This window comes from Paramormyrops kingsleyae, chromosome 19 (genome assembly GCF_048594095.1).
Source record: "Paramormyrops kingsleyae isolate MSU_618 chromosome 19, PKINGS_0.4, whole genome shotgun sequence".
Taxonomy (NCBI): Eukaryota; Metazoa; Chordata; class Actinopteri; order Osteoglossiformes; family Mormyridae; genus Paramormyrops; species Paramormyrops kingsleyae.
This window is the reverse complement of record NC_132815.1, coordinates 17537668-17649871: the sequence shown is the minus strand read 5'-3', so window position 1 is coordinate 17649871 and position 112204 is coordinate 17537668. Positions and strand designations below refer to the sequence as shown.

The following is a 112204-nucleotide window of genomic DNA, read 5'->3' as shown; positions in this document are numbered from 1 at the left end:
AATAAAAACTGGAACAAAATAATGAAACTTAAGAAAGATGACAGTTGTGTATACACTGGTAGTGCTCTACATATAGCCATGGAAAAGCATAATATATATATTTTTTTGTTTCACTCATTTCTCAATCTATGGGTGTTTTTCTGCAAATTGCAGCCTGGTTCTTCCATGTTTCTCATTACTGAAGGGCTTCTTCCTTGCTTTATGGGACTTCCATCCTGCTTCTAGGAGTCTGATATAAACTGTCCTAGCAGTGCACTTCACACCTGCACTTAATGTTTCCCATTCCTTCTGAAAGTCACTTGATGTCATCCAACGATTCATGAGAAACTGTCAGATAAGTTAACGGTCATCTCTGGCATTAGAATGTTACTTCCAACCTTTGGTATGTCTGGTATGTTTGGTATGTGGTTGTACCCAGCGTCTCCTGCTTTACCTTATGCTTCTGTACTGCTGTTTTTGAAATTTGTAACCTGGAAGCATCCAGCTGCTCAGTGTAACATTCTGCCAGCAGAACCACGATTTAACCAGGATTTTAAAATGCAGATTTGGAAAAAAAAAATACATAGTGGCCTCTTAATTTTTCCCGTGACTGTATATAAATGTCATTTATATTGTTGTTAATGCCTTTGGCCACTTATCTGCATTGATATTCTTTAGCTTGGCCTCTTACATTTTTTGTTTATTCTAGATTTTAGTCTTTTGCAGAATGTTCTAAATTTAGTCCAACAGTGTATAGCTGAGCAACCCTTTTAAAATCTGGCTATTTCATGCATTTGCGTAAACATTTAAATTCGTATAACTGTCTTTTTTATCGGTTTAGGGTAATTCGCTTCTCCATACTCTCTGTACATGTTTTCATTCAGAGACTTTGGTTTTTGCTTGTAGGAAGAGGGCGTTGGCATCAACCGACAGGAAAACTCACTTCGCACTTGATTTTAGTACCACACTCCATTTCCTTAAAGCAGCGTTTATAGGCAGGGAGGGGAAGGGAGTCTGAAAAGGAGGGAAATGGGAATGACGCTTTAGTTGGGCCTCCAATCAATCAGGAAATTAGAAAGGAGGGTCTAGTTAAATGTCTGCCTCCGTCTGTATAGTTTCCATTTGGCCAGTCTTACCATCACAACATCAGAGACGGACAGCCGGCAATCCGGTGACATCATTTAAGGGAATGTTTTAAATGTAGCTGGCACACAAGTCTAGGTAATTTGTGTTCCGCAGTTTAACGCAGTTTGACTTATCTGCTGGCGGAATAGGCTATTAAAGTGATATGCAATCATTTCAACTAAAAGAAAGAGAGAAACATTTACGTGTACTTGATTTAAAAGCAGTGAAATATATAAAAGAGAAAGGAGTTGGGGAAACGGGTTTCTTTTTTGCCTTTAGGAAATGCGAGCTGTTAATTAAAGGCGATACCCCCTCATGCCCCAGGGCTGCAACCCCGCTGTAGACGTACATTATTTATGTTTTAATATATCATTTGAAAAAGGTGGCGGCAAATCAATGGAAAAGAGAAATTTCAGCGAATGCTCTCGTCGCATTCTTTGTATTGGAATTTAATTTATTTTCCCGCATTACCGCACTGCTGATATTGAATTTAATAACTTATTCGTAGACCTCACGGTTTTGCTCTGGTATTGATTCTGAAAGCTCCCCCCCCCTCCATTTTCCTTTGCACTGGTTTCTTTGCAGCCTTCAATTGAGCCCCCACATCAGTGATGTGATAGGAGCCAGTAGTCAGCGCCTTATCCCCACGGGGACTGGGGGCCTGAGGTATCCTTGATGTTGACTCACCGTACAACAGAACCCCGTTTTCAGCTCTCCTCATGTCAGCTCTGATTTCTCACAGAAGCAGTGAATCAATAATCCTCACACCAAGCTGCACTGCCAAATTGCTTGTCAGTTGGAAGTATTGCTGACTTGGTGCAATTTTGTTTTCCATTCATCCGTCCTGCCGGCTGGTTTGCTATGAGCCTGGAGCCTATCTTAGGAAGCGCAGTGCGTGTCACGTGCAGCACCCTGGGCCAGACGCCGGTCACATACTTACAAACGTTTTTGTGCTGCAGGAGGCCAAGCACATAAAAACGGGGAGAAAATGCAAACTCCACACACACAGCGAGAATCGCACCTCTCACCACAGCGGAGTAAGCAGACCCAAAAATTAGTTTATTAGTATTAATTTCTTAGAGGGTTGCATGCATTACTGATTTTCTTATACTTGGAAATTGCCCCCCCCCCCTCATTTCTTGTGCAGAAATCATCTGAAGGCGTGTTCAGCTGGTTTGGTTTTGTCGCAAAAAGACAAAACAAAGCTCCGGAAACTACAGCAGGGCAAAAATAAACAGGATACTGCTGATTTCAACACGACGACATCAAAATCAGTCATTTTTTTTTTACATTTATTTAAATATTCATGTAACATGAGTCATGTTCCCTTTACTCACTGAAAGGAAATTGATACCGTTTTACAAACAGAAACACATTCTTCAAAATGTTCTACTATATTCAAAAACATTCAACCCTAAAGATAAAATTCATGAGTAACTAAAGCTCCAGCAGTAAAAATATATTTCACAGACTGGTACCCCGACAGAGCGGCGATGGAGGATTTTCAAAAGGACTGACATGTCTCTAAGAACTTGGGGCAGAATCGCGTCGAGTGTGATGTTTCCTGCGGCTCTGTGGGCCTGGCACCAGACGGTGAATTAGTGGCAGGGCATGAAGAGTATCGGTGCATTAGAAGAAGGATTCCAACAAACACATGGATTCTTCAGAATCTCACGCTGAATCCCGCAGCCTGAATTTCCATTTGAAGTGCAAATGACCGGCCTGAAGCTTATTTTAGCTATATTATGGGATGGCACAGTGCTTCGAAGAAGAGATAATGCATGGAAAGGGAGAAGGTAAAGGTGCGGAAAGGTGGATATACTCAGTCATAACAATGAACCGGCCACTGGGAAGCCCAGAATAACCAGACAGAATATTCTAGCAGAATGCCGACTACATGGACACCAGGAGATAGAATCGACTGGAAAGCACCTATGAAATACAACTGCATTTTATTAATTGTATATTTTGAATGTGAATATTTTTAACTCATTATTTCTATTTTGACCTTTTTTGCACAAACAGAAATGACACTCAGACTGTTTGTCCTGCTGAGGGCTGCATTGAAAGGGCTTTTTAAAATAACTCAATTAACAGCACCCATATTTACCACAGTCCCCTAAGGGCCGTGACAGGCTTCACGCGGGGGGCGCATACGCAATGCGATATGGACGCAACGCAAGCAGCGTACTGACTGTACTTGCACCTTTAGTTTACGTCTCTCTGGAGGATTAAAGGTCATGTCCAGCAGGGGCCAGAAAGCCATCTTGGTCTGCTCCCCCGTTTCCGGTCTCACTTGTTTGGTATGAGGGTGTGCCAAGGAAAGATGTATATTTGCTGCCTCCTCGTTCTTCACTGCCACATATCACTTTATTGCCCCATGTTGAATGTTGCATCGTATGTTAGATATGTCGCAGTATTTAGAATTTTGTAATTAGGCTGCACGATAACTGGAACTTTCAGTACTTTCTGCAATAAGTACTGCAGTATGTATAAAGAAAAAATTGTTCAAAATAAACCAGTTTCCCACAAACCCGTCTATGCATGAGTAATCTAAACAGCAAGGATGACAATGATTTGGAATGACTTGAAGAGCGCATGCAGAGTTCATGCAAAAGTAGCGGCGGTAAACTAATGTTAAATATATACTAGATTATTCTGAAAAGGAGCGGTCATTAAAAATGCACAGCTTGCTAAGTTTAGTTTCCTATAACAATATAAATGCTTTAGTGGAACGTGAACCCCACCCTCTCGGCGAATTCTATAACCCAGATTTATAAATACCGGAACTGTATTGGAAAATAATGTTGCTTATGAAAGTAGACAAGTCAGAATTTCAAGTTGGAGTTTCATTGCACTTCGTTCACATGCTACTGCTTTCTTAGAAACTTAAACTGCCATTAAATTTTGAAGACGCTCAAAAGAGTGCTCGCAACATTTTCTATCTTGGCTCTGAAAATATACAGTTCTTACGGCCACTCATTCTTAAAAAAATCAGATGTTACTTTAATACTAACTACCGTATATGAACACATAGTCCCGTGACAAAAGGTGACCGCACTGCCCCCCATTTTTGGTGGTACTGCATCTTGCGTAAGCGTCACGTTAACTCCTTGCGTAGGGGCACCTAGGATTCGTAGAATGAACGCAGGAAATGCGTGGCAGCCATGATGCGTACTTCTATGCGTTGTGAGCGGCAAGTATAAATCAGCCCTAATTCTTCACTGCTGTTGCTTGGTGACATATCAATGGTGTGTCGTCCATCCACTTCCCCAGCTACTCCAGCTGATCCAGCTGCGCCTCTTCCTCTGCCCCCTCCTCCTCCTCCTCCTCCTCTCCTCCCCCATCGTTGGGCAGCCGCACCCTGAGCCAGCCCCCGGCAGGGCGGCCGTGCTTCCTCTGGTGTCGCTTGTAGTTGTCCCAGTGGCCGGTGGCGTAGGGGCACTCGGGGCAGCAGAAGGGCTTGCAGCCAGTGTGCCGGAGCATGTGGCGCTTCAGGTTCATGCTCTGGTTGCAGCTGTAGTTGCAGACGGTGCACTGGAAGGGCTTGGCGCCCGAGTGCACGCGCTGGTGCCGTCGCAGGTTGGCCAGGTTGCCGCAGGCGTAGTCGCACAGCTGGCAGCGGTAGGGCTTCTCGCCCGTGTGCACGCGGTGGTGCCGCTTCAGGTTGTCCAGGTGGGCGGAAGCGTAGTCGCACTCGGGGCAGCGGTAGGGCTTTTCTCCACTGTGAGTCTTCATGTGCCGTACCAGGTGGTTGGGGTAGTGGGTGACGAAGGGGCACACGGCGCATGGGTATGCCTTTTCCCCGCCGCCACCAAGGACCCTGGGGAGCTCCTTGGACAGCACGTCCAGCATGCACCTCCCACAGATGCGGCCGCACGAGCTCCCTCGCTCGGTCGTGTCCCGGCCGCACAGTCTGCAGGCCTGTGAAAATGGCGGCCCGGGAAGGCCGCCCTCCCCACCCCCTGCTGCTTCCCCCGCCCCCTTCGCTGGCTTTTCCGTGTCCGGGGGGCTCCCCGACTCGCAGGCTGGACTGGCAGCGCTGTAGCTACCATCGCCGCTCACATGCGCCGCCCTATTTGCTGCCACAGTGTCTGTTCATAAAGGGGAAGGGGGATGGGGGTTATACCTAATTTACATGTGAAAAAAAATAATTGTGAACCCTGTAATTTACTGATAATCATAATTCTATACTAACAAATAATGTTATTGCTGTAATTAATGTAATGGTAGACGCATTCATTAATGGCTAGTGTAAGGGTAATGACTAATTAAATAAAATTTTGAAATTTAACACTCCTACTCATGATGTTTTAACTCGAATCTAAAACTGAGATCGTTGTGAATCATGTTATAAATTCCTGAAGATATTTAAGTTACCTAGATCCCCCGGGGGGGCTTTTCCTGATCGCTGACCAGCCATTAGCCTCGCCTGGTTCCCGCCGGGATGACGGCCATGTCTGCCCAGCGTGTGCATGCGCTGGTGCCTCTTGAGGTTGCCCAGGGAACTGCAGGCAAAAGCGCAGAGCCGGCACTGGTAGGGCTTCTCGCCCGTGTGCACGCGCACATGTCGTTGCAGGTTGACCAGCTGGCCGGAGGCGTAAGCGCACAGCGGGCAGCGATAGGGCCTCTCGCCACTGTGCGTCTTCATGTGCCGCTTCACGTGGTTAGCGTAGCGCGTGGAAAAGCCACACAGCTCACAGGAGTGCAGTTTTAGCTCGCCGTCACCTGCCACTGCATCATCCCTGCCTTTAGCCACGCCCCTCTGCGCTCGCTCCGCCACCTCCCCTGCCCCCGTTCCGCAACCAAAGCCAGATACTCCAGCAAGGTCTTCCCCGCTGCCCTGAGGATCTGTTAAGAGATGAGTACGCCCTCTACAGGCCAGGCAGGGCATTGAGCTGTAGTCCTGTTTGCCCTGCGCATGCTGAGTATCCTGCACATTGTCGTCCATACTCAGTCTTGTGTGACTCAACCCCTGTTTCTGCCAGGAACAGAGAAAAGAGCATGGCCAAAAGCTTGTCTTATAAACCACACCGGACGCAAACATGACAGTCTCTCATCCTACTCCCCCAGAGATCTGAGGTGATACCTTATCCAGCCCTCCCACCACAACCACATTTTCAAACATTCATGCGTATCTCACTAACTTGAGACATGCTAAGTCTTCACATCATTAGTAACTCACATTTCTTAAATTTGCAGGTATTTTACAATTAAATAGCAAAAAATATATATAATATTATACATTTTCTCTAAATCTAAAATAGTTTCAGCCTCTTTAAAAGTCACTTGAAACAAGAACAAACACTGTAATGTTTACTGAAATGCTAGGGAGCATTGGAGTGATTTCCGTCCTGATATGTATACTTACGATACTGGCCGTCGAAGGTAAAGCTGCACCTGAGCCCAGCAGAGAGAAGGTGGGAGCTGGGGGAGCCCGACGGGGGCTTCTGCTGCCTCCAGAGGCAGCACCGGCAGCCTGGCGGGAGCCGGGGACGCGAGTCGGGGGTCTGATGCCTCCAGAGGCAGCTCCGGCAGGCTGGCGGGAGCCGGGGACGGGGGCTTCAGCTTTCAGTGTGAGATCTGAGGAGGAACTGCAGCAAGGGAACCTGATCTGCTGTTATATATATATCCAGCTTTCAGACACCCCCCCCTCCACCTTCCCTGGATGATTACTGAGGCTAATGATAATGATGATGACTGCACCGGCTCAGATGATGATGATGATGATGATAATGATGATGATGATGACCCTGTGGAAAAAGGCATGATGATGATGTTAAATAAATGCCCTGCCATAATGGAGGTCCCTGATGATGATGATGATGATGATGATGATGATAAATAAATGCCCTGGCGTAATGGAGGTCCTTGATGATGATGATGATGATGATGATGATGATGGTCGCCTTGATGCCCTGTATGTGTAGTAATAATTATGGCCTGACATTTTTCCTTCTGGAGCATTCTCCTTTCTACCAGCACGCCACAGCATGAAAGTGTAGCTTTAACAGATACAGCTTTGGGGAATAAAAAGCACCCACTGACAGTCAGATATAACTAGGACAGCTCAAAGTGTGTGCGAGCCCCCCCCCCCCCCCCCCCCTTCACTAGATATTACACCATTCAGCACTCATCTGTGCACAAAACAGCTTAATCATTATCTTTCTTTTCCCCGGTATTCTTTGCAATTTCACGTGCTAACAAGACCCTCAGATCTTAAATGCTAAAAAAAGCCTGATTGCACATCCTATGTGACTCTGAGCGACGCTGCCTGATTTCAGACACTGGTGCGATGCCGTGTTTAACAGACAATGTTAATTAAGCTTAATTTCACTTGTGAACACCCCTGCTGAATCACAAAGAGCCCTTTCAACTCGTATTTCCCTTTTTTTTTTATGCGATGCTTGTCTGCAATCACAAGCAAAATGAAGGGTCTTTATCTCTTACTCCATAAGACTAATAAAGGATCATTAGTCACAAGCAGCAGACAGACGGGTGGAGCTGAATGATACCCCTGTGACCCACTAGGCATGCCAGGAAACATTAAAACCACCACATACATTTTATTTAGTTTTATCCTACTCAGAAATTGTCCTTGCTTATTGCATTGTACACAGAAATGAAAACTATGAATAAAAACAATTTAAATTTTTAATTTTGACTCAATCTGTCCATCATGAGGACAGCCTCCAAAGACAAGGCCTTCTGGGTAATAAACTCCTACGCCGCGTTGGGGATTACAAAGCAAGTTAGCTGTATGTGCCCAAATGACCTGTTTTAATGGTCCTAGGCAACATAAAATGAAGCAGGTAATAAGGCAGGCAAAGCAACTGCTTAACATGGGGCACGACTGATGACTTCAATGAATGTTTTATGGCGTTGCCTGAAATTATAGAATTGATGAAATTTTGGTGCCCTGTAACACAGCATTGTGCCATAAACTGGAAAATACAGAGAGCTTCCCAGAAGAGGAACTGTGCTTGATGGTGTGCCTTTCAAACAGTGAAACGGAGTAAAAACGGAGATTTGAAATCCCTATGACAGAAACATTCCAAAAAATGTGAGAGTTTACGAATTTACTGTACAAAAGGACACCAAATGCATTTGGTGCAGCCCTATGGACACTTTACATTCCAAGCCGTTACTCTGCAACATTAACAGATCGATATTCTCTTTTTTGGCAATCCAAGGATACAGGGAGACCGTGATGCTAACAGCTATAGAGTCAAGTATATTTTAGTCGCTGGTGGAGGCTCACCATGAAAAGAAATGAAATGGACCTATTTTTGCTCATTCTATTGTGGGATGCGAGCTTCCTGGGCCCTAAGAGGAAATCTGCAAGGAAATATAATGACAGTGGAGGCAGAAAACTCTATCAGGCTTGTCCTGATTCACGTGACTCCAAGCACAAACAAGAGCTTTTCTCACTACAAACAGCATGCAAATAGACCAGGCCCCTGCTTCCTAACCCTCAACTTCATTGTTAATTCCCCAGCTGCATTGAAAGGTATTGGTTTCCATGGAGAGTTTCATCTGCACGTTAAATACCCATCCGTGAATTTTCGGTTTCGCTCTGGATTTTATTCACTCAAAGTTCAGTGATGACAGACCCTGCAGTTACCCACCGCGTTATGGGTGAGTGATGAATGGGGGGGGGCGGGGCAACCTGTGGTTAAAATAAAATCATAACCAGAGAAGGTAAACCTCAGATGTGTGACCTAAAGTGTTCACTTACAAAACATTTCTAATATCGAAAATTCAGCCAGTCCTCTAGTTGCTTATATTTAAATATTTCCATTGAAAATTAACCCTCTTTAAGTATTAGGGCAGTATACTGTCCTTTAGTGGCAATATAGAAAATAACTAACCAGCATCTATTTCCTATTTTAAGTACAGCTTTACCATCATTGAGGAATGTAAGAAATGTAATTTTTACAGTAAACAGCCATTATCTGGCAGCCTCACTCCCAACTACAACATTTTACTTTTTCTCCCTCCTGCTTAGGTGGAATTAGCTGGTAAGGAAATGAACGATTTTTGTTTGTAGGAGAAACACCAGGCTGTGTCATTACACAAAACAATGGAATAAAAACAATGGACATTGTGAGGTATGAAAAGGCGTGTTACCTTGTCGAAAGCTCACACGTTTAGAGCAGTGTTTCCAAACTTTGTCCTCGGAGACCTGCAGATAGTTCACGGTTTTGCTACCGGTAGCTGAGAGGGAGCAAAAACATGGACTGTCTGGTAGGGAGCTTTGGGTAGAAGCACCTGCTGAATACATTTAAAATCTAAAGATGTTCATGTGACATCCATGCATCTTCTTATCCTGGTCAGACTCGCTAGCTAGCTAGCGGGACTGAGAGGCTGAGAGGAACCTTCTACCCCATGGATATTACGATCATTAACGCCGCCAATTAAAAACTAAAATAAGCTATAAGTACAACCTGCACTTCAAATATTTATATTGCGTTTTGTATTTTTTATAATTAGCCTATAAATATACTTGTATACAGGTGGTTCTCGCTTTCGGAGCTCCGATATATATGTAGGCCTATTTATATGTTTACGAGAATTTCCTGCGGCAAAAATAAAAATTTCATTTTTCATTATTTTATTTAAACTTGCACCTAACTCAATGCCAAAAACGCCGTCCATGGCCTGACAAAATTTTCAGATAGCTTTGCTTTCTGAAATATCTGACAGATTTGCACCTTGCACGCTTTTTGGCCTGTTGTACAATGGTGCCCAGTGTGTACGCACCACTTAAGCTTCATGACCCACCCTGATCCCAGTAATACACCGGGGTTTTTATAGGTACCGATCGCCGCCAGCTCCGAAAGGGATACATGAAGGAAAAAAACACCCATCTGTTGAAAATCAAAGTGACCAAAACTGACTGTGAAGCAAATAGGTGTTTTTTGTTTTTCTCCACGATTTTTTTTTTTTGTAAATTTTTTGATTAAAGGTTAATTCTAATAATACGTTTGTGTTTCCTTTGTTTATTTGGCAAAAACTTAAGATAATTTTTTTGCCTGCAACCAAAGTCATCATTTCTATAGCATCTATATGGGAAATACCTCCGTCTTCACGACGATAATTTGGAACGGATTAGCTCATAGAGTCAAGAACTACCTGTGTACTTTTATATGCTTCTATATATTTAATACTCATTCTGTTACTTTATGTTATTTGCTTTAATTATCCTTCTACCTTCTTTATTTCACAGTCTGGAGTAGCTGCAATTTAATTTCACTGCTGGCGTACTCCTACATTCATGCATGTCACAAAAATCTTAAATCTAGAATCCAAAATCAATAGTCAGGCTCACTGGTTTCTCTCAGCTGCCCATATAGTATGATTGTGTGTGTGCCTGACGCTTATCAGGTACCAACGGTGAGGTGGCAGGAGGATGGGCTGGGCATCTCCAGTATCAATCCGGTGTTGGACAAGTGTGGTTGGTCTGAACTTGTCATCCCGGGCCACAAAGATGTCAAGGTGCCCATCTAACCCTAACCCTCAACCAGCACCGCTGTGATTGACCACCTTTTCTACATTGGGTGGATTAGTTGCATGCTGAGAAGTGGCAGAACAGTTAAGGGAGAGGTGGGCCGTCAAGTGCGCTGCTGTGCCTGTTGACTTTGGTCTTTGTGTCATTGCCAAGGCGGAGCGTGGCTCTGGACTCATCTATGTCAGCCCCCAGAAGGCACTGCAAGTCGAGTCCAATGATGCAGGGGTCACAGCTATCGGCCAATCACACTTCCTGGTGTGTTATCCACCCTGGCTGCGTGATGCCAAGCCCTCGTTTCCCTTTCAAAATAAACTGGGAATAAAAGCAGGCCAGACCCCCATCACTTCCCACCATGGTGGGGCTGGCTGGTCAGTGCCTGGGAGGACGTCCGGGCGGCTGCTGGTCATGCCAAACCCCATGTTCACCAAGACCCGGCATCAGGCACCCTCCACAATGCAAATGGCGTCCATGTAGAGGCCGCGCTTGTGGCATAACCAGCCCACCTGCTCAGACAGAGGGGAGGGCTCCTTCGTGGGCTCCTTCACGGCACTGCTTGCTCTGGTCTTCTTCTCGCGGCTCTCAGCGCCACAGGTACAGTTTGGCGGTACGTGGTACGGCGTAGCTGGCTGACAGCTTGGCATTACTGGCAGAAACGGCATCGCTGCAGCCCTCTCTGCTTACGCTAACGTCAGCCGGCGTAGCTGGCGCTTGCAGCTGGAGGTGCCGGCAGAGCTGCATTGGTGTTAATGCCTTGATGAAGGCATGGATGGCCGGCTCTTCCTGCATGGCGGGGGAAACATGGGTGACCTTGCCATGCATAAATGCATGTATCTGCTCAGTGCCGAGCTCTCCCGGCTCCTCTGACTCGCCAGCTTCCTCCTCACGGCTTCTTCTGACAGCCGACAGCTGAAATGTTGCTCCAGAGTAGGGGCCAGAGCAGCATAAGCCTGCTGCTCACCTGGGGTGAGACTGAGGAGGGCCTGGGGTTCCTCCCGCTGCTGTGCCCGGGCCTGGTGGGTCAGCGCTGTGCCATGCCGCCAGCTGCACCTGGGCAAGGATAGGCTCCAGGATCTCCTCTGCGCTGTAACAGGGAAGCTTCACAGCAGTCTCCATCCCACCACTCGCCTCCAAGTCCGATGCCGCAGCTAGGAGAGGAGCCACAGCTCCCCCTGGTGCCCGGCATCGGCAGCACAGCACAATAGCTCCATCAGCTCAGCCCCCAGAAGGCACAATACTCAGTTCCTGAAGTTAGGGCTGGGTAAAGGTTATCAAAATTTGGAGTACAGTTATACCCATTGAGATGAATGGAGAGTCCCCACAATGCCAGGAATATATGAACAGTGTGTGTGTGTGTGTATGTGGGTGAGTCAGATATACCTTACTTTGTGGGGACCGAATGTCCCCACAATGTGATTAAAACCTGTTATTTTGACATTGTGGGGACCATTTTTTCAGTTCTCACAAGGGGAAATTCAATTCTATAAATATCTGTAATTGCAATCAAAAAACTAAAAAAATGTGTTTGGTTACTTATGGTTAAGGTTAGGGCTGGGTAGGGTTAAGGTTGTCATTGTCGGGATTAGGGTTTTGGACATAGAAATGAATGGAAGGTCCCCACAAAGATATGAGTACAGGCCTGTGTGTGTGTGTGTGTGTGTGTATGCTTGAGAGAGCATAGTCCATAATATTTCCTCCCACCCTCACATACAGCGCCTTCTGGGTGCAGCTCCTCATTTAGAACCTCACACACAACTGTGGCAACCCAAATACTAACCTGAAAATACAGGTTTTATCCATGGGTCTAAAGGTGCAGGCCCACAAGCATGAAAAAATATTCACCTCTCATTCAGTTCTATTCCAGTTGCTCATCACGAGCAGAAAATTTGTTTCTGGCAGCACAGCAAATTCATTTTCATTTACATCAACATTGACCCCTGAATCTGCACTGCTAAACCGCTCTGGTGTGCCATGGGGGGGGGGATGACCCCTCACTTTCATAGGACTGCAATAGAGGATGGAGGTTTATCTTATGTGCATTTTCATTGTCATGACATGAATTTTTTTTTTTATAAAAAATGTGGAAAATAATGCATTTGTGATGTTATGACAAGAAATTACCAGCGTATTTAATTCTTTATAGTGCTAATACGGTTACATTAATCCTTGTTTATATCACACCGCTAGTCAGCATGCATCTCACATATCTTCCCATACAGTATTTTCAAAAACAACACTAGATGAAAATACCACGGTATACCGTATTATCCTGCCTAGCCCATTTTCACCCCATTCTGTGAAAACACTGGATACTTTTTCAGGTACCTTTGTACCATGCCTGCAGGTCACATCAGAACTGGGCTGTACCCCTATCATTCCAAATAACATCATGCTGTTAAGGGGGTACATATATACAGTACATAGATGTTTACAAGGGGCCTCAGTCAGGCCACAAAACGCAGATCATCCCTGACCAGTACTGTAACGGTTTGGGCTTTATGGACCAGGCACTCTGGCCCAGGTGGGGAATGAGGTAAGCCATGAATCGAGGGCCATGGGCTTTGTGATGAGAGACACAGACGTCTCATTCCTAATGAAAGTAGGGCACAGAGGAGCTTCTCATTGGGGGAGGGGCCATGAGGCCTCTGGGGGGGGGGCTGTGCTGAGGGCGACCACGGGAATCCCAGCACTGTAACCTCTGCCACGGTGGAAACTTTCACTCCTGCGCCAAGTGCGAGCCCTCGATGGGACAGCAGCCCAAGTTAAGCTTGCGTCCTGGGTTGTTCTCTGCTCTGTGGGGGCTGTCTTTGTCATCACCAAGCACCAGACCAATGTTTCAAAGAGTAAAAAGCCTGGCATGCAGAAGACTTGGTGTCATACATGCATATGCCACTTGGGGGCAGTGTTTTTTTTGTGCCTTGCTTTGAACTTTGTTATCGAAGTTTTTCTAATGTTTGTCCCCTGACAATTACCAATTCACCTGAACTGTGTGATTTCAGACTAGGGTGAACTGAAACACTCAGGGATGCCACTAGAGCTTTCGGGCCCCATGACAGCATGTCATACTCAGCCCCCAACCCAGACCAATCCAATTATTTTACAAAGCTTTTAGGGCCCCCCTGTCACCCAGTGGCAGTTGGAATCATCTTAACTTTCCTCCCCTTTACAGCAAACCCTGGAAATACCCAGAGAAAATGGTTTGCAAAACCCATGCAACCCTGAGAAAGTAAGACAAGAAAAAGGTTAGTCTGGTTTAATGACTTCATTATCCCCCACACAGTTCAGGAGAAGGTAGGCGTTTCTGGTTCAGTGGGAGGAGAGAGGATGCAGTCTCTGACCAGGTTCCCAACAGCAATGGAAAACAAGCATAAAAATCAAGCCTCTACGGGGAAACTTTTCATTGTAATGCAACAATGTCTCTCACATTGATGCTGTCTGACACTGGGAAGAAAGAATATTGCTTCACATAGTGTAAATAAAAATATTTGTTATTTTAAATACTGTACTTGTTGGATCCCAGTTGAGTATTATCTGTTTATTGAAATATTCTGAATACCCTGGGGGGTTTGCACTGGGGGGCTGCCCAAGTCCTGTATATGTGACCCCTGGTGGACTGTAGCCATGATCAAACTGATCAAATGATGCATCATGGAATCACACTTATGATATAATGAAAGCACCGTTTGCCACCATCCTGTCAGTATACTATCTGGGTTCGAGTTACGCTGCTTTCTGCCCACTTACTCACAAGCTTTAGAGCTTAGTGAAGCATCAGCAAACCTGTATTTTATCATGGTCGGCACCCGTGCAAAATTGGTCAGTGCAGTCACTGCAGCGTTTTCTTCCTACAAATAACACGGATGTTTTGCAGTGGACATTAAGATTAGTCTCTATTACATATTTTGTACGGTGTAAAAGGTACCAATGTGGCAGTAATGTCATTCATGTTTTAGTTGATCACATGACACTTTGTCACCCCTCTTTGGACAGATGTATTTTTCATCCCATTACATGAGCATACTGATGGAAAACTCAGACAACCCACCTTAGGCTTATTGATTTCAGGGAGGCAAATGAGGGGCATGTGGGAAGGCAGGAGTGCTGACCAATGCTTGGCTGGTATTACGGCAATACCTTATATATATATTGCAGACTGGGGTGGGGGGGGGGTAATATGCTGATCGGGGCTAGACAGTGGTAGTAAAATTTGGGGTGAGGTTGCAGCAGTAAAATTTCTTGACAGCTAATTTTACCACAGCTGAATAGTGGGACAAGACGCTTCCGGGACATTGCGCATCATTTGCGGGTGTTAGGGGGCTGCTGTCAATTTGTGGGAGATTCCCGGAACTTCCGGGAGAGGTGGGAGGTCTGATAGCCTCGCTCAAGAGGAGTAGATTGGTCCTTCCTATCATACCTGCATACCTTTAACCACGGCGCCACCTAGCCGTCTTAAACATGCTATGATCATAAGTGCTGGGCAACAACGCAAATAAGTAGCCAGTACGTAACATGCACATGTAAATAAGCATAATTTGCTTTAATCTCCATACATATCTGCACGATCGTTATCTAGCATCTAACATGAATACGTATACTATATATTTTTATTGTGATAAAAAGGTTTTCATTACGGGATAGGATGCGTACCGTTTTCTTTCCAGCCTTCTGATATTCGGACACACATTTCCGGACTGTGCGTAATTTAAACCCTGGTACTTGTAGTCTTACATTGGGTCCTGACTGCAGCTTCTCAAAGCGAATGCCTTCATAAGATACATAATAGAATTAATATGTTTTATAATCCAAATTTAAAAATCTCACTGGAACAATATATTTCCAGAAATCAAAATTCACGAGTGCTGACGAAATACTACGTGAGGATTTTGTGCGCCACTCTAGAAGAGAAACTGCAGCGTGTTAACCTTCCACATAATATAAATAATAAATGGCACCATTAAGCTAAAGCGTGCAGCCTGCATTGCATGAGTCCTGAGCTATATTTAAATATGATCTATGCACCTGTGTGAGGCTGATTTGATATGAGGTGTGAGACGCCTTATTTCACATAATTTCTGATCCTTTTGTTTCGTGGGTTACGGCTTGGGGAGGGGGAGGGAGCACGGTTTTGCCGCAAGAAGAAATGCGGTATATCCCCGCTAACGTCACGCAGTGTTTTCCCCCTTTCCGGGGGGTTTGTTGTGGGCAGTCAGCTGTTGAACAGGCGGGGCAGATGACGGAGCGGAGGCTGCGCTGACATCGGGCTGGTGGCGGCGGAGGTAAGACGCGCTCCTCTCCGCCCGTTTCACGGGAGATGCCGGCCGATACCCGAGTCGTGCCGCCAGCCGGGGCTTATATTCTTTATATTAGCTCACGATCGCGACAAAGGACAAAACATAAATATACACTTTATTCTCCACGTCGGAAAGATCGTTGAAATGCATGTGAATGTAAGTCCGTAGTTAGAAGCTTGCCACTCCCTTTCGGGAGATGCCCCGGTCACACTTCTTTATTTTCCCATTGCCAAACGCGGTTTTTGTGGGTTTAAATCTCAATCTGTCTAAATGCTTGGTGTAGAGATTATTTAATTGAGTGGTTGGCTCGTGTGGCTATCGGACCAATGACCGATAATTGCAGATGCAACATAATGGCCACCTTTTTCTGGTCAGTGTATCCTGTGATGTATAAAGCATGGGCTATATGATCAAATCCGCGTGTTGTCGAAATCGTTTTAGCTAAACGTAGAAAATGTATGGATATAGGTGCTCTATATGTTATGTACATGCTTATGAAACGGCCGCACTGCTGTAGCGTTAATTATCACCCATATGCAAACCCAATCGGGTCCAGCGGTTCCGAAGCGAGATGCAAGCGGTTCGGTGTCGAAAACCGTCCACGTGTAATTTGTGTTTTGTGTCTGAACAGCTTTACGAACTAGTTCAGCAACTAGTGCATTCCGTGCTGTCCCAGTGTGGCACAAAATGTGCTGCTTCGGATGGCTAAAGGAAAATAATTATGAACATTTTTATTTATCCATTTATTCATTCATTTATTTATTGATCTTAAAGTTAAATTTATTTTAAAAGACCCATATCTTGTTTATAGACAGTTATATTTTACAGTAATTATGCCTATGTGGTATGACGCTTTACTATTTAATGAACTAGTTTTTGTAGTACTGTACATAGATTATTATATATTGTGTATCGTTTAAGTTTGTAGTTGTAGTTGCTCTTCCGTATGAGCGTGGCCCCCTCTTTTTAGCCATCATCGGATGTTTCTTGTTTCCTTTGTTTTTAAAATGAATTTAACCACATGTAATTCAGATAAATGGTAAAATAAGAGTTCAGCAGTTTGCTCGTATAAAAGCATCTTGTGCCATTTAATCCTAGGGGATAAGAAGCTTATGTGGTGTTTGGTTCGTTTCCCTTGGGGCTCAACCCTGTGCAGCTATGCTTTTTAAGGTACATTTCTAAATCAAAGATAATGTTCACAGATGGCACAGACTGTAAGAACTCAAACCTATATGTGTGCTATATATCGTAGACAATAACTGCACTCAACATTAGTTTTACCACCTACAATGTATTCTTTTCAATGTGTATCTTTCTCAGCATTCTCCTGTTGTGATTAATACGTTAAATACTGCTTTATAACGTCAGTGTGTTTATTATGCTTGCGTGTAATGGATTCTGTTGGTATACTCCTATAAATTCTTAATATGAAAGTACCACTCACTGATTAGTAGATGTGAACAGACTGCTTCTTGCATTCAGGTGATTCTTGAGCTCTTTAGCTGTGTGCCGTTTTATTGATACACGTATTAGAAGTGAAGAGTATTTCCGTAAGTCACTGTTTACATTCATTGATGCTTTTCACGACCATTCTGTCATTTCGTCTCTGTTGCTGCCGCATTCCGTTTGCTGTACAGGTCAATGAAAGGTTCTGATACCCAAAGCAAAACTGATCATTGTCCTATTTTCAGATCACCTCTTTTGTGCCATCGCTAAGATTTTATATAAGCATGTTCTGTGTTTTACCAAATGCATATCCATCAAATTACTAATATTCTTAAAAGGAGGCAAAAAATCTACTTAGATTTTCTGTTCAATATTTTGTCATAATCTTTCACTAATCTTACACTAAGACTTACCTGTATATCCACCCTGAAGAACCCCAGTGTTAAACCAAGAGAGTTGTATTATTCATTAAATATTAATTATTAAGATGAATGATTCTTTGTTCAAAATGTCAATAATAATAATAATAATAATTAATTATTATAATTATTATTATATGGAGTAACAAAATGAATATGGCTTTGTACTGGAGCTTTGTGCTGCCATTTGGATGGCTTTATAGGGATCATAGTTTGAGCTCTGCTGATGGGAATAGGCTGCGTAGTGGCTTCCCATTACAGCAGAATGAATGTTTAAGGCAGCAGTGTGCTGTGCAGGCTCCCCGTCAGCATGTAAATGTAACCCTCCTCACTGACGGTCTTCCATCAGCCCGAAGCACGGTGTCGCGATGCGTTCGCTCAGCATCAGTATCCGCTGGGGCTGTGGGCCCCCCTCTGGGACTCTCCGGTGAAGAGCATTAACAAATGGAAGGAGGAGGACTCATCTCCCCCAGCATTTCCTTAATGGGAGCAGACCTGGTGAGAGGGCGTGGTCTCTGGTCGGTTCCGAGACCAGGGTTTTGAAGTTATGCCCACGTGATGCCTGATGAGATTTGAAACGGCTGATTCAAATCTAATAGAAGCTCTCTTGCAAATAGCGTCTGCTGTCATTTGATGTCTTATCTTGGCTGTAAGTAAGCCAGTGTTCCTTTAGTCATGTTATTTCTAGATCACAGTAGGGTATCCTCAGAGGTGTTGTAATAATACAGCCTTTAAACCTAGCGCTGAGCCTTTAAAAGTATGATGGGAATCTTCATTTCGGTCTGTGTAGTTGATGTAGGTGTTCCTGCCTCTCACCTCTCGGGTTTTGAGCTCGATTCCTGTGGAGTTTGTTCTCTCTTTTTCCCTGTGGCTTGCCTCTGGGTGATTTTTTTTAAGGGTCAGAGGGCTCAAGTGGTATTTCTGAATTTCTCTATGTACCAGTGACCTATAATGAATTGGCTCAAAATCCACAGGTGTGCTGTGATATATTATCCACATACCGGATAAGCAGCTCTGGAAAATTAATGAATTACTGGCCTATGGATCCGACTCCTTTGTGATTTTTGTATGTTTTTTTTTCCCATGCAGTTTTCCCACAATCCCGACATGAACCATATGGACTGTGACACTGATTGTTGGTGACGCAGCCAATGCACTTGGACCACATTGTGCAGCTTATAAAAGAAGATCCAATCATTTTATAGCTTATGATAGAAGAGCCAATCATTTTATAGCTTATGAAAGAAGAGCCATTCATTTTATAGCTTACGAACGAAGAGCCAATCATTTTATAGCTTCCCTGCTCCACCACAGGCTATAATTTTGTTTTAGTTCCCAATTCCACTTCTGTGTCCTGCTTCATTTTGCAAAAAAGTAAAAGAAATATAAATGAATATGAATAGTATGAATAGCTCAAGCTACTTGAAATTGTTGCCAACATCAATATTTACTCATCACACAAAGAAGCAATATTCTGAGACTGCACGTTTCGAAATGTGATACATTCATTATAAATTTAAATAGCACAGATGTTTGCTTCTGAAATGAGCCCAGAATGAAGATTTTTAAACGTGGCATTGAGGTCTGTAGGATGGAAAAGCCATCCTTGTACATTTCCTAAAACGTTCTCACCCTACTCTACATTGTTTGTTAAAAGGTTATAATCATGATCCTCATGTTGATGCCAAAGCTGCCACCCACAGTGGGCATCGGAATGTTTGAAGGAGAAGTTGATGGTGGAGTGGCGAGATGCTGTGGTAACATGAGACCTGAAGTCTTGCCATTTATGGATGGTGGCATTAACATCACTGTTTGCTGTCACTGTTCTGATGAACATTTAACGTCTCCTTTTCTTTTCAGATTTGTGCATCAGTTCACAGTAGCCATGTGTAGGGAAAGCTGCAGCTCTTTGAACATGCAGGTTGTTGGAGTTTTTCTGTATAAATTTATGGGAAAACTGTAAATAAACAAAATCCCATCAGTCAGACTGGTTGGTTGGGCCTGTTTGGGAGGAAGTTCTCAGGGGATGGGAGCTCAGAGAAGTCCAGGAGGAGCTAAGACCTGAGGAGAGAGAGGAGGAGTAAAAGAGTTTGGGAGATACAAAGAGAGGAGCTGAGAGAGGGACAGGAAGAAGAGAGGAAATGTAGGGAGAGAAAGGAAGAATAAAGGAGTAGGGGAGATATACAGAGAGGAGCTAAAAGAGGGACAGCAAGAGTTGAGAGGACATGAGGAGAGATAGGAGGGATAAAGGAGTCATGTTAATAGACAAGGAGGAGCTGAAAGAGGACAGGAGGAGAAGACATGAGGAGGTATGAGAAATAAAGGAGCCAGGAAGATAAAGAGAGGAGGTAAAAGAGGGACAGGAAGAGGAGAGGAGAAATGAGGAGAGAAAGGAGGAATAAAGGAGCTTCAAAACAAATGAGCAGAGAAGGAGGAGCTAATAGACAGCCAAGGAGTACAACGGAGCTTACAAGGACTTCAGGGGGTGAAGAAAAGGCCCAGAGCTGCTTTCATATTCCATTATTTGTGCTGCCCTTTGGTTCATTTCTGTGGAGAAAACAGTAATTGTTAGACTGTATGTGTAGGACATAAGTACTGACCAGTGGAAAAGGCTTGAGAGGCAATTAAACAAAGGTGTATTGCAGTCAGTGGCATATGGCATCCACAGGGAAATTGAGGGCGGAGCATATTCTTCACCCCGCCTTCAGCCTCATTAAAACGGCTAAAGTTAGCCTCAGAGTGCTGATATACCTCTGTGGTCTTTACACTGCAAACCAAGGGCACACCTCCATTAATCTAGGGTTGGGTGGCTTATCTGTGGCTGAAAGAGTCAATGTCACGGCCAGGCTGGAATAGGCTGCTGTCATCACGACCTGCTCAAGCTCCCAATTAGCAGGGGTGAGAACCCACAGTGGGGTTTGTCAGCTGTGCGTTACTCAGCCTGGGCTGCAGCGGTGGTGAAGTGACATGACTAGTATTGATTACAGTAAACTTACAGTGCAGTAAATATACAGTACTGTGCAAAGGTCTTGTCAAAGAAAATGTTTAAAGCTATATGTTTGGGTGGTATGTGCAAATTTGCTTAGAAAGAAAACAGATTTTAACATTAGAATATTTGCAAATGAAAAGTAACACAATAAAAAATATTATTTCTTCGGTTCTCCAAAAGTTTTCAGAAAAGTGAAGCTTTTTTGATGGATAGATGAACAGCGCTTCAGTTCCCAAACCTCTCCTCTGGGGGACCCCAGCCATTCCGCGTATTTGTTAAATGTCACCACTAGCTCTCTTAATGAACTGGATTAGTTAAACAATTTGACGAGGGACTGATTCGCCTAATATGTTATGCTGGCGGTCAAGGCAACAAATACACGAGTATATTGGATGGCTCCTGCAAACACTGGGTTGACTTTCCAAGATGCAATGCTGAAGTTAACACATTTTGACGTAACATCACGATTTTACAATTGTTTTACAATAATTTTCTTTTCCGAGTACATGACTGCATGTATGTGCTTCTGGAGCAGTATAAGAAGACGGTTCATTTGCATATCTTATTTAAAGCTGGAAATGCGTGCATGGCATGTGCTCTGAGAGTAAAATGTGTGACTTTTTTGAGACATGCTGCTACACAGTAACACTGGCACACTGGCCCTTGTCTATTACTCTTCCTGTTCAGAGATCAGTACCCAGCTTTAAATCTACCTGCCAGGTGACCACCTACTTTAGCATCTGACTCCTCTGGAGTTAGTAAAGTTAGTAAAGTGCATGTGTTCTGTCTTATTGCCCCAGTAAATAGCTACAGTAATGTGTGACAGCATGGTCCAGTTTTTCTTTAAACTAGGAAACATGTCAGCCAATTGTATGCTGCATTATTGAGTTGTTTACTACTTTTCCATTGCCATGCGGCAGACTATAAAAGAACAGTCACACATGTCCTTTAGGCTGACGTATTGCTTGATATTAGTGCTCTGTTTGTATGTAAATCGTGACCAAAGGCGATGGGGTTTGTTTGTTTGCAGGGTGGCGGGAGAGGAATGTGTGATGAAGTGTCCTCTCGCTGAGCACGTACTGACACACAGAGCCAGCCAAGGAGTCCCGCTCTGCCATGTCCCCCGGCCGGGCCTGCCCACGTGCTGAATGCCCCTTTACCCGTCACATGGCCCGCGACCTGTGAGCTCCTCTTGGAACAGACCACACCTACCCCCACTCCACCTTCTGGGAACAATCCGTCTCCTCCCGCCTCCCGTCGCCTGGGGGCCCGTCCGGTTCAGCGGTCTCTCTGCGGGACCATGAAGAGACCCAAGCAGCGACAGCACTTCAGCTTCCTGCGCTTCTTCGGACGCAAGGCGCAGGCCGAGGCCCGGGCCGAGGATGCTGGAGCCGCAGACGGCCGGGAGGAAATCGCAATTACGCTGACGCCCAGCGAGGGCACGGAGCAGGTAGAGCACAATCCACATATCACAGCTCCCACACATGTCCTTAGTTATGCTGGGTATGAATTGAGTTGTACTTAAATGGTAACCCCCCCCAACCCCACCCCCCCCCCGATAATCTCTTAGGCATTGATTTGGTCTTATTTTGGCAGACTCTTTGGCTGACTGTTTCATTTGGCTGTTTAGCCTGTATGTTTTCGTCTAGAGGATTCACCGATATGTCTTGTCTGTTGATTTCATCTGTGTGTTTTTGTCTGGAGGTTTTGCTTATATATTTTTGTCTAGAGATTCCATCTGTAAGTTTTTGTCTGGAGTTTTCATCTGTATGTTTTTGTCTGGAGATTTCACCTATATGTTTTGTTTGTAGATGTCATCTGTATGTTTTTGTCTGGAGGATTCATCTGTATGTTTTCGTCTGGAGGTTCATCTGACTCCTTCGTCTAGTTAAAACTGGGTAATATTCTGAAGCCTGAAACCCTTGTTAGCGACGGCCAAGCACTCTTGCATTTTGGGGAGGTGACTGTGATTCGATTGGCACCCCTGACATTCTTGCATGTCTCAGCAGGGGTGACCCAGACTGATTACAGACTGCAGCAGTCACTCCAGCCTGACAATAAGCCAGATGAACTGTGGTAGCCTAGCATGGCGATTTGTGAGTGAGTAGATGGAGAGTTTGTTCACTTGCTTGTGGCTTTGTTGTCTGGATGGTGTGTGATAGCTGCCATAAAATTGAATAGGACTTAGATGAAGCTGGAGTTTACGCACGCATGTCACCCCTTTTTTGATGAAAATTCCTTTTACATATTACTTTTACCTTCTGTAAAACAGTATGGGATGTGTTTGATTTAAGTTGCCTTTCACGGAGCTTGTGTTTATTGAAATAGTTTTTAGCATCTCTTCATACTTATTGCCAAGTGATAGAACACGTAAGCAGTACCTTCCACATATAACTAACTAGTTGTGGGTGACCGTGTGGCTCACGCGATTCCTGCTTCTCCCAAATGAACTTGGAGGCTATGAAGAAACGGTGTGTAGATAGTTGATCAGCACATTATATAGAAATGAATGGACTGGGAGCTACACCCTGAACTTTGCAGTCATTAAAGATGACCTTGATTGTTTAGGGGAGGCGTGGTGGCTCATTGAGGAGCAATGTTGCATCGCAGTTTCAGAATTGGGGGGGGAACTCTTCCTCTGCTTCCTGTTCCTCCTGTGGGACGCTGTTTGGCGTTAGTGTGCGCCCTGTGAAGGGCTGGCCTCCCACCCAGGGTGTACCCCTGATTTGTGCCTCATGTTGTCTGAGATAGACCCCTCCCCAATTCTGACCAGAATAGTGTTTGAGAGATGGATGGATTAGTATTTGCTGTCAAGTTGATGTCAGCTCCCGGTGATCATAAAAACCACCTTCCTGAGAAATGTTCTGTTTTCTGTCCGCATCAACAGGTTTCTCTCTGGCATATTCATTGTTTTGCTAATTGAGTCCATCTGTCTTACTTGTTGATGGTTTTTCTCAAAGATAACAAGTTCAGGTCCAGAGTATAAAGAGACACATTCACAGAGTACTCAACTGGTCGGTTGAAAAAAAAATCTTGGTCTGGATTTGTTCTTTTGTACCTGAACGGTTCTACCTCTGGTTGTTCTCTTCCTCATTATTCACATTTTCTGAGCATTACCATCTCTTCCAGTATATTTGGTCTTTTCATAATGTGCCCAAAATGAGATAGGAATGAATAGGAATAGAGATGACCCAATAGTTTGGGTGGCTCTTTGTTTTATTAACTCAAGCATTTGCCCAATGACCTAAATGAGGTCATTAATGCCATAGCTTGAAATCAGTCCTGCCCTCAAGATGTACCCGTGACCCCACCGTACTGTGGAGAGGCACCCTTGCCAGCTGGATGGAGGGACAGCGCAGATGGTGAAGCCGGTTGTGAACTCTCCCTCAGGAGCGGGGCGATGCCGAAGGAGGAGAGGCAGTCGCGGCGGGAGGTGAGGAAGAGGAGGGCCCGGAGCAGAGCAACGGCGAAGGCGACGGCAGTTCAATGAGGGTCCTCTCCTCTTCCACCTCCAGCCAGGAGCAGCCCCTGGACTGCCTGGAGTGTCCGCTGTGCCTTCTCGTCCAGCCTCGTGGCCGCTTCCCGCGCCTTTCGGCCTGCCCTCACCGCTGCTGCCTGGACTGCCTGCGCCAGTACCTGCGTGTAGAGATCTCCGAGAGCCGCGTGCGTGTGGCCTGCCCACAGTGCCCCGAGCTGCTGGCGCCGCCCGACATCCACGCCATCCTGGACGACCCTGCCCTACTGGAGCGATTCCAGGACTACCAGCTCCGTCGTTTCCTGGCCGCTGATCCCGACACACGCTGGTGTCCCGCGCCAGATTGCAGGTTAGTCCATCAGGAGAGACAGCCTGGGTTATCCCTGACGGAATTCCAACATCGAGGTTGATATCTGCTCTGTCTGAACTGCAACTCAAATTCCATCCCTGTGAAGCATGGGTCTATCTCTGCTTGCAGTCAGAGCATACAGTATAGAGCTATAAACTCAGCTCTATCTTTCAGCGAGGATATTCAGGCGATCTCTGGCACTATCCTGCATCTTTATGCTCTCACTGGTCTTGACTGTCCGGTGGCAAACACAATGGTGCCTTGTGCTCCCCCGGGCCTCTCGGGGTCGTATTTCCGTGCCGGTGTCTGGTGGCGACATTAGTTAGATTCTGTTTCTGCGTGAAAGCGGAGATTGTCGTTTTCCTGTCAACGCAGTGGGATCGCCTGTCTGTGCAGCAAGGCTGCTCTTCTGTCATCTCTTGCTTCACAACTGTGCACAAATTCGATGTCGACTTTCATCGATGGGAGTTTAGTTATTAGAAAATAGTGGAGGTAAATTGCCGGCAGTGCTGTCCTGCCTTGCTGCTGAATTTTATTCATACGTCTTTCAAGGCCCGAGATGCCAGATAGCTAGACATTTTAGAATCATCATTAAATATTGAGCAGGTTTCTTATATTATTATGGTCCATTGTCTGTGACCAGGAAGTTTGGTGTACAATAAGATAAATTCGCTAGCTGTAAATCTCTGCTTTGGTAGAGGCTAGCATGTTTCATGCTAGCAATGCTACGAGCTTGCTGTCTGCTGACCAGGCCTTCCCACGCCTCGCCCTCAGCTATGCGGTGATCGCCTATGGCTGTGCCGAATGCCCCAGGCTTCGCTGTGGTCGGGAAGGCTGCGACACCGAGTTCTGCTACCACTGTCGGCAGCTGTGGCACCCAGACCAGACTTGCGACCAGGCCCGGCGCCAGCGCTCCCGTCACGCCTCCAGCAACAACGATGCTTCCACTCTGTTCGTCTTTAATGAGGAGCCATGTGGCGGTACGACCTCCAAACAGGTCCCTGTCACACAGGGCCTCCCAAAAAAGTTTCCTAGGATAACCTCTCCCTCTCTCTCTTATCTTTCAGAAAGAGCATGACAACTGTTGTCACACCTTTTAGCCCCTTAGAAAGTGGTTTCTTACCCACAGTTAGCTGTTAAGTATATATTTGTTATATTATTTTCATTTAGTTGCAAAACAAGTTTCACATTAGCAGTGATATTAATGTTAGCATTATTTTGTCACAATATCACCTTATTTTTTCGAAAACCTTTTGTTAATCATTAAGGGAAACTGTCTTGTTAGTTTTCTGCTGTTTTCTGTCTGTTGTCGTGTAGAGAATCAGCACCAGTGCCTGGCAACCCACTGCGGCAGGCACCTGTGCTCAGTCTCAGGCACTGCCCCCTAGTGGCCGCAGTCATTTTAACACAGCGCGCTGTGTGTGGTTCTTTGCAGATGTGGAGGAAATCAAGGCATGCCCCCGCTGTGGCGCCTACATCATGAAGACCAACGACGGCAGCTGTAACCGCATGAACTGCAGTGTCTGCGCCTGCCAGTTCTGCTGGCTGTGCATGCAGGAGATCACTGACGTGCACTACCTCAGGTATAGCTCGACTCTCCTAACCTGTCACATGTACCCCCCGTCCCCCCAGGGATGGGGGGGGGGTGGGGGGGGTTTATTTGGGTCCCTCTAATCCTGTAACAGGACTGTTATCTCTACGTGTATTTTACTCAGTTACAGGTCTTAAGTTTATCAGGTTCTATTTTGGCCTAGCAGTGAATCCTGTGGCCTCACACCTCCAAGGATGCGAGTTTGAGTCACAGTTCTCTGCCCTGTACCCTTGACTTCCTGGAAAAGACTCACTATGACCTTGTAGGGGGTGGTTTAGGAAGATAAAACTATGGATTTTATCTGGGAGGGAAAGCCTCCTATTAAAATGAGACTGTGTGTGTTGTATAGGCAAGGTCATGATTAAGGATTTCACCTATAACACGTGACAACCAAAAGCGTACATTCTGGATCTGTCATTTTAGTTCTGATACATATTTTCTGGGTCTGGATTCTCTTTTCACATGTATAAAGTTATTAAGGGAGCTATAAATTAACAAATGTGTGCAGAACCGGAGGTGGAAAGTTCAGGTCCAAAAAGTACAAATCCAGACCAAAATTTTGTTTCAACCAACCAGCTGAGAACTCTGTGACTCAACTGGTTGGTTGAAACAAAACCTTGGTCTGGATTTGTACTTTTTGCACCCGGACTTTCCACCTCTGGCAGTAACCTCTGCATGCACCCCCTAGCATGTGCAGAGACGGGCAGCCAAGCGAGCCGCTGGTTTCTGCGCTGCCGAGTGTGAAATTGTACCCGACGTCCCTGCACTTCTGGAATAAATGCGTAAAGGTCACGCCGGCGCTGATATTTCCGTGGCTGTACGAGAGCCAGAAATTAATTCTAATCAATTTAGCGTACACTGCTCACCGCACCCCCGGCCGCTTAGGCACCCCCCCGCCCTTTTGCCACTCAGACATATTGAGCAGAAACACTTAGCCCCAGAGCGGGGGGCACCTTGGTCTGGGCACGCTGCCAGGTGGAAAGTGCTTGGCACATACTGACTGTTCATCGATGTGTGTGTGGAGGACCTCATAGAGGAAAGGTGTGTCCCACTCTGCGAGGTGTGACCCCCCCTCGGGCTGGTGCACCTTGAAACGTGATTTTACATGTTAATGGAGTTGCTCAGATGCGCCTAGCTTATTTCCTCTCAAAAGTTCATATTCAAAAACAAGTCTACAGATCAGGGATGAGCACCCGGAATCATAAACAGACGGGCTCAGACAACCGGGACAAGCTAAGGTTCTTTTTCCTTATGCTGTCCCGGTCACTCTCGGAATTTCCCACCAAACGTTATTCTGGGGCGGTTTGTGATCCCAAGCAGGTCTTATAGTGCTTCGCCACGATCCCGCTGCAGTTTCACACCCCCGGGGGTGGCTTTGGTTCTTGGCCTGAACCAGGGGCGCCGGTATAGTTTTGGGCCCCCAACCCAAACCATTCCAATTATGTTCCACATTTTTTAGGTTCCCAGGGGCATTGGAGGGGCATGAGTCCCTGGGGAGATTCAGGGGCCCCCAAATATACTAGTAGCATCCCCCCCCCCCCGTCCACACACACACACACACACACACACACACTTGGCACTGAAGGTGACATTTTGTCAGCAGGCCCAGCATTTCTAGTCATGCTTCTGTGGTTAAATGGCTCCAGGGTCACTGTCACTGAGGTAAGCAATTATGAAAAATGGATGGATAGATGTTCGTTTTTTTTTAAGGCGGTATTTATTTAGTGCAGATGTTCCCCTCCATTGAAGGGCTGAACGTCTGAAAATCTTAGTCCCCCCAGAAATAACCGGACACGCAAACATGGCATCCAGGGTGATGCATTTCGCTGAACTGGCAGTGACATTTAGGTGTGACGGACGTCACTAACGAGGAACATCGTATCGCAGCTTCAGGCGTTGGACCTCAGTGGGGCGTCGGTGCACCTGTCGCAGCTCCTCTGTCTGCAGGGCCGGTCAACCCGTCAGGTGACATGGGCCGCTGTGAGGGAGGGAGATAATGGGGACCCTGGTGGGGGAAGTAATCATGCGAAACAAACGGAGGCACGGGGTAGAGGGACATAGTCATACCCACAATGCTTTGCTGATGCTGATTGTTTGTGCATTTGCAGTATTTCAGATGCCATGAGGACCGTGAGGGGTGCAGCCTTGGCTGAGTGGGGTATCATGAGATATCCGGGGATGTTAGAGGTGCACAAAGGTGTCTGTTTCTGCTAACAGGGCTGGTGCCCGGTGCCTGTCTCACATGCAGCCTGTCGCTGTGTCTCCTCAGTCCCTCAGGCTGCACCTTCTGGGGGAAGAAGCCCTGGTCCCAGACCCGGAAAGTGGTGTGGCAAGTGGGAATGCTGCTGGGGGCCCCTGTGGTTATCTCCCTCATCGCTGGCATCGCCATCCCAGTCATTATCATCGGGATTCCCATCTACATGGGACGTAAGGTAATCCCCCTCCCCCACATTTAGGTCTGGCTCCAGCACCTAGGAACTATTATTATTATTATTATTATAATAAATATTACTATTAGTATGAGTACTACAATTAGTAACTATAGTAGTATTGTAGTTAGTAGTGGTTAGTGAGATTTTAATGTCCTTCCTTATTCATATACTCATACATACATATGCTAAGGACATTACTTCCTTACTTAAAGGACATATAACAAATGCACGCCCCACTTAAGCCTCCCATCATACCTCCATTGAGTAGCGGGGAAATGTGCTGGTAAAACGCGATGCATCATCCGTACCTTTGGCTCCTTACGGCACATAAGGTCAGTTGTGGTCAAACAAAATCACGCTAAACATGATTTTCATAGCAAAAGAGCTAGACCAGTGCTTCCCAACCCTGTCCCCAGGCACCTCTACACGATCGACGTTTTTGTTGCTTCCCAGCCCCCAGAGAATACGAGGGCTGTCTGGTGGTCCTCAGGGACCGAGATGAGAAACATTATTCCGGAGAATCTACAGTACCTTCTAAAAATCAACTTTATGTATTATTATTATAGAAATAGCAACTCTTTTATTAGTTTGTCAGGATTGCTTTTGTATTTTAGATTTTGTAATATATCACCAGGAGCAGGGGAATGTGATTGTCCATGCCTGCGTGTTTATTTTTGGTTTTAGGTCCACAGTCGATGCAAGAAAAACAATATCTCAGGAAGTAAACACTATCTGACAGTAGCCAGCGGGGTCATGATGTCCGTCTTTGTCTCCCCTGTTATAGCTGCTGTCACTCTTGGTACGTTAAAACGTCTTTTGAATTACAGTCAATGCACAAGAAACATTTTATTTGAATATTGTTTGCAGTTAAGAACTGCTATGCTAGTTGCCATTATCTTTTTAGTTTGTTTTTATATTTTTATATTTGTTTTGTATCTTTTTCTAGCACGTCTACTCTGTGAAATATAAAACAGAAAATGTATCACATTGCTGTGTGAGGATCCTTTATTCCTGCTTCTTTTCTTTTCCATGCTATAAAAATCAAGGCGAACCACACATTGATTAGGATAGCAGAGCCAATCTTGTCCACTAGGTGGCCAGAGCCCAGTTCCATGGCTCAGTGCTTGTCCCCCTGCCGCCCTTCATCTTGGAAGGAGGCCAGGCTCTTACGCGTTCATCAAACGCAGTGCGGCACGTGCGGCATCCCCCGCAATTGCGCATGAAACCCCCCCCCCCCCCCCATTTCTGCAGAAAAGCACTCATATGGATCCAGCTTTGGAGATATTGCCCCTCTGCAAGTCTCCGTCTATTTGCCTTGTGACATTATTGGATTCCCCCTCCCCTTGAATGGAGACACTGTGATTTCCCTTCTGAATTTTTTTTTTTGATGTTCAAGAATGAATTAGCAAAATAAGATGCTCTCAATGTCTTATGCTGGTAAGGATTCAAAATAAGAGTTAAAGGTCACCTAGTCTCCAAGCTGGAGCTGTCCTATCCTGTAGTCTTGCATAAAAACCTCCGCTTTAGCTCTGTAGGGGGCGCTGTCCATGACATGCCCGTGAACCCTCATGCTCGGTTGCAGGCGTGGGCGTTCCGTTGATGATGACATACGTGTACGGTGTGGTTCCCATGTCCCTCTGCCGAAACGGCTGGTGCAGGAACCAGAAGGAGCAAGCTGAACCACACAAGATACAGCCAGAGGATCTACTCAACTGTAAGTCTTCCCCTTCTTGCAGTCCTGGAAAGGCTGATCTGAGATCAGAGGATCTCCACATCTCTGTGCATTGTGTGGAGATGTTTTCTTCAAGTACAACAACATTGTACTGGTTTTTCATACCCATGTTCCTGGGCTTTTGGCAACTAAACAAGAATAGCCACTCCTTGTGTTTTAGCCCAGGAAAAAGAAAAAAATAGTTAATTTGCTGTCAGAAGGATAAATCATATTCTTTTAGGACCACCTGCAGAAAACTGGATAGATCATGTTCTGTAAAAAACAAAAGACTGAATGAGGAGGTCTCTGGTGCAGCTATTCTCAGAGTATTCCGTACCTTTAAATCCACAGGGGGTCTTCTTTGCTATTTTTCTTTACCATATGTGTTAAATCTGCACCAAATGCCTTGAATCCAAAAAGGGCAGCCCATGGTGGATGAGAGTGTAGATCACTGAACCTCTTGATGGGTTTACAGGAGGGAAATTGTTTCAGTTTTTTCTCTGAGGTTGTCTGTTAATGACCGGAGCAAATAGCACGTAGAGAGGCCTTTGCCTTTTCTTAGAACGACCTTTTAATAATGATAAATAATATAGTAGGCAGGCTGCATTTCTTTTTGTGAGGTTGTGATCTGATATTCTGATATTCTCTCACGCAGTTGGTGAACACTGGACTGGTCAGGCGAGTCAGGCAGCCAGAGATGCCAGTGGACGTGTTCTGGACCTGCTCCCCAGCACCAGCAGCAGCCCGCCTGACCTCGAAGGAGGTGGAGAGCGAGACGGGTCCACCTGCACTGTGGCCATGGAAACCGATATGAGCCATGAAACAGGGAACACATCTCTTCGGTATATCTCACAAGCCGTGTTTCATGCTCTTTGCTTAGCAGACAGCACACTACGTTAACTGCTCTCCTATTCCCTTTTTTCACTGGACAATTCATTTAGATGAACGAAGCACAAGTAGATATCTAAAGGTACAATCGCAGATGCCCTACAAATATCTGAAGGTTTAACTCTTTTTGATGTATCGTAGTGAATGGTTGTATAGTTTCTGCTGTTGCGCCTCCTGCTGTTCCGGAGCGGTATTGCAGTCATTGCTGTGGATTTCTGCAGGGAGGGAACCAACATCGAGGTCCAGGTGGAGATCGAGACGCACCCCCATGCGGCCGGCTTCAACAGCATCTCATCCAGCCGCAGCCCATCGGCGGAGTCGCTGGCGTGCTCACGAGAGCAGCTGTGCGTCGGCGGCCCGGCCATCCACGAGTGCCTCTCAGGCCCCGAGGCCGACTAAACGCCGACCCCTACCCCTGCCCGCCGCCCCCCCCCCCCCCCCCCCAGCACGTCCCCATGGCCGCAAGGGCCCCACCAAGCTTCAGCCCAACACACCCTGGCTGTGGCGAGGGAGGATGTGAGAGGATGAATGAGGGGGAGTGAGGGTCAGCTAGGGTAAAAGAGCGATTTTGAAGGGCGGGGGCAGACTGAGAGCTTCTCCCTCAGCATGCAGCAGTCAGTAAGGGCATCGAGACAACAGGATACACAGGAAGTACATAAAAATCTGCATTATGACAGAATAACAAGGAGAAAAGGAAACCAGAGACAAGAGCAAGACCTTTGCTGAATACTTCTATGATTCATAGCTTTTTTCCTTTCTACTATTCCTTCTGGTATTTTGTCTCATTTAGTGTTTGCTTAATAACAATTTTTATCTTAATCTAAAAACAAGGGACAATGAAAGGACTGTGAAAAATATGTGTCTGCCACACGAATACAAAGCAGCTCTGACTTACTGAGGTGTACTGCATCCATTGCTGACACTTAGTGATGATGGGGGGGGGGGTCCCCTGATGACCTGTCACTGGTGTTCCAAGGCTTGGCAAGAGCTCAGTTTATGCAAATAGGTCTTCATTTGGAGGCGGAGCCACTGCCAATGGGAGCAGTGTAGGCGGAGCAATCTACAGCAAGCCCGACCTAGACTACCCACAGTGCTCTGTACATAAACTGTTTCACTTTCTGATTCTCTCCCATTGTTCTGGAGTTTAGGGGAATGAATGTTTTAAAGGTTTAAATATGCCATCTTGGCAATACTTTAATTTAACTTGGTTTAACATTTTGAATGCATTGTAAGTGTAAAATAAATCCCCATAAAGCATTACATTAAAAATGTAATCTAAACACAAAGAAACATTGGGAAGTGATGTGCATTTTTGTGCTTCAGGTTCAGCCTGTCCCTGGTGCAGCTGGGGGTTACGGGCCCTACGGTTAAATCACCCTGCCAATCAGAAGAAGAATTTGAACCAGCAATGTTTTGATCACAGGCATAACATTCTAACTCCCTAAGCCACACATTGAGTGCAGTGCCTGCTAGACCAAAACCAATTCTCAAAATTCTCCTCCAATTCACCTGTAATATTTGCTCTGTGCCTACAGATGGCGCTAGTGTATAAATCCTCCGTTATGGTTCGCACCTGTTACGTGCCCAGGAGAACAAGTAATCAGCCAAGCCAAATCTGTATTGTATCCTCATAGATTTTCTAGACACGTTATTATTTATTAAAACATTTCATTTCGCTAGTTGTAGCTGCTATCCGGTGTATTCTTTCTTCAGCTGGACCTTGAAGACAAATTGATGAAATTAAAAGATAATTTTCCTGTTATATTTTTATTTTTCCACAAATCGCCAGATGAATGTACTTCCTTTGGATTGTCTTGTGTCCACAAAAATCTATTGCTAGTTTAGCCTTACCATGTTAACTATGAAAACTGATAACCTTGTTTATGTTTCATTTCACCATTTTAAGCTGATTTCTTACAGTGTACACTGTTGTAATGAGCAGATGCTTCATGCCTGAGATTCTGAGCCTGTCTGTTGAAGTACAGGCCCTGGATAGGATGTCAGTCCCCCTTATATGCACATTGACACCACAGAGAGTCCCTGACTTTCCTGAACTGGTATTACTGCTTTGTTTCTTTGGTCAATTGATGTTTTTATTCAGAGTGGCTTGCGGTTCTACCAGCTGATGCATATCAGTCCATCCATCTTCAAACCACTGATCCAGCACAGGGTCACAGAGAGCCGATCCCAGGAAGCACAGGGCACAAGGCAGGGGGACACCTTGGGCAGGATGCCTGTTCATTGCAAATTTGTTCTTTATATATCTGGCAGAAATATTCTACCAATGGCCCTTCTAGAAATCTTCAGTTTACATGCCCATCTCCTTAACCACCATATTACCTGACGTTGAGAAGGAAATTCACACCAAAGGGAACTTGACCATGTGTCTAAATGTAATAATTTAAAAGAGCATAAATATATTTCTGACCATCATGAAGAATGCTATCGTGTTTTTATTTGAAATCAAGCTGATCTTACATCCCCGGTCACTGGTCTTAAAACACCTAAGAGTCAAACTCTTCGCACAAAAACTGAGTGAAGTGAATGACATGCAGAATAACACACTGCAGCACTGAGCTTTGAGTGGCCCCTTCTTCCCCACGAGTCTGTACTCTGTAAAACATCGAGTTTATTGATTTCCTGCGGTAGCAGCCAGGCTGTGTGATTGTGTATGCATGGAGAGCCAATACTCATCATAAAATGATTGTGACTACACATATGATTAAGCTCCAATAACAAACCTAGACTGAACTCAAGAACTTAATTAGTAAGTGTAATAGAAATAGAGAATTAGCTTTCAGAATAAGCAGTTAGAAGAGGGATAAAACTGATGTTATATACTAGTTATAGATAGCATGAAATGGATAGGTTATGTTAAAGAACCAACATTATCAACATAAACTTAGATGTTATTGCATATTGACCAGAGTTTTCAGTATAACTGAAACACATGACTCTGTGTATGACTGTAAATTAAATGAAACCTGGTCTTTAACATGCTTTTTGGCATTTTTCAAATTGTTTGTGTAATAATTACAAACACTCAGATACTCACACTGGATAGGTCGTTTTGTATGCTACATTCAGGGGCAGGTTTGTTGTTTTGGGGCCCCAAAAAGTCACCTTAGGCCCCTTACCCCTCGTCAGATGTGTCAAAAACTAAATAAATAAGTAGTGAGTAGAGTTGGAGGATCGTAGCTACTTAGCTGGTTAGCAGAGCATGCTGCTTCAGTATCTCCAAAATAAAGAACACATTTATTAAATATTAGTCTGGAGCTCGCAAACCTTGGAGACCCCACACAAACACATGCTTTGAGTGGTGATAAAAAGCGCCACTGACTATATTGGATCTATTGATTTACAAACTGCTTCTCCTATCCATGCTTTCAGTGAGTGTGGCGGTTGTCCCAGAAAGCATTACGGATACAAGGCATGGGTGAGCTACCAGTCGCCATTGGGCACATAATCATACACTAGGGACCTCAATTCATCTAAACCAGTGTTTCACAACTGGGTCCTTGGGGACCCCCAGACAGAAGGAACAGAAATGTGGACAGTCTGGGGTCCCCAAGGACCGGTTTGGAAAAAATTGACCTAAACATGATTTCAGGCTGCATGAGGAAACCCACACAAATGCAGAGAGAAAATGCAATAATCACACACAGACAGAAATTTCAGTCTGAAAAACCAGGAGACTACAGTGTTAACCAGTGAGCCACATCTATCATATAGTTTGCTGAATGAAAAAAATAAAAAGCATGAATATTCAAAAGTTACTCATATATTAAAATGTCATATTTATAAATGGAACATTTCTACTTCAACTCATAAGTAAAATAACTACTTGTGTGAATCTAGAGTAATAGTCTCATATGTGTTCCAATTCATTGTGCACAAACTAAGCAAGTCAGATTTTCATTTTTGAGTTATTTAAAGAAGTCTTCGTTCCTAAAGCTTAATTATTCCACCTATTGAATCCTATGAAAAGGTCTTTAAATATAATATCATGTATTATCTAGAACCCATAGTAGCGAGGAATAGTATGTAGGTCGGGTAATATGTTATGGTGATTGTTGTAGTGATAGAATTTAATTAGGCCTACTAGGAGAAACGTCAAAAGTCTCTGACTGCCCCCTAGACGGTGGGCGATTATAGATCTCCTTATGCCAGATATTTTAATTCACGTATCACTTAACAACAAGTGTCTGCATTATACTCACTTTAAAATGTTTTGTTGTCGTAAAATCGTCATTATATGATTAAGTTACGTCACGGCACGGATCAGGATTTGATTGGAGGAGCTGGTGCCCCCGGAGCCGGGCACTCCCATTCCGAAAGGAAATGGTTAAGGCTGACTCCTGCACCTCATTTTTTATGGGAACCGTATTAGGGGCAGATAGCGAGTGTTTCACCCCAGCGTCGGCTGCGCTGCACGGCGCATCATTTACACTTGACGGGCGATTCAGAGGCGCGTCTCCCACCTGGCGGCCATCCCACCATGGATGCTCTTAAATCGGCCGGAAGAGCGATCATCAAGAGCCCCGGGGTGCCGAGGCACACATGGGGAACCTCCAAACACGAAAGTGAGTCATGCATTTTTATTTTCCCCCAAACATGTTTTAATCAGTAACGGTATATTTACTGCCGCTGAAGATGTGAAACGACGAAGATGGGTTCATTTATGCCTCTCTATTACTGCCTTGAAATGTATTTTTTTCATTATGTTCAATACTGACGTTAGTTTTAATGGCAAGAATCATGCGCTTATTTATCTTAGTTTGAGTGTTTTGAAAGCAAAAGCCTCAGAAGAGGCACATTTGCGGTGTGAAATCGACTTGCCCCGTATTTCTCAAATTCCTGGGTCCTAAAGCGAATCAATTTAATGTCGTTCAACAAGCGAATGTCAATGGAATTGAATAAGTACAGTAATATTCAAGGTCTTTTATTAGACATCTTTTTATTACGCAACACAGACTATACACTGCTATTTAATTTAAGTGCCGTTTTAACACATAGTTGTCATGGTGAAGTTTGAAATTACGTTTTTCCTTGTCATATAATAACGCAGTTTTCCCACACAGTGTTTAAACTTGAATTGAATTGCACTACATAGGCTACCACTCAACTCCCAGTTAATCTACAGTATATCACTAAAGCATCCAGTTTACAAAGCACGTGTGCGCTGAATATTATCCCTTGTTTTTTACTGTGATTCTTAAGCTCTGGGAAAAAAATTTCAAGCCTTTTTAATTTCTAGCCAACTATAGGAGATGGAAATATAGCTTGGGTTTAACCTCGTGAGAAATTAAGGTGAACAGATGCAACATTATTCTATCTATCTATCTATCTATCTATCTATCTATCTATCTATCATCTATCTATCTATCTATCATCTACCTGCTGTTCGCTTGTCCTATAATCATTTTCTTTATTAATGATTTTAAGGCTTTCATGTTACTCATGCTGTTTAAGTAGACATATAGTACTGTCATAGTAAACAGTTCTAGTAACATATAGTGATACTTCAAAGCATTTACATTTGTAAAAATCATCTTAAGATAGGCCTAAATTCATCCGATGTATAACTGAATCTAGTTAACTGATGTGGGTTATAGGGATAATCCATACGGAAGAAGTAGATCCACGTTAGAATTCTGCGTACGATGTGTAAAATGAATCATTGGATGAAAACAAAACTAATCTCACTCTATTCAATATTTGCACATATTCAATGCACAGGCAGTTTCATGTTACGCATTTAATTTGCGCATCAAAATAGTTTTGAGGCAATATTCCCGTTCTTTTTCTGAAAATCTTGGACTATATCTGAGTATATATTGGTTGTAATTATAATCATTTTTTTTCTTGCTATCAGAATATCAATATTCAATCTGGAATGGAATAGCCGGGAAATTCCTGATGATTACGCCACTAATTCGACTGTAAAATCAAATTTCCCAAGAGGTAAATCGCATAGGCCTATATTCTGCCATGTGGCTTTAATTGTTTATGTATTATTCTTCCGATGGAACTTTTAACGTTAATATTAAAGGGAAAACCCGTGCCGTAGTTTGGCTTTTTTTTTTTACCATGGTCAAGTTCCCTTTTTCATCACTGATAATCGCTGGTTAGCAGGGTGGCGGAATAAGACGTCTGTGGGACTAACGCGTAATGTTAACGTGAATTACGCACAGAATTATGGACCCAATAGATGAATAGACGGCAGCCAGGCCGAGTATACAGGATGCTTTTGTCCCGGATAGACTACTGAGCTAACTGGACTAAGGGCTCGGATTTACAGCCCAAACTTCTCAGTTATATTTTTAACGCAGATAAGCACAATTTGCATATGGTAATGTAAATCGGTCAGCATTACATTTGTATGTATAGCTTTATATGATATTACTTAGAGGGTCGGCACATTTTTAGCACCTATTTAAATTATTTTGTGAATATTTGTTAATATTCCACTGATTTAAAATATGAATTTTGCAATACTGTGTAAAATAAGAGTTTACACCTAAGGATTTTTCACAGGTGCATTTGGAACTGCAACATGTCCAGTTTTAACAAATAGCGTGTTGCCTTTGTCCAGACTGTAGGTTTCTATTAGCTTGTTCTTGCAAAGAAAGCAGGAATAGAATTGAAATGGGATGTCAGCCCTTTTGGGCGAAGCTCTTCTGTGTATTTGGATATGCACACACTCACACACATATGCATGGTACTTGAAAAAGATCATTATACTTCAAGGGGGTGTTTCCACAAGGTTGGTTTATGGGGAGGCATTTTACCCAAAGGCACCTATACATGGTTAGGGAGAGAAGTACGCATACCAGAGCACACAGACAGAGACAGGCAGACAGAGACAGGCAGACAGAGACAGGCAGACAGAGACAGGCAGACAGAGACAGGCAGACAGAGGCAGACAGAGACAGGCAGACAGAGACAGGCAGACATAAACACAGAAACGCACACATACAAGCAGACAGGCAGACATAGGCGCACAGACAGGCAAACATCCATACACAAATAGACAGGCAGACACAGAAACAAACACAGACAGACAGACAGACAGACACAGGCATGCAGACAGGCAGACATGGAAACACACATATACAGACAGGCAGACACAGAAACACACATATACAGACAGGCAGACACAGAAACACACATATACAGACAGGCAGACACAGAAACACACATAATCAGACAGGCAGACACAGAAACACACATATACAGACAGGCAGACATCGATACACACACAAATAGACAGACACAAAAACACACACAGACAAGCAGACAGACAGACAGAGGCACACACAGTCAGGCAGACACACGCACAGACAGGCAGAAACACACACGGACAGGGAGACAAAACACAGATTCACATGCACACAGAAATAAACACGCGCACACAGTTTGCTAGTGAAGCAGGCCTGGGGGGGATGGTCCATTCTCTGCCTTTCTGTCTTGGGAGTGTGTCCATGCATGACCGGGGTCTGACCCTAATATTATGGCTTAAAAAGAGGTGATGAAACTCGTACATCAGGTTGTGTAACAATGACAAATTACCCATGTGACATAAGCATTTCTGCTTCAGCTCCTGCTAGCTCTGCCGCTGTTTTGTGAAGCCTAGTGGTTCAATTAGATGAATTCTTCCATCCATCCATTGTTCAACCCCTTGTATCCTGTGTTACCTGGGAGAGTCTCCATCCCTCCACTCCAAAAATCCTGCACTTTCAATAAAATTAAGCATGAAATACTGCATTTGGAACAACAATACAAGCAAGTATATAAAAAATATCAAATTTAAATATGTAATTTTCCAATTAGAAAAATAAAATGTATTGAATAATTACCAACAATCACTATAATATAACCAGGAATCACAAAATGTTAATCTATGTGCAGATGATATGTAGGATTAATTATAGGGATATATAACAAATGCTTGTTCTTGTGATAATAGTGGATAATTGATGGATTATTATGCTTAATAGCTTATAAAATGAGGCTTTTACAGAGATGCTCAATAACTGGCCAAACGTGGCAGTCCTAATTAAAATGCATTTATTAAATATTTTACTCATTATCAGATGGACTTCATAGGGTGGTCAGTGTTAGCGGGCTTTTGTGGTGTGAGTGCCGATCCTGCCGATATCCTGAGCACCTGACACTGCCAGTGGTGAGCTCCCCATACCCCGAGTGGGTGGCTCTCGATACCCTGAGCTCCCCATACCCCGAGTGGGTGGCTCTCGATACCCTGAGCTCCCCATACCCCGAGTGGGTGGCTCTCGATACCCTGAGCTCCCCATACCCCGAGTGGGTGCTCCCCATACCCTAAACGGCCGGCTCTTGATACCCCGAGCTACCCAAGCTCCCTGTAGCCCGAGCCAGCAACTCTCGATACCCTGAGCTCCCCATACCCCAAGTGGGCAGTTCTCGATACCCCTAGCTCCCCATTTCCCGAGTGGGCAGCTCTTAATACCCCGAGCTCCACATACCCCGAATGGGCAGCTCTCAATACCCCGAGCTCCTCATATCCCAAGCTGAAGGCTCTCGATGGACCCCAGACAGATCCAGCGATCACTGTCTATATCGCCATCGTGGCTTTGCAGGTAAAGGTTTTTCCTGTCAGGCTGGAAAGATACTTGAGGCAGGAAGAATGAAATGTCAAAAATTGCTATATTTGGATTTGTACTTGGTTCATACCATTCCTGTACCATCACAACTTTAAACTCATTGCTGTATCAGAAACATCGAATGCAGAAAGACCCAGTTTTGCTATTACTTTATTAGACTAAGTTAAGCAGGAGGGTCACAAAATGCTTTAGACACCCAGAGGGATCCATGACATCTTTGTTTATTGCTGACACATCCTGGAGAAGATCATGTAGCATCATCAGGGTTGTGCACCAGCCCCTTGAGGGAGTAAGTGTCTAGATCACCCTTCTCTTTTTTCAGTGGACATTGTGGTTTGGCATGGGAACCCACAGCAGATGCCTGTAGACACAGTGATGCCACATGAACATACTGTTGAAACTGGACTCAGCCTGTAAAGGTCGAGAGATCTGCTCCAAGCATTTTTATGCTGTCCCAGATAAAGACCCTAATTATCCAGTCCATCTTAGCCCAAGATGAGCCTTGGACTGTTTTGTTTTTTTTAATCTATCATATGGTGTCTCTAATCTCCAGATATTAAATGAGTAAAGCTGTGTGTTATCATGTGACCAAAATGTTAAGTGAAATTAAATAGCTATTGTCAGCATTAAGATTGTGTTAGGGATATTATTTATTATTACGTCAATGGGGTGTATTATCCTTAAAGGGGATTGATGCATTTCATAGTAGTTTCTGGAAAAACTCATAGACAAGATGCGTATGCAGTAAAGACCCAGTAGTATGTATGCATGCTGTTTAAGCAAGTAATGTTACTTAGTGTGTCAAAATTTGAATTAAATTCTCTTGGAAATATGTGGCATACAAAGCCACTCAAATGAGTTGATTGGTTTCGTATGGCACACATGTGTCTTAAAATGGCTTTCTAACCCACAGCCCACAAATCAAAATTTAAGGTACATACCGTTTCACTTTTCCTTAACACACATTTTTTTAGCTCCCACTAAAACATCTCTTAATTGCCTCCTTTCTGCGATTTGTCAGGTTCAACAGACTCTGCTACTGATATTTTAACCTGTGAGTCACTGATGTTGACAGAAACAGACGTCCTCAGTAAATAACCTTAATGCTTGGCGGCAGTTCAGCACAAATGCAATACTCTGCAATCGCTTGATAAGCCTTGGAAAAGCAGTGTGGGTAATGACTTCCCTGCTGGGCCTCTGTCTGGGTGATACAGCTGTTTGGGTGTGAGGCTAACATCCATGTGTCTCTGTCCTGTCTGAACTCTGAGACCAGGGGAGGTGTAACATCTTTCACATTTCCTCTTTGTCAGGTCCTTATGGAATGTCGTCCTTACTTTCTACCTCTCTTGCATAAAATTTATTACTTCACCCTGTTACGGGACGCTGTCAGCTTCCCTGCATCCTACAGCTCCAGATGTGAGCTTGATGACTGTCCGTCCCCCCCCCCCCGTCCCCCCCCCCCGGTGTGCCAGTTTAGCATCTGTGAGTCCATTGGCACTTTTCCACTGCCTACCACAGACAAACCAGTGCTCTACGTCGATATGCATGGATCATCTGCAAGAAGAAAGGTCATATTCTGTGTATTATTCATTATTAGAGGTATCGTTGATCATGATACATTAATGCATACCCGATAACTCGAATCATGAACATGTTCAACCTCTTACTTAAAAAAGTACTGAACAGCTGAACAGAATGGATTCGTAATGCAAATTTACATACTGTAAGCAAACGCTTGTTCCGCTAGCTTATGATGCTAACATAACACAGCGATTCTCACAGAAGTGGTAGCAAAAATTAGTACATGGTAAACATGGTACATGTGAACAGTAAAGTGACTCTTTACTTCTAATCACTGTTGTTGTCCAAACCCGGCAACGCTTTTCCCAAGCCGACCCTTCTGCAGTGGAAAACCGAAACGAGCTGGAACCGTGCCGTAACTAGTCTATCTTTGCAGTATGGTTCTGGTACAGGGCGGTTCCTGTATGCCAGTGGAAAAGTGCTATAAGGTCCCCCAAGGCCCTTTCGTGTCAGTATAACATTTTGCCACCTTTATTTACACATGTAGTGTGCACTTCCTGGTTTGTGGGGCTGATTTTTGCCCCAGGTTCCGTACTAGGGCTGGGCAAAACGATTATTTTCCTAATCGATGAATCTAGCGATTAATTTTTCGATGCATCGATGAATCTAACGATTAATTTTTTCAATCCGATTCGATTTCGATTTGATTCGATTATCGATTATTTCCCCATTATTTGACTTGTATAGCAATTTCACATTTACTAATTTATGTATATCAATGAAAAACACAAATTTCTTAATTTGAAGACCTTTTAATGAACAAAATTGCAAAATAAAGTTGTAGTAGTCGTACCATCTTATATTAGAGATAGCATTTAACAAGAAATAAAATGTGCAAACATATATAAAATTAAGGAAAAGTTAACAAAACATTTAAAATAAATAGCAACAATTGTGTCCTTAAACAAAATGTAACATTCACTTTGCTTTCTGCAAAAAGTGCTCTTCATTCACAAAAAATCCATTTTGTTCCTGTTTCTCACATTTCTGTGTGCGCGAGTTCAATCATGTTAATTACATGAAGTAGTTATGCATTGGAGTGGTTTTCGGTTTTCGGTTAAAATAGCCCCATACTGTAGAACTGCGTGTTCGGGTGGAGTGGTTTGGGTCGACCGCGACTGCCTCACTCATGTTGCCGCTACCCGCTGCCGCCATGTCTGTTTTGAAAATGACGACGCATCGACGCAGATTTTTTTACGTCGACGTATTTTACGCGTCGACGTAATCGATTACGTCGACGCGTTGTCCCAACCCTATTCCGTACACTTAGAGATTACATATTCTTGCCATGTTCTTGTGGGATTTCCCCAGATCCTCTGGTACTATGTGGTTTGGTTTCCCTTAGCATGTGATTGTGCTTGAATCTGTGTGACTATGTGTGTGTCCTGCAATAGATAGGCATCTTGCCCAGAGTGTCCCCTGTCCTGTGCCCTGTGTTACTGGGATAGGCTCCAAGTTCTGGGGCAGCCCTCTGTTGGATAATTTAGATGGATGAATTCTTAAAGTATAGTGATAAACTTAACGACAGGTGTGACTGATGTCCTTGACACCATTTGGGATGACCGACGTATCTGTGTCTTGCTCCGAGCCTCATTCACTGCTTCCCGATGTGCCGTGCGGTGTTTACATCCATCTCTGACATATTGTATTCAAACGCGCATATTTTAAAGCCGACACCCCGCTAAATATGTGTGAGTTCTGTGCCACTGCGTTTCACCTGTTTAAAATTCACACATCGGCGCGACGGCGTGAATCCTGAGGACACCGAATCTGTGTTATGAAGGCTGTATGAAACCTCAGCTGTACTTTGTGGTTGTGAAGCTATCCCCCCACACCCTGCAGTCTTATGAATTATGGAGCAGCATGCAATCTGAAAGATGACATGAGATGACGGGAGGCCGATTTATCCCCGGGGCCTAACGGTAAGTGAGGCGGGGCTTTTGAAGTGGAGAGGAAGCCTGCGGACGTGACCGGGCTCCACGCCGCAGTGGCCTGTCCCGGCTCAGCCACAGCGAGACAAGTGGTGATCATGGCGGACGGCAACGCCTTTGTGGTGTGTGATCTTCATCCGTGGAGAATGAGAACCACCCTCCCCCCCCCACCCCAAACAGCAGAATGAGCATATAAGTGTTCCCTGCCAGATCTTTCTACTCATTGCGGACGATGAATGAGGCAAATCGAAAAAGAAGGAAAAAAAAAAAAAACTTTAATTAGCGGTTTCAGAAGATGTTTTTAACGGGAAAAAGCGAAATGTCTAATTAACGTTATCGCGAGCAGTGAACCACGAAGACATTATTTAAACATTTCCCATTTCAGTACTCCAGTGTGCACTTCCTAACCCTTTTACACCTCTTGGTGTCCCGTCTAGTACGCGGTCCAAGGGAGAGGCTTAGCGCGTGACCGTCTGCCTGAGATTACCTGGTTAGCGTCTGCCCTCCCCCAGCAGGGGGCGGATGAGCCTGGGTGGGATCTCATCCCAAATCCTCCCCGATCCCCTCATTCTGTCTGGTGCCTGGTGAGCGGTTATTCTGAGAGGGTCGGCCCGCCGGCACAGTGTCTAATTCTGGTCTCCTGCCTCACTGTTCTTGCCCTGAACTTTCCCACTCTGTGTTTGCAGAGAAACATAGCTTGCCCCTTCCGCTCTATTTCACTGTGTATATCTACGTGTCATCACAATCCTCCCTGCATTAGAAATTTCCCCCTGCATTAAAATGGTGTAAACATGAGCATTTATAATTGATAACGATATGAAAGTAGGGTAGCAGGCTTGAGAGAAGCACGCTATGGCAGGCATGGGATGGGGGGGGAGGTTCTGTCCAGGGATATCTCCTTTGCTGCTGTGAAGATGGGGTGGAGGGGTTCGGCTTTGATTTCAGTAGCCCCCCCTCCCCTCGTTTGATATCCCCAGTAGCTGGCTGTGAGATGTGATGCGCTCTCCGTGGTTTGAAGCCCGTTCCTCCTCCCTACTGCCCCCCCCCCACCCTTTGAAGATGCTGTCATTGTGTCTTCACTGTGTTTCTGCTGAGCACCTCTGTCAGGAAGCCTCGCTCCCCTGCACTGTAGCCCACGTCGGAGCGTTCCCACCCAGCAGGGCACCCAGCAGGGCACCCTGCCCCCCCACCACCCTTCTGCCCTTCTGCCTCTGACACCAATTTGTATAAAAGTAGACAGACGTAAAAATAAAATAAAATAAATAAAGCTGGAGTGTGGAAAGAGAACACCAAGGGTACTGGTGAAGGTAGAGATGTGTCGACTGTACCTCCCCCCCCACCTCCTCCCTGCCTCCTTCTCCTCCCCTCTTCCTCTTCCCCGCCTCCTCCTTCTCCTCCCCTCTGGTTAATCCTGAGTTGTCGTCCCCAATGAGGAACCTGATGCAATCAGGCCCGTTCTTTGAAACCCTTAAAATCCAGCTCTGAATATGAATCACTTTGCGACAAAAATGAATATTCCCTTGATTTCACTTACGGACTTAACACACAGTTGACATTTTTATTTTGTTCCCCGAGCTGAATCCGCCTTTAATTCCTGTTCTCTTTTACCTCGGCCTTTGAGAGCAAATAGCCTGACATCTGGTGTGACGATGCAGACTTAACAAGTCACCCCAATACAGATGAATTTACTGGCTTTACGGACCTTAAACTAGTACAAGGAAATGTTACATTTTGCCCTACAGATGTAAAAAAAGAATGTGGTGTTCCTCAATAAGGAATTACACCACAAGAAATTAAAAAATCTCTATGTTGCTACATTTTATATTAAGTGAAGAATGAGTACCCCCCCCCCCCTTTAAGTACCCTGAGTTGTGCATGTCCTTCTTAGGTTGGTTCAGAGCCTTTTTGTGAATATTTGGGTGCAAATAAAATCAGTCGTGAGGAATGAAATGAATCCAAATGTGGAAACTGAATGGCAGCGTGTGGATTTTCTGGCTGGTGGTTTTTATTTCTGCACACAGACCATGCCGAAATCCGTCAAAAACCTGACATGAATCGAATAATTGGCCTGAAGAAGCTTCTTGTTGCTGTCTGTTCGTCGTTAACGGTCAGCTCCTGAAGACCGTTCAGCGCAGGCCAGCATATGGTCAGGCCTTTCAGTGTCACATGCTCATTTATTCACATCTGCTTCACTAGGCCTCATGCTCAGAGGGGTGCTTTTCATTTTTAATGTGCCACAATGAATTATTCCGCAGTAAATAGTCTGATTTCAGCCTGTGATTATGTCCTGAAGTGGAAACTATCCTCTCTGCACTACAGGACAGTTCTTGGGTGGATCTACTAGGAGAGGCGCTCATTCCAAATTTCTGGCCTTGTAGTGGAACCAGTGCTGGTGCCTTCGGAGAAGCAGGGCTTCAGCTGGCCTCCCCAGTGCCTCGCAAGGACACACCAGTGAAAGATCCAGCACCCATCCAACTGGCTCCACTCCTTCAGTGCGTCATCGTGTGTAAAGAGAGCAATCCGGCTGGCTGGGCTGCTGTTCAGAGGGACACACATGCACTGCCACTGGGATATGCTCAGTGGTACTACAGACATCAGAGATTGATGCAGGAATTACCACATTGGTAGGGAATTTACTGCAAGACAAATGACCAGAAACATTTGACAAATAATGACAATATTTTTGGGCTGTGATTTTTATTGCGCTTCTAAATTCTTTGAATTTTCATACAGTTTGTTGCCTCTTACAGTTTATAAATTAGAAATTGAAACGGAAATGTGAGTAGCAGTCAGGTGACATTTATTTCAGTTCACTTTCAGCCCTGTCACTCAGCTGTGCTTTGTGAGTGTATTTGTGTTTTCTATTTAGCTCTGTCCACGGGACATGCTGTCGGAAAAGTGGGTTTGTAATTAGCCCCTGGAAATCTATTTTTTGGGTAGGATTCCTCATTACAAATACGCACGTCAGAGGGGGAGCTGATGCATTGTCCACCTGGGATTCTCTGTTACGAAACACCCTGGGACGTGTTTGTTACATTCTTGTCCTTATCGGCCAATAAATGCTTCTCGACGCTCCCTCAGCGTTAATCTACCGTTAGTCGCAATCTAAACAGAAATCTTTTGATGGATTAGCGGACATCGCTGATTAAAATCTAGGCCAGATGTGTCTGTTCTTCCTGTCCTGTCAGAGCCCCTGTGCTCTTGGCAAGTCTTGCATATTTCGGATATCTAATTAAATATTTTTAATTTTTGGGGTCTCGGTCGTATTGGGGAAATTCAAATTTTCTGGGTTGATTCCTGCAGATCTTCCTAAAAATAGTTCACATTAAAAATCACTGGTGTGGGAGTATTTCTTGCTTGTTTCAAATCTGAAATGAAATTGACAAACCAAAGGGCTTTATGTTATGATGGTGACCAGGAGGTTTAATGCATATGGCTTTAGCTAGCTGTTATTGCGTTTGTTAAATCCTGAATTGCAAATTTAAATACTGTCATTAGCATTCTGGAAGAGAGACAATTTGTGCAGGTTTTGAAACGTATGATAATCAAACACTAACATTTAAGCACATTCAGTTTGCACTTCTCTCTTCACAGACTGACCTGAGAAATAATGTGATTTCCTGCCTAGAGAGATGGTAATTGAAATTATCAGAAACTCTCTGTGGAGGCTTTTGTATGCAGCGGACGCTGTATTTTATCTGAGCTCCTTCAGGCCTTAAAGAAAGCCACCGTTTCCTGGTTTAAGTTCAGCTCGCTGCAGCCGGTAGTCACGCCGCAGTGTCACAGGGAGACTGATAAGACATTTCAAATAGGCACTTGAAAGTAAATGATCATCTGAGGCTTTTATTGCACGTTACTGTTCATAAGTCGCAGATTTCCTTTCTTTTTTTTATGTTCCAGCCGGGTCTCTTTAATAACAACATGTTGAATTTGCTCCTTACAATAATCTACACTTTCTTTTGGGGGCGTGACTTTGTGGTGGTGGTGGTGGGGGGATCTGTTCCCATGACAGAAAGGTTGTGGACCAGCAGAGTAATGATATCACAGCTGGACGCTTGATCTAGGCCCTTCACCTCCAGGGGCCCCAGGGATGCTGACTGACCCAGGATCTCTGATCCTGATTTATATGTCACTTTTGACAAAAGCTTCTGCTAAAAAAAGTTTTGTCACCAGCTTGCTGACAAATTGTTAAAGTAAAAATGCCGTAATTTGGAGTTTGATGGCAAAACATTCCAATTATATAAGCAAATGATAAGCATTTGTATTAAACAGTGTGGAAATTTTTAGGGTTCAAATTCTTTCTGAGTTGATCCTTCCAACAATGACATTTTAATAATTTGGATGGATGGATGGATGGATATGATTATTAAAACTGGAGAAGGTGGTGATTCAGTGGGTAGCCCTCGCAGGATTGTGGGGCCAGTTTCTGACCATGCATCTGTCTTGTTTTTTCCATGTTCAGGTGGGTTTCCTCCCTCAATTAAAATATGCACCGTTAGGTGAACCGGTGTCCCTATAATATTGTGTGTGTGTGTGTTACAGTCCCATCCCATCCAGGATGTTCTCAGCCTTGTGCTCTATGCTTTCTGGGATAGTCTCCAGACTGGCAATCGGTTATGAGAAATGGGTAACTAAAACTTACTGTGACCTTGTTTGCTGAGCACTATAAAAATGGTTAACATTTAAAGCTCGTATTATTACCATACTAAATGATAGGGTCAAAAAACATTTATTGACCTATATAACATGGTACTTAACTGACCTTAAGTTTTGGGGAAAAAATTCTACACCTTGAAAGTATTTTTTTCTTCGACCTAAGAGAGTTTAGAAATAAAGGTGCTGGACAGAGGGAGAGGCGACGAGAGGAGAAGTTCAAGCGTGGACGCCAGTTTGTCTCCAGAGAGGTGACGGGGGCATGTGGTTGGGGGAGGGAAACGTTCTACTTTCTGACTAGGAAGCCATCTGGGGAGGGGACCGGGGCAGGGGGGGCTTGGCAGACGGCATTTTTCACCGGGTCCTGTTGGGAGAGACCATGGGATACAAGGTGCTGCTGGAAAGCAGAAGCAGGGAAGTGCTGCTTCCGCACCTACCTATAGTCTGTCCATGGCCTACTTTCTGCTCCGGATCATGCCCTAGATTCTCACCAAGACGCAGGCTTTAAGATCCCGCTACTGATAAAACCGCTAGGCCCCAGTCTGTGTTATTAACGTAAGCTCATCAGGATAAGACTTACAGTGAAGTTCTGAACATAAAAATCCAATGTTTTCGGTTGTTATTCAGTTTGATCCACTCTGTATAACAGCTTCATGGAGTTGAACAAAATTCGAACTGTAAATGTTTAGAAATTTATGTCTAGGGAGTGGTCTTTGGTGTGTAGTAGGGTAGTTGATTTTGCCAACAGGTTTTCAATCTGGCTCTGGGTTTTTATGAGATGACCTTTTGTACGTTCTCATAATGGCTTCCTCCGGGTGTCCCTGTCCCTGACTGCAGAGGGTTCTCTCTGAATCACGGCTGCACAGTCTGAAGTCTGAAGCGAAGAAAACGAATGAGTAGAATCATGTCATTTGAATTAAATCGTGTTAAAATCATTACAGTGCAACTTTTAAACTTTCTGACTTAATGATCTACAGGAAATGTACGTTTGCTTGCGGTTAATATCTGTGTCATGAGCTGTGCACATGGGATTTGAGTCTGTTATATTTCTCTTAATGAGTTTTCACAGATAGCAACACGGTTACCTGGACTTGTCCTACCTCTTTAGAGGAATATTTTTTTAAAACGACAGCTTCCTTCAAAGAAATACAACAGGAGGTTTCTGACCTGTATATCCGCACCTGTTTCTTTGGTAATGTTCTAATATTCTTTAAGGTGCTTTGATTTATGAAGTGAAAGACGATAGAGTCATTGTGTTATACATTTAACGAAACTTGAAAATCCACACATGCGCATTGGGTCCGTGTGAACTCCATGTCTATGGTCTTGACTGTCTGGCAGGGAGCTGGGAAGCTGCAAAAACATGTACTGTGTGGCAGGGAGGGAGCAAAAACATGGACTGTCTATAGGTCTCTGAGGACCGGGTTGGGAAACACTGCATTAAGATGTAACTCGTGCCATTTCTGTCAAGCCAACACAATAATGGCAGATTGCTTAAACTGCTCTTGTCGGGGTAATATATTTGAGAGCCGGGAGCATAAACAGCGATGTGTTGAATAATTCATGACGATATGCCAAGTTCCTCACAATTAAAGCACAGATCGCTGGGTGCCTTTAAGTGAGGGGGTGCTGTTGGTCCCATATTTTTGGAACCAGCTCAGTTTTCTCTGCAGGAAAACAGCTTTCGGTTTAACATGGATGCCTCAGAAAGTCTAAATACATACATATATAACATCCCAGCCAACCAAAACATATACCAAGGAATAAACAGCTGTGCCAGATCCACAGAAAAACAATACGGCACGTTTATTAACTAAAAAAAGAATTTTGCTTGAGAAAACAGTGACAAGGTGGAAAAAAAAATTTCATGAACAGGCATGTCCAGCGTTTAAAAATAAAATGACAGTAGCAGAATGAACAGGTTGGGATTTTTGGGAACGGATCCCTTTTTCATAAAGCGAAGATGGGGAGTTCTTCTGGATGCGATCAGGGAGACAGATGGCCAAACAGCTCCGAGATGAAACAGGATACTAGCATCCTGGATGCCGTTACCATTCGCTTCATACGTGCCACACATCCCTGCTACCTGATCCATCTATTCATGCATTTCCTCTCCTCATGAAGTACACATTTTCATACACTGCCGTGTAATATATGCAAGAACAGAAACATACATTTGCATAGTTAAAAAGTTCCTTATATAGAAATTATTTAGCATAATGCATATTGTCTTCACAACAATGGATTCTAAGCATTATTTCGTATGTTACATATACCAGGATGCCAGAATGTTATAGATACCTCAGCGTTAGCTAAAATATTAATGGGGTAGCAGGATAGTGTTACATTGGCCATTCATGTTAATATATTAATGTTAACAATGCAAGTAAACTCTGTGTACATACTTTATCATTATAACACAGGGCATATCTATTATTTTGTCTATCACCAATAGGCAATATAAAATGTTTTCATTACGGTCTCTTTTGCTATTCAAATTTGCTTTGATGTTTATTTTTGGATGAAACCATTTTTCCGGTGATGCCTGTGTTGCACATGAGTTCTGGCACGTTTGTTAGCTAGATGGTGGGACAGTAGCACGCTGAAGACGGACGGCATGACCTCCGCCGATCTCGGGGCTCTGTGCAAGTCCTTCTTGTGGCAGATGGATCCTCCTCCTTTCATTTCTCCCGCAGAGCCCAGCCGAGCTGAGATGGTTTATTCAGGGCTCACGCATGATGTTTGGGAAATCAAATTATCCCCCGTCGCCCATATCGTGAGACAGCACGGTATTGATTTTCAGAGAACATTGTTTCTCTTTTGGGGTTTCGAATGCAATGGCAACCTAATGAATTATGTAATGTTGTATTACAGTCCCAAAATGATGATGATTATGATTCTCTCTAGGGCCCCATATGCAGGTCACAGCTTGCAGAATGCAAAGCCGGTTTTCTCTCCACGTGAGGTTTGCTAAGCGCATCAAGGACAGGGGGGCTTTTTGAAGGACGACGGCTTCTCGGTACCTTCTCGGTGCCCTGCCGGCCTTGCTGTGAAGTCTGCCTTGTCGCATCTCGCAGAGCTTGCGGAGAACTGGACAGACACCAAAGAGACCCTCCTGGAAGGCATGGTGTTCAACGTCAAGTACCTGGGCATGACGCTGGTGGGGCAGCCGAAGGGAGAAGACATGGCGTCCGCTGCCATCAGAAGGATAGTTACCATGGTGAGCAGCTCTCTCTCTCTCTCTCTCTCTCGCTCGCTCACTCTCCCGAATTACCACTATGCTAATTGTCTTAAATATGCAACATATTCTGCATAATACATTCATGATAAAAACTGCACAGCAAAATTGATCCTGGCTGTTCTGCCTTTCTGTGCATTTAGTGGTATGTCATAAGTTTGCTTATTTCATGCTGTATATTACGGAGACATTTTGAGTTATATCATCCATCCATCTCCCAGCTTCTTATCCATCCATCCATCCATCTCCCATGCAATATCACAGAGGTCCCAGAGGTCTGGTGGGATCTCCCAAGCAGCACAGGGCACAAGGCAAGGGTTCATCCTAAATGGGATGCCAGTTAATTGCAGGGCATAGAATTACAATATGTGACGTATATTTCTGTGTATGAACTAGACAAATATTTACAGCCAAAAGAAGTTTGAATGTTACACTCACTGGACCCTCATAGCCCTAACTGTCAATTTACATGTTAAGTGAGGATGTCTGGACTTTGAGGCTGACCCCTTTGTCTAAATGAGTATCTGAGTAACAGGATACCGCAAATGATGCGTGACTGTGTCCCTCCCAGAACAGGCCAGGAGTCCAGTCCATCCTGGAAAATCCACACATGCAAACAAACACACAATTTTGATGAAAACTGTCTCTCCATCCTCAGAGCCTCAAGTGTGTTAGATTAAAACAGGAAGCCCGGGTGCCCTGAAAAGGCGTTGTCTCCGAGATAGAGCCTCTGAGATTTACTGCGTGAGGGGATGTGGGGGGGGGGGGGGGGAATCCAATTGTCTACCCGCTCCCATGGCAACCAGGCTGCTGGAATGTGATTAGCGGGAATATTTGTTATTTCCAATTTGATATTTAGTGACGTGCTGTCTCGCGGCTCCCAGACCGTGAAGCTGCACGATATGGTGGCGGATGGCAGATTGCTTTTCTGTTCAAAGCACCTTGGTGCCAGAAGTACAATGCTTAGCAAAAAAGTGCAGCGTAAGTATCATTTACAGCAAAATGCTCTCTTCTCATTACAAGAACGCTGTCGCCGTCTTTGTTTTGACTTTCCTACAGTGACATTGGATTATTAAGCTGTCTTTCATAATGGGGAAAAAATCCAGACAGCCACGGTGCTATTTTAGTTGTCCTTGGGAAGTTCTTCTTAAATAATCCCAGTTTTTCCTTCAGTCTTGTTCACCCGTTCAGTGCCATTGTATCAATCAGTGAAATGTGTTCGGATTCCTGGTTAAGACCTTCACCTCCTACTTTAACCAGTTCAGTTTTCATGAGTATTGTGTATAACTTGCTTTAGCGTTGTGTTTTATGTGTCAATCAAGTGGAGAGTATATGAACTCGCTTGGAAAGTAAGGATGGTGTTAATTGTGCAAAGGCTATAAAACATAAAGATAAAACTGCATGGCTTTGTCCTCCCTGTGTTCTGTTAAAAATATATCTGCTGATCACTGAGTCCAGTAACCTTGAATTAAAACCTGATGGAGAGTATATATGGAGATTCAAAGGCAAAGGAAGACAAAGGGATGCAGGAAGACCCGCCTTCTTTTGGGAGTGCTGTGTTTTTATTGGCTGTCACACAAGAAAGGAGAACCGTTTGCTATATTTTTTTTGTAGTAGCACTGAATATTTTTCAATTTCGCTGAAATGTTTAAAGATGTCTGATACTGCTGTTTTTGTATCCTCGGCTTCGGCATTCCGGTTTCTGGGAACAGGAATATTCATGGAAGTCCTCAAAGAACTGAAAAATCTTGACTTTGGACTTGTTCCTTTGAAAATACCTTCTGTCTGTTGTCTTTACAGGCTAGAGCCAGCGCAAAGAAGTTCAGGAAAGTGACTCTGACAATCTCTCCGAAAGGAATCATCATCGTAGACACGGAGACGAACAACCTTATTGAGAACGTCTCCATATACAGGTCAGTGCTGTCGCTCTGTCCTCACAGCAGATGTTTACTGTGGTAAAGAGAGCCAGCGAGTAACTTTTGAGGAGGTTAAGTGCCATGTGAAGTATTACATCCAGGCTTTGGCTGCTCCTTGCAGAAGACAGGCAACAAGCAACAACCCTCTACTCCTGGTTCACATGGTTCATTTCCAGCCCCACAAGCAAATTGGCTTGTGAAACGTGAGGGAGGGGTAGCATCCAGGGGAAAGTCAGGTAGTCAGGTGACAAGCACTTCCTGTCAGGTGACAAGCACTTCCTGTAGCTTCACATCTGCATGCATTTACTTATTTAGCAGATACTTTTTTTCCAAAGCGATGTACAAGTGAGGAAAGCTTGGAGTCAGTCAGCATCCTGTGCCTCTGGAGCAGCTGCTTGAGTACCCAAAAGTACTATTATTGCTTAGGGATCAAACCCACAACCTTATGGCATGGATCCCTAAACTACTGAGCTAAACACACCCTACAGCTGACATGCACCCAGAGATGGATAGTTCAAATTCAGAAAGTAAAAATCCAGACCAAGATTTTGATTCAGCCAACCAGGTGAGTACTGTGATTGTGACTCTTTATACTCAACTGGTTGGTTGAAAGAAAATTTTGGTCTGGATCTTTACTTTCTGGACCTGAACTATCCACCTCTGCTTGCACCGATAGGACTGGATCCTGTCCCAAGCTCTGATATCCACTCTCATTTCACTTGCCCACTCTCCCTTCTGCTAGTCCCCAAAGAGCTGTCTTTTGCTGTCACGTATCCAGAGAAAATCCCTGTTCCCAGTGTCAAGTTCTGTTCAGCTTTTCACCTGGAGCAAGTCTTGCAGGGCTAGAGTCTACAACCAAGATCATTCCAGATTCTCCTTTGTTCCAGTCACAGCATCATAAGCAGTGAGTCTAGCAGAATAATGAGTCACACCCTTGACTCCCATCATCCCACAGATGGGCGGCTTCACTAACCAAACAGGAAGTGAAGGCCGATTGGGAGGCCGGGCATATGTCTGCTCAGAGGGCGTCTTCCTGCGGCGATGCCTCCTGTCTTGCCGCCTGTCCATTTACTGGAAACCATCATTAGCATCCCGTTCCATGTCTCGCTGAAAAAAAAAAACAGCAGCAGAGATAGGAGAAGCAAAACATCTAAGTCTGACATGTTTGTTAGGCTAGGCGATGCTGATCCAGCTGGATGCTAATTGGCTCCTGGGGGATCTGATTATTCAAATTTCTGTTCGTAGAATTACGTCTGATCCACGGGGTAAAAATCTATATGTGATTGACTGCTCTTTTATGGCACTTACCGAAAGAAGGACCTGCGCTTTTTAAAGAGCACTTAGCAGCTACCGTTTGAACGCTCTATTTTCGCAAAGCGCTGCCTTGCCCTTGGCGATTCTGGGTCATTGGGTCGCCGTGCACCTCAATGGCGCCTCTGCAGATCACAGTCATGACCAGAACTGAGTGTAGGGAGCAGACAGGGATCCCCAAATAGATGGAACAAGCTCACAGGAAGAGAGAAAGCCAGTACTACACTCGATAAAGCTGGGGGTGCAGTGTTTTCTTTGGGCATACAAAGCAGAGATGTCGTTTTAATTATGTATTTTAAGGAACTGTAATGGAGGAGGTATGCAGTCTTTTAGCTGCGAAGGTTTGATATATAAAGTGTAAATCAGGTCAGCTCTATTTCCCACATCCATAAAACAGTTTCTGCATGGGGTCAAGTTGTATTTAGAAAGCAAAACTGTATAGTAGCCGTTTCTCTGGTCTTTGTAAAGAGTGTGGTGAGTGTGGTTTTTTAGGATGGTTTCCTATCAGAGTACCTGTGCGGGAGCATATTCTAATCACAGAAAGGTATTTAAATCCTTTCTAGTCATTTTTGGCTCTGTATTGTGGTACAAAAACGCTAAAATATGTATTATGAAATAACACCTATGCAAATACCATTATTAATAACTCATGAATATTCTGTTTTGTATTTTCGATGAAAAAAGCACTTAAGTCCCAGTGACCATATTTAATACACTAAAAATGTTTAATTGGGTTCCCAGTTTGGCCTCATTCCTTGCTGGATTAAAGTATAACAAATTAACTGTAATATGCATAATGCTCATATACATGAATTTTTTTGTTTAATGCCACAGGGTTTTATACCTGTTTGAAGAATATTTAGGTACAGCACGTGTTCTGCAGGAAGTGGAATGCATATCTATATTTTAATGAAAAAATTAAATACTACTGCATATTGTACATTTAGAATAAAACAAGCAAACAAATTAAATGCATAAGCTCCAATTGATGAGGGTTAAAGGGGCCAAAATGTAAAATCTAAAATATATGATTACAAAATTATCAACATGGTGTACTATCCATCCATCCATCCATCCATTATCTACACCGCTTTATCCATCTGGGTCACAGGGAAGCTGGAGCCAATCCCAGCATCATCGGGCGAGAGGCAGGGTACACCCTGGGCAGGCCGCCAGTCCACCTCAGGGCCAACACAGACAAACAGCCACACACACTCGCAGTCACACCTATGGGCAATTTAGAGTAGCCAGTCGACCTAATCTGCATGTCTTTGGACTGTGGGAGGAAAGCCACGCATGGACAGGGAGAACATGCAAACTCCACACAGAAAGGCCGGGTGACCCAGGGGTCGAACCCAGGACCTTTTTGCTGGGAGGTGACAGTGCTCACCACTGCACCACCGTGCCACCCCCATGGTGTACTATTTAAAATAAATTATTCCTTTAATAAAATATGGCAACACTGGAACCTTAATAATAAAATAATATGTATAAAAACCCAGAAATTAAAATAAATATTGTTGCTTTTGCTTAAAGTAAGAAAATGTGATGCACACAGAAACTAAACAAGATGCAATTCTACCAATCTAGACTTCTTTAGGTGATATTTGTGATATATGTAGGTCATATGTCACACACAGCTAACATTTACCCACAGGAAGTCTGAGCAATAACTGCTCGCTGCAGCTTGTCATATAGAACTAATTAGGTCGTTAATCCATTTGATGTGAAACAGTGTCAATCTCATAGCATCTCCCAGGGTGATTTTACTAAACATATCTCTGCACGCCACTGTCTACCAGCCCTCATGGGTCAGGTACCATTCAGATTAAAATTACATGCCCGGTAGTTGGCTACACCTTTCATTTAAAGGGCTCTCCTGAGATGTACAGAGAGTGTCTGTCACAAAAGTAGAAGCAGGAGCTGGGTTACCTGTAGGTTTAAGAACATGCTTTGGTATCCATGCTCATATTCCATTCAGGGTGTACCCTGGCTTGGGGTAGGCTACAGCCCCCCCCCCACCAGTTTGAGAAGTTAGAGGATGGATGGATGGATGGATGGATGGATGGATGGATGGATGGATGGGTGCACTGCCTCTAACCAGTATCAATATTGTCAGTTTCATTATGTTGTTACAGGAGTACCTGGACAAAGATGTTGTTACGGTATCATATCAGACATGTACGGGAATGTGAGGTTAAATGTCTATCATTTTTTAAGAAAACAAAACACAAGACACAAGTGAGTGAAGGTAGAGCTGGACTTTGACAAAGCTTGTCTCTAACTTGTGCATTTTATACTGACAAAAATCTGGTGTTTCCTGCAGGCAGAAAATTTGCTGGGTTTTTTTTTGTTGCCATCCATCTATAGTTGCTGACCTGCTATTTGTAACCAGAGATGTTAATTTTATATAACCGGAGTTTCACATTATAATTCCCAGCCCTAAACCACTATGCCACCTGCTGGCCATTGGTAGTATTTTTTATCATTCTGGGCATACGTAATGACTTAAGTTGAAAGTATAGTGGGCAGCAGTGTTTTGCACCATTCTTGAAATGCATATGCCTATAACCTATACAAAACTTAAGATGTTAATGGAACAAGCAGAGAGAATTAACCAGAGTCAGTCATTTAATTGTGGGAAGAAACTAGAGAACAGAAAGCTGGGCCATACAAAGGTGGGATGACCTGGCACATTTTGCCATGAGGCTCCCATATTGTCGATGATACATCCATGCACCTAAACACCTCACTGCACCGAGTGGCAGAGTCACTGCTGCTGTTCTCCTCTGTTACAGGATCTCCTACTGCACTGCAGATAAATCTCAGGACAAAGTGTTCGCCTACGTTTCCCAGAGTCAGTTCAGTGAGACCCTGGAGTGCCACGCCTACCTATGCCCCAAGAAGAAGATCGTAAGTTGTGTTTTTGACGTGTTTCACTCGTTCACTCTTTGTCTTGAATTTCTCAGCTGTACCCACAATACTGCTTTTTAATGAGTTCATGTATGTCAACAACAGCTACTATGTTACTAGTTTAAAAAGCCAGATAAAGATGTTTGGTGTATGGAAAAGAAATATTCCTATGTCCCCTTGGTATGGTGTTTTGTCACCATCTAGTGGCTGAGTGAATCATTCACAGGCATGACTTTCCGCCTAGGGAGAGCGTTACTTATTTGTACTCCTGTAAATGAAATGAAAGAAATGACCTGTAACATCTTTACACTTCTATTTTTCTTTTTTGACATTCTTTTTCACATGGTTGGTGATAATCATTAGCGTCTCTCCCACTTCCTCACTCCTTTCTGTCTCTGAGGTCTGCCATGTCCTACAGTCATGGAAGTTCTTGCATTTGTCCACCCTCAGGCTCAAGCCGTCACACTCACAGTGGCACAGGCCTTCAAGGTGGCGCTGGACCTTTGGGAGGTCGCACAGGAAGGTAGACTCTCAGCTAATGTCCTGAGAGTATGTGCTAAAGAAGTGTGTGTGCTAACGGCTAACACAGAGCATGTGCGGTCAACTCGAGAGTGCGTGCTAATGGCTAACACAGAGCATGTGTTATCGTCCTGAGAATGCATCCTAATAGCTAATGGAGAGTTTGTGCTATCATCTCCAGAGTGCGTGCTAATGGCTGACGGATAGCGTGTGCTATTATCCAAAGAGTGCTTACTAATGGCTAACACAGAGCACGTGCTATCATCTCAAGAGTGTGTGCTAATGGCTAACAGAGAGCATGTGCTATCGTCTCGAGCGTGCATGCTAATGGCTAACGAAGAGCATGTGCTAGCAGCCTGACAGCGAGTGAAAATAGCCCAATAGTCTTTTAATGGCCCGAAAGTGCGAGCTATCGGCTAATATGAAGCACTTGCTCATGGCACGAGAGTACAGCTAATGGCTAATGGAGAGGAGCAGAAGCTGAGATTCCACACAGCTCCTGGGCAGTGCAGAATATCACCCTCCTCCCTCCCCAAATCCTATACAGATCTGTGTGCTTTAGTTTTGGAGCTTACAAAGGTGTATACAGCACAGTGTATACATTTATTATGAATGTATTCTGATTGATTTATAAATAGAAATCTCTCTTTATGTTTATGTCTTAAGATGGTACACAGAGTGTAAAGACATAAACATAGTTTACTTTATATTTCAAATACTGGCAATAAAAGAAATAATAAGACATAGTTCTTGTTTCAGACAAAATCAAGAAGGGCCATTCCTGCTGCTCATGTTCAGTAAAGACCTCGCACTCCGACCCAGGTATAGTGAATATTCATCTCTGTCCAGCTGTATGTCAAACATCCATTTGCACCACTTTCTAAATAAATCTGATACACTTGGGTCAGCCAATCCCTGGAGCGTTTGGGGTTAAGACCCTTCATCAAATGGCCCAGTGGCACAGAGTCCTAACTCACCTGGCCCATACATGCTTAATAACATCTGACGGCATCTAATGGGTGGTGTGGTGGCTTCATATCTCTGGGTATGGGGTTGAGTTCTTGTCTCTGGTTCTGTAGGTGGAGTTTGCTGGTTCTCTCTCTTTGTGCAGGTGCTCTGGTTTCCTCCTGCAGTCCCAAAATGTGCAGTTTAGGGAACTTCTAAATTACCCTTAGTCAGAGGTGGAAATTTCAGGTTCAGAAAGTACAAATCCAGACCATGATTTAGTTTCAACCAACCAATTGGGCATAAAGAGTCACATTCACAGAATACTCTGGGTTTCAATGAAATCTTGGTCTGGATTTGTACTTTCTGAAGCTAAACTTTCCATCTCTGCCTATAGGGGCTGGGATAGACCTCAGCTTCATTGTGAAGCTTTGCTGGATAAGCGGTGTTACACGGTGACATTGGGGGATGCACACATTTATGCTTACATAGATTTCACTGAGCTGCGTTGTGTGGGATTTGGGGACTATTAACAGCCGACTTCATGCTGTTTGAACACAACCCTCTGTTTCTTCTCCTTCCCCTGTGGTTCAGATTTGGAGAAACACAAAGCTCTGAGCAAGGAGGAAGCCCAGAGGCGGCCATTTTCCTCCTTCCATTCACCTTCACGACACAGCAACCCCTTAAAGAGACGGCCGATCAAGCACAACTCCTGGGTAGGGGGTTCGGTCCCTGCCACAGAAAAGCAGGAATCAATCAAATTTGTGCTCTTCCAGCTATGCGAATGACATTAGTGTCTGCGTGTGTTTAATTTGGGGCTTTCTCACCAGTGTTCTAAATGACTACATTTAACAACAGGTTACTGGCCAATAACATTTGTTTGTCCTTCAGCTGTTTGACATTTCCTGAGTTTCCATGCTGCTTTTTGGTGTTTTTCCTGAGCCCTGTTGTGTTTTCGATTTTAGTTTAGTGCACAGACATTTTAAAATGATTTGTCTGCCTGCCGTTTCAGGCCGGGCACTGAAGTAGCAGAAGTTCACCACATGGTGGCAGTGTTTTCCCACATAACTGAGCCATTGACGATCCAATCCAGATTCTCCAACACTGAGAGTAATTGATCAGTCCAGGGTGCATGAGATCATGCATCATTCTGCAATGTGTGCAGGGTTTGGTGGCCACATTTATAAACAGAAACATCTGCCGCTTCTCATTTCTGTCAGCCCATAAATGTTTATAACTTTTAATTAAAGAATATAATCGCTGGTACCACTTAATCATCCTGCGACACATGTAGCTGCACATTTTCCACAATTGTGTGTTCAGCAGGTGGCCCAGATTCAATAATGGAATATTTACATACGAAAATATGTGGAGAATAAAATGATTAGTATCGAGTTTAGATGCATTTCTATATAACACAGCAGGGCTAGATTTTATTTGAATTACTTGATTTAGATTATTTAACACCTGTATGAAAATATATGGAAGATATTTTAATGGTTATTCTTCAGAGGCATTTGTGATGGTATATTTATGGTTTTGTTTTACTTTTAGGATGCGGAGGATGGATTTGATGACGCGTTTTCAAGGTGAGTGCAGATTGTAGGTTTGCACACCTTGTGGATAAGCTCACCTGTTCCCTTCAAAGCTGAAATGATTTCACTCATGTGCTAAATGTAGCAAGGAGTCTCGCAGGCCTAAAGTGTACAATTCTGTCCATCTGAAGTGAAAACTTTTAAAATCAGTTCATGAAAATACATATAGTAGTTTTCATTTTATCAGTTAAGTGTAGTGTAATTATGAATGAATGTCTGCATTTGTATCCGTAAAACTTTTGGCAGTGACAATAGCGAACAGTCATCTGACATGGAGATGGGAAGAATAAAACAGGGGTTCGATTAGGGGAAGGAAGCTGAGAAGGGTCTAAGAAAATGGTGGGGAGGAGGGACAACAATGGCAGCCATTTTGGGGTCAGCAAAGAGGGTTAGAGGTGCCTGAAAAGCGGAATGGCATCAGGTCACAGTGAAGGGCTCCAGCTGAAGGGATGAGGCAACGTTGGGGAGGATTACTCTATTTTCTTTATTATTATTACTCTTTTACTACTAAACTTTACTTACTAACTAATACTACTAATCACTACTAAAAATCAGTGGTATATAAGGCTTGAGAACAAGTAACTGGGTGCGTCTGTCATGTGACTTCTCTGAACCATATACCCTCCATGTGCATGGTGGACTACATCATGTGAGGTCTATTGGCTTCCATTCTTTGAGTCATTAATGTGTGTCGCGTATGTCACGATTTGGTGTGTGTGAGTTTAAATAGCTGTTACAGGCCTGTCAGACTGAATGCATAGCAAGCAGTTCACGTTAATTAGCTTTCTAGAGCCTACAGTGTCCCGGCAATAACGAATTAACAGCCTTTTGGTCTTCAGAGAGCTCCTGAAGAAAATTCTCCTGAGTGTTGAGAACTGCTCCGTTCGCTTCACTCCCAGTCGACTCAGAATTGCATCTGCAGAAATTCGTACTGTGGGAATGTGGCCTTCAGCTGTGTTTGGGGGCCAGAGTCAGGACCAACCTGTCCCCATAGCGCCAGGGATTATTTTACGATGCCAATAATAATTTTTACTCCAGTTCCTATTTCTTACCCTGCTGTTTCCCATTGGGTCGAACAAGGCAGTTATTGACAGCACACAGTTTTTCCCAACTACTGCAGAGGACATCACTTCCTTATCGTTTATGACATGGCTGCTTATCCTTGTAGTCTATGGGAATGCAACACCCTGTGTGACCTTGTGACATTTTGCCCGGAGCATCCAATACCTGGATTTTTTAAATTCTTCACTCAAATATTACAGCAGGACTCACTAAGCTATCCTACCTCCATGTAATGGCACATACAAGAGATGGGCTAAAATATATCTTGCAATTTGATTCAGTATGGTAGTTCTGGGGGATTTATCTGAAAAGTCATGATGTTCTCGTTACAGCTGTATGACCTCATATGTCAGAGATATCCTTCCAAAGCTCATTGGATCATGAAAAGCATAAAAAAAAATCATATGCATTCTTTTGCTGACTTTTTGAGAAATTATATGGCAAAGGAGTCACTCAGATCTCACTTTCAAGTCTGTGTTGGTTAATAGTGTTTATTACGGATGGTCCATTTTCATAGCTATTTAATAAGTACACAGTCTCGTGAACCAGAACGTTTTCCCAGGACGTGCAGGGACAAGGCAGGGGGCCACACAAGACGGCTATATTACAGTCAACGGGAAGCGTAGACCTCAGGAAGAAGTCAGCAAAACACAGCTACCTGTATCAGTATCATTTTAATCTCTTAGAGCCAAGACCAAAGATTCAGTTTTCCATTAAAAAATCTGCATTATGCATTTCCAAATGCATTTTTTTGCACTTTCACCAAATGAGGGGTTATCACTTTGCCATTTTGAGATAGATGTATCCACCCTGTTTAATTTATATTCAGAAACGTTGGACATTTCGGACTTGTTCTGAGAAATAATAGGGGCATTTTTAATGCATTTTTGACCGTTTGGGATCAAACTTATTGCATCATACTACTCATAGATCAATGGGTATTCTCGTTTTTTTAGTAGTAAGGTCATATTTCAGTGAAAGATGATTTTGAAATCAAGGTGTTCACTGTTAAAAAATAGTAAGGGTTCCCATGCTGTGATTTCAGGCTTTTTTGTGGGATGTATCAGCTAGATCATGGCATGTTAACATGGGAATGTCTGTATTACATGCAGTAATTTATTCTTCTTCATGGGGTGCTTCCGGGAATGCTGATCTGTGCTCTTTGAGGATGGATCGCATCCTGTTTTTCATTATACCATTTAATTAGCTAATGTGTAATTCTGTCCTCAGCTGCACCATTATTTAACAGTTAATTGGCAACAGAGATTTATTGAGTCCAGGGGTGGGCTTTCAGTGTTTATGTCCCGAATATTTTTCTGAATTGCCAGTTTTTTTTTTTAATCATCATTTATTCACAGATTTCTTATGGGCCCAGAACTGCCCCTCTAAGAGTCTAACAAACATTAAACTACATTGATTAGAAATTAAATGTGCACATAATAGTATGTAAAGTCCAGAATGCAGAACTTTCGATCTTATTAGTTGACATGAATTACAGTGGGCAACGCTGTACTTTTCTCTCTGAAATTAATCAAAAAGAATACAGCTGGGTGCATTGATTATTGCATGCAGTATACTTTGCTGAGTTAACTGCCCTTTACTGCAGAAAGCTATGCCAACGCACTTGTGACAATGCTCTCAGCGTGGCATCAGTGAAAACCCTTTGTGGTCTGAAAACATAAATGAATGAAAAAAACTATGATCGGTATAAGCCATTCGGTAAATATAGCTGTACAAGTTTGTTTTGCCAGCACTTTTGTAAAAATCGATTAAATTCACAAAGAGATCCGGCTGCTGCTGGAAGTCAAAGCGCCCTGTGGTTTTTCACCCCTTCTGTGTGCAGTAATAAACCAAGCAGGTTTGTTTAATTTATTTATTTATCTGTCAGTCTGACATGCTGACGCTGTGTCTGGAGTGAAGGATGTGGTGGATTTGTATTGCACCGGTGGTGTGAAATAAAACGACGCTCCATTGGAACTAATCTCTGAAAACACTGTTTAAGCAGTGGGCTTATTACTGAGATCTGCTTTAATCTCAGTCAGTGTATTCAATACCGCATTTTACCATATGCCTGTAGTGTTTAATTCAACTATAAGTAGATGCTATTGGAATGACAATAATGTATACAAACGGCCCCATCACCCATTCCCCCCATCCCTACTTCTCCCTTACGGAAACCTCTCAAAAAATATTTATTAAAAGCCTACATTGGTGTGACTTGTCTCAGTGTTATCAGGTTCACCAGATCTGCATCTGACTGTATGTCTTTTTTGATTTACCACCTTAGTAAGTTCAAGTGTCTTCTGCAGTCAGCCCTCCCTTTGCTGCTACTAAGTGGCGTTGCATTGCTTTTTGGCATCATTTGTCTCAAATGAAATTACACTTTACACACTTTCTTCTGTACAATGTTTCTTTGAATTTTGAAATTGATCCAGCTAATACTTTTTGGGTTATCAAGCCACCAGCATCAAGCCTCTGTAGCTGCCCTCTGCTACCACTATTTGGCACTGGTTTAATTTTGGGGCAGTGATTCTCATAATTTGACCAGTTTCAAATCTTCACCCATACAATGTGCCTGTAAAGTTTTTTTTTTTTTTAAATCCGTTAAATACTTTTCAGTTATCATGCTAAAAAGATGTTTGTGGCAGACCGGTCCGAAAACCTTATCCATTCCTCATCTAGGGAATACAAAAAGTGCTATTGCCTCAAATGTTAGACTTTTTGTCTGCAGTGTATTAATCTGGTGCCTGGTATATCTTGTGTACTCTGTTATCAGATCAGCAAGCCATTATCCTGGGTGATTTCTGTTTTTCTAATTAACTTTATATATAAACTTCTGGTAAATTCATATACATTAATGTTCTAAGAGTTGTGCAAAGACAAACCGTTAGTTGTTTTTGACTCTTGAAGATCCGTACAGTATTTCCTATGAAATCCAAAGATTCAGATAAATATACTTTCTATTACAAATAGGGTGATGGACTACACCTTTTAATCTACTTGGATCCTTATATGAACTTGTAGGTTCTGAGACAGAATGAGGCCAAGTTTTCAGACCCTCTGGGTAGTTTATCCGGAATAAAATCCTGTTTCACTGCTTCAGAAAGTGGATGCTTAATGTAGTTTAGTTACAGACAGACGGACAGACAGAGGTAGGTGATTGTGTTTTGGGTGAATAAGATGAATTAACAATATTTTGTTCTTTATAACAATGGACCAAACATGTTTTTTGCACAGAAAACCACAGTTCATTTTGATGGAAATAGCATGCCTTGACAAATGATAAATCCTTTGAAATGGCCTGAGATCAGATTGTCCTTTTTGCTTTTTCTTTGCCAAAATATTGTATCTTGCCTGAGACTTGAATGTATAATGAATCACATTTTACATTAATCTCTCTTTTGGATCAATGAAAATTCTTTATGGATTCTAAGCTAATATCATTTCTCAAAAATGGACAATGTCCAGTGTGAGAAGCTGGTTGCTCTGCTCCTTTGATGAAATCTTCTTCTTCTTCATGACATGCAGCAATATGGACGTGGAAGACACAGACACAAGTAAGTGGGATCACCAAAGAAATGCGTGATAGTTTTTTCTTTCAAAAACTATTTTCCGTCTGTTGCATCTGCAATCATAATATTCTGTAGACCAGTTTTTTGTAGGGAGACAAACTTCAGCTTTGACTTTGAGGAGGCCACAGGAGTCTTGTAATAAATGTGGCAGTATTATCCCTGTTTGTTATACTCATCTATTATTTAGGCTTAAACAGCTCAGGCCAATTGTGCATGGATTTCTTCTGTAACAAGTTACATCTTTCCTTTTTATTCCCATGAAATGAAGTGGATTGCAATACATCTTGGTTCCAGACTCCATAAGCATGACGCACATTTGTAGAATGACCGTGGAAACTGCGTGTTTAATGATGATTATTGCTTTGAGACTGGATCTTAATTTAGTACCACTTCAGAATGTAGATATTTAGCATAACGTGACATTGAGACTAAAACTTTGTTGCTTTCTCCTTGTTCCCAGTCTAGCAATCAGATTTTTCACATCGGCCATGTTTGCGTTGGTCAGGTTGGCAGAGTCCAGATGCAGGTAACTGTCTGAAGATGCAGCTGTGAGGTCAGGCAGGGGTGACCTTCAGGATCTAATGATTAATCACTGAGGACACGTGGGATAATAAAACACACAAACCTTCTACACATAGCTTTTTCAGACTGATAGCTATATATTGTTCTTTTCCCAATATTGAATAATGAAGAAGTTTTTTTTTCTGCTGGCAACCTTTCATAGAATAAACAATAATTTTTTTCTGTACTTTTTTGTACACAGATTAAAGATGGACGCTTGTTGATATATATATTTAACTAGAATTAATTGTGAACAAGAGCAGTGTTCAGATGATGTTTTTTGGCTTATTTTGTTCCTTCATTTTTGTTTAATATGTGACCAAAGCTATGTTGTTATTTGCCGTCTCGTAAGTCATATTCATGAGCTGGGGCAAACTTATACACCAGCCACCACCGCCCCCCCCCCCCCCAGGCTTTAAGTGGCTTGGGGGGCCTTCTAGCCATGTTAGCCTAGGGTCCCAAGAGAAGTTAATCCCCCCCTGATAGTGTGCTTTATGTCTTGCTGATTTTAAATCGCTCATCTGCATTCCTATAAGAACTGCTCATTTTGTAATCCAGGTCTCGGTTCCCAGGTATAGTACTTTTGTTTTGATTTTTTTTGTGCAATGTAGCCATTACAGGGCTGCCTTGGCAATGAAACATGCTCCATTCGTATAAGATCGATTCCCGTAGCACAGATGAAATGTGAGCAGTCATTTCTGTGCAGTGAACTCAGGTATGACTATGACAAAATTTAGGTTTATTTGATCAATTTTAAGGAAATGACTGTCACCAAATGTGGGCATTTTTAAGGAACTAAGGTTTACTTTATATGGTCTGCACAAGTTAGTTTATTCATTTACTGCTGTTTCTTAAACATTTGATATAAATGCATCTATTTGAATGCATTGAGACTTTTTCATGATAATGTCACTAAGATGACAATGGTCAGTGCAAATAATTTGGACACTTTTAGTTAGCATGGCAGCTAAATCGGAGTGGTTTAGTTTTCTTTAAGGGTTAAGTTAACTCCGAGTTAAGAGCTAAGTGGGAAGATTAATGTTCGTTTCCACAAACTCGATGACAGTTATAGCATTAGTTAAATTCTGGTTACATTTTTCTTCATTTGAGAATAAAAAGGAAAAGTCAAAATGTTCATGTATTTTCAACCAAATGAGCCACATATTGCAAATCATTAAAACTATATTTGCAATTAAAAGGCAGAAAGGATGGGTAAGGGTGATTAAGATTGCTTTCTTCAGAGATAAATCTAAAGTAATGTCATTTACAAACAACTGTTCTTGACAGCTAGACGTAAATTACAGTTAATCTTATAACTGACATGAATGCAGCCCGTTTAATAATAAGATGCCACATTTTCAGAAGATTAAATGTTAAGCTTTTGACTGTAGGACAAAATCTATTTTTAATCAATGTTATAATGCATATGTACTTTATCAGCAACATATAAAACTGAAAGTCACTATCACTTTATCTCCCAAAGGACTGTTTGGGCTTTATAGCCCAGATTTTGACTACTGCAAATCCTAAAGTTAGAATGTTTCTTTCTAGGTTTTGCGCAGTGATGTACATACATAATTCTTTATGTGTCATCATTGGTAGAGTTTCCCAAATTAACTCAGCATTTGAATGAAAAAGGTACTTTTCTAAGACCACTATCACTCATGAAGTCTTTGAATTCAAAAATATTCCCTTGTGTGTTTCAGCTGTTTGTGGCATTATTTTATGAAAACTGAGTGCAAGAAATCAGGAACAAACAGCGATTAATCAATACAGTTATTAGTAGTTAATTAAGACTACCTAGGCAGTACACAGATCGTTTAATATTTTGCGTTCTGCCATTTGTGAATTTCACTGTAACACTGAAAAAATGGGAAATTTCCCAGAGATCGCCAAAGTCCTTCAAGCCACAAGGGGGCGTGCTTATGAAGATGCAACTTTATTTCTCGTCTATATAACAATTAGGGCCTAGTGTGTACGAAACTCTTGCAGGCCAAAGTTATTTTGCTATCTTTTTCAATGATCAATGTTTTTTTCTTTAATTTGCTTGAAAGGAAAATGAAGACCAGCCTCAGTCTCTTCCATATATCAGCATTTAACTTAATTTAAAGTAAGTAACAGGTTTTATGTCTCCTGACTCTTGAAAATCAGCTCCAGGGATATTAAAGTTTGTGTTTTAGCTGACGGGGGCACCTGGTGGTTTGAATCAATCCTGCCTGTTTTTTTGGTGTCATTGCTTTAGGATGAATTGATGGTCTTGTTTGGAAGTAGCTTGTGGGGGAGGAGGAGGGGAGATGGAGTTATTGCAATATCCAGCACTGGAAAATGTCAGTGCTCTGGATTTCTAGGCACACTTCCCTGCGAGAAATGCTGTCCTGGACGCTCCTTTTTAAATGCCCAGCCTGTCTGAGAGCCCTCAGTGGTGAATGTCAAACCTTTATGTATAATTAGGAGTGTCCATTGTTACCTGGTAACAGAAAATGCAGGGGATTCACAACACACAGAGCTAGACCTGTATCGTTTACTCTTACTATGCCATGAGTGCCCAGGAAGAGGTCCTGACCCCAGGTGCGGTAAACAACACCTTCTCAGCAATAATCACGTTGTTTCCATAATGTTCCGTCATCTTACTACATGGCTTCCATGGAAATTCTGTAGCTTGAATAATGAGACTGGGTAGGCCCATCCGTGCTCCTGGAACGGTTTCAAGCTGACCGCGTTTCGGATTGCAGAATGACCACAGTGAAGAGCCATCTGTGCATATCACCTTGAAGAAGCTAAATTTAATCTAAGCTATTCTGATTTAATGTAGAAGTCATGGATGATGTCATTTAGCCTCACAATATTTCTTCAGTGGCGAATGGTTTTATTGTATATATTGTGTTTTCCAAGCATATGATTTTTTTTTTTTTTTGTGAAAATGTTTGCTGTGCAATAGTTTCTTCTTATTAATCACTTTCTCTGTTGTGTTTATGTATGTAGTTTGTAAATTTGAGATTTGCTTGTTACTCACACAGCTAGAAATTGTACAAGGTGCATTGTCTTGCTATATTTGGGCTTTCTTTTGAGAATCAAATATGTATTTTTAAAGATAAAATGAGATTTCATTAAAGAGGTTGAGCAGTTTGAAATGATTTGCATGGTTTTCCTGAGTTCTCTGAAGTATCCTGCAGAATAACATGGTTTAGTGCTGGGAGTCTGTTTAATTATTTTATCTTATGGTATAATTAAGATGTATAATTTTGACTGTGGAAGAATCTAGCATAATGAACCGGAGAAGCTCTATCTTGTAAAAACACTGCCAAGGTACATATTAAAGTATATATTTTCAACTCCTGTCATGTTATGTCGGGGTTATAATTGGGGTTTATTTTTAGGGTTCAATTAAATGGGGTTTATTTTTGAAAAATGAATGGTTAAAATGCATAAGTGATGTATGTGCAATAAAAATACAGGTTATTATTTGGTGGGGGTGGGGGTGGAGCCTAACCCAGCATAGGACACAAGCTTGCACTGATGTGAATAAGGGTGCAAATAAAAATAAAAGCCAGCACCTGGTTCTGTGTGTGGAATTTGCGTGTTTGTGTGTTTGCCCTGCAATACACTGGATCCAGTATGTTTCCCAGCCTGGCTTGTTCACAGTGACCCTGTACTTAATAACTGGCGTTGGTTGGCTGGTCGGATGGATGGATGGATGGATGGGACCAAAACCTCATTGTTTTCCTTCCAATATTCTGATTTGTCTCCAACTAACAGGTGAATAATGTATGAAGTGTGACTCACACAATTAATGCATGGCTGTTACTCATGAAATTGGGCTTTCTGTCAAAAGAAATGCAATAGTCTGAGTATGTAAGCCAATGTTGTAATTCTGCTGTTGTATATACGTACATATATTTGTACTTTTTTCCCAAGCAGTGGCATTTTAAGTGCACTTCTAGATGCAGAAACGAATTTTTGTGCTTCAGACTTCTGTCTATATAGAAATGATTTTTATATGCTTATATAATGTGAACACAATAAGAAATACAATGATAGGTAGGACCATGATGAAGCATTGCTGATGTTTTTAGTGCAAAAATAACTTCCGTCAAAGTTAAATGGACCATGGATTGTGAACCTGTCCACACACAGACTATTGTGTCCTTGGAAAGTCTGTGTCTGTGGCAAAATGTTTTGATTGACCAAAAAAACTATGTGGGTCAGGCTCTTAAATACCATGTCCGTGGTAAAAATTGCATTTTGATCCAAATGTCCATCAGAATTTGTCATGGTGTTGACCCATGGACCGATACGCGTGAAACTTTAAACGATTCATGATTAAGGTCAGGTCCAAATTTAAGCAGAGGTCCTTTGTGTTGGATGGAAGCTTCTGTTGAAATGTTGGAAAGATGACATCACCTGCCTCCTACACATCACACTCGCTGAAGGGAACGAACGGCTCTGAGTAATCACTGCTGCATCACATGCCTGCTCTTAATGCCAGGGCGTGATTGACAATCTGCAATTGATGGCATAGGTGTAGGGGGGGCTCTAGAGGGTGTGGTTCCTATAGTATCGAGAACTGTAGCAGAGGGAGAGAACCTTGGTAGCTTTTTCACAGCTTTGCCTCACATCCAGGATGCAGCACGAGCGTCAGTCAGCCAGGGTGCCGTACTACATGTTATACGTGTTGTAAAGCCGTACCCAGCAGTGTGCTGTGGGACCAGTAAACAGTGTCCTCTTAAGAGGGCAACGCCAGGTGAGATGTGAAATATCTGCCCCTCTTTAATGTCTTGGGTGAGGCTGTTGATTCCTTTCGGGAACCTTGGCCTCAGAGCTCTTGAACTGCTGTACCTGATGATGCTGGAACTAAATAAACTGAGATATGTTGGGGAAAGCATTGAGGTTTTTCAGAAGGCACCAGCAGTCCTCTCCCCCCCTCCCCATTTCTCCTACATAAAGTTTTATTTCTTGATTCCCTTCCATTCTGTTAATTTTAGATGATAATGCGAAGTGACTCCCTTGTAAAATGTGAACTATAAAGCCTCTTGCCTTAAGAGAAACCTTTAATTCTCAACGGCCTTTGAATTTTTATTCTTTTAATGTCATAGCCTTCCTAAATTTAAGGTAACGTCAATATAATTTTATAACCTTATCAAAAATTGGTTGTATTATAGCAAAATTGTTCCGATGATTGCCGTCCTGTGAATACTATATTATTTTAGATAACTGTTTAGAACCAGCCAAATTTCGACCTGGGGCCTGTAAACTGTGGTACCTTAAATCTGACAAGTTACCCTGATAAGCCAGTAACCCCACTTCATAGTACAGGCCACTGGTATTGTTGGGAATATAACATCGATATTGCATAATTGAAGGTTATTCTATGACTCAAAAGGAACAGGTTCCTGTTGATGTTTCATTTAGATGGTCCTTAAACCTACAACAATTGAAGGTTATTCTACGACTCAAAAGGAACAGACTCCTATTAACGTTTCATTTATATGGTCTTCAAACATCCCACGGTCTGCAGTTAATTTGTTCGCAATTAGCCCCAAGCAAAATGAATGTAATTACTGTTTGATTTTTTTAACAAGTACTTAATGAGGTGAGCTGGAGATGATAGCTGTGATTTTTGGCCTGTGTGCTTCGTAAGAATTCCGTGCAATTGTAGAGAACTTTCACCCGGTGAATCAGTTGAAGAAGAATGACATCAATGGACACAACATGAAAAACCCCTCAACGTCAGAGTTCATCCGGTGTGCATCTTCTGGTATTTCCTCAGAGGTAAGACAAGGACTGCATATTATTTGTGACATTTTTATTACAGTTATCAAACTGAAAATGTTTTCCTTGATCTGCTAAACACTTGAATCTCAAACAGCGAAACAAAAAGGGATCTGTTCTATTACTATATACACCTACTGTATACAACTACAGACAACTGGACTGAATCATTGCATTGTGAATCTCTGACATCAGACATGTCCTTCACATGGTATCAAGCTATTAATTATTATTTTTTATTACATTCAGAGTAGTCCGTTTCACAGTTATCATTCTGAATCGATTGCTGTAATTATTGCATGCTGTGTCTCCGTTATCCATATGGAGATGTTAGTTCTGATTAATAGCAAACGCACTGCCTCTTGGTGGATGTAAGCTTTATTCACGTAAAGTAACGCATTGCTCTTAATCAGAGAATTTACATCTGCTCAACATAAATCTAAAAGTCATACCTGACAATTAGCTATATTAGCAGAGATGAGCATGGTTGAAACAAAATGATCATCTCTGTGGTATCAATATATTTTTGTGGTCGACACATAAATACTTTTTAATTTGCATTTTTTAAGCATTTTTTGCATTCGTATTTCTGAAGTAGAACAGTATTAATCTACACAGTAAGTGCTTTACAGATTAATGACCAGCATGCAGCTACACAATGTGTGTCTACATATGTATATGTAATCATTTGAGTTTAGTTGAGTTATCTTAAATAAATGAAGTGTGTTTGTGGAGTTTATACAGGACTTCAAGGAACTGAGCCCTTCATGGATGCCCTTAGCATAGATGCCATTAGCTATTGCTAAATTACTTTCCTCTGTCTGCTTTTTTCTTTTTTGGCTGAATCAATCATATTTCAAAGCTGGGGAAATTACAAAATCGTGTTTCCTAATTTGGGGGAGCGAAAATACATTCTGAGAGTAAGTTTGAAACATTGCAGCTATTCCCTGGTGGCAGATTCACCATATGAGAAATCCCGTTTTCACGGTGTGTGGGTTTGCCAATCTCCATCCTTGATCTCCATCATGAACTGACAATAAGACAATACATGGGGGCACTTCATCCCAAGAAGCTGGCTAGTTTTGGAATGGTGTCACTGTGTGCTCCAAGAGGCTGGCGGGAACCCAGCCCTGGAGAGGATTCATGCTCTGGGCAGTATGGGGGCCCCATTGCTGGGGGGTGGAGGGGAAGGAGGAAGGGGCAGCTGACCTCCAGGCAGATGCTCGACGCTTCAGACTTCGATGATGTTGATGGAGGGGACGGATGGGTGAAACTGCAAGGCAAGGTGAACATGATCAGAATTTATAAGAAAGAAACTGCACCATACATTGACTTTCTGCCCACTCAATCGGAAGGTGATGGTTAGCTAAATTAAATATTCATAGGAGGAAAATCAGGCTGGAGTGACGTTCAAGGGCACCCGAGTACTTGTCTTTGGTTTGGTGGCCACGGAGACCTTAGGGGCTGTGAACCTTTTATGTGTATTTTTTTAATACAGCGTTTTGGACATTTTAATTTGCAACCTACTATAAAGTGCTACAGTGACTCAACAGAAGCAGGAAAATAAGTAACATGCTCGCAGTTTGAGAAATACACTGACCCACAACATGGTGGTTCTGGAATCATTTCAGTTTGGAATGATTCCTTAGTGTTTTCAGATTGAAACACTGTACTACAATTAGGCATTCTGCTAATCAACTGCTAATGTGTTGAGTAACTACTGGGTTAAAAACCATAGTTTTGTATGTTACTGCACAACTCAGATTTCATGGTTTATTTGTGTTTATGCACTTGATAAACAAAATATACCAACGACCCAAAATGATATGGGCAGACGACTGGGTCAGAGTGTCTCTGAAATGGCGAGGCTGCTGGGGGGCTCACGGTCAGCCATGGTGAGTGCCTACTGAGAGAAATCCGAGGAGGGAAAGACCACAAGCTGCCAGGCAGGGTGTTTGCCAGTTGGAGTCCTAGATATGAAGGTAGGCTGTCCTGTTTGGTAGAGATCAACAGAAGGGCTACTGTGGCACAAATGGCAGATAATTTTGATGTCACTACACATGGCATCGAGTCCTGCTGCACGTGGGACTTGCACCAGTATTACTAGTTAACATTATTTGCTTCACGTCAGGGTGGTCATAATATTTTGGTTCATCGGTGCATACTTATTTTTACAGTTTAGATAATATGTAGGTCAGGGGATGATTTAATCGTAAAATATTTTAATTCTGTTGGCTTTATTTTCCTAAGAATAAATAGTTGTCCTTTTTACGATTGAATCCACAGACCTGTGTATTTAATGATCTATCTGATGTGTTTTAAATACAAGCTTAAGTTTCATACCGCAAAACGGTCAGCTGTTATTTGAAATCACCTTGATGTTCATCACTGTCTGTCTGTCTGTCTGTCTGTCTCTCTCTCTCTAATCTCATGAAATGGCACATTGCCCCATGGACCCAGCAAAGCTAAACAGGGCCTGATTTCTATTGCACTGGAGGGAGAGATGAGATTGAGGGGGAAGATGGGCTTTCGGGAGACACGCTGAAGACCTCTTCATGAATGCCAAGCAGGGCCTGGAATCGTTTGAGGCCCTCACTCCCGCATCCGTGGAGCTGCCTCAGAGTCCTGCACCGGGTCGAATAGTTGCTGAAACGGGCGGATTTTAATGTTCTGGAATTTTACGGGCGGGTAATTCATTACACATGGGCAGCAGATAGCAGGTCAATCAAAACAGTATTGTAGCCTGCAAAAATAACATATAAGCAAAAATATCTATGTATTAGACTATCATGTACAAATTGTCATCATCACAGTGTGTTCAGTATATTGGGGGTACCTTATGGTGCTTTCGATTATTTCAGTTACTCCAAGTCGGCACTCGGATGAAAACGTCACGAAAAACGTCACTTCCCGTCGGAAACACGCCTCTTTTATGACGTTGATGTCGGACAAGATTTTGTTGTCCGAGCTGCCCCATGACGTAATTTCAACATGGCGGCTTACACACTCAACAGTAATTCTATTTTATAAATCTTTAAAAATGTTTTGTTAAATATATTAATAGTTATAAATGTAACTGCACGTGTTCGATTTAGAGAATAAACATTCCGCCCGTTACCCGCCCATACCTGTCATAAATTACACACAATTATTTTTTCCGCCTCCACAAACATTCACATACACGTCTGAATCCGTGCTGAAGCGTGTCGTCGTGTTCTCTCTTTCACCCTCGTCACAGTATGAATAGCTTAGATCTATCTGATTTGATTTTGTGTTAGATGGACTTTTTCGTTTCAATTCAAAATGCATGTAGGCCTAGCGCTTGTCACGTTGAGAGGTGCATAGAAAAAATAATTGTGTGTAATTTATGACGGGTACGGGCGGGTAACGGGCGGATTAATGGGCCCGGGCGGGTGTGGATTTAACTTTGAAATAATCACGGTGCACGGGCGGGTGCGGTGCTGTACTGTGCGGGTGCGGGCGGGTGCAGGTCTCCAAAAGTGGACCCGTGCAGGACTCTGAGCTGCCTTGATCTACTTCACAAGCCAAACGACAGCATTCATCAGGTACTTCTGTAACATCCACAAGACTGTTTAAGCGAGAGGCTGAGGAACTCAGTGATACTAAAAGCTTTTTTATTACGCTTTTCAAGTATGAGAATGGGCTGGTTTTTTCGTAGTAAGAAAAAAATACCCTGTTCATTATTAGTACAACATCAAGTTAATTTAAATAATTTAAAGCTAATGTGTGTATGGAAAGAGGCCACAGCAATTCTGTGGTGCTCATGGGGACAGTCAGGTGTTAGTAATTGCTGGGGTTAATTCAATCTGCACGACCCCTGTTCCCTGGCTGTTCCCTGGCTGTATACGCTCCACCAAATCATCCGCTCCTGCAGGAACACCCTGCACGCTTGTTTTCTGTCTCTCCAAACCTAACAGAACTCGATTATTTTGGTCGTGTGCACAACCCCCCCACCCCCCCCCCCCCCCGTCCCCATTTTTCATGCGAGGTGAAAATAGATTCAATATTTTTAACTTGTCTGTTAGGCTGTTTGACCTGTCTGACATAAACAAGGACAAATTGAGTAAGTTCATTGTGTAAGCCAAGCATGTTATTACAGTGAAAAATCTTGCCAACGAGAAAACTGTCTAAAATAACCGAAGTAGTATAAACCAAAACAAAGGCAGAGCCTTAATTTTGCTTTTAGTTTTACGGCAAATCTTAACCATTCTACCATGACCTGTAGCATGCCTGCTTTTGTGATTTAAGTTTTAATGATGTCAGTGCCTTTAATTAGATAGCCTTTGATATGCCCGTTTAATGTCTGCTGTTAGCTGCAGGCTTGTTATCGGCCTCACTTGAAATGCAGCCCGTTCTGCAGTCTGATAGTCATCTTCTTCATATGTTAAGGCACAAAGCAAGAGGTGCAGATATCTACTGGAGGTTTAAACCTTCTGGTATATGCATAATATAATTCAATTCAAACAGTGCAGCTAAAAATTTACATTTTGAATGGATATGTTTTAGTGAGGGGGAGCATATTTGAGTGCTTGTGAATGAAACTTTTTTTCCATAGCCATTGGTGATTTGAGGATTGGGGGGGGGGGGGGGCTGTTCCTTTGATCCCCCAGACCAACTCATGTATCATTACAAGCATCCTTTTTTTTTTTTTTAATGAATCACCCTCTGGCAGGAAGATATGAGCAACTGACATACCGAGCCGGTTTATCTGTAGGGTCCAGGCTGCTTGTTTGCACAGCAAGCACAAGCGCAATGGCGATCCTGCCTCTGCCGGTGCCCACCTTGCTCCTGAGCAAGCCCCCACTGTGGTGCTCTGGCGTGCTCCGCTCCGAGCACGGCTTCACCTTCTCCTTGCTGTTGCTGGAGTCGTTGTCCTTGATAATGTCATACTGCCGGCAGAACAGGGCGATCACAGCTGAAACAGAGCCACGAAGTCCACAGTGGTCTCAGAGGCTCGGTGGTGCCATTTAGTGCATATGTGCGTGTGTTTGTTTGTGCGTGTGTCTGAAAATGGTGCATGCACTTTGCAGTACAGTGATGTCATCATTTTTGCTCTGCCAATGCTGAAGTGAGTCTGTCCCTTTCGCTGTCACAACGCCAGCCTGTCCAGAAATAAGCATACACCCATTTCTGCACTTGATGCAGAAACCGATGACCAACCGATCACCAAGGTACAGCCAATCTGATTTAGCGCATACATTTCAGTAAAAATGCCACAGAAAGTCCGGGCGTCCAGTTACACTATCGCACAATTCATTTATTCACTAGCTTTATCTCAATGCAGGGGTTTTCGAGAGTGAGACTGAAATAAAATTGCCTGTCCTCTCGGGAGTTTCCCGCGGTAATCAAGGCTGACAGAGGCCAGAGCTTTCATTCTGCTGTCTGCCTTAGTGAAAGGAAAGTGACGGCTTGAGTTTTCCCTCCAACGACAAGCGTTTGGTATGAACAGCCAATAGGGCTTCAAATGCCTTGATGAATTCCGTGCATCATATTTAGCTACTAACACAAGGATCTACGGCTCTAAGCAAGATTATAAAGTGATTTTATAAAATGAGAGGGGTGTTGTCTTCTCATAAGGGCAGAAAGCTGTGCGACTTATCGTTTAATTTATTCATTTTTATGAATTTGTTATTGAATTATAATTAATCTGCAAAGATTACTTATTAATTCCATGTATTATTTTTCAGCCATATTTTCTGTACTTCAGCAGGGAATAATTGTAACCCTAAGTAGTAATACGATAAGGAGGGAAAAGATTAATTGACCTTTACTTGCTTACTTTGCCAAGCATGCCGATTTATCTCTCAGCCTAAAATACTATCTTGAAACTCAGCACAATGTTACATGTCTTACTTATTGGATGTAATTTAATTGGCCTACTGAAACGTTAACCAAATAGCAAGTTACTTCTACTTCCGATAAATGTATTTTAATTGATATTGACATGTCAATCTAATTAAGTCACTGCGGCATTGCAGTCCAGATATCTAGCCATTAGTAACATTAACCGATGAAACATATTGATTAATGTGCATTTTAATGATTGACTATAATAATATGGTGATTGATATATTTGAAATGTTTGGAAAGATATCCATACAACATTGACATGTCTTCATGTAACTTTTGTAGCTTTAATGTAGCTTTTCTTTTCAGTCTAATATATTTTACAATTTAGATTTCATCCATTCCTTTACTGAGAGATGTGTCTCAGAGTCATAAATTATATCAGTTGGAAATATTGGTTCATCTATCAGTATCTGTACTGATGTGATGTCATTTTCTTCACCAACTGAGTTTCAATAGATTTAAAAAATGTCTGCTAAGTGAATCGCAAGGGAAAATCGGACCCTTACCTGCCCACATCAGCAACACCACGACGATGATGATCATCTCTCCTGTTTGGAGGTTTCTGGACTTATCTAAACCCTGCACTGTTGGATCATCTGTGGAGACAGTGAGGACAGTGCAACCAATAAAAATGTTTCATTTAGGCTGTCCTGGGCTTCCAGTAACTTCTGTGATTTTTCAGACCACAGAATGTTATTACTGTCTTCTATCATATTTCAATGCTTTCTTCTGAAGTTCTTACTTAAAAACAGGATTATTTTAAGGTTTCATCTCATTTTATAGGCATATAATATACAAACACAAAATATATTTTGTGTATGAATTGTTTGTGTCCATCTATCCATCCATTATTTGCAGCTTATCCCGGGTCGGGTCGCAGGGGCAGCAGTCTAAGCAGGGATGCCCAGACCTCCCTCTCCCCAGCCACCTTCATGGGCTGTCACGAAATCTCCTGGTAGGACAGGAGTCATCTTAGACTAATACCCGAACCACCTCAACTGGCTCCTTTCGATGCAGTGGAGCAGCTGCTCTACTTTGAGCTCTTCCCAAATGCCTGAGCTCCTAACCCTATCTGTAAGGCTGAGCCTGAATACCCTGTAAAAGAAACTCATCTCTGCTGCTTGTATCCTCAGTCTCATTCTTTTGGTCACTACCCAAAACTCATGACCATAGGTGAGATCAGGAACATAGATCGACTGCTAAATTGAAAGCTTTGTCTTCCACTTCAGCTCTCACCGACAGAACGGTACAGCAAGGATATCCCAGAATTCCCCAGCAGTCCGCTACAATTTATTATATGTAATATAAACAACAAACATGCAGTATTTACTGCAACCCCCACTAAACAGAGCAGACTGAAGATGGATGGATGGTCACATAGTATGTATATTTAATTTATACGACCTAGATGCCAGCTTTAATCATCTTTATGACCACAGTAGCAGAGCTGCCACAATATGTCTACATTTTACTATACAATACATGAATGTCATACTAAAGCCAAGTTCCGAGGAACAGCTACAGTAAATAAACACCAGTGAAAGTGATAATGTGAGGAGCATGCCGGACGTCTGAGGCGTGGCCTGTAGGGCAATGGACCTGGGACAGACCATGTTTCTGAAGCAGCAGAGATGATGTAGCTGATTACTGACCTGTGAAATTTTCTAATGTACCTTGGGAAGAGAACCGCCCTCGTTACGGTTCCATACCAATCTTTGAGATGAGCTCCAGCTACCGCCCTCTATAGGGACCTTATGGCATTACACCCCATCCTCAGGCTTTGCCATGTGAGTGATGAGCCACTTGGTTATTTAACATTTCATCTCCTGAATTGTCCAGCCTGACTTTGCTTGCCTATAGGGTGTGATCCAGTAGTCCAAATCCAATCATGCTACTCTGTGTGTGATTATCAATTACTCTTTTGGGGAACATCTATCATATCTACAATCTATCATATCTACAATGTGAGCAATACACGTGGCCTAAATCTACAGTACCGTGCAAAAGTCACAATCTAACATTGGAACATATGGAAATTAACACAATAAAAACTAATATGAATTTCTTCTGTTCTCCAGAGAGGTACTGACTAGATGAACACTGCTTCAGTTCCCAAACTTCTCTCTTAAATTTCACCATCAGCTCACTTAATTTATTTATTTAATTAGTTAAGAAAAGTCAATGAGATATTGATTAGCTATGCAAGATGTGCTAGTAGTTGAGTCAAAAAATGGTTGCTGCAAATTCTGGGATGATTCCTCTGCCGCCCCCTGGAGGATGGGCTCCCCCTTGAGTTTGGTTTCTCCTTATCCAAGGTTTCTTCCTTCTTGGGAGTTTTTCCTTGCCACTGGCATCTCTGGCTTGCTCACTTTGGGTGGGGATAATGTAAAGCACTTTGAGACAATGTAATGCTGTGAAAATGTGCTATACAAATAAAATTTAATTTAATTTAATTGATTTTAGCAGAGGCTTTGAAATAGCTAAGCTAACTCATATTGACAGCCATACCATCATAGCTGTACACCAACATAAAGATCATTTAAAAATTCTTTGGCTGCGTAAGACTTTTGCACAGTACTGTACATGGATAAGATGCGATGCTTGCAAAACCCCAGAAGCCTGTCTAACATGAAATGGCCATTATGTTCATAGGGAATGACGTTAATCTATTTTGGAGTGGAATGAAATCCATGTTTCTGTGTGTGTAACTGTATCTCTATCTATGTATCTCTTTATCTCTTTAGTCCGTCTAGTTCTTTACATTGTTCTGCTTGCAGCTTTGGATGAAGATTTTTGGTCTTTATTGTCTTGCTGACTAATGTGAAATAACCAGGATCGAATTTCCCGCCAAGGCAACGGCTGACTCCCGGCGTAACAGAAGACGGCTCAGTAACGCTTTACAATAACTGCACCTTCATAGTACATTCATTATATGTCCATAGAACATTCAGTGCACCTTCAAAATACATTCATAATGCATTCATAGGACATTCATAGGCAGCATGTAATATACCTTAACAGCCTAACATACCTTAAAGCTTTAATATACATAAATAACAAGCAGGATGAGTTACGTATTTCAGTGTTTGGTCTGGTCTTTACAACCCAGTCCAATTACAACCATTGAAAGGAAGAATCAATGGAAAACAGATGTATTGATGAAGAGATGAAAAATAGTGCTCTATGATTTTTCTAAACTGTTCAGTCTGATGACACATATTTCATTCAGATGGGTGAAGATAGTTTTGAGGTGCCCTTTAATGCGTGGTGAAGCACTGGCACATTCCAGCATAACATCACTCTCCTCCTGCTACCCCAACACTGAAAAAGTGCAAAGCAATCCACACATTCATCTTGGGGATCAGTCTTCATTAGTTGGATTTACGGCTCGTGGGTGTTCCCCATTTCCTCTGTGACCATCTCTTAACCTGTGTGGAATCGCTCCAGAGCACCACTCTTCCCGATTGATCCTTTGTGTTTTGTGAGTCACACTGAGAATCCCTATTTCCCAATTCCGGATTGTCAGCTTTCCTGCCAGTTATAAAAGGCTCATTTGTAGTATACACTGGGTGTTTTACAATTCTCAGTTATAGCTGCAGGGGGGGGGGGGGGGAGTTAAGTTGAAATACCGCCTACTGCTTCTGACGTTAATCAATGGATCTTTATCAAGAAATAAAATTTTACACTCGGCTGAGAAATGCCATAAACATAAACATCCACGGGGCAAGAAAACTTAATCCCCTATCACAGTAAAATGTCTGGCTATATTTCCCCGCAACGCAAGCTTCCAATGATAAGAAAGAAATGTAAAAAAAAAAAAAAAAGTCTAATTATTCTTTTCATTATTATTTAAATGATTTTTTCATGCGTGTGTTTTCTCTTGCACATAAAAATGCTGCATGATCTGTTACATGCCAGCTGAGAATGAAGACAAAGACATGATGGCGACGCTGTAATCTCTCTTGGGGCTTTTCTGAGTCTCTCATTGGCTGCACTGTTTTTCAATCAATCAACCAGTCAACTTTGCTTTAGTCACAAATCGTTTTACAGTAATTAAAACCAATTTCCCATTACAATGTGAAAACCCAACAAACATTTAAAAGGCAGTATTGGAATGAAATGTAATCATTCCATCATCCCGTCAAAAAGGTTATTAAGTAGTATCACTAAAATGACACTCACTTAATGCATAAATGAAAAACACAGTTGTAAATAATTGATAAAAATAGCAATTTTGGCATCCGTAATTACTCCTTTTTAAATATGACTAGGGGGTTTTGCTAGGGCTATTTTAGAGGGGCTGAGCCCCCCCCCCCCAAAAAAAACAATAAATATACAGTAATTACTTTAAATGTTGTGCTATCATTCATTTTCATTAAAATCAGACCCTCCTCCAATATAGGTTTAACCTCCCTTTTCCTGAATCTCTACTGATACTCCTGAATATGACCAGCAGTGTAGCATTGGAGAAAAGTCATGGTTTAATGTAATCCTGGGTTTGGTGGATGGATGGATGGATGGATGGATAATCATTCCTGTTGCACATACCTTTGAAATAATAGTCATTTGAAAGTGAGCCTAAGCGAGGAGCATTAAAGAGAGAATCGCACTCCCACGATAACTGGGTCAAAGCTGCTCTTGGCGGCGCAGACAACAAAGGAATGAATCAGAAACCCCCTCCCCCAAGAGCTGTTTCTATGATTGTGTTACAGTTTGTGGGTGCAGCAGTTATCTCTCGGTTTAAAAGAGAAACCACAGAGTTTGCATACTCTCTGTGTAATTTAATTGTCTAACATTTTTGTGCGTTCCACAGTGACACACACATTAATATTTTATATGGTTCCATTGGGGAGAGAGCCACTTAGATCCCAGACAGTTATATACAAAATAATACATTAAGATTTCTTTTTGAATTAAAATCATCTGAAATTGAGGTCCAGAAATGGTGTGGCTGATTAAGTTGGTTTTTCTCGGACGCAGACACAACTAGCGGTGAGCCATTAATCAAATGACAGAATCCTGGGACAGCTGTTTGAGACACATTTAGAGGAGAGGATGGGAGAGAGACCAAGCTGGACGCTCGTTCATTCACATTCATATCCATTCCCCATCAGTCTCATTAATGGATTCTAATGATGCCTTATTTTAAGTGATACAGAATCTCTAGAAGCATATACTGTACAGACTTCTCAGTTCACATTAATTATAGAGGTTTTAAAAGCTTTTCAAGATCATATAAACAAATAATCATTAATCAATAAACCTTGCCAGCTTAGTCCAAAACCCTCTGCTTAGGTTTGTTTTCAGTGACACATGTTTTTTAACCCATTTTCTTTGGGGCTACAAAAAGCTGTCCTCATTCAGTGAAGTTTGAGGTCAGTAAAGCTTTCTCTCTGTTGTGAAGTACAGTGTCCAAATGCGAAGCCAGGCTCCATTAAAAGAAAAAAAACACCACTTTGCTTCACTGAATTATATATTGGGGGGACTCCATTGTATTTTAATGAATATATAAATATTTTTAGAACAGAAATGTAATGCCACTGAAACTTTTTTAGTACTGAATCTAAACACTGTACTTATCAGTGTGTTTTTAAGTTGGCTCACAGCCCCAGAAGCTCTGGGAGAAAGCAGAGATTAACTTAAATGGCTTTTTGTGTAGCTTGGGAAGCCAGGGCTCCTCACGGGACTTTCATCGAGCCACTCGCTGATCTCGTATAAAGGACAAGGCCGCGAGTTAATGTCCCCCCCGGCTTCTCCATAACCAGATTTTCTCTTGTTGAGACTCTTAACTGATTGAGCCATCGTGGCAATGGGGGTTTATGTAAGACTGCCTTGCTCTGCCAAGAAAGCGGCTTTCCCCTGAAAGATGTATGCTCAGTATGGGGTGTGATGACAGCAGAGAGTGGTGGATAATCTGATCTGCTATACCTCCTGCACGCTGAACAGGGAGACCTACCTCTGTGTTGCCTAGTATTACACACAGTCTATCATATTCACTGCAGCGCTGTAAAGTTTTTTATTATCTTACTTTTTTGGGGTTTTTTTGTTTGCTCTTCCCCTGTGTTTCACTTCATCCTGTCCTTTATGATTTTACTCTAACGGAACTTACTTCCTGTGCACCGTGTCATTTCCTGTGCCAGTTCTTTGTGCTATTCCAAGCCACTGCCTTTAAGCCATCTTATTTTATTCCTGTCCCATGTATATGGTTTGTTTATGTGTGTAGTGGCTTATTTATTTTCCAGTGGATTTCTGGCCTGAAGCTTTGCTGGTTGCACTTTGCATCGCCCTTGCTTTCCTTCTGAAATCCTTTCATTAATTACCCCCCCCAGCACTGGCATTCTCCAGTCTCCTCTCGTACTGGGCCTTGTCCCATCCTGGTCCTGATGAGGTTCTGTTTTGCCTAGTCCCTGCCTTACAGGCCCTCAAACATTTGGTTGAGCTGTGCTGTGTCTCATGGAGCCCCCCCCCCCCCCGGTCTGCCTACCTGATAACCCACAGACCTGCCTTTCTTTCACCCCCTTCACTGTCTTCCTGCCATCGCTTCTCCTTTTCACCTCTTTGTATTTTCAGCACTGTGGCCGCTTTTTTGACCCCCCCCCCACTCCCCCCGCCCCCACCACACACAAGGCCTTTTCACCATCCCCTTCCTGCCAATCTGTAACCGCCACTGTCCTGCCTGTCACAGTGACCGCTGCTGTTGGACTTAATATCCACCTGTCTCAGTCCTGGCATCCTGCCCCCCCCTTGCCCCCCGCTTTCATCTCTGCCTCTCCCAGCTGCTGGCGCGACAGTGTAGCCAGTAGCCATTAACCCCCCCCCCCATGTTACAGACACTGTCCTGTCAATCAGATCTCTCCATGACTCCATATAATATTTGACCCCACTCTCCAGCAGAAAATGTCTCATGTGTCTCCCTCCCAGGATTCTGCAAGCATGGGGCTCAGCAGGTTAAGCCTCTGTGCTTGTAATCGGAAGGTTGCCGCTTCGGGTCCCATGCTGAGCAGAATAGTCACATGACCATTGGACCCTTGAGAAAGGCCCTTAACCTGCGACATGCTCTAGGTGCGGCAGTTAAATGGCTGACCCTGTGCTCAGACCCCAGGCTTTGCTAATGTCTATACGTGTGCATGTGTCTTAAAAAGAAGAGAAGACTGAATATGTTAAACAAAGCATTGCAATTTACCTGTATTCAAACGTGTACAAATGACAAATAATGCTTCATTTCATTTTGTTATCTATGGGATAATATGTACCTTAACAGGTTGGGGATCTCTGCCCACGTCTGGAAGGTTGTGGGTTCAAATCCCATGACTGGCAGAGTAATCATTCCACCATTGGGCTTTTGAGCAAGGGCCTAAACCCCACATGCTCTAGGGTGGCCCTGTGTTCTGACCCCAATACTTGCTCTCATCTGTGTGTACATTTCTATCCATATCTCTCATGGAGAGCCAGATGGGGTATGCTATAACTGTCCAGCCTTTCCATGGTGAAGAATAAAGTACCTCTGTTCTATTCTATGGTACATTAGGGTAACATTCTCAAAATAAAACTAACGGAGCCTAATATTTCCATTTAAATGACAGTCACATTCATTGAAAATGAATTGTTTTCTTTGACACATCACAAATCACACAACATGGCTGTTGGAAATTTTTGAGAAGCTTTGAACACACATGTCTTATCTCTGAATGCTTACAATTAATAATTAAGTGAAATGTGTGTGCATGTGTTATTTTGATGTTGTGGGGACCATTTTTCCCCCACAAGGTTAAACTCAAATTTATAAAACTCTGTGACTGCAAGCATACAAATTAAAAATGCCAAAAGAAATTTGCTTGGTTACGTATGGCTAAGGGTAGGGCTGTGTAGGGGTTAGGATCAGCATGTTGGGATTACAGTTTTCTCCATAGAAATGAATGGAGAGATTCCACAAATATATGATTACAAACCTGTGTGTGTGTGTGTGTGTGTGTGTGTGTATTTGTGTTTGTGTGTGTGAGCGGGTTTACCTATCCTTATGGGGACACAATGTCCCCATAACGTGATAAATATCTGTTTTTTTTCCTGGTCCCCATAAGGGAAAACTCTATTTTATAAAAATCAGTGACTGCTATGAAAAAACTAAAAATGCAAAAACTCTTGTATTTTGTTAGGTTACTTATGGTTATGGTTAGGGCAGGGAGGGGGTTAAGGTTGTCATAGTTAGCATTAGCATTTTTCCCATTGAAATGAATGAGCGGTCCTCATAAGGATATGTTTACCCTACATGTGTGTGTGTGTGTTTGCGTGTGTGTGTGTGTGTGTGTTTGCGTGTGTGTTTGTGTGTGTGTGTGTGTGTGTGTGTGTGTTTCTGCGTGTGTGTGTGTGTGTAGGGCCTCGCAGAGATGCACTGCCTTATCTTGCTTAACAGATTGTTTACTGAGGAAAAAACTAATTTAAGGAAGAACCTTCACTTGGGGCTAAATTAACTGAAGAGGGTTAGAGTAACTGCAAACAACATCTGGTAACTATTGCCATGTTCCAGCTGCTCACATAAAACCAAATAGGAATAGTGTTGCTAGAATAAAAAAATAAATAAAACAAAATGAAAATTTCCTTCATTTCATCTTGAAACTGACCCCAGTTGGGCTGATGACATATAGAGGCTTACACAAACATAACATTTATAAATAAAAACACTCCACACACATTGTATAGAGACATCATTGTTTTACTTAATTTAATTTAAATCCAGTTTACATATTTTAAAAGAAATATGACCATGGAGGTCTGCTAGGTAATGGTTGTCTTTTGAGGCAGCACGCTGACACACAGAAGGCATTATGGGATTACGTTTTATCTGACTCTGGGGTTTTGTACGTATCATGTAAAGGCAAGAATAATGAGTGACTATGAACTCTTTTCTAGTTCATTCATTTTGAAAGCAGTATTTGGCGAATCAATTGACTAGTATTGTTTTTATTATATTGATAACTTTGCTGAGTCTCTTCAGCTGTAATTACTATTCATTTATTCATTATGTACTGCCATACTAATTGGAGGAAACCCTTAGAGCTTTATAACTTGCTGAATTCTCACCCAGTGCTTGCTGTTACAGACAAAAAATGTCCTTGTTCCTTGTTCTTTTGCCTGATAAGCTTTTTAAATATTTTTTGAATAAATTATTTAGATTGAAATGGAAACTGAAACCTTTCATGACTGATTTAGCCAATAGGAAAACGATCTTAACGACCGCCTGTTATCAGAAGGTCGCCACTTCGAGTCCAGCGGCTGGTAAAGTGATGATGTCACTGCCCCTGAGTAAAGCCCTTAACCCCAGAAACTGTTCTTGGGATGCCAGAGAAATGGCTGGTGTGACCTGACACCAGGCTTCTGCCACACCTGTGGCTGTGTGTCTAGTAGAACAGCAAGATGGGATATATGAAAACTAAAGAATTTTGATGTGCCTGTACTCCTACAAATGGCAAATATGTTATCATTATTGTTGCTGTTATTGTTGTTGTTCTTCTTCCTATTATTATAAGGGAATGACACATATGTGGAGTTTACTTAAAGCTTATAATGCTGTCAGTGAATTTAACCACGCTGACATCATATATATGCTGCAGTATAAACCCTGCATTCTGATTCTACCTTAGTGCAGATAAACACCTATGAATGAATCTTGGAAGCTGGGCATTTCAGTTCTGAAGAAGACGCACCGTTGTAAAGGCAAGAGCATATTGTCCTTATTTTGTTTTGAAAATGTACAACACAGCCCCAAATCCCAGTATCTTTTTCCTCCGTACAGGGAGAAACTTCAAAACAGTATATCACTAAGCAGGGTAATTAATTTTACAATACAGCGACACAGACTGCTAGAGCTAAGCAGACTCGTTTCATAACTCTGACGATTTTCCTTGACCTATTCTGGCAAATTAATGCAGCAGCATCTCCTAACCAGTGCTCCGTTTCCCAAAGATCCCTGTCCAGAAAAACTGCATACAGTCTGTCATCTACATACTGCCTGCACAGATGGCGCTTAAATCTCATTTCAGGGTTTATCGCACTTCCTGTATTGTGGTGATTGTGGTAATGCCCAGTACTGGCCTTGTACCTTAAGGCTTTGGGTTAAAGTCCCACCCCATCTGTGTGAGGAAATTTACATTCATTTCAGTTTCTACCCACAGTCCAAAGGTTTGTATTTTTGGTGGGTTATTACTTCTATACCTGCATTGTGTGCTCTCCAATGGGCAGCTATGAATATAACAGCATCTCACTATTATGTATATCATACATAAACATTTTGTTAAATTCTGCAATAAGTATTGCATTTTCTTTCTCCTTTCTAAATATTTACGTTTTGTATCGCCCGTCCACTTGGAAACATTGTTTTTTTAAAACTATTAAGACTCCACTGGTGCTGTTGGACAAGTATGTCTGACTGACGTATTCCAAGAAGGATATTTTGATCAAGCCACACGTGAGAAGCAAGGCTTTTTAAGAAAATGTGTCCTTTAAGCTGAAAGTTCCATAAAATATTGAAGAATATTGAAAAATATTGAAGGTTTTTCCTCAACACAAGCAGGCATCCAGTGAAAGCTGAGTGCCAATGTCCTAAATACATGTATAAATATGAAAAATCACATCTCCCTCTTCAGGTTGCTGTATATCTCTTTATTATAGTCCATAAAAAGCTATTTGTGTGCTCTAGCTGGCTGAACATTCAATGTAAGATTTATGTGAGAGCACAAGATGGGCAGAAATGAAAATGCTTGCATTCCGAGCACCGCAGAGCTCCGCTCTCCCCCACACTCCCACCCCCAGGCATGACAAAGCTATCAAATTAGCAGTAATGGGCAAAGCCTGGCATTCACTGTGCAGTCTGGCACTGCCTCTAGAGTAGGGGTGTCAGACTCCAGGCCTGGGGGGCCGGAGCCCTGCACATTTTTGGGTTTCCCCTCATTTAACACACCTGATTCAACTCCTTGTGCTAAATACCACACAGCTCTTGAGCTAAATAATTTCTGGTGAAATAGGGAAAGAACTAAGCTACACTGGGCTCCGGCCCTCCAGGACTGCAGTTTGACACTCCTGCTCTAGAGCATTCACTGTGCAACCTAGCACTGCATCTAGAGCATTCACTGTGCAACCTGGCACTGCATCTAGAGCATTCACTGTGCAACCTGGCACTGCATCTAGAGCATTCACTGTGCAACCTGGCACTGCATCTAGAGCATTCACTGTGCAGCCTGGCACTGCATCTAGAGCATTCACTGTGCAGCCTGGCACTGCATCTAGAGCATTCACTGTGCAGCCTGGCACTGCATCTAGAGCATTCACTGTGCAGCCTGGCACTGCATCTAGAGCATTCACTGTGCAACCTGGCACTGCATCTAGAGCATTCACTGTGCAGCCTGGCACTGCATCTAGAGCATTCACTGTGCAGCCTGGCACTGCATCTAGAGCATTCACTGTGCAGCCTGGCACTGCATCTAGAGCATTCACTGTGCAGCCTGGCACTGCATCTAGAGCATTCACTGTGCAGCCTGGCACTGCATCTAGAGCATTCACTGTGCAACCTGGCACTGCATCTAGAGCATTCACTGTGCAGCCTGGCACTGCATCTAGAGCATTCACTGTGCAGCCTGGCACTGCATCTAGAGCATTCACTGTGCAGCCTGGCACTGCATCTAGAGCATTCACTGTGCAGCCTGGCACTGCATCTAGAGCATTCACTGTGCAGCCTGGCACTGCATCTAGAGCATTCACTGTGCAGCCTGGCACTGCATCTAGAGCATTCACCATGCAGCCCGGCACAACATCTATAACATTCACCGTACAGCCCGGCACTGCATCTAGAACATTAAACGCGCAGCCCAGCACTGCATCTTGTCATGCTTGTGTGGCCACACTCGCTGGCTATTGTGTCAGTTATAATCAGGGGCGAACAGATTGCTTGTCAGCCTGTGACTGAAGAACAGAATAACAGTGTGTTCTTACTGTGGTAAGAACCCCTGCTCCATTCCACAGATTTGTTCTTGTATATGCATAAGGGTACTGTTCTTATGCCAATCATCATTAAGATCTAAAAGTGCGTCCGTGCGTCAGATGAGCTGCGTACCTTGGTTGGAGCTGTTGGATGGGAATCGGTCTGACTTCTTCAGGGTTCTGAAGTGAACGCGCTTGCTTGCCTGGCTCTCCCCATAGAGTCCGATGGACTGAACCTGGATGATGTAATCCGTCTCCTCCTCCAGATCCCAGAGGACGCAGGTGCGGCTAGTGGTGTTGACCTCCCTGATGAACCTCTGCATCTGGCCGTCCTGCCTCTGCAAAAGGAGCAAAGCGACCGGGCATCAGCAGGGTTCACTGCATCCACGCTGAGTTCAACCTAAGCTGTGCTAATCCACATAAACAAAATGCCTGATCCACATCACTCCCCTTGTTGCCTGGTGTTGATCTTCAATTTTTGCTAAATCCTATGGATTATGACATACAGTAGAAGGCCTGACTCAAAGCTTAACATGCTCCCTTCCAGTAGGCATCTGGTTTTCATCGCTACTGTGTAAAACAGCATCTCCTGTTTGTCCGCCTGCCACATTCCATCAGAAACTGCAAGGCTTTGGAGATAAATAATGCAATCAGGTGCGTATGAGGACTCATGGGGGGCGGTGATTTTTAAAATGGGGGAGGCACAGTGTCGACAGTATAACCAAAAAGATATTTGTTTCTTATTTTAGCCAATCAGCTACTTGCATGTAAATTCTACTCTCCTTTTTTTTCTGTAAGAAATTATCCTGTTATACCAGCATGGCTCCTTCTCAAGCAATTTGACCATTTTGAACAACAGACAGCTTAGTTAGTGAGCTAACTACAAAACTGCTGAAAATCACTGAACTTTCACTGAAAATTAAACAAATTGATCAAACTGGAAAACTCAATGATAATGATTTTATTTACAATATTTACAAATGCCAATGGTGAAAGGTGCCATACAAAATGATTAACTGTCAGTCTGGGTTGCAATAAAATGCTTTTGTGCACCAGTATGTAACAGAATCAATGAATACTGTGAGCCAACAACACCAACAGCATGTGAAACGTGTCAGTTGTGAGCATTACTGTTATTGGTAGTTTATCCTGTCTTGTCAATGCGTCTCCCAATCACCATGCAGAGAAGCCTGGCTTCCAGGCAGGTCTAAAATATCTGACTGGATGTCTATCTGTCCAATCAACGTTGTCTAAGTCAAAACAATGTAGGAAGCTCCTAGTGAAGCGTGGCGCCCGGGCAGGCTCCGAAAACACATCAGAGCATATTGATCAATAAGTTTTCATCTATTCTCCATTTAGACAAAGCTTGCATGAATCTTCCATAAACGTCCAGTGAAGCACGCTGTCAATGGACGTCTATGGGCTGTCTTTGTTCTAGATTCAAAAGGAAAATTAACGTACTGGTTGTCAAAAGCAACTCCCACAAAATAACCTGTGCTGTGGTTCATTTAGTAAGACAGATTACACTTTTAATTGCAAAATAAAATGAATTTACAAATTCAATTCTCCTGTCAATTTTTTTGACAAATGTTGTGCTTCCCATGTAGTCTTAGAGAAATTGCTTGTGATACGGACGTATGAGGTCATCCGGACGGGAGGGACTCACCTGCTGCGAGATGGAAAAGCCAATGATGACATCCCCCTCGGGGACATCCCAAGACACGGTGGCCGAGTCTGCCCTCAGGTGCATGACGGAGACGTTGACAGGAGCTGGGGGGCGGTCTGCGAGATTGAAAGGCGGACAGAGGCGTGATGTGAAAGGTTGCGATAACTGCACACATCGTACGCGCTTTCCGTTTATCTGAGAAAGAGGAGGCTAGGGCCACACATTTGTTTGGGGGCCATCGAGATTTGGGAGCCCTCTGTTGGAAGTAAACAGTCACTACACGAAATAGTAAATAAACACATTTCTTATTTAGGAGATACTGAAGCAAAATGTTTTGCTAACCAACTACCTACCTACAATCTCCTGATTCTAGCTATTTATTTAGTTCTTGAAACATCTGGGGGCAGGGGATTCAAAATTATTTTTTGAGTGGGACCCCAGAAACAACAAAGCTGTGTCTATGCTCTCCCACGTGTTCGGAGGGCTTGTTCATGCGTTAACGTCTGCTGGGAGTTCTTCATTTAGCCATAACTCCATGGCAACCTCCTCGACAAACATCCCAAACCTCACGCCGGCTCATCTCCTGCCGAGTCCTGCCATCTAATTTTCTAAAATGGCAAATGATGGATGGACATTTTTAAATTCCATTTAAGAGAATAACTGGAGTGCGATATCCCGGCGGGTTCTGACAGAATGACGCTCACATCGCAAACTCTATTTCTGAAATGAGCTTTAATGACTCAGGCTTTTCATTTAATTATCATCCTTTGCATAAGTGTAGCAGGCAATTGGACTCAGTAATTCTCTCTTAAGTAATATCCATCCATTCATCTTCAAGCTCTTGCTCTCGTCAGGGTCACGGAGGGGAGAGAATCTACTTAGGTAATAGACTGCAGTTATAATTGCTTAGAGATTGACCTGTTATAGTCATGGAAAGGTAGAGATGTGTTTTCTAGAAGTCATTCCTACAGCACTGTTGAGGACAGTTAATTTAAGAACATATACCTGAAATGCAGACAATGGTCTTGTACTGTGTACCATATTCATGAATATAAAATTACTCTGTCTGACTGAATCAAGGTTTAGCTATTGGGGTCTGCTAACGACATTCAAGTGGCATTCAGAGTCTTATGTTAATTCGACTCCCAACTCTCAGACATTATTAGTCGATGTAAGCAAGGCAACGTTAGCTCCTACAGCTTTGTGCTAATGGGTAGCCAGAACACGTATGTCAAGCAGTCATTTTCATTTCAATACACAGGGCAAGAAAATGAAAGAGTCCATCACAAACACATTTTAAGTCCAAACACATTATGTAGACTGGACTATAGTGGCACCTTTATGAATTATTTTAATACAAGCATGTTGGCTGTTTCTTAAAAGGTAATATATAGCACATAAGCAGAAAGCAAAACGCAAACTTACAATATATTTGAGGGAAAAAAACTTCATTGTTTCATGAATAAAAGTCTCTTTCGAGTCCTGAGGCTGAATAACAGACCTACATTTCATGAAACACTTCCCAGATTCACAATTCCGACAAACCCTTCACCTTAAGCCCTCCGCTGTGATAAGAGCGGCGTTGGAGCGTTGTTATTGTCAGCGGCCTCACGTGTTTCTGCCGGTTGCATGTTCATGGACAAGCTGCCATTGTGGCTTACTGACGAAAAATGAAATTTAGAGAGAATCGCAAAATGTGATGTGTCTTCTCATATGAGCACAGCAGCTCCAGCAGGGACACTAATGTCAATCTCCTGATAACTGCTCCTGACAAGTTATTAGAATAAATTCATAATAAATTCAGTTAGCTGGGCCAATATATATACGTACGTACATGCACACGTACATGCATGTCCATTATAAAATCATAAATCTTTTTCACTTTAAATTGTTAATTTAGTACATAAAATCAAATGTTCCAAATAATTCTCACTATGTGATTATAACTCTACAATATATTTGCAGTTGCTGGATAAATATAATGACTTGAAAGCACCTTTTTTTGCACCATTCTGCACTTTTTGGTTTTACTACCCAATGGCGTGAGTAGATGAGCTTGGTTTCTGCTGAGGTATGAGATCTGATGCAGCATCATGATGGGACCCAGTCCAGCTTTAAGTGTGGAGGCCTCTCGCTGACTGTCGACACATAGATATGCCCTTTATCTACCTTGTTGTAAGTTGTCTCTGCAGCCACGCACGCGCACACACACACATGCACGCACGCACACACAGACACACACGCCTGCATGCGGCCAATGGGAGATGGATTTAGTGTGGGCCTCAAAGACCGCACTCTGCTTCAGTTAGTGAGCAAAAAGGTGAAACTGCAATCAGCACACTGACATCAAGAGGCAGAAATTGGGAAGCCACGTTCGTCTCGGTGTATGTGCCTGAGCATCAGAAAGGGGTGAGGAAACAGCAGAACGAGGGTCATTAGAGACCAGCTCTCATCTAACTGCGTCTCCTAATCTCATATCGTTCTCTGGAGGGTCTTTTCAGTGAGTAACAGCCAGGCGGGGGTCAAAGCAGTGAGGCCACCATATTGTAAATTGTCATTAATTGCTTAATTATACCTCAGATGAACACAGCCCTTTCGGAGCTGCATAAATACCATATCACTGTCACAAGCCTCCATGGTTAATGGGAGTCTGGCTGACTACCTGCTCGGGTGGGCATGCCAGCCAATCGCAAGCCCCTCTGCCGTCATGTGACCGTCTCCCAATAGTCACCTCCTGAGACATGCCCCCTGGCATGTGTTTTATGTACATTCATCAAACGTCGACATTTAGAGCGGAAAAGAATAAAGGCGAGTCTCGCTTTGAGTCACATTCATCCTACCCGTATCTGACCTTGTACGGTTAGAGAAACACTGATCCGTAAAGATCCAAAGTCAGCCATGGCTGATTTATTGAAATTTATTTGTGGTTAGTTTACAGATTTATGGACTTGTCATTATTACTAATATTTAGGTTCTCCAGGCCATGTCATACCATGTAGGTACAGGAAAATGGACTGCATGGTTATTTACCGGATCATATCCCTGGAACGTTCCAGAAACAGAATTCTGGCAAGTACACTAGGAACAAAAAACAATCAATAAAACGGGCATTGAAATGTAATTGTGTTCCCGTGCTTGCCAGTTAATTCAAAAAGAGAGCATTTATGCATGATTTATATTCCATATTGCAGTGTAAATATTCTTAAGTGTAATGTAAATTTAAGAAATTCTGGGGGGGTGAGAGCTTTGGTCACGTGTTACCTTAGACCAGGGGTCACCAACTCCGGTGCTGGAGGGCCACTATCCAGTAGGTTTTCTATCCTACCTGGCTTCTGATGAGCCACACTAGTTCTCAGGTAAATACCAGGAGCAGATGTGGCTCCATAGCAGCCCTCCAGGACCGGAGTTGGTGACCCCTGCCTTAGACGGCAGTCTTGAGGCTGACACACCTGGAAGTTAACGTGCTGCAGGGTTTGTGTATGCCTCAGCATGACAAGCCGGGCTGCTCTGGAACGTCATAGTAAATATACACTCAGTGACAAAAAAGCACCCAGAAGTAATGGTCAATGTAATTTGGTACACGAGCAGACCGGCGATGGGTATGTAAATGATTCGATTTGCAAGGAGCTGGCACGTCTAGTCACCAGACACAGAGGATGCCTCATAGACGCATTAGACAGCATTATCAGCACTTGACGGAGTTTGATAGGGGTCGCATTGTGGGTTTGCATGAGGCCGGGAGGTCGTATTGTGTAATTGCCCGGCATGTGGGGCATGCAGATGTGACAGTCACCTGATGTTGGAACCAATGGGCATGAGACGGCACCCACACACATCGTGACCAAGGGAGGATCATTGTATTGTAGGGCAAGACTTACGGAACCCATGACATTCACACCTGCCATCCAGACACAGGTATTGGATTCTCTGCAACACCCCATGTCATCCCACACTGCGTCTCGACGACTGGAATCAGCTGGACTATGGGTTCACCGTCCCGTGCGTAGGCTGCCGTTAACACCAGCACAGAGACGGCTGCGTTTGGAGTGGTGCTGTAACTGGGAGGCATGGACTGATGACGAGTGGCGTCGTACCATGTTCAGCGATGAGTCTCGGTTCTGCATTACCATGGATGACCGTCGTGTGCGTGTATGGCGGAGCAGAGGGGAGAGGACCAACCCTGCCAATGTTGTGGAGAGACACACCAGCGTTACTCCTGGCATCATGGTGTGGGGAGCCATAGGGTATGACTTCAGGTCATCTCTGGTAGTGACCCGGGGGACCCTGATGGCACAGTGTTACATCAGTGACATCCTGCGTCCGCATGTCTTACCCCTCCTGAGACAGCACCCTGGTACAGTCTTTCAACAAGACAATGACCATCAACACATGGCACGTGTGTCTATGGACTGACTGCGTCATGCTGAGGTCCTCCCAACTCAGACCCAGTGCCAATCTGAAGGATCTAGAGGGCCAGTTACAACAGCTGTGGGCCAACTTGCCACAGGAGAGGATACAACGGCTGTACGACTCCCATCCACACTGAATCACCGCATGTATCCAGGCCCAGTGCCAACTCTGTTGTCCGTTTGATCTGATATTATAATCAATGTGATACAGTCACATGACCTTTCACCACGTGCAGATTCATTTCATTTCCAGTGCTTAACTTTTTTTGTCACTGAGTGTATTTAAAACAAACATTACTACTCACAACCATGAACAGGATTTGCAGCTTGAAGATAGATGGATGGATGTAATAAGTTATCACATCAGTATGCACGGTGTTTTACAGCAGGTTGCCACACCCACCAAACCACCTCAGGGATGAGAACCCAAGTGCAGCTGTGCAGCAGGTGATACCTCAGAACCACACTAGACCAAATCAAACAGTGAGAGTTTTTCTGGAGTTACAATCCTGCCACCAACCTCCAAATTTAACCCTGTATGTTGGATGAGCTGCTTGCAGGGCTGGATGTAGATTAACATCATACGCAGGACACCACGATTGCAGGTTAAGGGCCGTGCTCAAGGGCCCAATGGAGTAGGATCACTCCAGGCATTCAAAGGATTCAAACCAGCAACCTTCCAATTGCTGGCACAGATCCCGAGCCTCAGAGCCACCAGTCCGCCCTTGGTGCTTTGATGGCATGTAGTAGCTACCAAAATAACAAAAACTAACTTTTATAAATTACCAGCATGGGGTACATGGCTGAGATGCTAGTCCATTGCCGGACACACAGAGTGGATATTATTATTATTATTATTATTATTATTATTATTATTATTATTATATGGAGTGTAATTTAAGGCCACTTTCATGTGTTCATGTCCTGTACTTGTTAGTCACTGTTTGTTTGTTTTGAATGGCATTCATTTGAAAATCATTTATTAAGCCGGAACGTCAATGTGGAGCAGTTCTGCAGTGTGTGTCTGCAGTGTATACGTGAATTAATTGATTAAAAGATTGAAAATGCATGAAAGGTGTCGATGCTGCTATAGTAGATGCTGATTACTTATTCTGGCTCCCCACACTGACCTACGTAGATCCTGACCTGATCATAATTGATTTTAATATGAAAACAAAGCGGATGTTCATGAATGTTCTAAACTTTTTTTTTTTTTTTTTACTTTCGATGGTGCCTGGCTGTGTGTTTTTATGTGGGATGCTGTAGCCACGGGAAGATAAATGAACATCCATCATCATAAGAGGCTGATCAGCGCCGGCTGAATTACAAGATCCATATAGCATTACCTGGCAGGCTATTCTCCCAGACGTACGTTCACCATCTGCATACCGGCGGATGGGTATTGACCGGATCCATCTTAATGTCTCCGGCGAAAGCACAAGAATGAGCCCATTGATTAAGTCCCTAACTCAATTACGATACTGTGTAAGATGTGAAATGCGACTACTGCCAAGAATAATGACATATACATCCAGCCACCTTCTATAAGCGCGAATCCTGGGTCAAGGAGAGCCTGATCAGGAATGACAAGACAGGGGAGCATGCCGGAGAGGATGTCAGTCCATTAAAGGACACACACTCATGCCCAGTAGTAATTTAGAGACACTAGTTCACCTAACAGCATGTTTTGGGACTGGAAAAAGCATACCTGGAGGAAACCTACACAAACACGAGGAGGAAATCCATTAATATAAAGCAAGAGAAAGGATTCACACCTACAGAAGTAATTGCTAAGCCTCCATGCCACCCCTGTGATGTGCTTAACATTGTTATGAAGTGTTGACCAAAACACTGCAGAGTACAAGTGCCATTTATGTGACCAAATATTACATAACGCAACTCAAAACACTCACACGTGTCAGAAGGGTCACAACAAACATCCCCTGTAGTGCGTGCTGAGTGTTAGGTACTGACAGGTGAGATGTCGAAGGAGAGATTGAGAGCAAGAGAACAGAACAGAACGATTTCTGTGCGAGGACACGATTACTGTGCACTCACGGAGTTACCAAAAAACTGACACGTGAGGTGAAAAAGGGCAAGATTCAGACAATCTGAAGACATGTGCATTAGCAGAATAATACAGTCAATAGACGGTGATAATGAGAAGCAAGAAATACTGCTGATTTTCTATGGGACCGCAAAATCACTGTTAAGCACTGGGTATGCTTATTTGTGACTTATTGCAAATCTTCTCTATGGTAACCCCATATGCTGACAATAAGCCCATTGGCTGGAATATCTGAGACCAGAACTGATGAACACGATAGAAAGGTTCCGCTCATGGTATAGTGTGTGATTACAGCTGCCTTTGGATTCATGGCTTAACAAAATAGGCAGAAAACTCATAACTGGTTTCCCACTGGGCCTGTGCTAGTCGACCTCACTAATAAAACCCGCAAAATTAGGCATGTCTGAAGTAGATGTACAAATAAAAGAAACATGATCAGTAACTCATCTTCATTATTGTTGATGTTGGCCATTGCCATTCTGATTTTCAGTAAATGCTGTTAAATAGGAGGGTTGTTAAGTTTCATTCACAAAATAAATAGCTTTCGAACTCTGCCATTGTGCCCCCTGCTGGTCACGTAGCCCAAGCCAATTTCCTCGTAACAAATTGAATTCTGCTCCTCACCTAATAGCTGCTCATTATGTACCACGGAAGCATTAAGCTGAAAAATGTGTGTTCGCTTGCCGCATAGGGGACAGAAAGCCGTATTTCATATTGTGAGCAGGGATCTCTCTCATAATGACAGCGGGCTACGTGAAAACAAAATTAAAATATCGTAGGCAGTGAGTATATCACGCTGGACTTTGGCTGAAGCTCCATTTGCTGTGTAAGGCTGTGGAAAGTTTACCCTTTGCTACAGGGAGGGGGATAATGAGTATTATGTTGGTGTGTCTTGACCTTGAAGCCGAACGCAGGTGTGTCTGTGGCTGACAGATGGCTAGGAGGCATTTTCTCTAGTTAAGGGCACTCTCAAAGTTTAGGCCAAAAATGACAGAGGCTCAGACTGTGACGTAAGGTGGGCGGTGCTGGGCGGGGGGGGTTAGTCTGTTGCACCAGATTCAGTCCAAAGCTTCTGGGAAAACCACACATTGACCCAATATAGATGGCAGTGCCTGTATGGAGTGTGGTTTCTTTCTTATGCTCAGAGGGTCTTCAACTGCTATCTTAGGTTTTCAATATTTATTCACCTTTAAAATTTCACACAATTTCTAACTCCAGAGCCGGCGCAAGGTGAGGGTTCAAGCCGCATGTCTTGATAAATCACTTTCCTCGCAGTGGGCTTTAGAGATTAAAATTATGTTTCACCTCTATCTTCTCTTCATACTGGTGTTTATTAATTAATCTGCACTCTACATCCTCTTAAGATGATTTGAGCTGATATTTCAGCATAAATGTCACATGGCAGTGTTTTTCAAAGCTCATCTAACATGGTATTCCTCAACACCATAACGAGGGTACTGTATTAGTCAAGATAGACAGCATACTCTCTGCACCTACGACTTTGATCTTTCTCCAAAATTCAGTTTTCTGTATACGCCTGTTCTGTATACTGTTATACCCAGCAGCTGCATAATGAATCTTTCCTCTCGTAAACATGTCAAATCGTTTTGTTGCTCCCTGGGTTTTTTTTTTATTATTAAAATCTAAACCAGTGAAATATGCTGAAACATCAAACACACCAAAGCTAACTGTATTGCATGTCCAGTGAAGGATTGATCTGCACATTAAATCAGCCGGACACATTTTTCCAGGCTTATATTATAAGTAACTGATTTATGTTTCTCTTTTTTGTCTCTCAGATTTTTTACATGATATTTAACTAATCGACTACTTGCAAGTTGTGATTCAAGCTTTGACAATAACTCAGTAATCATCAATGGTACTTGATACCATGAATGTGTAGGTACAACACTTAAAAAGTGTGCCTGTGGCTTAAACCTATATTTAATGCTGCCTATCCTAGATCTGAAACATTTTCCATGAGATCAGGTTATTCTCATTCTTTTATCGGGTTCCTGGTATAACACCATCTGTGTCCAAACGAGAAGGCTGCTTGTCTTATTGTTCCACACCCTGCCCAAAGTCAAGGCAAACTTGGTCCTGGCCGCCATGCCCACCTGACCCTCCCTTCTCCTCCCTTGCATGACTCTAACAAGCCACGCCTATTGCGCATTTGTCTTGCCTCCCGTTCCTCAAACTCATGTTCATCACTCCCAGCTGCCTCTCCTTAGCTCCCCGTTAGTCTCGTTTATACCTGCTTCCCAGTTCCGTGTCCAGTCCAGTCATTGACATCAGTCCCTCGTTTTGCCTGTGCCCCTCCTCGTTCCTTCCTTCCATTTTGATCCCTCGCAATCTTATTTATTTCCAGTCCATGTTCTGTGAGTTTAATAAAACCCGCTTTTGTTTCACCATGCCTGCCCCCAAGTCCTTCGTCTCTCATGTCATGACCCTGGCATGTTAAATAGATGACAATCTGGGTCATATGGCTTAATTGTTTAAAGCAGCGAAGCTCAGAAACTGCAAGGTGTAACAAATGCTGTCATTTCCATCTCATTGTGTAGCGTCACTGAGCAGTCTGATAGCTTAATGCTATTCTGCTGTCTGTATTTGTCATAATCTGAATGAATGAATGAATGAATGTTACATTTATGTAGCACTTTTCAAGACACATGTGAGCTTTACAGAACCAATGGGGAGCCACTTCACCCATAAAGATGATACAGCGGCAGCCGTTCTGTGCCAGTACGCTCACCACACAGTAGCTAAGGTGGTGAAGGGGCTGGAGGGAATTCACCAGTTAGATATAGGGGATGATTAGGGGGCCAGATTCAATAAGGCCACAGTGGGCAATTTTATCCAGGGCATCGGGGTACCACCCCTACTGTTCAAAAAGATGCCCAGGCATCTTTTATGACCTCAGAGAGTCATGACCTTGCATGGTTTTATGTCTCATCTGATGGACTGCGCCATGTTTACAGCATAGTGTCCCCATTACTGCACTGGGGCACTGTGATCCACACTGACCACAGGACAGGCTCTCTGGTTGGCCACACCAGCACCTCTTGATACAAGACCCAAAAAAGAAAGATAAATGTCACTTAATGTGCAACAAATGTCAGTTATGTTGTTCTTGAAACCAAAAAGTGGGTCATTTTATGTTAGAAAATATTATTTCTTTTTTATATAGTCTTTTGTTATATTTAACTATGGCCCTTTAAAAGCAGACAGAAGAGCGCCCACATGTAAGCTAAGTTCCGCAAATTGCCTGCTCCAAAGTGTCACTCTTACCACGATTGAAGACTTTTTTCGTTGTAAACGAATAAAATAAATAAATGATGTAGGTAAACTGTTGACAAATCATCCTGAGTTTTGTTGCTTTGCTGATGCATAATGCAAAGCTACTCGCAGTTTTTGGCGGGATATTATACTGAACAGTGTAGGTTCTGTACATTGTTCAGGGACAGTGCAGCACAGCCGTTCTGTTGCGTCCTGTTCTGCTCTGTTCCGTTCTGTTTCCTTAATAATTGCGCCGCCAGCTATCCTTGAATTAAAGGGGAAGTGAGGGTCCATTGTGGAGTAAGTAGAGCTGAACATCTAATTTGTTACCCAGCTCCTCTCCTTAAGTGGTCCTTTGGCTTACATGTTCAGGTTGGTCCGGTCTGCTGGCCAGGATCAATGACAGCAAATGTCAGGTGCTTAAAAACTTACACGTAATAACAATGACCAGTGTAGACAGACGCTGGGTTTTAATTCACCCGCATACAGGTTGCCAGCCTGTGGACAAGTTCCGCCAAGCTTCCCAGTCACATTCCTAAAGCCCTTAAATTGCACAGGCACCAGTGGTGTCGTGGACCGATTTCTCCTACCGTGTTTTCACAGAGAATGCTGATGAAGGAAACAGCATCGGTCGTATATAGATACCTTGATATGCTTTTGCGGCTGTGACCTTGGAGAATTTGGTTTACCCAGTACAAGCTACTGAAAGGCAGGTAAAATTACAAAAAAAAAATGTAGCGTTATAAAGTATGTTACTGGTTTTGTTTAATCTTATAATATCGGGATATTTGCAAATGCTTTGCAGGGCCACTGTTTCATCCATCCTAATCAAAGACTCGGATACTCAGGTGAAAGATACCCTAGTTATGATAATGATTTCCAGCGCAGAACTCCCTAAAATCGCGTCTGGATACCGATACTTGGGCATGCCATTGAAAGACGCATTCTCGACATGTATATAGGCTAATATCTCTGCGAACTAACAATTTAATAGGAAACCTGCAAAAGAGTCTTAACAGCATTTATCTAGATCAACACTGAATGAGCGCGTTTCCAAAGGAAATCACCTGCTTATTCTTAAAAGAAAATGTGCCACATCAGAATGTGCACCCATGATTTGAATCTCTGCAGCCATTTGACAGAATTTGTTTATAAGCAATATTTTAAAATGACATCTTCATTAATTCGTAGCTGATTATGAAATATATGGTAATAACCATAACGAGCATGCAGACTTTGAATTGCATTAAAATGGACGCGTTAATACTAACGTGACATATTACATATTATAAAATAACCAAAAGGTATTAATGCCTAATACATATTACGATCGTTCAAAGTCCGACCTTTTTCAGAGATGATTCAATGGTATAAAATGCCAATGACGAAACGATAACAAAAATCAGACGTGGCATTCATAACTATAACATTACATGCTTCATTCGGTTAATACAGAAAAGTGTTCACTTACTTGCTCCCACCAAAAATATGTCACAACCAAAGAGCAGCAACACAACGGAGTATACAAAAACGAACATGTTTTGCTGAAAAAAGTATTTTCTTCCCCAAATAAAATGTCCGAATTAAGTACTCAAAGTATGTGAAGTATCCACCTGTTCTTAACTTTGCTGTTTACAACATTGCGAGTTTTAAAATGTGGGTATTTTTCCCAAAATTATTACAGCGCCACGGGATCTGATGTCGATCATTAACATATTTAATTCAATTATTAAATTACACACATAAAAACTTCTCTTTGAACTTCAGGTGCTGTATATTGCGAGATAAATATTATTCACAAACATTTTCTCCTGGTAGCCCGCAATCATGGCAACTGGATGTCTCCCGTTAGGAACTGCTTCAGTTTTCCACCGGTTATTCCCAAAGCCTCTTGCTTTATGTTATATTTCAGCGTCTTGATACATTTTGTGTGCCATCCATGCCGGGCTATTGCAGAGCTTTAATGCAACGCTGCAGGTCTCCTTCCCTTTTTCACCCTGAATGGCGACATTCTCCCATCAAAACTGAAGACGACGCTGCTGGGTGAATACTTGTGGCATTTCCAAGTTTGGCATGAAACCACGACAGGCTGCCGTCACACATAGACACATTCAGTCACTTTCTCTCTCTCTCATACACACACACATTAACGCGATCCCCGGTTAAACGGCACAGACGGGGCTTCAGCACCACGGTCAGCGCCACACATGGCAGGAGCTCCGGTGCGCTCAGTGTCGCCACTGGCTTTTATTCATCCATCCATCCATTCATTCAGTCATGTATATTATAACATTCTGCGGCGGTAAAATGTTAAGACGCACCTCGACGTCTACACTTGGCTTATTTTTGGCGTTATCCCAGGTTACTGTGGGTATTTTATTCATTTTCCGTCATTCGGTCTGTGTGATCTTGCCATCGATGCTACCGTCTGTTTTCATATACAGAACTGCTTTTTAAGCACAATTTATTATAAGAACATAACGCATTTCCCCCGACGTTCTTCTTCGAAGGCGATGACGAGATTTTAACATTAAAGCCAAGTAAACATTCGGCACAGTTAGCACGCTGTTGATTTTGCGCCTGTTATATTAACATTGAATTTCACGTCCATTATATCAAATGTTCTGTATGGAGTATTAATATTATTTTCACGTTGTCCTTTTAAAAACGTGATGGCCGCGTGGCATCTAAAGCAAGCTTTTAGCCAGGTTTAGCCAGAACGATGCAGCAGGGGTCGACTTCGTAGCAGTTACATTTCAAGCCGATTTATACGTTCGTTTAACATTTCACCGAAGTAAAATATATTTCATCCATGGCTGCGTGCATAATAGTCACCAACACAAACAAACAAGAAAAAAAAATCAATAAATATAACAACAACGAAAATTAGATCAATACTTAATTGGCAGTGAATTAATATGGGTTAGCAAGCCGTCACATCTAAGTTTTTAAATTACATCTAGAAGGATAAAAACTATATTAAGAGTAATCAATTAGGTATAATTTATGAAATATTTTCTCTTGCCTTCTCACAGCAGGCAAGTGAAGGCATTCTCCGAAAAATGCCATGACTGGAATTATTATAAAGGGAATAATGGAATTCGGGAATGCCCAAGCATGACCACAGGAGCCTATTATAGGAGCCTATTTTTAGACGGAGTGCTCGGAGGACTGAACAGCGCCCTCTATCTCCTCTTGGGCATAGCGAGACACATAAGACATCAGAGACTGTGAGGAAACGCATTTTTCACAAATGTGAAGATGTCGCATTAATTAATGGTATCCCCAACAAAAAAAAATTCTCCCAGGTCAAGTTAAATTGTCAGTTTCCCTGTTCAAAGACAAAATGAACTGCGAGTCCGTATATCGAGAAATCGTTTAATTACGGTGTAGTTAAAAACATCACACGAAAGGAGTTACGTTTATCGGCATTTTAGGACCAAAGTCTGCAACGGTGGTGGTAAATGCCCGCAAGATTTAAGCTCACTTTTCCTGTTCCTCAAGATTTAAAGAACTACGTTTGATAAATGCTCTTGTTGCCAAATTCCATTTAGAGGACGCATTGAGAGGTGTGCTGGGAAATGCATTTTAAATAGGGGAAAAATAGAGCTAGTTCATTTTACGCTGGTTACCGAGGACAGAAAAACAAAACAGTTAAAGTTATATACAAGTACAAACGTAAAGGACATCAGAGCTGTTACAGAGCAAAACGGATACGGTTTAGTCAGAAGCAGAACGGTATGTTACAATACCCGATTCCCAAAGGCAATGGAAACACGGTGGTAATGCCAGATTACTTCAGTAAGTTAACAGTACGCTAATTTCAGTACCATCGGATATTTAGAGGTGCTAGTACTCTGAACAGAAAAAGGAGGCGATGGTACTGTGTACTTGTGAGTAGCCTACTGGCCTACATCAAGTCCTGACTACAGCACATGTTTTCATCCGCCCATCAATCCATCAACCCAAGTACTAGAACCGCTTATCCAATGCAGGGTCAAGGGACCTCGGAGGATTGACATGCGGGACCATAACAGGGCAATTATGAGTCCATGAACACTGCATGACTTTAACATCTGGGAAGTGAAGCCACACAAACAAAGCATCCAATAATAATCCAATATATGTACAATTCTAAATAAAACAATTTAAAAATAATTATAGGCCAGCCAATTATTCTTCCTCTGCTGTTCTTCTTTTACATGTGTGCAAATACTTCTTATGCACCATGAAATTAAGGATCTGCACACTATCAAACATGTCAGCCTAGCTGCAGTGTAAACAGTGGGTGGGGGATTAAAGAAACTGCACAATTTGGTGAAAATTGTACAGTTTCAGTGAGCCATCAAAAACGATGGGGTCTCCTTAAATTTCAACAGTCGTGCGATGCACAGTGCTAAAGAACCTGTGCCTCACCGAGAAACTTAACACCTTTGCCGCTCCAGGTACTTTTGATTAACTGTTAATTAAAAAATCGATTATAGTGCGGGAAACACCAAATGGATCAGCAGCGTAAATGTCACTCATGATTTGCAACAAAGACCAAATAAAAACAGCAATAAAATAAAAAATAAAACTTGCTGTCAATGAGACAGGGACGAAGAGGACAAAGGTATACGATATGGGGATATCTGCATAATATTTATGGATTGTTTTGCTGTGATATTTTAAAAATGTGTCATTTAAATGAGCTTTGTCATACTTATTTAGGACTGTCTGCAGATTAGAAATGTACATTTGCCACACTGACCCTACAAAAGTTTGTGTGTATTATGGGGAAAGAAAGTTCCCAAAATGCCAGATATGTAGCGTTTTCTTCAACTGACACATGAACACAACCAGATCACATTGATTAGAACATGAATCACAGTTCATCAGGGTACAGGCTTCTCCTTTCGGCAAGTTCTTGGGTATGACAGGAGGTTATAGGACAGGAAGTCTTTCAGTGGATAAGAAAGGGAACAAAAGTGACTACGGAAAGAAAGTTGGAAGGAGTTACATGCATAAGAACTGGCTTCAAAACCACACTCAGATGTGCAGGAGCTGAAGCATGACAAAGCACGCTAATCTTCTGAGAGAATAAGGGACGGGCCTGAGTGGGGCATGGATACCCTGGCAGATTTAGGGGCCCTCGAATATGTAAAATTATATAATGTAAGGAGACGGGGGGGGGCAAGGTGACATTTTGTCAGGAGGCCCTGAATGTCTTAGCTATTCCTCTGGAGTCAGGTGGAAATGTTAACAACAATACCTGGTTAGGTGTCTCTCCGTCATGTGACAGCCACACCCCCTCCACTCAGTAGCCTACCTAATAGGATGGTACCTGTCATCTATTTCAATATTGTTTATTAAAATGTCTAAATGCCGCAGATAATTGTGTTTTGTTTTGGAGGAAGCAAGCAAGGGTGTAATAAAACAAGGACACACTAGTACTTAAAAAGAAAATTTATTAATACATAGGAGATATTATTTTTTAAGGTCAGAATGAAATTCAGGGACAGGCGCCAAGGCTACTTTTTATCACAGCCGAAGCTCATGGCTGTTAGCATTAGCCAGATGTCGTTTGGGTCGCAGGTATTGCATGAATGACGGCACCATCTCCAGGCCAAATGTCCATTACTAAATTACCCAGACACAGTGCACCAATCCACCCTGCTACTGCTAAACAGGAATACTACATTTGTCCAGAATATATCAGCAGGCTGTTTTTGGGTACATAAAAAAGTTATTTAATTTTCGGTTCAAAGCTTCCCTTAAGTATATTTAACAGCTGCTCTGATTCTTTTTAATGGGACTGAAAATAGATGTATCTTCCCCCCTTCTGATTGTTTGTGTAATCCAGGAAAATTTGTCAAGTAAAAAAAAAAAAGCTGTAGCCCAAGTTTGACAGCTACTGAGTTGCATAATTGAAAAGTTTTACCAGATCGCTGAAACATGCTGGAAGATTCTGAAGTATTTGAGAGGCTTTTAAACTTTGTGGAGTTTGTTGCGTACACACCCAACCTCTTCACGTTAGATCATCAAATTATCTGGATCCATTTGTGCAGGGCTGGTGAACAGCTTATAGCTAACACTGTTATCAACAATCAGGATTCTACAGCTCCATCTGTCACACCCTGTCCATCTGACTGTTCTGTTACTCTCCTGTTAGCGGGACCCTAACAAGCCATGCCCGTCCATCTTTTCATTTACCTCTCTGTCCTGCCCTTGTGTTACTCACTCCAGCTGCCTCTCGATTGCTCCCTCGTTAGTCTGAAATAAAACAGCGAGTCTTGTTATTGACCTTGCTCCTTTGTGTTCCCTGATCCTACACTTGTTCCCATTTCATTTCAATATTTGTTCCTTACGTTTATTAAACCCCTATTTGTTTTGCCCCAAACCTGCTCCTGTGTCATTCATTCCTACATGATATAACATGTTTTTATCTAAGTTGTGTAATTGTGTCAAATGAAAATATTTACAATCTTCACTTATAAGTAGCATTATTACAATCCAACCAACTTGTTGTCCCATAAAGCAGGGGTCCCCAGCTATTTTTTTGCTGAGGGCCAAATTCCATCAGCAACATAACGCCAAGGTCCACTGCATTACGGTCCAATTGTGCAGCAGAGTACGCCAGTTGGTGATCACTGCGGTAAAGGATCTGCAGGGCGGCTCCTGGAGCCAATCCCAGGCAGAACAGGGCATGACGCTGGGGTGCAGCCTGGATGGGATGCCAGTTCATTACAGGGCACATACACTCCCACGCTATGGGGAGTTCAGGGATGCCAACTCACTAAGCAAAATGTACTGTACTTGCAAAGTAACCAGAGTAAATCAGAGGAAACATGGGTGACCACCTAATCCATGTCAGGGAGGACACTATGAGCAGCTTCAGGTTTTACAAACTACTTTAAAACTGAAAGGCTCCTGTGCTTGGCTAAATAGTTCAGATCTTCTTATGCTTTTACTGGTTTGTTTCCCTGATTGAAAGACTCATCATGCTGTCTTACATTAGCATTAGTGACACATGTATGATTACAGGAGACTGACTAATAAACACACAGCAAGAACTCAGTGTTAAAGTGAAATCCAGGTCTTTTTAATTGAAACGGCAGTTTACAAGCCCTGTCCTACCTCATAGTGTCCCCTCTGGCATGGATTAGGTGGGTGGGCAAACTTTTCCGCAAAGGGCCGGTGTGTATGCAGGATTTTAGGATAACCTTTAGGTCAGCTGTTCAAACCCAGGTGTGAAGACTCTTCAGCCAATCAGACCTCTAATTAGTAATCTAACCTGCATACATAGGGGCCCTTTCTGGATAAGGTCACCCACCCCAGCCCAAGAGGAACCCCACACAGCCCAGGAGGAGCGTCCAAACTCCACACATACAAAGAATGGGTTTGGTATCCCTGCATTTGTGAGGTAACAGTGTTACTCTCTGAGTCACAGAGCCACCCCCATCGTCACAAGCCAGCTACATTTATTCCCTGTATTTAATAAAATGGGGCATTACTACAGACTGCCCTGTGTCTCTTGGAATTGACCCACTGCAAACGTACACTAAAGTTGTGATGGATGATGAATGGATTGCTACAGTGTTGCTAAACCTTATGTAGTTAATAATGAATGTGACAGCCGCAGGAAACAGAAAATAAAAGTTTTAAAAATTGCTTCACTTCCAGGCCCAGGGTTGGTACAAGGAATGAGTGTGTTTGATGGGAGGGGAGTGATGTTTGAAATGTTTTTGTTAAATTATTGTTTAGCATTCCATATTCAGAGTTTCTGTGCTGGATCACTTCTCCATGTCCACCCCAATTCGAGACCCGCAGAGATACATACATACAGCTCCTCAGCCCCCTCCCTCTTATATCCACTGGCCCCCACCACATGATACTGCTCGCATTGTTGTTTACCTACAGAGTCGACTAATTTTATTACCCAAAGGGGCCAAAACTCAAGGATACCTCATCACAGGAATCTGTACCCCCCGGGTAGGGGTGGAGATTGGGGTTGTAGGAAGGGCGACTCTTCTTTTGTCACAGATTAAATTTGCAAAGCTTCAGAGTCCCCATCACGTCGACACGTGACACTCACAAGGCTGATGTAATGCATTGTAATGTTCTGGGCTCGTGACTTTTAAATCTGGACATACTCTTTATCCGAGCCAATTTTTATAATTTGGGGGGAGGGTCTTTATGGTGAAATCTGGACATACTCTTTATCCGAGCCAATTTTTATAATTTGGGGGGAGGGTCTTTATGGTGAAATCTGGACATACTCTTTATCCGAGCCAATTTTTATAATTTGGGGGGAGGGTCTTTATGGTGAAATCTGGACATACTCTTTATCCGAGCCAATTTTTATAATTTGGGGGGAGGATCTTTATGGTGAAAAGGGGCATGAACTCTGTTACGGAACACTTTGCGTAATCAGGCTCCTCTTGCTCCAACTATCATCTGAGTCTCTGTCCATGAACTTTCTTTTGTTAAGAGCCCGCTGTGCTTTTACGCGGTGATATATGAGCTTCTACACAAATCCACATTTTGTGTCTAATTGGAAGCCAAATCTATTGAGGCATATCAGCACTTAAATCTTTATTGAGCAGAACAGTCTTTCATGGGACACTATAGCATAACGTGCATCGAGGCTAATTATGCAATGATTCTGGGCATGCCCTAAGAAATACCCATCTTTCAATGGGTCATTAATTAAAGCTTCAGCATGCGACCTCCTGGTGCATGTAAATGTGCAGCTCTGTGGGCAGCTAATAATGCGGCGTGTTTTGTATGCGGCTCGCCAGATCGATGGTTTCATTAAAGAGAGCTTCATTAGGCCCTTTTATGAAAAGCTATTTTTGGTCCAGAACAAAATAGAACTTTCCGCTTTGGTTATGCAGCCCTGAGAGCGATGCATCCTGGGATTGCACTGCTTGGCATTCACCTCTCTCTCAACACTTAATGTTTAGGAATAAACTGTATTCTAAGGTCTGCCAGTGCCTTTTTGTAATGGAATGGCTCTTTCCACCAAATATTTATTTTGGTCGCGCAGTGTAACTTATGCTGAAGGTTTCCTAAGGACGGTAGTGTTAGGTCAATATCATTTATAAACAGGAAAAGCCTTCATTCGGCCATGACCTTTGGTGTGTGTCTGTTATCTTGGGACAGAATCATGTGACATGGTAAATGGGGGATAGCAAAGGGGACTTAATTGTTTGCTTGAGTACAAGGGAAGCATACAGAAAAACAAATTCGATATGAGGTGTTGGGAAACATTTAAAACAGGGTGTAGGCGTAGGGCTCACTGGAAAGTGGTTGGCTCTAGACCTCGGACTAGAGAGCTGTACAGGGGTCATGTCTACCCCCATCCCCATCCATCCCTGCAAACATCTAAGCAGGCCATGCTTGCCAACACACCAGTAGCACAGTGTAAAATTAAACATGTCCACATTTACCTTTAAAATATTTTAATTATTAAATGACTTACTTGACACTGCCACCAGGTGGTATTAGGGTAAAAACAAACAATTTAACAGAACAAAAGGATTTATATAATTAATATAGTAGATATAAGAATGTGCATTCGTGAGCTATTTACCATTGTGTTACCATATATGATTATATATGGTAATTCAGGTGCAGAGAGTAATAGTCCAGACCAAGATTTTGTTTCAACCAACCAGTTGAGTACCATGTGACTGTGGCTCTATGGTTGGTTGAAACAAAATCTCGGTCTGGACTTTTACTCTCTGGATCTGAATTACCCAGCTCTGCTTATGACCATCCCCATGGAATATCTAATAGATCAAATATTCTTATCCTATTCAGGGTTTAAAGGGGTCTGAAGCCTATCCTGGAGGCTACAGGCACAAGGCAGGGAACAACCCAGAATGGGGCACCAACCCATCGCAGGGCACACCTACACACTCACACCTACACACCATTCAGTCACACACTCACACCTACACACCATTCACTCACACACGCACACCTATGGGCAATCTGGTAACTCCAATTAACCTCAGCGTGTTTTTGGGACCAAAGTACCTGGAATCAAACTCTACAACAACATGGGGAGAACATGCAAACTCCCCACACATGCAGCCATGGCAGAGACTCAAGCTCTGTTCCCAGAGGCATATGGCAACAGTGCGAACCACTGCACCACCACTATCATTGAGCCATTATGCCGATATGTCACTTGTCAGTAAAGACTGGTAGCAAGGCTAGTGTCCTAGAAACAATGTTGTGTTTGCAGTGATTCAAGATTCATGGAAAGTCGTTTTTATTGTCCTCCTGAAAAGTTCTTAGGTTTGACATCTTTGCCTGAGGGGAAGTTAACACTGAATTGAGGTGTGGACTCAAAAAACGGATTTCAAAAGCTGTTCATTCCCCATTTGGCTTCATTCATGCTTCTACTCAATGTGAGTCAATGAAAGCATGAGTTTGGCAGAGAGAGAGCTTTAACATCCGATTTTTTTGTCCCTCTGGTGTGTTAGTTTCTGCATTTTAAGTGTTTCGTCATGACTGTTAAAGCATGGAATGAGGACCAAAGCCCCCTCTCCTTATTTTCCTATTTTTAAAAATCGTGAACCTCTGCTGATTTATTGACTGATTTGTTGTTGCGCTCCGACACCCCCATCATCCATCATCCATCATCCTCTGCAAATCCCATCAGCGTCAGGCAGACATGATAGTGGGTGTGAAATGCTTTCACCCCTCTGCCACGTCGTGTCAACCAAGTCTGCCGAACTGTTTTAAAGGCTAGGCAGCTAATGAATCATCTGGCCGGCAGCAGACCGACGTTGCCGTGAAATCACGTTAGCGGCTTCCCCTTTCTTAGTAGCGTATGCGGTGGCTGTGGTTTGGTGATGAATTGCTTGTTGTGAATTATGCTTTTCCAAAGCATCATGCATAATGTAGCAAATTAGCATACATTATATACGGCATCCTGTATAGGAGCCTTAGAAGGTATACAATATATTGCGCGATCGCCTCGCACGGCCATCTTGGTGTCAGTCATGGTAGTTGAGTATTCTGAACATGTCAATGCAACGTGAATTAGAGCTAAAGTAGACCTTTATTATCACACCAGTCATCTTCAGTACACTGCATATTTGACCATCTGCAGTTATATAAAGTTATATAAAGTCCTATCTGATATACTTGCATATATTTTCATAAAGTGAATGATTACCTTTAATTGTCTGTATTGACACTGGCAAAACCCCTCACAGGAACTAGACAATATACATGTTTTTGTATTTGGTTTGCTTTTAGTTAGTTTTTAGTTGCTTTTGTATTTCACTTTTAATGCTCAACTTACATCCATGGTTGCAATCCTCCTGTACACCTTTTTTCATCTTTTTATCCTTTTTTTTGTTCTTATATGCTTTATTTTACATTGTGTCCTTTTTATTGTTTTAGTCTTGCACAGTGAGAGTTATGGCTTGGCACAATGCTTTTCAACTGGATGAATAAAGTTTTTTCTTACCTTATGTGAGATGAAAAGCCACACTTTTAATATATTTAATGAGTCAAATGTGTGTTTTCACAA

The 112204-nt window shown here is 42.9% G+C and overlaps 4 protein-coding genes across 12 annotated transcripts; 2 read left to right on the top strand and 2 right to left on the bottom strand.

The window, feature by feature from the left end:
* Positions 1–3660: 3660 nt before the first annotated feature.
* On the bottom strand, positions 3661–11798 carry znf513a (zinc finger protein 513a). The gene is made up of 7 exons (XM_023800046.2): positions 11741–11798; positions 11500–11639; positions 11297–11395; positions 11119–11193; positions 6476–6643; positions 5485–6085; positions 3661–5198 (listed from the first exon to the last, which is right to left on the bottom strand). Exons 1-7 carry the CDS (start codon positions 11796–11798, stop codon positions 4381–4383), a joined length of 1959 nt encoding a protein of 652 aa, XP_023655814.2. The 3' UTR covers positions 3661–4380.
* A 3720-nt stretch (positions 11799–15518) lies between these two features.
* Positions 15519–31626, top strand: LOC111837315 (E3 ubiquitin-protein ligase RNF19B). 4 transcript variants are annotated; one of them, XM_023799261.2, is made up of 10 exons: positions 15519–15888; positions 21788–22207; positions 24148–24581; positions 25356–25561; positions 26017–26164; positions 28442–28604; positions 29289–29403; positions 30187–30318; positions 30971–31157; positions 31425–31626. In XM_023799261.2, the coding sequence occupies exons 2-10, from the start codon at positions 22058–22060 to the stop codon at positions 31600–31602; spliced, it is 1713 nt and encodes a 570-aa protein (XP_023655029.1). In that variant the 5' UTR covers positions 15519–15888; positions 21788–22057; the 3' UTR covers positions 31603–31626. The 4 variants fall into 4 exon arrangements, with proteins under 4 accessions (XP_023655029.1, XP_023655039.1, XP_023655057.1 ...); XM_023799271.2 differs by lacking the exon at positions 15519–15888 and adding an exon at positions 15900–16059; XM_023799289.2 differs by lacking the exon at positions 15519–15888 and having other exon boundaries at positions 22135–22207; positions 24027–24190; positions 24273–24581.
* A 3908-nt stretch (positions 31627–35534) lies between these two features.
* Positions 35535–69214, top strand: LOC111837997 (low density lipoprotein receptor adapter protein 1). 4 transcript variants are annotated; one of them, XR_002836782.2, is made up of 11 exons: positions 35535–35786; positions 51088–51230; positions 53049–53161; positions 57274–57388; positions 57839–57911; positions 58667–58729; positions 59447–59568; positions 60407–60441; positions 65038–65066; positions 65542–65607; positions 65845–69214. XR_002836782.2 is itself a non-coding variant. In XM_072702936.1 (11 exons), exons 1-11 carry the CDS (start codon positions 35702–35704, stop codon positions 65847–65849), a joined length of 804 nt encoding a protein of 267 aa, XP_072559037.1. In that variant the 5' UTR covers positions 35535–35701; the 3' UTR covers positions 65850–65857. The 4 variants fall into 4 exon arrangements, 3 of the variants coding, with proteins under 3 accessions (XP_072559037.1, XP_072559036.1, XP_023656306.1); XM_072702936.1 differs by having other exon boundaries at positions 65587–65607; positions 65845–65857; XM_072702935.1 differs by having other exon boundaries at positions 65587–69214.
* Positions 69215–71430: 2216 nt separating this feature from the next.
* Positions 71431–103406, bottom strand: fndc4a (fibronectin type III domain containing 4a). Of its 3 annotated transcripts, none has more exons than XM_023800505.2 (6): positions 102993–103406; positions 90919–91034; positions 89386–89590; positions 77789–77878; positions 76128–76347; positions 71431–72684 (listed from the first exon to the last, which is right to left on the bottom strand). In XM_023800505.2, the coding sequence occupies exons 2-6, from the start codon at positions 91000–91002 to the stop codon at positions 72471–72473; spliced, it is 813 nt and encodes a 270-aa protein (XP_023656273.2). In that variant the 5' UTR covers positions 91003–91034; positions 102993–103406; the 3' UTR covers positions 71431–72470. The 3 variants fall into 3 exon arrangements, with proteins under 3 accessions (XP_023656273.2, XP_023656264.2, XP_023656282.1); XM_023800496.2 differs by lacking the exon at positions 102993–103406 and adding an exon at positions 102143–102929; XM_023800514.2 differs by lacking the exon at positions 102993–103406 and adding an exon at positions 102143–102929 and having other exon boundaries at positions 72501–72684; positions 76214–76347.
* Between the last annotated feature and the right edge of the window lie 8798 nt (positions 103407–112204).

Excerpts from the sequence above, each read along its gene's own strand:
- fndc4a (XM_023800496.2), bottom strand. The coding sequence starts at position 102,209 with ATGTTCGTTTTTGTATACTCCGTTGTGTTGCTGCTCTTTGGTTGTGAC. Across the intron at positions 77,879-89,385 it reads ATCCAACAGCTCCAACCAAG|ATGATCCAACAGTGCAGGGT; the intron begins GTACGCAGCTCA and ends CTGTCTCCACAG. Across the intron at positions 72,685-76,127 it reads CCTACAGATAAACCGGCTCG|TTTCACCCATCCGTCCCCTC; the intron begins GTATGTCAGTTG and ends CTTGCCTTGCAG.
- LOC111837997 (XM_072702935.1), top strand. The coding sequence starts at position 35,702 with ATGGATGCTCTTAAATCGGCCGGAAGAGCGATCATCAAGAGCCCCGGG. Across the intron at positions 57,912-58,666 it reads TTGGGAGGTCGCACAGGAAG|ACAAAATCAAGAAGGGCCAT; the intron begins GTAGACTCTCAG and ends TTCTTGTTTCAG. Across the intron at positions 58,730-59,446 it reads GACCTCGCACTCCGACCCAG|ATTTGGAGAAACACAAAGCT; the intron begins GTATAGTGAATA and ends CCTGTGGTTCAG.
- LOC111837315 (XM_023799261.2), top strand. The coding sequence starts at position 22,058 with ATGAAGAGACCCAAGCAGCGACAGCACTTCAGCTTCCTGCGCTTCTTC. Across the intron at positions 25,562-26,016 it reads TAATGAGGAGCCATGTGGCG|ATGTGGAGGAAATCAAGGCA; the intron begins GTACGACCTCCA and ends GGTTCTTTGCAG. Across the intron at positions 26,165-28,441 it reads ACTGACGTGCACTACCTCAG|TCCCTCAGGCTGCACCTTCT; the intron begins GTATAGCTCGAC and ends GTGTCTCCTCAG.
- znf513a (XM_023800046.2), bottom strand. The coding sequence starts at position 11,798 with ATGCCGGGCACCAGGGGGAGCTGTGGCTCCTCTCCTAGCTGCGGCATC. Across the intron at positions 11,396-11,499 it reads GTCGGCTGTCAGAAGAAGCC|GAAGAGCCGGCCATCCATGC; the intron begins GTGAGGAGGAAG and ends CCCGCCATGCAG. Across the intron at positions 6,086-6,475 it reads TACCTTCGACGGCCAGTATC|AAACAGGGGTTGAGTCACAC; the intron begins GTAAGTATACAT and ends TGTTCCTGGCAG.